Source organism: Urocampus carinirostris, chromosome 7, assembly GCF_059441175.1.
Source record: "Urocampus carinirostris isolate Australia breed hairy pipefish chromosome 7, RoL_Ucar_1.0, whole genome shotgun sequence".
NCBI lineage: Eukaryota > Metazoa > Chordata > Actinopteri > Syngnathiformes > Syngnathidae > Urocampus > Urocampus carinirostris.
Window position 1 is genome coordinate 2,047,996 of NC_142355.1, and position 144,179 is coordinate 2,192,174.

General features: G+C 41.3%; 1 protein-coding gene and 1 pseudogene across 2 annotated transcripts; one reads left to right on the forward strand and one right to left on the reverse strand.

Moving 5' to 3' along the window:
• Window positions 1-13,627: 13,627 nt before the first annotated feature.
• Window positions 13,628-113,575, reverse strand: trim44 (TRIM family member 44). Of its 2 annotated transcripts, none has more exons than XM_088339535.1 (6): window positions 113,403-113,575; window positions 109,226-109,767; window positions 103,479-103,556; window positions 76,014-76,301; window positions 69,748-69,770; window positions 13,628-15,850 (listed from the first exon to the last, which is right to left on the reverse strand). In XM_088339535.1, the coding sequence occupies exons 2-6, from the start codon at window positions 109,733-109,735 to the stop codon at window positions 15,766-15,768; spliced, it is 984 nt and encodes a 327-aa protein (XP_088195661.1). In that variant the 5' UTR covers window positions 109,736-109,767; window positions 113,403-113,575; the 3' UTR covers window positions 13,628-15,765. The 2 variants fall into 2 exon arrangements, with proteins under 2 accessions (XP_088195661.1, XP_088195660.1); XM_088339534.1 differs by having other exon boundaries at window positions 113,399-113,575.
• Window positions 62,403-62,566, forward strand: LOC148362102 (U2 spliceosomal RNA; annotated as a pseudogene).
• Window positions 113,576-144,179: the final 30,604 nt, after the last annotated feature.

The following is a 144,179-nucleotide window of genomic DNA, read 5'->3' on the forward strand; positions in this document are numbered from 1 at the left end:
TTCCTGACAGTAGGCCACTATAAACCATGCATTTTGGACTCCCTTAAAGTAACACCAGGGGACAGCGCACAAGGATAGCAAGAGTTTAGCAAGTAGCAGGTGAACTTTATGAAGTATTCTTAAAAGGTAGCGTTTTAAAAAAAGCATGACTGCACCTTGCCCTCGGGTAATGTACGTTGTTTCAAAAAGAACATGGCATCCCTAACGCAGAGGATCGTTGGAGACTCCCAATATAATAGTGTTCACTGTTTTGACAGAAAAGTGGCGAGAAACATAATGTCCTTTTGAGTAGACTTAATGCAAGAGCTTTGTCTGGAATACCAAACACGGCAAAAAACACGGAGCGGCAGTACAGAAAATACTCAGTTCATAAAACCAGCCAGCTTGAGACAAGAAACAAAAACATGACCAAGGTTACAGCAAAAGAACAGAGGCATTTATTCAGATTATCCAGATATAGTGTTGAAAGCATAGATATAAAAGGATACTTTCGAGACAAGCACATAATGTGAAAGATAATGTGCAATATACTCTCTCAGATGAGCAATGGTGGAATGTAAAAAGTACCTAGTAACAGTGTTTCATAAATTGCACTTGATTAAAGATATTAAAAAACATATTTTGTTGAAATAGTCTTACTACATTAAAAACAGTATTGTAGCTGATATGTTGCTGCTTTGAGTACCGTATTTTCCGCACTATAAGGCGCACCAGGTTATAGGGCGCACCCCGAAAAAATAGTTTTTGGTCCTATATTTGACATACATAAGACGCACCGGATTATAGGGCGCTACAATGGGAACGTGGACAAAACAGTCAGATAGTTCAGTCCAACTTATTACCCCCTTAACATTCCGAAAGCTTGCAAAGACGCAAATACGTGTCGAGAACACGTGCGGCTGCGGTGTCCGTACGATGTCACTCAAATGCATCCTTCCAAATATCATTCGGAAGGTTAAAGTCTTGGGATTCAAGAAATGCCATCCATTCCTTAGTTTCTATTTTCTTTTTCGCACGCAACTTTACTGTGCATATGACAATAAACACTTGGAATTGAGTTTAATTTAAAAATAGACACTCCATTCCATCCATTATCTGCACCGCTTATCACAGAAACATTGAGTTCAGTCTGAAACAAGATACAGGGAAAATATATAGCCGGAGTCGCTCACCGAAGTCGTTGTGTTCAATAATAATGTGCAGCTATGGTCCTCTTATATCCGTGAGTTTAGTAAATCCAGGAGAATAAAATATTTACAAATACAGAATAGTAAAAAAATGCTTTCTGTATGCCATCAACCACGTGCTATACGCATTCATCTTTTTCGGCCAATCGCAGGCTTTGTTTTGCCGCTTCAGCCAATGCCAGCCTGTAAATGATAAAAAGGATCCGCCCCTTGACCTCCGAATAACTTTAGCCAATAGTGATCCATTCAAATGATGATTGACACATTGGTTAGCCAATGAAACGCCGGTAAATAAATCCCAGCATACACCACGGACTACTTAGCGTTCGGGGTAAAATCTAGTCGGCGGCTGCAAGTTAGTTGGAAGACTTTGCGATTTAATATTGATCCATAAATAAGGCGCACTGTATTATAAGGCGCATGGTCAGCTTTTGAAAAAAATTAAGACTTTTAGGTGCGCCTTATAGTGCGGAAAATACGGTAGTTTCTTTTCCTCAGGACAAGTGGCCACATTTAAAGATCATTTTTGGGACACTTTGCAGTATTTGACCATTAAATGTCCATATACAGATGCTCCCCTACTTATGACCATTCAACTTAGGAAAAACGGTAGATACGAACATGATGTATATACCGTAAATTCTAAACTATAAGCCACTAGTTTTTTCCCAAACTTTCAGTGATGCGGCCAATTTATGTAATTTTTCTAAAGGCCGCCAGCGGCGCTCGAGTACAAAAGGTAAGATTTAGACCAATGGAATATATGCGCCGAGGAAGACTGCAACTTCTTAGCTTGTGCACAAATGAAATTAGCGTAGACATATCCTAATCATGCAAATTGCACATGAAAGGCACATGACGCAACTTTCAAGCTAAACGCAACCGAGCAGTCCGATATAGAAGGAAACAGAGCTACTGCACGTAAACTTTACTTTGCGAGCGTGTTGCTAGCGTGTTTTTGAATAAGGTAGCATGGGACAACGTCTATATGACAAAGTCTCTTTCCTATACTGAAGGAAGACGACTTTGATGACGTCAGTCATAAGGAGGAAGATGAGGACGGTTTTCCGAGGCTTGTACATGTACGGTATGTTTTGTTTATCAGACCCGTTTACTGTGTTGCGAGCGTGTTGCTAGTAGCGTTTTGCTACCCTTCACAGGCACGGTTTGGGATGAAAGTTATAATATTATTAAAGCTTTGAAAACTCTCTCGGTGTACCGTCTTTCTTTGTAAATATGTGTAACCATGTGTAATATGTATTTGCAACTGTATATTTTTGTAATGTATTTATTTTAGAAACTTATTCTGATATGTTTTGCACGAACAAATGAGAAAGAAAGGGCAGGGCAAACGCGGGCTGACGGGAAGTGGAGTAAAGGTGAGAAGTGTTTGTGGACACAGTCGACAATAGTGGATATATATTTTCCCCACCCTTACCTTTGGAAATATACACTTTTTTCCTTGGATTACTTTCAACGGGCACCCGGACTCTGCAGTACCGGTATAATTTTCCATTCATTTTGCCGGCTGTGTTTTTTGGACCGTGTCAGCTATGGGTTAATTTCGCGTTTGTATTGCCTTTTTTTTAATGTGGGCGCACGCGGCTAATATACAGGTGCGGCTTGTGTATGTACACAATCGGTTTTCCTCCCGAAATGTGGTGGGTGTGGCTTATAATCAGGTGCGCTCTATAGTCCGGAATTTACGGTACAAGAAATCATTTGACAAGCGAACCACTGCGCCGCCGTGCTGCCCTGTGCGGGCTATATTCAACTATATTTTCAGAATTTGCTGCGGGCCAATAAAAACTGACGCAGTTGGCCCGCGGGCCGTAGTTTGGACACCCCTGATTGAGATAGAACAAAGACAGAGAAAGAAAGAAACGCCCCTTTGGGCGGTACCAATATTTGATACCATTTTGTTTCAAGATACACATTTTCTCTGGGGAATTCCACCTTACAGGAACATATTAGCTAATTACCATAGGATTCTGTCACCCATCCGACGTCAATTGCACCTAGCATTCCCTATCTCAGAATGGATTAATGCGTTATCCCTCGGGGGTCCACTGCACTGGAAATATAATGTTTGTTTCTATTCAGCGCTTAAATTTAAATGGTGGGAATCGTGAAAATTGATAGCACGCTGCCTGAAGAAATGTCTGGTTGACTTTACTCGCATATGTTTGCATGTTTTAGGCTGTGTGTGTTTATGTGTGACGGGGGGATTAGAGAAGATGAATAAAAAAGTCAATTTGCTCTGAGACAAGGAATTCAATCTCTCGAATGAAAGGAGAACATGCAATCGGAGCAAGGACGGCAGTGCGGGTCCCTGCAAATGCGCGGCATTTTTCACAGGCTAACGCTCAGCCACACAAATTCCAAAGAAGCACGCACACCCGCCAATGGCTGGGTTGTGTACTAGGAGAGAAATACAGTGGAGCCTCGCTAGTTCGCGGGTTCAGAGCTTCGCGGGTCTAAAAAATATACCTTACCTTCTAAATAAAAGCCTTTATTGACTTGACGCCATTGAGCGCGAGCTTATGTCAACTGAGGACACGGTGTGGACACTCCTATTGTGAAGGGGAGGGGGAGGCCCTGACACAATGCTTAGTCATAGGGAGTTACCGCTTCACTCACATTCCTCCCTCCTTTACCTCCTCCCACCTCACCCCCTTCTTATGTGGCGCTCAGTTTATCATGGAGGAACTCGGCGACGTGACGTAAGTATATTTTCTTCTGTCACATTTCATCTCAAGTTTGACTTTATTATACCAAAAGCGAGCAGTTGTTTGTACTACCTAAACACGGCTAATTGTGTGCGGTTTCGTGTATTTGTTGTAAACGCCGTTCGATGCCGCTAGCTAAAGTATGTTGTTATTGTCAGAAGGTAGCTCTTTCACTTTCATTATAAATGAACACGGACCATTTTTTCAACTGTTTTTTTCCCAAAACGCTTCACACTCATCAAATGTCAAATTTTTACTGTTTTTATTTTCAATACGTAACCAGTAGTGTTAACAAGTGAAATAAACTGCGATGGCTGCATGTGGTTGAGAGCGGTTAATACAATCATACTGAATGGTTCCTAGTGGTTTCGCCGCAGTCCTATTCCGTGTACATATTTTACTTTTTTTTTTTTGTTCTAACATGAATTTCACTCTCCCTCCCCATACTCTATATGGTGTACTGTATACAGGGGGGTATACCGTACACCTGTATATGTTTTTTTAAGCATTTTTGAAGGGGTGCCGCTACTCCGCGGATTTTCAGTTTTCGCGGGTGGTCTTGGTCCCCATTAACCGCGATAACCGAGGGATTACTGTATCTTGTTTTCTGATACGTAGTTCTTGCATGCTAGCAACAAACAGTATTATTACTGCCTATCACAGTGTTCTGTTTGGGGAAGGACTTCGGAATGATGCATTATCGGACTTTTTTTTTTTGGAATGATGCATTATGGGAAATCCCCAGGCGGCAAAAAACGCAAATTTGTCCGTTATGGGTACCATCGGGTATACACCGACTATCACGAAACAGCTAATCAATCAAGTCAAACGGGTTCGCTGCGGTAGCCTCCATCTCGGTATCGGTTTTTTTTTGTTGCAAACGAAGCGAGTGGTTTGATGCTACTGTGCGCATGCTTCTGCCGCCTGTGGATGCATCATTCTGAAAAAAAAATATGGTGTAAAATTATTTTGTATTTTGTAAGGGAAAGTACGACAGTTTGTACGGGCATGGAGCCCTGAGCGCGACAGGTATGTATTGTACATGTGTTTCGTTATATCATATATATTGTTAATGAACATTTTGTTGTGAGATCCTGAGTTGCTCGACATGAAAGAAGTTTATTATAAAAAAAGTTCAAAAATGAAGTTGTTTGGACGTTCACTGTAGAAGGAAAAAATACATGCAAATATAATTAAGTAGAATAATACATTTTCTTATTCAAATTAATAATTCATTTTCTGGAATAAATGATTGTTGGTAATATACTGATTAAAGGGATAACCACAAACCTGTCTTTTTTCATTTTCTCCTTTTATACTTCCTTTTTTTCTTAACTTCTTTATACAACATCATAATTCGTAATGCATCAAAGCAAGTGAGCCGTTTGAGAGCCGGCTCTCTTTAATGAGTTTAGCCGAAAAAGCCGGTTCTCTAAAAAGAGACGGACTTCCTTTCACTATACAACTATCACGGAATGATGCATGATGAGAAATCCCCAGGTGGCAGACGCATGCGCACAGTAGCATCAAACCGCTCGCTTCGTTTGCAACGAAAAAACGATACCGAGATAGAGGCTACCGCGGCCAACTCGTTTGACTTGATTGATTTGCCGTTTGGTGATCGTCTGTGTATACCGGATGGTACCCATCATTGACGAATTTGCGTTTTTTCGTACAGATTTTCTCGTACGTCTTTAAATGCATCATAAACGTACTTTGTACGGCAAAACCGTGCAGGTTGACAGGTTCCAGGAAGACTTTCCTTTCTAACGTTAGTCTCAACATTTCTGTTATGAATTCATTGCATTTAAATGTATTCTGAAAACAATTAAGGCAGCATCATTACTCCTAAGCCTGTCACGTAGCTTATTGAATCCCGCAATCCGTGAACCAATTCATTTGTGTCAATATAAATCCTTCCCTAGTGGGATGCAGACGCCCTAGGTTGTGTTTGTTTGCGTGCGGGTCCCTTTCCCTTTCCCGGTTGAAGCTAAAGAGAAGAGCGTAATTGGGTGTGGAAAAAAGTCCAACCCTGAGGTCTCCCAGGTTAAATGAGATCAGACATCTTCTCTCTTCCATTTCCTCCCGAGGCAAAAGGCAGATTGTCGTCACCTCTCTTCCCGTCGTCAGGTTTTTCTTTGATGGCGGTGGATTGGATGTGACTCTCTCCTCGTATGAACCATTTTTTTTTCATCAACTGTGCTGGAAATCATTCAAGGACGGCACCATCAACTGAGGGGGTCCTGTCAGGTTTTCAATTTAAATCTCTTGAATTTCTGTCTCGAGGTAATTAGCTTGTTTTTATATTACTAAATATAAAAACAATGTTTCTCATACACACACACACATGAAGTAACGTTTCAATAATCAGTCTAATTGCATCTCTTGTACGTTTATCAATCTTATATTCTTTTATTGTGAAATGCTCAAGTGAACTTTCTCCCTGAAGTATAATAAATCACGCCCACGCTGTGGGCGGGGTCTCTTTTTCCCCTGTAACAACATCACATGGAGGACGTGAGGAAATCTGCTCTTGGTATGATTAGATTTTAACAATATATATGTTTTTTATTTGGGTAAATATGGCCACGAAATAGTCTTAATAATGATTGACTTTAACAGGTCCTTAAGTAAACATTTATTTTCCATACCCAGTGTTCATTTGACCTGTGAAAAGTGATGGGTCCCGGGGACTCGCATGCTCAAAAATCTATGGGTCCCAACAGAGATCTATGGGTCCCCAAAATTTAGTGTTATTGAGGTTGAAATTGTAAATCGGCGACAAATATATAAATAAATCTCTAAATCTATATATTCATTCAGTTTTAGTAATCACAGTTAATTGTTAATACAAAGCAGTTATCACTTCAGATTTTTTAGTTCATATATTCTTCGCGGTTTGCTGTCCTACCACAGTTGTAATGCCTTCTCAAGGTCCAATCGCAGCAACGGAATTTCCATAGCTAATTTGTGGTTTTCATTGTCGTTGTGCCGATCCAATGTGCTTTTCTGAAAGTTTGTATTGCGAAATGATTTATGCCATCCAGTTTTTTGTCACGCTGGGTGCACGCATCACAGAACATGTAGCCTCCATTATCATCCTCCTTATAGCATCACCAGGAATATAATTGAGGCCATTTTGGCAGGAAAGTCCTTTTCTTGCTAGGAGTATTCTTTTGTTCATCTCTTGTCGAATCGTTCGCTTCAAAACACGTGTTTTTCTTGCCTTCGCCGTCTTCTGAAGAATTTCTCCGCCGTTTTTTCATGCCGGAATTATTGCCGTTGTTACCACTTTCTGTATTATGTTTCGACTTATTACCGACACTGAAGAAATGACCAATTTTTTGTTGATTTGCACCTAATACCAACTGTTTTTACGGAGGCATACTTCTCTTTCACTCGACAACCACCAAAACAATGACGTCATCTCGAAGCAACGAGATCTCGTTTGCCGAGATCTCATTTGCCGAGATCGGCGCGAGACCAAAACAACAATGGCGGATTTGCCTGACGAAAACTTTGGAGTGCGGTAAATCTTTGTTACAAAAAAAAAGTAATCGGGTAATAATGACAATTTGGTGTGAAAAAAGTTGCGTCCTGGGGACGCACGTTGATTTGACGAAATGCGTCCCCAGCAAAAATCATGCGTCTAGGACACAGGGACGGGGGCAAACGAGAACACTGCATACCTTTCAACATTAAAGCTTTGCGCGTTAGACCACTTTTGTCTTCTTATTTAATTACCGTAATTCAATGCCAGGACATATGTTTACAGAAGCGTTGTTGTCAGGTTCAACCCAACACTTGTAACAAGTGTGATAAATCGGCATTAGGTGGCAAGAGTGAATTTTATCAGATCTTTGTCCACACATTGAGGAAGCCCTCACTTGGTGGTGTTGCTTCCTGCATTCCAGGCATGTCCAAAGTCCGGCCCAGGGGCCATTTATGGCCCGTGATCAAATTTTTCCTGGCTTGCGGCCTTTGTCATATAATTAATATGTGGCCTGCCAGTAAAGTTGACCGCATTATATTATATATCCGAATAAAAAAAATAATCAAAAAATCACCATTTCAACAGATGATGGTAGTAGCCCTTTTCACCAAAATCTGTAACAACTCTGTTTGCTCAATTTGCCAAGAGACTGTGGTTGTTTTCAAAGAATATAATGATATCAGGCAACACGGCGGCGCAGTGGGAAGAGCGTGTGCGGCACAGTTCTGAGGTCGTGAGATCAAACCTCCTGTGTGGAGTTTGCATGTTCTCCCTGTGCTTGCGTGGGTTTCCTCCGGCCACTCCGGTTTTCTCCCACATTCCAAAAACATGTTTGTCATGTTAATTGGCCAGTCCAAATTGTCCCTAGGTGTGACTGAGCGAGCAAATTGTCTGTCCCTGTGGCAACCAGTTGAGGGTGTCCCCTGCCCACTGCCTGAAGATAGCTGGGATGGGCTCCAGCACCCCCCGCGACCCTACTGAGGATAAGCAGTGCAGATAACGGATGGATGGATGGATAATAATATCAAGCAGCACTGCCAGGCAAAACATGCTGACAGTAAAAAGCTAAATGGAAACAAACACTGCGCAAAGGTGAAGCAACTGGAACCCGTTTTAAAGGCACAGCAGCACTTTTTCACGAGACCCAGCAAGTCAAATGAAAATGCTTCAAAGGCAAGCAACGAGGTTGCGATGCTGATCGCCAAACATTGTAACATTTAACAAAGACTGTTCAAAGAATGCCAGGCTGTGTAGTCAGTTCTATCACATTTTCATTACATTACTAAATCTGGCCCGCTTTCTCAAAAGTCTGGACACCCCTTCTTTATCCACGATGAGTAGGCATAGTGAAGAAGTCCCATCGTCATCGTCAGGCTAGATGGAATGACATTTCGTGCACGTCCGCAGAAACATGGTTGCTCGAGGGAACACGATCTCCATGGTGACCAAAAGTTCATGCATCAGTTCATCTCATCTCATTAGCTGCACCGCTTCTCCTCAGTAGGGTCGCGGGGGTGCTGGAGCCCATCCCAGCAATCATTGGGCAGTGGGCAGGGGACACCCTGAACTGGTTGCCAGCCAATCGCAGGGCACACAAGGACAGGCAACTCGCTCGCTCATTCACACCAAGGGACAATTTGGACCGGCCAATCCACCTGAATTGCATGTCTTTGGAATGTGGGAGGAAACCGGAGTATCCGGAGGAAAACCCACGCAAGCACGGGGAGAACATACAAACTCCGCACAGGAAGTCCGGTAGCTGGATTTTAACCCACACAGGAGGTTCCCAAGACCTTACAACTGTGCCGCACACGCGCTAACCACTGCGCCGCCGTGCTGCCCTGCATCAGTTCAGTGTTTCTTATTTCGTTTTATTCTGTTTTTGTTGGTTTTATTGCCTTTTTCTGTCCCTAAAAATGGAAAGTTGGTAATGAGGTGAAGTGACACAACGATTGATTCAAAGAAGGAAATGATTGTAACATACAAAAATGGTGTCTGACTGGCATTTAAGCGCTATTGGAAAGTACAGTAACCCAAACTACTCTTGGTTTCAAGCTCGAAGGTCAATACTAATTTTCTTCAAGGAGCAATTGAGTTGCTCCTTGCAGTGCAGTGTTTTACTTTTACGCGAGTTCTTTTTTAAGGATGTAAGTCACTTTGGGATTTCATTTTATTGAAGACAATCTTCCCAGCTGGTGATAAGTACTCATTTTCGTTTTCACTGTAGGGAGCTCTCAAGACTCTTGATGTCATGGCGACACAAAATCACCTGTTTCACAGCCGTATAGGGATTCAAAGACCGACAGCTCAAAAACCTGGAATGCTCAAACACTCTCTCGGTTGTCCATCGACTGACCATTTTCTTTCATTTGTGAGTCTTCTGGCGCCTGAAGAGCTCAATATTGGAATACAGTGGAACCTCGGTTCTCGACCATAATCCGTTCCAGAACCCTGTTCGAAAACCGATTTGTTCGATCACCGAAATCATTTTTCCCATTAAAATCAATGTAAATCGTTTTAATCCGTTCCAACACCCTAAATGTTTAGCTTGAATGTTTACCGTAAACTTAAAGCTAACCCAGGCTAATCGTACGTTCGCGTTATCGTAATCTTCCGTACGAAAGATTACGCTAACATGAACGTGTAAAAATAAAAAAATTAGGTCGTTTACAAGTCATTTAGCACCCGGGCCTCCACAACAAGTGGTGAGCGGTTCATTAGAAAGGGGGCTCCGTTCCAACACCCTGAATGTTTACTTTGAATGTTCAACGTAAACATAAAGCTAACCCGGCTAATCGTACGTTCGCGTTATCATAATCTTCCGTACGAAAGAATACGCTAACATGAACGTGTAAAAATAAAAAAATTAGGTCGTTTACAAGTCATTTAGCAAGTGGTGAGCGGTTCATTGGAAAGGGGGCTCCGTTCCAACACCCTGAATGTTTAGCTTGAATGTTCAACGTAAACATAAAGCTAACCCAGGCTAATCGTACGTTCGCGTTATCGTAATCTTCCGTACGAAAGATCACGCTGACATGAACGTGTAAAAAAAAAAAAAAAGGATAAAGAAAAGAATTATGAATAGGATTTCTTACCTTTGTGGTGGTCAGCAGAAGGCGCAGGTGGAGTAGTTGTACGCACTACTTTTCTTTTTTCACCCGTAGCAACTTTGCCGCTCGCACTGATTTTCTTCGAAGGCATAATTAGGGGCTAAAACACAGGCAAGTCTTTATTCAAATCAAATTTTAAGTGTTTGTTTATTAAGACAACTGTATACAAATACGAACAAATGAATATAAGATTTTAAGAAAAAAGCATCTGCGGCCTTAGTAGTGCAGGGTAGTCATCGCATAAGACCCACATGTGTATCGTCGTCTCTGTCACGGAATTTATGACATGAAAAACACTCCCATTAAAAAAATATGCTTTGGCACAAAGTGAATGAAGGCCGTGTTTAAATGGGTCAAGGTGGAAGTAGCGTCAATTTGCCGTGACGGCAATTTGTCACCGGCAGTGCGCGTTTGGTTACACGGACTAAACAAAGAAAGAGCGGCTACTGGTTAAGAGCCCTTGAAAGAAAATAAATTACGACTTGATTTTCACCCAGCACAAACTCATAAACATCCCTAAATCAATAGGTGTCAAAACATTGGAGTTGCCGCTCCTACCAACGCACGGACATAAATACAAGAGACTCAGTAATTGGATCAGTAAAGGTCTTATGTAAGAATAATATATTCAAGCATAAGAATGACACGCACAAGAAATGGAAAGTGGATAAAATAAGATAAAAATAATAAAGTATTGCCCGGACTATAAGGTGCACCGGTATTTAAGGTGCCGACTACTTCCTCAGAAGGCTGGCCTCCTTCAAAATCTGCAAAAAGCTCCTGAAAATATTCTATGAGACTGTTGTGGCAAGCGCCCTCTTCTATAGAATAGAATAGAATAGAATAGAATATACCTTTATTGTCATTGTTACAAATGGGCTAACATATTGTGACAACGAAATTGGGCATGACACTCCAGTTAGTGAGGGTATGAGCAAGAAGATAAAGGAACAGAGAAGATAATGTTATAAAACAAGGGGAATAAGGCTATAGTTATAATTTACATGGTATTTACACAACAATGTCAGCATGTGGGATGTTACATACAGGGTTGTCGTGATAACGTTGTATCGTAACGGTTGTGCAATATTGCATTTGGTGCAAAGTCATCATGGTGCAAAAATAGTCCGCATATACATTGGTGCAAGCATAGACATCATAGTGCAAAAAAAGGAATGGTCAGACATTGTGCAATTTGAGCATTAAACGTAGTGCAGTCGACATGTGCAAGAACAAGACTTGAGTAACATTATTTTCGTATGAGGTAGTGTTGGCACGAGTTTTCAGTTTTTGTGCGGTGTCTGTTGAGCAGTGAACAAACATAGTGCAGACAGCATGTACGTGAGTACCATTTTACATACGTGTGAGGTATTTTTTTTTTTTTTTTTTGCAACAGTTTTCAGTTGTTTGTGCGGTGTCTGTTTAGGGTGGTAATGGCTGTGGGGAAGAAACTGTCTCTGAGTCTGTTCGTTTTTGCTTTGTGTGACCTGTAGCGCTTGCCGGAAGGCAGCAGGTCGAAGAGATGGTGGCCGGGGTGAGAAAAGTCCTTGACGATGTTTTCTGCTCTGCTGAGGTAGCGAGAGCAGGCAATGTCCTCCAGACTGGGCAGAGAGCAGCCGACGATTCTCTGGGCTGTTTTTATGATCCTCTGGAGCTTTTTCCTGTCTGCTGCTGTGCACCCCGCATACCACACCGTGATGCAGTATGTTAGGATGCTCTCCACTGTGGCTTTGTAGAAAGACACCTGCAGCTGCTGTTTTAGGTTATTTTTCCTGAGCAATCTCAGGAAGTGCAGTCGCTGCTGGGCCTTCCCTACCACCGCTCTGGTGTTTGCAGACCAGGAGAGGTCGTCGGCGATGTGCACGCCCAGAAATTTGAACGAGTGGACTCTCTCTACGCAGTCTCCTTTTATGATGAGTGGTGCTGGATTCCTGCTATTCCTTCTGAAATCCAGAATCAGTTCTTTTGTTTTTGTTGTGTTCAATATGAGGTGGTTTTCCGAGCACCACGTTGAAAGTGACTCAACCTCATCCCTGTATGCCGCCTCGTCCCCTTCAGAGATGAGGCCGATCAAGGTGGTGTCGTCAGCAAACTTAATAATAGTGTTTGTGGGGTGGGTCGGTGAGCAGTCGGAGCTGTAGAGGGTGAAAAGCAGGGGGCTCAGTGCACAACCTTGGGGGGAGCCAGTGTTCAGTGTTAGGGTGGGAGAGACGTGGGTACCGAGTTTCACCGACTGTGGGCGGTTGGAGAGGAAGTCCATTATCCAGTGGCAGATGGAGGGAGAGAGTCCTAGGTGTGCAAGTTTCTCCACCAGGATCTCCGGGATAATGGTGTTGAAGGCTGAGCTGAAGTCCAGGAAGAGCATTCTGACGTAGCTCCCCCGGTGGTCCAGGTGTTTCAGCACGGTGTGAAGTGCTGTGTTTATGGCGTCGTCAGTGGAGCGGTTTGCCCTGTAGGCAAACTGGTGGGGGTCCAGTGTGAGTGGCAGGGAGTTTTTGATGTGCCGGGACACTAACCTCTCGAAGCACTTCATGACCACAGGCGTGAGAGCTACAGGCCTGTAGTCGTTGAGGCTTTCCACTGCGGCAGCGTCAAGAAGAAGGATGCCTCTCGTCTCAATAAACTGGCGAGGAAAGCGAGCTCTGTTGTGGGCACAGAGCTGGACAGCCTGACAACAGTAGCCGAGAGACGGGCACTGGAAAAGTTGCGGTCAATCATGGACAATCCATCGCATCCACTACACAGCATTATCTCCAGACAGAAGAGCAGTTTCAACGACAGACTGCTGTCACTGTCTTGTACTACGGACAGACTGAAGAGATCTTTTCTTCCTCATGCCATGAGGCTCTTTAACTCTACCCGGCAGAGTAAAAGCCCACATTAAACCACACCCCCTACATTGCATATTAGCGAATTGTATTGCAATATGTATTCTGTGTAGCACTATTTAGATATTCTATATAACACGCTACAGTGGGCATTTGCACGTCACACTGGGTATTTGTATATTGTATTCTTTTTGCTTTATTATTGTATTGTTCTCAGCGAAGGGATGCTGCTGGAAATGTGAATTTCTCAAAGCGGATGAATAAAGTATCTATCTATCTATCTATCTATCTATCTATAAAGCGCACCCACCAATTTCTTTTCTTTTCCATATAAAAGTATAAAAGTCTTGTTCCACGGACAGACTGAGATGATCATTTCTTCCTCATGTCATGAGGCTCTTTAATTCCACCCGGGGGAGTAAAAGCCCTCATTAAACCCAACCCCCACATTGCATATTACAGTGTGTATTTTTTTTTTTTTAGCACTATTTAAATACTCTAGATCAACACGTTACATTGGGTATTCATGTATTCTATTCCTTTTACTTTATTATTATTTTATTTTCCACACAAGGATACTGCTGGAAGTGTGAATTTCCCTGCGGGGATGAATAAAGCATGCATGTTAAACTACATCAATAAACACATTTGAAAAAAAAATATGGTGTAAGATTATTTTGTATTTTTTAAGGGAAAATACGACAGTTTGTAAGGGCATGGAGCCCTAAAGCGCGACAGGTATGGATTTCCGTTGCATCCGTGTTTTGCGATTTCGATCAGCGATGTTCGATTGATCAAATACGGTATTTTCAGAAAACCTTGGGTAGTAGCGCACACGTACAAATGCTGTATGCATTTCTAATCTTATCCACCGTAGATATATAAGGCACACCAGGGTTATGAGGTACACTTTTACATTTCTGGCCAATATAGGATATTTAGGTGTGCCTCATAGTCCAAAAAACAAAGCACAAAACAGCCTTCAAGGTTTCTTTGAGAAAACTGAAAGTACCGTAAATTCCGGACTGTAAGCCGCTACTTTTTTCCCAAACTTTCAACCCTGCGGCTTATTCAGTGATGCGGCCAATTTATGTCATTTTTCTAACTGCCGCCAGCGGCGCCCGAGTATAAAAGGTAAGATTTAGACCCGTGGAATATATGCGCCGAGGAAGACTGCAACTTCTTAGTTTGTGCACAGATTAAATTAGCCTAGACATATCCTCATCATGCAAATTGCAAAAAGAAAGGCACATGAATCAACTTTCAAGCTAAACGCAATCGAGCTGTCCGATATAGAAGGAAACAGAGCTACCGCTCGTAAACTTTACTTTTCGAGCGTGATGCCAGCGTGTTTTGGAATAAGGGAGCGTGGGACGACGTCTATATGACAGAGTCTCTTTCCCGTACTAAAGGAAGACGACTTTGATGATGTCAGTTATGAGGAGGAAGATGAGGACGGTTTACGGTGCTTACTACACGTACGGTATGTTTTTTTAACAGAGCTGTTAACTGTGTTGCGAGAGTGTTGCTAGTAGCGTTTTGCTACCCGTCACAGGCACGGTTTGGGATGAAAGTTATAATATTATTATTATTATAGCTTTAAAAACTCTCTCGGTGTAACGTCTTTCTTTGGAAATATGTGTAACCATGTATAATATGTATTTGCAACTGTATATTTTTGTAATGTATTTATTTTAGAAACTTATTCTGATATGTTTTGTACGAGCAAATGAGAAAGAAGGGGCTGGGCAAACGCGGGCTGACGGGAAGTGGAGTAAAGGTGAGACGTGTTTGTGGACGTGGCCGACAAAAGTGGATATATATTTTTCCCACCCTTACCTTTGGAAATATACACTTGTTTCCTTGGATTACTTTCAACGGGCACCTGGAGATTAAATCTTAAGTACCGGTATCATTTTACATTCATTTTGCCGGCTGTGTTTTTTAGACTGTATCGGGTATGGGTTAATTTCGTGTTTGTATTGCGTTTTTTCAATATGGGCGCCTGCGGCTAATATACAGGTGCGGCTTGTGTATGTACAAAATCGGTTTTCCTTCCGAAATGTGGTAGGTGCGGCTTATAATCAGGTGCGCTCTATAGTCCGGAATTTACGGTAGATATTTAAGAATTAGACAAATGTCCCATTTCTGGGAGCAGAGCTTAAAGTCTTTAACATCCTCCTTAGGGTCGGCAGGCACACGAGTCAGCCAACTGGCGCTGGAAATTGGACCGGAGTATAATCGATTGCAGACATCTGCAGTGTTTCCATTAAGCCAAGTTAATGGTTGGGAAAAATTCTAATTTTGGAGAAGGGAAATTGATGTTCCAATCCTCCACAGCAGTCACCAGTGACTTCAAGGTTGCCTCAGTGTCATTTGGGGACAAAGGAGCACAGTGAGGCTAAAACAAAACTTATTTTAGGGGGCGTGCTCCATTGAAGATCCAGAATCTCTTTCTTCAAAGTCCTCTGGGTCCATCGGGTCTGCTCTTGGCACAGGTAACCTGAAAACAGTCCAAAAAGTATACACTTTATTATACATACAGAGAAACCTGGCTTCTTCACGCTTATCGCTGGTTTACTGTTTTAAGGATTTTGAATTGAATTGTTATTATAGTCATTGTTATTAACATTTGGTCTGCAGCAGACAGCACACAGCAAGTGCTTTCACGGGGGTAGGTTGTGTGGGTGTGTGTTGGCCTACTGCGGCTAGGGTACTGAAGGATTTAATATTTGATTTACCGTAAATTCCAGACTATAGAGCGCACCTGATTATAAGCCGCACCCACCACGTTTTAAGAGGGAAACCGATTTTGTACATACACAAGCCGCACCTGTATATAAGCCGCATGCGCCCACATTTAAACATGTAACACAAACACAAAATTAACCTAAACCCGACTTCAAGTCCCGCGATTGAAAGTAAATGTCCTTCATTAAAGTCCACAGTCCAAAAATCACAGCCGGCAAAATGAACAGAAAATGATACCGGTACTTAAGGTTTGATGTAGACCTGCAGAGTCCGGGTCCCGTTGAAAGTAATCCAAGGAATAAAGTATATTTCCAAAGGTAAGGGTGGGAAAAATATATCAGATGAACACATTTACTCACGCAACTCCTTTTTCTTTAACCACTTTTTACCCCCTATTTTTTCCTTGTCAGTCCTTCACCTTTAGCGGTCCCTACTTAAACTCGGCACCCCGCGTTTGTTCCGCCCCTCATTTTTTGTTCATCCGTGCAAAACAGAATAAGTGTCTAAAATAAATACAAATAAATACATTACAAAAATATACAGTTGCAAATACATATTATACATTGGTTACACATCTTTACAAAGAAAGACGGTACACCGAGAGAGTTTTCAAAGCTTTAATAATAATAATATAGCTTTGACAGGGCAGTTGATGGTAGCAACACTCGAGCGCCGCTAGCGGCCGTTAGAAAAATGACATAAATTGGCCGCATCACTGAATAAGCCGCAGGGTTGAAAGTTTGGGGAAAAAGTAGCGGCTTATAGTCCGGAATTTACGGTATTTGACTATAAGGGATTTTATACAATTTTATACAAGTTACATTTATTGAATGCTATGAAGATTTTTCACAGAGGAGGCTTAAGGTCAATGACAGGTCGCGCCGCTCCGAATGCGAATGTTTTGTTTAGTTCTGTTGATAACAGGACTCTGACAGAGAAAGCCAGATGCGCAAGGACGTCAGGCAGTGTTTTGAGAAGCGCTTTGAGATATGAGTTTTCTTTAGACATTGCGACGCCTTTCGGCGTGGAGGTGGTGAAGCTGGCACCTGGCCCGCCCCATGGGAGGAGTCGGCACGCCCCATGGGAAGGGCCTTCGTCACGCACCGGTCCAGACGAGGTGGCGACTAGGTGGAGTCCACGTGGGGAGTCTGACACGTGGGGAGTCCCTGCCCCGCCCATGGGGGTGGACAACACGCCGGCTTGTGAAAAGACGTGGGTAGAATAACTTCAGAGAAGCGGATCGATCGCGAGGGACAATCGAAAAAGAAGGCTCGAAGAAGCCTCAAGCGACAATAATTCGGCTAATTCGATGTAATTCACTTAGTTAAATACTCTAAGAAAATAAATCTGCCCCCGTGTGAAAATGTCGGCTATTCCTGCTCATTTTCCCAAAAAGAAAAGAGCATGCATTGTTGCGTGAATGAAGGTTAATTGAGTCAGATAACTAATTCGAATAATTTGGTAAACGCTACATTTTTAATACTTTTTTCCCCAACAGTATGTAACATTTCTCACAAGTTTCCTCTGCTGAGCCTGTATCTCAACAACACCAGATACATTATTCATGAAACGGATGACCTTGAGCTACAACTTGTCGGAAACCGTTACAATCAAGGAGGTTGTGTTTTAAGAATTGCGGAGACTTGGCTCAATCTGAGGCTACCCAATGCTAGCGTGCATTTAGCCAACGCCTCTTTAAATGGCTTTCTTGTACTGAAATGTATTTTTATTTGTAGACCTTTAGTTTTAGGGAGTGGAGGATGCTATAGTCTACATGCTACACCGATCCCTCTCTCATCTGGATAGGGCTAAGGGGGCCGTGAGGATTACATTTTTGGACTTTTCCAGTGCCTTCAATACCATACAGCCTCTGCTACTGAGTAGGAAACTGACAGAGATGGGAGACCCCAGTATGTGAAACAGGGGGGCTGTACATCAGACACTGTGGTTAGCAGCACAGGATCTCCACAGGGGACCGTGCTCTCTCCGTTCCTATTCACTCTGTATACATCGGACTGAGTCCTGCCACGTGCAAAAGTTTGCTGATGACACTGCGATTGTGGGATGTATCAGAAATGGGCAGGAGGAGGAGTGCAGAAAATTGATTCAGGACTTTGTCCGATGGAGCCACGCAAACCAACTGCACCTGAACACCACCGAGACCAGGGAGATGGTGGTGGACTTCAGGAGAACTAAAACTCACCCGGTTCCTGTAACCATCAAAAGAGAAGGTGTAGAATTTGTCCAGACCTACAAATACCTGGGTGTGCAGCTGGACAACAAACTGGACTGGACTGCCAACACAGAAGCTCTACGTAGGAAAGGTCAAAGCAGACTTTACTTCCTCAGAAGGCTGGCGTCCTTCAACATCTGCAAAAAGCTCCTGAAAATATTCTACGAGACAGTTGTGGCAAGCGCCCTCTTCTCTGCGGCACGTGTTGGGGAGGCAGCGCCAAGAAGAAGGATGCCTCTCGTCTCGATAAACTGGCGAGGAAAGCGAGCTCTGTTGTGGGCACAGAGCTCAACAGTCTGACAACAGTAGCTGAGAGACGGGCACTGAAAAAGCTGCGGTCAATCATGGACAATTCATCACATCCACTACACAGCATTATATCCAGACAGAAGAGCAGCTTCAGCGACAGACTGCTGTCACTGTCTTGTACCACGGACAGACTGAAGATATCTTTTCTTCCTCATGCCATGAGGCTCTTGAACTCCACCCGGCAGAGTAAAGGCCCACATTAAACCACACCACCTACATTGCATCTTACCGTACTTTTATTGCAGTGTGTATTTTATGTAGCACTATTTAAATACTCTATACAACACGCTACAGTGGGTATTAGCACATCACATTGGGTATTTGTATATTGTATTCCTTTTGCTTTATTATTGTATTGTTCTCAGCTCAGGGAAATGTCAATGTCAATTTCCCTGCGGGATGAATAAAGTATCTATCTATCTATCTATCTATCTAGTTGTTATTTTGTTACAGTCATATAGTGTCAGGCGGTGAAGACGTTTGACCATTGGCGGTATTTATGAAGGGTCATTGTGACTTCCCCGATTTTTTACGGTTCCTGAAGGGTTCGGCCCTCCATTAATCGTGATTAACCGAGGTAATACTGTCGTTCATCCAATACATTCCCACTTTCACACATTCATTATGAAACATAAGAAAGTTTAGCGAAATGTAATCAGCTTCAATCAATCAACACTTGAAGCAGAAAATCTTCCGATAGGTTCGTTTTCTTTCAGCAGTTTAGCGGCGATGGAGACAAAGTGAAAGCCAAATTGCTTGGACCTGTAGCAATCAGGGGCCGCCTGATGGATTCAATCTCACTGGAGACAGTCGGCACTCATCATAAAGTGCTCTAATTGTACATAGCTGAAACATTGTTGAAGCGCTCTTGTCTCTGTAGGGAGGAAGGAGACTGGGTTTAAATTTGGCTAATGAAGGATTTTATACATTTGACTATAAAGGATTTTATACGATTGAATACAAGTTACATTTATGAAGTGAAATGAAGATTTTCACTGAGTAGGCTATAGTTCCATGACAGGTCGCGCCGTTCTGAATGCATAATATTTTGTCTATCTCGTTCTATTGATAACAGGACTCTGATGGAGGACGACAGGCATTGTTTTGAGAAACGCTCTCCGTTGTTTTGAGGGACCACAGACATCGGGACGCTCGTCTCTGAGATTGTGAAGCTCACGTTGCTCACGAGATGACAGAGAGACCCGCTTTTTTGACATACTCAAAAGTTCACAGCGGGCCGGATTAAAACATCCAACAGGCCGGATCCGGCCCGCAGACTGTATGTGGGACATGGGCTCTTGCAGATGGAAATAAAGTCCACACCTGGCTGTGCTTCCTGTTTGCGTGGGCACATAGATTGGGCCCTTTCATCTGCCAGGCAGGCAGGGTGCCGCGGTAGGCCAGGTAGGGAGAGGTAATAAAAGTGTGCCTGTCAATCATACACTAAAGCATACATGTAGAGGATGGCCGAGGGAAAGAGAGAAAGGCTGCGCTTTGAAGAAATTGGTGAAGGAGTTAATACTTGGTTAGTATCAATAGTATCAATACTTGTATTGATCCGCCCATCCTGCACAACATCAAAAAGTCCACCAATGCATCGCGAGTGTAAAACTTCACCAGCACCAGTATTTTGACTAACTCATGGCCAAATTATGAATGAATGAATGAAAACTTTATTCAAACATCAAAATAAAAAAAATAAAAACAATGACTCAACAACAAAATAACGTTACATAGTATGTTCGAAAAGGGGTAGTCAGAAGCAAATGCTTATATACCCTACCCCTTCATCTTCTCTACTAAACACACCGATTATATAACATCAATTGTAATGATATTAATAATAACGGTTATGATATAAGAATAGCAACAATAACACAAAGTTAACTAGATTGCTATTCCCAATCTCCCACACCACTCATACCCCACCCTCCTCATCTCTGTATTCCGACAGGAATGGTTCTTTGTATCTAAACCTGAACAAATAACTAGTTGGACATTGTTTGATCATGTAAATTGTTCCAAATATTTCGCCAGTAATGTTTTTTTGTATTTCAATTTGAACACATGAATAGTTGGACATTGTTTGATCTCGTCTTGTACAATCTTCTAAAATTTGACTCCACACACAGACACACACATACTTTTCCTGGTGGTTCTCACCTTTGGGATCATGAATTCACCACAGCCCCCTAAATTACAATATCCCTCTTTCCGAATGAATAATTTATGGATGTTTTCTGGCACTATGTTTTTGTTGACCTTAAATAGCAGTTGTGCAGTGAAAAATTTGAATAAATCATTTAATTTTAATCATTTGGACTGCAGGAATAAAATATGAGTATGGACTTGATATCCTACCCTGTGTATGGTTCTAATTGCACGTTTTTGGAGGATAAAAAGGGGCCAAAGTCAACTTTTGTAATGATTGCCCCAGACTTCTGCACAATATATTAAGTATAGCAGAACTAGAGAACAATATTCTAAATACAATGCATTATAGTTTAAAATGAATTTGGCTTTATTAATGATTAAAAAGCTTTCAGATACCTTAGTTTGTATGTGTCTGATGTGTGTTTTCCAGCTTAATTTATTGTCTATTATGACCCCTAAAAACTTCATTTCTGCATAAGGAAATGATTGCTCTGTGCTTTTTACGACTAGCGTGCCGATGAAAAATACATTAAGCTGACGATCAAATGCTAACTGTGACGGAAAGAGCCTCCCTTCTTTAACAGAGTTGCCAGTTCAATCGCAAGGCGGAGCAACAATGTCTCATTTAAGCAGTAGGGGGCCGTGCACGTTACACCGAGGCTTTCAGCTCCAGTCTGAATTAGTCATGTGTCGTTCGAGAATGAACCGGCAATTCATGAGCTGAAGCTTGGAAGGGAAAGAAGAAGTTAAATGGGTGTAACTGGGCTTCCTCCGCATGCCCAGTTCTCTAGGTCTAATGGCGCCGGATGCCTAAGAGCGCACACCATTAAAGACAAAGATTTTTAGTGAATTCATAATCCCAAAGGTGAGAACCACTAGGAAAAGCATGTGTGTGTCTGTGTGTGGAGTCAAACTTTGGAACAATTTACAAGACGAGATCAAACAATGTCCATCTATTCACTTGTTCAGGTTTAGATACAAAGAAACATTCCTGGCAGAATACAGAGATGAGGAGGGTAGGGGTAGTTCACTTTGTGTTATTGTTGCCATTCTTATATCAAAACTGTTATTATTACCGTAAATTCCGGACTATAAGCCGCTACTTTTTTCCCTAACTTTCAACCCTGCGGCTTATTCAGTGATGCGGCCAATTCGTGTCATTTTTCTAACGGCCGCCAGCGGCGCTCGAGTGTTGCTACCATCAACTGCCCTGTCACAGGCACAGTTTGGGATGAAAGCTATATTATTATTATTAAAGCTTTGAAAACTCTCTCGGTGTACCGTCTTTCTTTGTAAATATGTGTAACCCATGTATAATATGTATTTGGAACTGTATATTTTTGTAATGTATTTATTTTAGACACTTATTCTGATATGTTTTGCACGGATGAACGAAAAATGAGGGGCGGAACAAACGCGGGGTGCCAAGTTTAAGACAAGGAAAGAAGAGGGGGTAAAAAGTTGGTTAAAGAAAAAGGAGTTGCGTGAGTAAATGTGTTCATCTGATATATTTTTCCCACCCTTACCTCTGGAAATATACACGTTTTTCCCTGGATTACTTTCAACGGGACCCGGACTCTGCAGGTCTGTATCAAACCTTAAGTACCGGTATCATTTTCCATTCATTTTGCCGGCTGTGATTTTTGGACTGGACTTTAATGAAGGACATTTAGTTTCAATCGGGGGGACTTGAAGTCAGGTTCAGGTTAATTTTGTGTTTGTGTTACATGTTTAAATGTGGGCGCATGCGGCTTATATACAGGTGCGGCTTGTGTATGTACAAAATCGGTTTTCCTCTTAAAATGTGGTGGGTGCAGCTTATAATCAGGTGCGCTCTATAGTCCGGCATTTACGCTAATATCATTAAAATTGTTGTCATATCATTGGTACATTTGGTGGGGAAGATGAAAGTATACCCCTTTCGAACATATTATGTAACGTTATTGTTTTTGTTTTCTATTTTGATGTTCGAATAAAGTTTTCATTCATTCAATGATGAACAATGACCGTTGGAAAAAAAATGTCAGTGAAAGAAAAGCTCGGCCTGACTATTAAATCAACACAAACATTTGTTTCCTTATGCAGCTCGGTCTTTTCAAGTTTTTATTGCTTTTGGTGCAATAACTTAGTCCATTATCGTTTGTAAAACTGGTGGCATTTCCCAACGCCCGCTGGCAGGGGCCCCAGATGCCAACTCGGAATCTGATTGGCTATTCCAAGATATTTCTGAATACTGGTGTTATATGTCTCCTGACCTTTAGAAATCTTAGTGAAGACCTCTAGGTAGATTTATGGTCAAAATAGAATAGAATAGAATATACCTTTATTGTCATTATTGCAACATGGGTTAAATATATTGTGACAACGAAATTGGACGTGGCACTCCAGTCCCACGTTTTACAGTGAGGATAACTAAAACAAAGAAGATAAAGGAACAAAAAAGATGTTTGTACTGTTTTGTTGCAGGCTTTGTTTTCCTCCGAGGGGGGTGTATGAGGGGGTGAGGGTCAGACGGAGATGGCCGGATCCAACTAGACGTTTGATCTTACTGTACACACGGTCCAGTGTTTTTTCCCCTGGTTGCTCAGTCCACGTATTGAAGGAATTTGGGAAGTACAGTCCTTAAGCATACCTGATTAAAGTTGCCGGCGATGATAAAAGCTCCGTCGGGGTTTGCAAGCTGTGATAGGCTAAATGCTTAAATATTGAGGCACACATGAGGAAGCAGCGCAACCAGAGAGAAGAAATGAAAGGAAGCTGACAGAAAATTTGCAATTATTAAATAAATTCTCCACGACTAAATATAATTAACATCACATGATACTGCATTTTTTCAGGATCCATCCACTGCCTTTAAGGTTTCTCATCAAGGTCGATGTACTTTTAAAGTACGCTGTCTTGGTTTAATGTGTGACCTTGTAATACAATTTTGGCTGATGAAGCTGGAATTTTCTTCCAGACTATAAACTGTGAAATGTCTCTCACTTGATAATTAGATGCACTTAAGAAGAGATAAAGCGTGTGATTTATACCCAGCCTTTAAAGTTAACTCATGCTGTGTGGTTGCAAATGACTTCAAAGAACTTCCAGGGATGAATGCCAGAAAATGTAGAGGACCTCATTTGAATAACATTTTGTTGTGACAAAAATGCACGCCAAAATAAACACTGAGAGAAATGAATTACATAATACTGTCAAGAACCAGGTCAGGAAATGGGAATGGAGAACCCAACCGCGTAACGCACTCACAGTTTATTAGGGAGAGGAGGAATGCGCGCACACCCGATCCGGGGATCGATGGTCGCGGAAGTGGATTGAAATCCAAACAAAAAGAGTTGTCAAAATCAAACAGATCAGGACAAAAATAAAACAGGATCAAACACAGGCAAATTCACAGAACTAGGCATTTCACACAGAGTTTTAACAGGAGTCTTGCAGAAGTTTCGCAGACAACTAACGGCTCAAAAGACCGCGTTTAAGAACTCCCAGGGAGCAATCTGTCAACGCGCTTCAGCTGGTTTCCATGGGCGGGGCCAATTGGGCGCCGTGGCAACCGTGACAGAACCTGGCACCACACGGCGCCATGGCAACCATGACAAATACTTGAATGCCTTTATCTCATATATTTAAGTATTATTTTGTCTATTTATGGGGTCATTTATTTACATGGCATACATTTCTAGGTATTTATGTATTTGTACATTCATTCGAAATGGCAAGATCGCTCCTCCGTATGACATATGCAAAGTTGCATTTGTCATTTTGGGACCATTATAAGAAAAACGACATTTTTGAGGCACGCTTTTCTTCTCCAGCAGCAAATCGAAAGCACAGACACAAAACTGCTGCTTTTGTGTAGCGTATGGCCGTGCGATTGCGTTATCTGACCTTGCTTCAAATCTCTCCTCCAAGGACACGTTTCCAGCACTCACAGCTCTCTTCTGCCTCCACGCATCACTTTTTAAACACATGCGGGGGAAGTAGTGAAAAAAACTCATTTTAGGACTGGATATCTGTGTTCTTAAAAACAAAGAGCAGATTCCTCTTGACTCAAAACACAACAAAGGCCGTCTCAAAAATGTTTCTATCGATTAGGGCTGCACGATTTTAGCGAGACAAGCGTCATTGCTATTTTTCGAAACAGTATTCAAATCCAGTGCGCCTTTATGAGCCATAAATACAGTAGCGGTGTTCATTTAAGCTGTAAAAAGTGATGGGTCCCGGGGACTTGCATACTCAAAAATCTATGGGTCCCGACAGAGATCTATGGCTCCCCAAAATTTAGTGTGCTCCATGCCCTTACAAACCGTCGTATTTTCCCTTTTTTTTCCAAACACGTTTATTGATGTAGTTTAACATGTTATACTGTACATGTGTTTCCTTATATCATATATATTGTTAATAAACATTTTGTTGTGAGACACTGCGTTGCTCGACATGAATGAGAAAAAAGTTCAAAAATAAGGTGGGTAGAAGGAAGGTAGAAGGAAAAAAATACATGCAAATATAATTACCGTAAATTCCGGACTATATAGCGCACCTTATTATAAGCCGCACCCACCACTTTTTAGATTATTTGCCAGTTTTGTTCTTACACAAGTCGCACCCATGTATAAGCCGCGTGCACCCGCATTGAAACCTGTGAGACAATCGCAAGTTTAACCCAGATCAGGTTGTAAGTTCCACGATTGTATCTATATAGATAGTACACAATACCAGAACCACAGTTGGTTTCATAAATGGAAAATGATACCCGTAATTAACGTATGATGCAGACTTGTAAAGTCCGGGTCCAGTTGAAAGTAATCCAAGGGAACAAAATGTATATTTTCAAAGTTAAGGGTGGGAAAAACATATATCCACTATTGTTCGCTGCGACAACAGACAGATCTACCGGTAACTCAGCTTTACCCCAATTCCCATCAGCCCGCGTTTGCTCCGCCCCTTCTTTTTGATTTGTCCGTAGAACACATAACAGAATAAATCTCTAAAATAAATACATTAAAAAAATATATACAGTTGCAGATACATACTATACATGGTTACACATATTTACAAAGAAAGACGGTACACCGAGAGAGTTTTCAAAGCTTTAATAATAATAATATAACTTTCATCCCAAACTGCACCTTTGAAAGGTACCAACACGCTAGTAGGATCACGCTCGCAATGTATCAAACGTATCTGTTGAAAAAAAGCATCCCGTAATTCTGAAAGTCACGGATAATCGTCCTCAACTTCCTCCTCATAACTATCGCCATCAAGGGCGTCTTCCTCATTATCGTAACATACCTTAACTTTACAGACAATGAATGCTTAAACTTAGAGGTTGCAGTCTTTCTTGGCGCACATATTCTATTGGTCTTAATCTTACCTTTAATACTCCAACGCCGCTGGTGGCCGTTAGAAAAATTCCATAAACTGAATAAGCCGCACGGCTGAACAATTGGGAAAAATGTAGCGGCTTATAGTCCGGAATTTACGGTAAGTAGAATAATACATTTTCTTTTTCAAATTATTAATTCATTTTCTGCATTAAATTATTGTTTGAGAGCCTGCTCTCAAACGGCTCACTTGCTTTGACACATTATATTACGAATGATGATGTTGTATAAAGAAGTTAAGAAAAAAGGAAGTATAAAAGGAGAAAATGAAAAAAGACAGGTTTGTGGTTATCCCTTTAATCAGTATATTTAATGCAGAAAATGAATTCATAATTTGAATAAGAAAATTCTACTTAATTCTATTTGCATGTATTTTTTCCTTCTACAGTGAACGTCCAAGGTACTTCATTTTTGAACTTTTTTATAAAAAACCTCATTCAAGTCGAGCAACTCAGTGTCTCACAACAAAATGTTAATAAACAATATATATTATATAAGGAAACACATGTACAATATAACATGTTAAACTACATAAATAAACATGTTTAAAAATAATATGGTGTAAGATTATTTTGTATTTTGTAAGGGAAAATACGACAGTTTGTACAGGCATGGAGCCCTGGAGGTTGACAGGTATGTTATAATCAGGTATGCCTTATAGTTGGGATAATACAGTACCTTACGTTGCACAATATTTAGAAAATGAATAGGTAACGCAAATAAAGTGGAAACACAATTGGATAGAATTTGAAAGTCATAAGTATAACCTTACGAACCACTAACAACATGAATATAATTACTACAGACGCTCCCCTACTTTTTACCATTCGACTTACATAAAACGGAAGATACGATCATTTTTTTCGGGATGTGGAAAAATATCCGGACATTGCTCTAAGTTGGATTTTGTATTGTGTGCACATTTTCTGAGTAGAGGACATTACTGTCGTGCTTCTTTAGTGAGGTCACCCAGCATCCACCTCGAAGTAAAAAAACCTGCTTCCTCTTCCTACTTTGTATGTAAACATCTCTCCTTCACCTGCTCGTAATCCCATCGCTGTCACCAATGTAGCGTGTCGTTTTGTGTGGGTAATGGATTCCTCCTCAGAAAAACCTACGGTCTCTTTGGAGAGCGACAACCGTCAGCACCGTCTATTGTAAACACACCGAACTCTCTCAAGTCAAGTCATTTTTATTTGTATAGCCCTTAATCACAAAGAGTCTCAAAGGGCTGCACAGACCACAGATTATAGCAAACCACAGACTATTATGACACCATCCCCTGATCTAAAAGCTACATGAGGGCATGCAAAAACTCAAAAACCTCAACATGAGGAAAATGAAGAAACCTTGACAAGGGACCGCAGATGTGGTAATCCCCCTTCCAGGATGACAAGGCCAAAATGGATGTTGCAATAATAAATCTATCTATTTATCTACCTTGGTCATATCCCTCAAGAGGGGTGACCGACAGCAAGACAAACACATTCAATAACAAAGAAAATAAAAGGGAAAAAATAGCAAAAAAACATCCATCCATCCATCCATTGTCTTCCGCTTATCCGAGGTCGGGTCGCGGGGGCAGCAGCGTTAAAAGGGAAGCCCAGACGTCCCTATCCCCAGCCACTTCCTCCAGCTCATCCGACGGGACCCCGAGGCGTTCCCAAGCCAGCCGAGAGACATAGTCTCTCCAACGTGTCCTGGGCCGCCCCCGGGGCCTCCTGCCGGTGGGACATGCCCGGAACACCTCCCGAGGGAGGCGTCCAGGAGGCATCCTTATTAGATGCCCGAGCCACCTCAACTGGCTCCTCTCAACGCGGAGGAGCAGTGGCTCTACTCCGAGTCCCTCCCGGATGACTGAGCTTCTCACCCTATCTCTAAGGGAGAACCCAGCCACCCTGCGGAGGAAACTAATTTCGGCCGCTTGTATCCGGGATCGAGTTCTTTCGGTCATGACCCAAAGTTCATGACCATAGGTGAGGGTAGGAACGTAGATCGACTGGTAGATCGAGAGCTTTGCCTTTCGGCTCAGCTCCCTCTTCACCACGACAGACCTGGTTTACCCCTGCTGCATCATACGGGTGCCCAGCCCATCCTTAAGGACGCGTCCACAAGCCCACTATCCTTTCACAACACCTCTCCACTCCTTCCTATCACCACCAAGAGCTCTAACTTCCACTAGATTTAGACCTCTTTCCTGCAGTGTATTCATAACACCATCCCTTTGGTGAGGGGGCCTCTCCTCGTGAGAGGTAAGAGAATTCTCCCACCGTGGTCCGCTGTGTGTCGTAAGAGACGAAAAAGTCTATCTCTACTCCCTAAGAGACAGCAAGGCAAAGAAAGGGGTGCTGGAGACAGAAAAGGTCTCGCAAACCCAAGTTATAGGGTCACTAAATGTGAGAGGATGCGGAAGTAAAGCGACTGAGTGGAAGAAAGAGGAGATCGGAGGGATAATTTCAACAAAAAATAGAGGTTATTCATATGCTATAGAGTAGAAGTGTGTTTTAAGCTTAGATTGAAACATTTCCACTGAGGTTGCAGACTGAGGTTGGATCGATCCGTCCACCCTTGTTGAAAAGCAAGAACAAACAATAGTTCTCCAAACTGTCAACGTAGTCGTGTTTTTAAATATAGCCCAAAATGCAGGCCAAAAGAACAAATGAATTTGGAACGACACCCACATGCAGCAGTTGCTGTCACTTCTCGTGTCTCGCTATAGTGTACGTCCAGTGGATTCACGATTCAATAGTGCCATTCAAAATTCTTGGCAACCTCCTGTACTTTTATCGACCACACTCACTTTACAGGGTATTCGAATTGGCTCCGGCATCACACAGCTGGCTCAGCTTTTGTTGTTGACAATACAAACTAAAAGTGCACAGTGAAGTCCCGTTTTGCCTAACAAGGGCATCTTGGGTAAAACGTGGAAATGCGTTTTTGAAGGACCTCTTCCTTCGTGTTTTGGTTTAACATCCTGGTTGTGAGACAAGATGCATAAGGCAAACGCTGCAGTTTTGAGCTTCCGTTTTTATAACAATAAAACCAGGAACTGTTATCTCATCTCATCTCTCATTAGCTGCACCGCTTATCCTCAGTAGGGTCGCGGGGGTGCTGGAGCCCATCCCAGCAATCATCGGGCAGTGGACAGGGGACACCCTGAACTGGTTGCCAGCCAATCGCAAGGCACAGAGGGGACAGACAACTCGCTCGCTCATTCGCACCTAGGGACAATTTGGACCGGCCAATCCACCTGAAATGCATGTCTTTGGAATGTGGGAGGAAACCGGAGTGCCCGGAGGAAACCCACGCAAGCACGGAGAACATACAAACTCCGCACAGGAAGGCCGGTAGCTGGATTTGAACCCACACAGAAGGTTCCCAAGACCTTACACCTGTGCCGCACACGCGCTAACCACTGCGCCGCCGTGCTGCCACCATGGATATATAATATTATTCCTATTGGGTGAAATGAGGCTGGGGCCGGAGGGGGGTTGATCTGGCCCGGTGCTACTGGTTCTTTGAAAAGTTGGTTGGGTAGGGGGATGGAAGGGGATGCTGACCTGTTGGGCCCTACACCCTTTTTGATTATGAGGTGCGTTGTTTGCATGTTCAGCTTCACCACCACACCAGCACCTACCATGCTATGGGAGAATAATCCCTTTTAAGATGAGAGCAACCAGGAAAAGTATGTGTGTGTCTGTGTGTGGAGTCAAACTTTGGACTAATTTACAAGATGAGATCAAACAATGTCCAACTATTCATGAGTTCAAATTTAAATACAAAAAAACATTACTGGCGAAATACAGGGATGAAGAAAATGGGATATGAGTGAGATTGGAAATACTGCGTTTAAAACTATGGTTAACTTGTTGTTATTGTTGCTATTATTATATCATAACTGTTATTACAAATATTCTGACTCTTCTGACTACCCCCTTTCGAACATGTTATGTGACATTATCTGGTGAAAGAAAATCACATGTTTGTTCGAGATCTCTTAGATAGATAAGATAGATAGGTAGATACTTTAGTCATCCCCGTAGGGAAATTCACACTTCCAGCAGTATCCTTGTTTTTGAAAATAAAACAATAATAAAGTAAAAGGAATAGAATACATAAATGCCCAATGTAACGTGTTGATTGACAGTATTTAGATAGTGCTACATAAAATACACTGTAATAAAAGTAGGGTAATATGCAATTGTGGGGGTGTGGTTTAATCTGGGCTTTTACTCCCCCAGGTGGAGTTAAAGAGCCTCATGGCATGAGGAAGAAATGATCTCCTAAGTCTGTCGGTAGAACAAGACTGTGAAAGCAGTCTGTCGCTGAAGCTGCTCTTCGCTGTGTAGCGGATGTGATGAATTGTCCATGATTGACCGCAGCTTTTTCAGTGCCCGTCTCTCAGCTACAGTTGTCAGGCTGTCCAGCTCTGTACCCACGACAGAACTCGCTTTCCTCACCAGAGGCGTCCTTCTTTCTTGGCGCTGCCTCCCCAACACGCTGCCGCATAGAAGAGGGCGTTTGACACAACAGTCTCATAGAACATTTGTAGGAGCTTTTTGGAAATCTTGAAGGACGCCAGCCTTCTGAGGAAGTACAGTCGGTTTTGACCTATCCTGCATAGAGCTTCTGTGTTGGCAGTCCAGTCCAGTTTGTTGTCCAGCTGCACACCCAGGTATTTGTAGATCTGGACAAATTCTACACCTTCTCCTTTAATAGTCCTTTTGTTGGAGATCGTTGAATTACCCAACACTATGACATCCAGTGGTCAAAATATCATAGTGTCCCTTTAAGTAGAATAGAATATGTATGACTTAGGCCCCAGGCAGCACGGTGCGCAGTGGTTAGCGCGTGTGCGGCACAGTTCTGAGGTCATGGGTTCAAATCCAGCTACCAACCTTCCTGTGCAGAGTTTGCATGTTCTCCCTGTGCTTGTGTGGGTTTCCTCCGGCCACTCCGGTTTCCTCCCACATTTAAAAAACATGCATGTCAGGTAAATTGGCCAGTCCAAAATTGTCCCTAGGTGTGAATGAGCGAGCGAATTGTCTGTCCCTGTGTGCCCTGCGACTGGCTGGCAACCAGTTCAGGGTGTCCCCTGCCCACTGCCAGAAGATGGCTGGGATGGGCTCCAGCACCCCCGCGACCCTACTGAGGATAAGCGGTGCAGATAATGGATGGATGGATGGATTTAGGCCCCTCAGAAGACCCAGGATGCGCTAGAGAGACTATATGAAGTGGTTGGGGATAGGGTGGTCTGGGCTTCCTTGCTGAGGCTACTGCCCCCGCCACCCGACCCCGGATAAGCGAAAGATAATGGAAGGATGGATGGATTTATAATATTTTTATTTATTTATTACTTTGTTGGGCATCACGGAGGCGCAGTGGTTAGCGCATGTGCGGCACAGTTCTGAGATCATGGGTTCAAATCCAGCTACCGGACTTCCTGTGCGGAGTTGTGGATGAGCGAGCGAGTTGCCTGTCCCTGTGTGCCCTGCGATTGTCTGGCAACCAGTTCAGGGTGTCCCCTGCCCACTGCCCGAAGATAGCTGGGATGGGCTCCAGCACCCCCGCGACCCTACTGAGGATAAGCGGTGCAGCTAATGGATGGATATTACTTTATTTACTTTTGCAGTGCATCCCATTTGCCAAATGGAGTTACATAAAGCCGGTCTTTAGTTAGAATGAGGACACAGATGTAACAACTTATTCATTCCACCACAGGGAAAAAGGGGCCTCGAGAGAATAAGGCTGGGTGACAGAAAAAGGACAAAGAGGAGCCTTGACATGCAGCAAAATGTCAGCAAGTGCTTGATACCATCGCGAGAGCAAAGTTAAAGCCCCGGCTTTGCTCCCCTTTCCTTCCTCATCGTTTATCTTCCGAGCCTGACAATAAAGGATCATTTGGCTGCTGGGGTGCGTGTCGGTGCAAATGGGTGCGTCATTCCTGTCACCTGGGTTCTCTGCGGCAATGACTTATTCATAAGTATGAATGCAGTCGATGTATTATTGATCAGGTCTGATCATTGCCTTTTCCCCTTGGTGTGACCGTGGCCTGAGGATGGGCTGAGATTAGGGAGATCAGACAAACCGGCACAGAAAAGCAAACTCACGGACAAAACGGCAACGGCAGAAGGAATCAGGACAAACTATTGTTGTCTGATGCTGATAACAATCACAAGCCTTTGAATAATATTTTTTTTTTTACAACTTCTTGATAAGTTTATTCCGTTTTGAAAATTGGACACCTGCTAAGGAGATTGCATAAGATGCCAGTTTGTTATTTTTGATAATAGCATACCTGTCGCGCTCCAGGGTTCAATGCCATTACAAACGGTCGTATTTTCCCTTAAAAAATACAAAAAAATCCTACACCATAGTTTTTTTTTTCAAACCTGTTTATTGATGTAGTTTAACATGTTATATTGTACATGTGTTTCCTTATATCATATATATTGTTAATGAACATTTTTTGTGAGAGACTGAGTTGCTCGACATAAATGAGGTTTAATATAAAAAAAGTTCATAAATGAAGTCGCTTGGACGTTCACTGTAGAAGAAAACAAATACATACAAATATAATTAAATAGAATAGTACATTTTCTTATTCAAATTATAAATTCATTTTCTGCATTCAATCATTGTTGGTAATATACTGATTAAAGGGATAACCACAAACCTCTTTTTTCATTTTCTCCTTTTATACTTCCTTTTTTTCTTAGCTTCTTTATACAACATCATAATTCGTAATATAATGCATCAAAGCAAGTGAGCCGTTTGAGAGCCGGCTCTCTTTAATGAGTAGAGCCGAAAAAGCCAATTCTCTAAAAAGAGACGGACTTCCTTTCACTACACAACTACCACAGAATGATGCATGATGGGAAATCCCCAGGCGGCAGAGGCATGCTCAGAGTAGCATCAAACCGCTCGCTTCGATTGCAACCAAAAAACAATACCGAGATAGAGGCTACCGCGGCGAACACGTTTGACTTTTCGTGATAGTCGGTGTATACCGGATGGTACCCATCATTGACACATTTGCGTTTTTCCATACGGATTTTCGTGTACGTCGTACACTTCTCAAAATGCATAATAAACTTACTTTGTACGGCAAAAACGTACAGCTTGACAGGTATGTAATAGTGCGAACTGTTGTCTGTTGTTTTGACTATTACAAACTGTTTACATCATTGTCAAAATGTTAATGAACAATATATATGATATAAGGAAACACATGTACAATATAACATGTTAAACAACATCAATAAACACATTTGAAAAAAAATATGGTGTAAGATTACTTTGTATTTTGTAAGGGAAAATACGACAGTTTGTAAGGGCATGGAGCCCTGGAGCGCCACAGGTATGAAGTACTTACTTAGTAACGATAACATAGATATAACGTTGACCATTAAATAGTCATCACATATGAAAATCAATTACCCACAGTTTGTATTCTTTTTACAAATTGTAAAATAAATCCATTGTGTTGACCAAATACCACATCTTCATCGATTTTCTGTTTGTGTGCGTCTTCCTTTCATGGGACAATAATGACTGAGGAGCATGAAATAGATCCTCCATAGACCATTTGTAGGAAAACATTTAAATAAAACAAATCATCATGATAGCCGATACCAAAAGAAAATGGAACTAACAGGATAAACGGAATCCTTTTACATTTGAAAGATGTATGCGTCCTCTCACCGAGGAAAAAGAAAACAATTTGAACCACTATATTATATATTTTTTTCTTGACTAAAAACAAATACCGTATTTTCCACACTATAAGGCGCACCTCATCTCATCTCATCAGCTGCACCGCTTATCCTCAGTAGGGTCGCGGGGGTGCTGGAGCCCGTCGCAGCAATCATCGGGCAGGGGACACCCTGAACTGGTTGCCAGCAGGCACACAGGGACAGACAACTCACTCGCTCATTCACACCTAGGGACAATTCGGACCGGCCAATTAAGGCGCACCTAAAGTCTTAATTTTTTTCAAAAGCTGACCATGCGCCTTATAATACAGAGCGCCTTATATAGGGATCAATATTAAGTCGCAAAGTCTTGCAACTAATGCAAGCAGCCGCCGACTAGATTTCCCCCCGAACGCGAAGTAGTCCGCGGTGTATTGCGGGATTTATATACCGGCGTTTCATTGGCTAACCAATGTGTCAATCATCATTTGAATCTATCACTATTGGCTAAAGTTATTTGGAGGTAAAGGGGGCGGATCCTTTTTATCATTTACAGGCTTGCATAGGCTAAAGGGGCAAAACAAAGCCTGCAATTGGCCGAAAAAGATGTGTCAATCATCAGTTGAATCGATCACTATTGGCTAAAGTTATTCGGAGGTAAAGGGGGCGGATCCTTTTTATCATTTACAGGCTTGCGTAGGCTAAAGGGACAAAACAAAGCCTGCAATTGGCCGAAAAAGATGAATGTGAATAGCAAGTTGGGTAGAACTACGGCATAGAGTAAACAGTATTTTACTATTCTGTACTGTATTTGTAAATATTTTTACCTGCGTTTGATCCTGCTTTGTTTTTGGTCTGGTCCATTTGTTTTTGGACAACTTTGCTTTCTCCAATAAAGTGTGTGTACGTCTACGCGAATGAGTCCTTATTTCCTGTTTCCCACTTTGCTACGTGACACGGGCAAATTATGTCAGATCTCTATCGTTCATGTTATGTAAAAAATGATTATTTCTAGACCTACAAGTGTTTTGAAAGATGCACATTAATATATTCATGTATTTTTTTCTTATTCTTTATATCAATATTTATTCTTTTTTTTAAATGAATGAAGTCATTCTTACCACTAGGAAGCGGTAAATAATAAACGAGTACAAACGCTTCTTGACGAGCTAACTTAAGTAAATGATGCTGAAAAGTAACATTTTGTAAAATCAATACAAGTATATAAGTAGTGAAATTCAAGAACAATATTTAAAAAAATAAGAGTAATGCCTGTTTTCTATTTAAAACACAATGAACTAATGGAGTGGAATGGCTGAAGTAATTATGTTTTGCAGTTCTTATCTAGTAATGTGCATAACAACTACTTCTATAAATCTCTCATCTATTGTTTGATAAGGATCTTTAATATCCAACACATAATGAGGTACCATTATGAAATGAAATGAAATGATCTGCATTTATGTAGCGCTTTTCAAGTCAATGACTTCCCGAAGCGCTTTTCCCAATAGCGGCCGTGCAGCCACGTAAGGCGCTAACCTGCTTATTGGGGGTATTAGGGGTTCAGTGTCTTACCCAAGGACACTTCGACGAGCCAGGATTCGAACTGGAATCCCTTGATCCCAAGACGAGCGCTCTACCTCCTGAGCTACTGCTGCCCCTGATTATGTCGTTTTTATTAGAAAGACATGCAATGGAATTCTCTTTTTAGAATATTGTCTGATGAATGAAAATTCAAAAGTAACAAATGACAGTGATGATCGTATGAGATCATCGCAGAGTCAATGCTAATTGCACTAGTGTAAGTAAGGCAGTTTTTTGTCAATTTACTACTCTAGTGTTCTTGTTTGCCCGCGTCCCTGGGTCCTAGAGGCATCATTTTTGCTAGTGTCAAATCAACATGGGTCCCCGGGGCGCAACTTTTTTGACACAAAATTGTCATTATTAAATTTTTTTTCAATAAAGATTTACCGCACTCCAAACTTTTCGTCGGGCATATATGCCATTGTTGTTTCGGTCTCACGGTTCGAGTTTTCGTCTGCACGCCGATCTCGGCAAACAAGATCTCGTTACTCCGAGATGACGTCATTGTTGCGGTGGTTGTCGTCGAGGGAAGGTGAAGGTTAAGTATGCCTCCGAAAAAACAGTACTAGGTGAAAATCAACACAAAATTGGTTATTTCTTCAGTGTCAGTAATAAGTCGAAACGTAATGCAGAAAGTGATAACAAGGGCAATAATTCCGTCACGAAAAAACGGCGGAGAAATTCTTCGGAAGATCGCGGAGGCAAGGAAAACACGTGTGTTGAAGCGAACGATTCGAAGAAAGAAAAAAATCAAAAGAATACTCCTATAGCAAGAAAAGGAATTTTCTGCCAAAATGGACTAAATTATATTCCTGGTGACGCTATGAGGAGGAAGATAATGGATTGGACCTTGAAAAGGCATTACAACTGTGGCAGGACAGCAAACCACGAAGAATATATGAACTGAAAAATTTGAAGCGATAACTGCTTTGTATTACCAATTAACTGTGATGATTATGCATGAATATATAGACTAATATTTCAGCAATATTAATTAGTAGGTACAATATTTTTGTGAACTGAAAAATCTGAAGTGATAACTGCTTTGTATTACCAATTAACAGATGATTAAAACTGAATGACAATATAGATTAATATAATTATTTCAGCAATATTATTTTGCATAATGTATAATATTGTTGTGAACTGAAAAATGAGTGATAACTGATTTTTATTACCAATAAACTGTGATGATTAAAACTGAATGAATATATAGATTTATATTATATATTTGTCGCCGATTTACAATTTCAACCTCGATGAGAATCAATTTTGGGGACCCATAGATCTCTGTTGGGACCCATAGATTTTTTAGCATGCGAGTCCCCGGGACCCATCGCTTTTCACAGCTCAAATGAACACTGCTACTCCCCCAAATGTTGTACTCCCTACTTGTTAACCCCTTATCATTTTTTGTAAAATTCCAATCCAAGACAGACCCAAAGTAAATTGAATGCTGTTCTTGAACCATTCGAAGAATACGGACGATTTTTGTCTCTTTTGAACGGTATCTCTGCAAGTGCTACTAACATTGAATAATCTAATTTGGAACACACACAAATAAAAAAGGGTTTTATTCGCGCCCTTTTCTTTTTTATCTTTCAATCACATGCCTGCAAAAGAGTGTAGTAGTGGCATCTTCGCTGGAAAACAGCCGGGACAATAGCCAGGTAAAATTTGATCACAATCTATAAAACTAGACATTATATTCAACATATTTCTCTTACGCAATTGTTCGTTCTGAGCTAGCGGGATTGCATGTTAAATTATCTTGAAGGATAGAAAAATATAATCAATAACGAATGCATTCCAAAATCTGGTTCCCCTGGCAACAGCATTGAAACTGTATATGCATATTAATCATTGGAATACTTAAATGAAGTGCATGGTTATTTGATTAGATAATATGAATAAATATACATGAAAAGGAAAGATAACATTCGTCTTTCTTTTGTGTCACCTGACATTAGCTGGTACAGAGGAGTAGCGTATGGATGCGAGGTGGGGGAGACCTCGGATTCAAATTGAGGGATTTGAAATTTTTCACTTGCAATGATTGGCATGCCCTTACAAAATGTTGTTGCTTTAAACCATACTTATTCTTTATACTACATCATATTTTTTGATAATTGAAATATTTGTTTCTATGGTTATCATGATTTTGACTCCCTATTGGTGTGTGAATGTGTGTGTGAAGCACATTGTAAAACCCTTTGGGAGGTCTTCATTGACTTGAAAAGCGCTATACAAATGCAGACCATTGACTAATAAAGAAATGACAAAGCACTTCCTAGAGTGGCCATTTGGAGACTACCAATATACATTCCTAAAAACTTTGCCTCTGTGTATTTGACTTTGGCCAATTTTTAGACATTGTGAAAGAGTTGTAAATGTTTGAAGCAATTTCATTATTGTGAACACTTGCACGTGATAATTGCTCGTTAAAATGGATCCCGGGTTGCATTTACGCATGTTTATTTTTGGCTCTGATTTCAATACAAGCTATAAAATTGCGTTGCTTATTTTCTGGGCTATCCATTGTGGTAATCAACATTTGAATCATTCACTATTAGCTTAAGATTTTTAAAGCTGAAGAAGTTTTTTTTGTATTTTTCAATACAGGCCCTCATAAGCTGTCACAGGCTAAAGACCATAAAAAAAGTTTGCAATTGGCTGAGAGTGGTGTCAATCCAAGGTTTAGAGGGTAACAGGCAGGGTTGGGTAGGGTTACTTTAACTGGATCACTTTCAATTACTTTTGGATTACTCCAAAACCAAATATGCTAATAAAAGACAAAAGAAACTAAATATGAATAAAATGTTGACTCACAACACGTGGTAAGCTTTCTCTCCTGGCTTTGATCTCTTTGATCTCCGGCAAAACGAACATCAAATGCGCCAGAAACAAAATGAAAATAAATCCAAACAGCTTGCCAACATCATTTTTGCCGTTCCGTGTATTCCGTTACTCCCCAAGCCTGCACAAAATTTACTAACTTTATTCATATTTAGTTTCTTTTTTCTTTTATTAGCATATTTGGTATTGGAGTAATCCAAAAGTCATTGAAAGTAATCCAGTTAAAGTAACCCTACCCAACCTTGGTAACAGGTATATTGGAAATTATTCTTGAAAAGTGCACGTTGATATGATAGGTCATGTTTTTTAAATCAATACTGTATTTTAATGAATAACTTATTTTTTCATACCATTAGGAGGCGCTAAATAATACAGTGTCCTTTTTGAATAATGTATTGACTCCAAAATTCGCTCCATCACCATAGTTACTGAAATGTCAATTTATTACCCTTTTTTGCTCTCCACCTATTCGGGTTCTTGACTACCAAAGGACTGAAGCAGGAAATTATTATTATTATTATTTTAACTACTACAAACCTCTCAAAAAAGTAAAAAAGAGATTACCGTTAAATCCAGACTAGAGAGTGAACCTGATTAAAAGCGGCATTCTCAAACTTAAGAATGAAACTCCATTTTGTCTATGTACAGGCTTCACCACATTTTAGGCCACAGGCTTTAACAGCCTTAAAAATGAACTCATTCACATCCACTTCTGTCGGTCCCCCCTCTTGAGGGATATGACCAAGGTAGATGGATAGATCGAAATGTTCTTGACTCACAAGAGATGTAAACACGCTCACTGCTCACAGGGACCAAAGCTAAAAATGATTTCCTTTTTAAATTCTAATCGACTACAAACCCTTCAAAAAAAGAGAGTACCGTATTTTCCGCACCGGGTTATAGGGCGCACCCCGAAAAAATAGTTTTTGGTCCTATATCTTCCATGGATAAGGCGCACCGGATTATAAGGCGCTACAATGGGAACGTGGACAAAACAGTCAGATGATTCAGTCAAACTGATTACCCCCTTAACTTTCCCAAAGCTTGCAAAGAAGCAAATACGTGTCGAGAACACGTGCGGCTGCGGTGTCCGTACGATGTCACTCAAATGCATCCTTCCAAATATCATTCGGAAGGTTAAAGTCTTGGGATTCAAGAAATGCCAACCATTCCTTAGTTTCTATTTTCCTTTTCGCTCGCAACTTTACTGTGCATATGACAATAAACACTTGGAATTGAGTTGAATTTAAAAATAGACACTCCATTCCATCTATTATCTGCACCGCTTATCACAGAAACATCGAGTTCAGTCTGAAACAAGATACAGGGAAAATATAGAGCCGGAGTCGCTCACCGAAGTCGTTGTGTTCAATAATAATGTGCAGCCATGCTCCTCTTATATCCGTAAGTGCAGTAAATCCAGGAGAATAAAATATTTACAAATACAGAATAGTAAATAAATGCTTTCTGTATGCCGTCAACCACGTGCTATACGCATTCATCTTTTTCGGCCAATTGCAGGCTTTGTTTTGCCGCTTCAGCCTATGCCAGCCTGTAAATGATAAAAAGGATCCGCCCCTTGACCTCCGAATAATTTTAGCCAATAGTGATCGATTCAACTGATGATTGAAACATTGGTTAGCCAATGAAACGCCGGTAAATAAATCCCAGCATTCACCGTGGACTATTTGGCGTTCGGGGGAAAATCTAGTCGGCGGCTGCAAGTTAATTTGAAGACTGCGATTTAAAATTTATCCATAAATAAGGCGCACTGTATTATAAGGCGCATGGTCAGCTTTTGAAAAAAAAATACTTTTATGTGCGCCTTAAAGTGCGGAAAAATACGGTAAGTCTCCATTCGCATGATCTCAATTTTTAGCTGGCTGAGTAATAAACAATGGCAGCGTGCTCCTTTCAGCCTCAGTGCTCTACACATCGGGACATTCTTTCCCGGAAAAACAATGCAACACCCCCGTGGTGTTTCCGTGCCGTTATGGAGACTTAATCAGCTTATGGCGGAAGTGAAGAGACAGGGCCGAACAAAAAGGCAATGCATCATGGCAGGGACAAAGCACTAGCGGCTGTTTAATATAACCCTCTGCGTTCTCTGAAGCTTACTCATTGCGGCAAAGTGCAACGGCTAAGAATAAATACATCTCATCATCTACCAAATGCTCGTACGTGGCATCGCGTGGTGACAGGAGGCGACACAATTGACTCCACCAAAGGACGTTGTTCGGCCAACTCCGTCTCTGATTTCAGAGTTATCTCCGGGGTACGAACTGAGCAGCCGGGCGGAAAGGTCACCCATGCGTGATTAGAACCTGAGTTGATGATCGAGGTGTGCACAGGTTTCTCCCCTGCAGGAGGAGTGAGGGGTATGCTAATTTGTATCATATTTTATAAGATACGGTAATCCCTCGGTTATCGGGGTTAATGGGGACAGAGACCACCGGCGAAAACTGAAAATCCGCGAAGTAACGGCGCGCCTTCAAAAATGCTTAAAAAAACATATACAGGTATACAGTATACCCCCCTGTATACAGTACACCATATAGAATACAGGTAGAGAGTTAAAATCATGTTAGAACAAAAAATAAAATAAAAAAACCTGTAAAGTACGTTGTATGTACACGGAATAGGACTGCGGCGAAACCACTACGAACCATTCAGTATGATTGTATTAACCGCTCTCAACCACATGCAGCTTGTTATACCTACTGGTTACATATTGTAAATAAAAACCGTGAAAATGTGATATTTGATGAGTGTTTGTGAAGCGTTTTGGGAAACAACAGTTAAGAAAATGGTCTGTGTTCATTTTAATGAAAGTGAAAGAGCTACCTTCTGACGATAACAACATACTTTAGCTTGCGGCATCGAACGGCTTTTACAACAAATACACGAAACCACACACAATTATTCGTGTTTAGGTAGTACAAAAAAACGCTCGCTTTTGGTATAATAAAGTCAAACTTGAGATGAAATGTGACACAAGAGAATATACTTAAGTCGCATCACCGAGTTCCTCCATGATAAACAGCGCCACAGAAGAAGGGGGTGAGGTGGGAGGAGTTGAAGGAGCGGGGGTGAGCGAAGCGGTAACTCACCATGACTAAGCATTGTGTTAGGGCCTCCTCCTCCCCTTCACAATAAGAGTGTCCACACCATGTCCTCAGTTGACATAAGCTCGCGCTTGCTCAAGTCAATAAATGCTTTTATTGAGAAGGTAAGGTATATTTTTTAGACCCGCGAAGCTCTGAACCCGCAAAAGTGGAACCTCGAACTAGCAAGGTTCCACTGTATCATTTATTTTTAGTTTTTAATCATGTTGCAACATAGCACAACAAAATGAACAAATCACCTGCAAAGAAAAAAGGGATGACAGGTTGAAGCTAAAGGCTTTAATCAGATCTTTGAGCACACATTGAGGAAGCCAAACTTTTTAGTGTCGCGTCCTGTATCCAGCGAATGTGTGTAGGTGTAGTGGAGCAGTGAGGTGAAAGTATTGAGATCCGGACAAATAGTAATAGGCAGTTAACTATTCAACAAAGCTTATACCTTTCACTAAAAAAGTCCCATTATCATCATCTGGTCAGAGGGGCACCGCGGATGAGTGGTTAGCCTCATGTTACGAAGGTCCAGGGTGCGATTACCGTGCGGAGTTACCGTGGGTTTCCTCCCACAGTCATGCTAGAGTCAAGATGGCGGCGCGCACGAGTGCAGCGGCTTCAGGCTCACCAGTTCGTCTTTGTTTTCAGTGTTCTTGTATCCCTCATATTTTCCCTTCAACTCTTTTCACGACTACAATATAACATCCACAACATCCCGAGGGATATACAGAGACCACCGGATCTCCCTAAGGTATCTGCCGACAACGACGGAGCAAAAGTAAAAGGCTGCCGGTCGGGCCTAGGCTAAGAAGGCGACCACACAGACCAGCGCTTCCGAGCATGTTCCTGACCAATGCCAGATCCTTCGTCCACAAAATGAGTGAATTTGAGCTGCGGATCGCCACCAACAGTTTCGTCCGAAATTGCAGTATTTTTGTCATCACGGAGTCTTGGCTTCCCCGACGCCGCAGTCCAACAGGACGCCCGCTACACCGGCACGACCGAGACGGAGACTCCGGTAAAAACAGGGTTGGGGGACTATGCGCTGCAATAACATCCGAATCATTGACAAACACTGCTCACTCGATATAGAGTTTCTAGCAGTATCGTGTAGACCCCTTCTATCTACCGAGAGAGCTAACTGTGGTCATTGTGATTGCTGTTTACGTTCCACCGGATGCTAACGTTCCACCGGATGCTAACGTTCCACTGGATGCTAACGTGAGCATAGCTTGCACACCCCGACAGAGCTTTTATCGTCGCCGGCAACTTTAATCAGGCATGCTTAAGGACTGTACTTCCCAAATTAATTCAATACGTGGACTGAGCAACCAGGGGAAAAAACACTGGACCGTGTACAGTAATATCAAACACCTAGTTGGATCCAGCCATCTCCGTCTGTCCCTCACCCCCCTCACACACCCCTCTCCGGAGGAAAACAAAGCCTGCAACAAGGACAATACAAACATCTTCTTTGTTCCTTTCTTTTAACCTCACTGTAAAATGTGAAACTGGAGTGCCATGCCCAATATCGTTGTCACAATATGTTCAACCCATTTTGTAACAATGACAATAAAGGTATATTGTATTTTATTCTAGACAGGTCAGTTGACAATTCCAAATTGTTCCTAGGTGTGAGTGAGTGTGTGGATGGTTGTATGTCTGTTTGCCTTGAGATAGCTGGCGACCAATTCAGGGTCATCTCCTGCCCACTGCCCGAAGATAGCTGGGATGGGCACCAGCACCCTCGGGACCCTAGTTAGGATAAGCGGTGCAGAAAATGGAGGGATGGTAAAAGCTAGAAACAGACTTTTTTCTAATGAAAGATTAGACATATTTCCTATGCTTATATAGCTCCAAAACAACATTTTGGATTTGAAAAAAAAACATCTGGCATTAAATGAGTCAACAATAAGTTGCTTGTGTGATGGAATTTATTAAGACGAGAAACTCTACTTCAACAGATACATGTACTGTGGTACATGTTAAGGTTTCAATGTTGTTTTTAAATAGAATAGAATATAATATATCTTTATTGTATTCAAAAACAACATTAAATAGACTGCAAAGACCGCAAACAAGGCATTCCTGTCTAAACAAACATAATCTTTATCAGTGACTGGCAATTTTATAATTGGAGCTTTCTATTGTAACACTTTATGTAGTGAGGAATATTAAGAGTAGAGTTATGGTTCTCAGCAAATTAATTTTAATGGAAGTCTGTTCTTGTTAGCATGAATTTACTGCCTTGAGGGGTAAGCAAGATGGTTGCCAAGCTTGGAGCAGTGACTCATTTCATAAGCCTGAAGCACAAGTTGCATTTATTGTACTTCATTATACACCTCCCTGGTAAAATAGTCAATTCGTTTTGCATTTTTTTACAGCAAGCCATGGAACTGAAAAGGAAAATTCTATAGAAAAGTCTTTACGATGCAACACTCCTTGGAGTTTGAATTTCGTGCACAAATTAGAAGTAGTCAGAAAATAAATTGGGAAAATAAAGCTTTATCTATTCTCCTGAGGGCCGCTATGCCTATAGTGTGATACCACCTTGACCGATTAAATCTAACTTCTAAAGTTAGAGAGCTTTTGAGCCGATAAAAAGACTATTTGCTAAGTTTGCAGAGCAGAGCTTGCATATCATGGCAGTAGCTCTGTGACCAGTGTTTCCTCTAAGCCGCGCACAAGAAAATCTAGCCAGCGCACAAAAATCAGGGCTCAAAATTACTAATTAAGACGTGAATTAAGTCAAAGTTACAGTGCATGAAGGAAAAAATACCCGGGTTCCCCTGACGTCGTGTCCTAAATGCGGTATTTGGAAGTCGAGTCAAAGTAGAACGAAGTTGAGTAAAGTCAGTAGAGTTTTTCAAGAACCGGCTTCTTCGGCTCGGCTTGCTAAAAGGAACCGGCTCTTTCGGGTCCTAAACGGCTCTTCAGGTTGTTTTTGCTTCTTTAATCCCAACATGACCACTTGTAAAATTATGCACAAAATGACTTAAAAGAATGGGGGAATAGAACAAAAAGAAAAAAATACCAAAATGAAAAAGTAGTGAAAAGCTGAGAAAAATGAAACAAAAGGAAAAGGAAAAAAAGAAGGAAAATTTCAGAAAAAGAAAAGAAAAGAAAGAAACAAAGGAAAAAAGTAAATAGAGAACAAAAAGAAAAAAGTAGCAGCTCGGAAAAAATAAACACAATGAGATTTTTTTCAAAGGAATTTTAAAAAAAGTAGAAAAAAAAAAACACGGAAAAAAGAAGAAAAAGTTGCATTCAAATAATTTCCAATGATATCAAGTGAATCTTGTTGCCAACATTGTGCTTCCACTAAAAAAATGTGATTAAGTACAGTTCTGTATCTTACAACTGACTCAATAAGCCCCCAAAAATGTTAATATAATGCGACAAAATATATCAGGAAATAAAAAGAAATGGATATCTTGTGAAAAAATTGTAAGAACAAACGACGCTTGTAGGCCGTACAACCTTTGCAATAGTACATGAGTCGATTCATTCAAAAGAGAAAAATAATTTTGCATTGCAGGAAACTCAGCAAAATGTAACGTGATGTCAAGTTTTGGACATGTTTGATAATGAATTAATTTACGGTATTAAAGTTATGGCATTGACTGAGTTAACAGCCTTACTATCCCATTACTAAACCACATATTTCCCAGCTTTCTTAGTGAGACATTTTCAAGCAGACACAAGGTAAAGTACCTTTGTCACAGGGCCAAACAAGCATCATGAGGGCGGACTGGTTGCATTGATGTCCACACAATTGCCCCCCCGTTGCCTGATTCTCTCTCTCCCTTTTCACCCAGAAAACCAACGGCGCCATCTTAATCAGCAAAATGCCCAGCTACACTGACACGTTACCAGAGAAACTGGGATTGCGCTCAAGAGTTCGGAAATTAAAATGCCGTTTACACCCTGTTGAGAAATGATACCGACTCCTCCTCTTTCTTAACCCTCCTCAGTCCTGGAAAAATATCAGTGGTGCATATGGGGAGGAGGACAAAGAGAAGAAGAAAGCCCTTTCACATTCAGCCCTATAACAGACTAGCGATGAGGCAAAGAATTCCCTCAAATATAAAATAAAATACTCCAAGCCATTAGTGAAGAGGACACTCAAGACCAGGGTTGGGTAGGGTTACTTTAACATGATTATTTTCAATTACTTTTGGATTACTCCAATACCAAATATGCTAATAAAAGACAAAAGAAACTAAATAGGAATACAATGATGACTCACAACACGTGGTAAGCTTTCTCTTATGGCTTTGATCTCTAACATAAAATGCGACAGAAACAAAATGAAAATCAATCCAAACAGCTTGCCGACATCATTTTTGCCGTTCCATGTGTTCCGTTACTCTCCAAGCCTGCACAAAATTTTGTAATTTTATTCATATTTAGTTTCTTTTGTCTTATATTAGCATATTTGGTATTGGAGTAATCCAAAAGTCATTGAAAGTAATCCAGTTAGAGTAACCCTACACAACCCTGGTCAAGACAATAAATGAATGAATGAATGGAAACTTTATTCGAACATTGAAATAAAAACAGAACAAAAACAATAACTCAACAACAAAATAATATTACATAATATGTTCGAATAGGGGTAGTAAGAAGCAAATGCTTATATTCCCTCGCCCTTTATCTTTCCCACCAAATACACCAATGATATAACAACAATTGTAATATTAATAATAACAGTTATGATATAAGAAGAGCAACAATAACACAAAGTTAACCATAGTTCTCTCGCATCACTCATACCCGATTTTCTTCATCTCATGTGAATAGTTGGACATTGATAATGTAAATTGTTCCAAAGGTTGACTCCACACACAGACACACACATACTTTTCCTGGTGGTTCTCACCTTTGGGATTATGAATTCCCTACAGCCCCTGAAGTTATAATTTCCCTCTTTCCGAATGAATAATTTATGTTATGTTTTCTGGCACTATGTTTTTGTTGACCTTAAATAACAGTTGGTAATAAACTGATTAAAGGGATAACCAAACTTGTCTTTTTTTCCTTTTATACTCCCTTTTTTTCTTAACTGCTTTATACAAAATCATAATTCGTAATATAATGCTCCAAAGCAAGTGAGCCGTTTGAGAGCCGGCTCTCTTTAATGACTTGAGCCGAAAAAGCCGGTTCTCTAAAAAGTTTGGAGTGCGGTAAATCTTTGTTAAAAAAAAAAAAGTAATCGGGTAATAATGACAATTTGTGTCAAAAAATGTTGATTTGAGACTACGCGTCCCCATCAAAAATGATGCGTCTAGGACGCAGGGATGCGGGCAAACGAGAACATAGACAACAGCTATGGTGCATATGCAATAGCAGCTTTAAATCTAAGCCAGAAACGAGGATGTTTTGCACATTGTCTGCTCCACAAACTTTAGTATTTCATATTCTCAACTTATCCCAAGCCAACAACCTCAACTTTCTCTTCAGCTTAAACTGAGTACATGGTGTCAGGGCATCTGAATTAAACATGAAAACCTTCACAAAAGCTTCCCTCGCCTCACTGGGATGACAACGTAGCAGGGGGACATAGGCTTGAACAAGGGAAGATGGCCCATCCCAGTGAGTCAACAAGCATTTGCTGTGATGTTGCTCTTTCTCACAGTGAGAACTCTGCCAACTGTGTGTGCGTCTTTATGTGTGTCTGCTATTTCTGTCTTGACATATCCAACCTAAGGCCAGGGGCTTGATAAGGCACTGATGCATTTCACCTTGATTCAGTCTGCCACTATCTTCCCACATCTTTAACAAACCTAGATCCGGCCTGAAAATCTATACCAAGGCCACGGAATGCGAATGTGTGTGCTGTAAGAGAGAACACAGTTGCAGAACCTTTCTCTGTTTTTAAAGGTAATCCCAAATTCCTAAATCTAATAGGGAATAGGACTTTTTTTGCAAACATTATATATCTCATCTCATTAGCCGTACCGCTTATCCTTATTAGGGTCGCGGGGGGGTTGGAGCCTATCCCAGCCATCTCCGGGAAGTGGGCAGGGGACACCCTAAACTGGTTGCCAGCCAATCGCAGGGCACACAGGGACAGACAACTCACTCGCTCAGTCACACCTAGGGACAATTTTGGAACGGCCAATTCACCTGAAATGCATGTCTTTGGAATGTGGGAGGAAACCGGAGTGCCCGGAGGAAACCCACGCAAGCACGGGGAGAACATACAAACTCCGCACAGTAAGGCCGGGAGCTGGATTTGAACCCACGCAGGAGGTTCCCACGACCTCAGAACTGTGCCGCACACGCGCTAACCACTGCGCCGCCATGCTTGTTTATATATATATATATACATATATATATATATATATATTCATGCATATATAATCCATTCATTATCTGCACCGCTTATCCTCAGTAGGTTCGCGGTGGTGCTCGAGCCCATCCCAGCTATCTTCGGGCAGTGGGCAGAGGACACCCTGTACTGGTTGCCAGCTAATTGCAGGGCACAAAGAGACAGACAACTCACTCACTCATTCACATCAAGGGACAATTTGGACCGGCCAATTCACCTGATATGCATGTTTTTGGAATGTCGGAGGAAACCCATGCAAGCACGGGGAGAACATGCAAACTTCAAACATGAAGGTTTGATCCCATGATCTCAGAACTGTGTTGCACATGCGCTAATCACTGCGCTGCCGCGCTGCCCATATGTATATATACATATATATATATCCATATGTATATCCTTCCATTATCTGCACCGCTTATCATCAGTAGGGTCGCGAGGTGCTGGAGCCCATCCCAGCTATTTTCAGGCAGTGGGCAGGGGACACCCTGTACTGGCTGGCAGCTAATCACAAGGCACACAGAGACAGACAACTCACTCGCCTGTTCACACCTAGGGACATTTTGGACCGGCCAATGAGCCTGACATTCATGTCTTTGGAATGTGGGAGGAAACCCACGCAAGCACGGGGAGAACATGCAAACTCCACACAGGAGGTTCAATCTCATGACCTTTGCCACACATGCGCTAACCACTGCGCCGCTGTGCTGCCCTATATATATATATATATATATATATATATATATATATATATATATAAATCCTGGGTTCAAATCCAGCTACCAACCTTCCTGAGTTTGCATGTTCTCCCCGTGCTTGCGTGGGTTTCCTCCGCGCACTCTGGTTTTCTCCCACATTCCAAAAACATGCGTGTCAGGTGAATTGGCTGGTCAAAATTGTCCCTAGGTGTGAATGAGCGAGTGAATTGTCTGTCCCTGTGTGCCCTGTGATTGGCTGGCAAGCAGTTCAGGGTGTCCCCTGCCCACTGACCGAAGATGGCTGGGATGGGCTCCAGCACACCGCGACCAAGACGGGCCTTGACATGTTCTGGTTTAAGAAGGGGAACCTTTAGTGCCATGCATGATTTCAAATCATGATACCTTAGTGTATTAGCAACAGTAACCTTGGAAACAGTGGTCCCAGATCTTTTCAGGTCATTGACCAACTCCTGTCAAGTAGTTCTGGGGTGATTCTTCATTTTTCTTAGAATAATTGGGACCCCACGAGGTGATATCTTGCATGGGGCTCCACTCAAATTGACCGTCATGTTTAGCCTCTTTCTTTTTCTAATGATTGCTCCAACAGTGGACCTTTTTTCACCAGTTGCTCCATACCCCTTTCCAGCCTTGTGGAGGTGTACAATTTTGTCTTTCTGGTGTCTTTGGACAGCTCTTTGGTCTTCACCATGTTGCAAGTTAAAGTCTTACTGATTGTATGGGGTGGACAGGTGTCTTTATGCAGGCAATGACTTGAAACAGGTGCATCAGATTCAGGATGATACATGGAGTGCAGGTGGACTTCTAATGGGTTGACTAGCAGGTCTTTCAGGGTCAGAATTCTAGATGATACACTCGTGTGCTCAAATACTTATTTGCAGCTGTATCAAACAAACCATTTGTTAAAAAATCATGCATCGTGATTTCTAGGTTTTTCTTTTTAGTTTATCTCTCTCACAGTGGACATGCACCTACGATGAAAATTTCAGACCCCTCCATGATTTCTAAGTGGGAGAAATGGCAAAATAGCAGGAGTGTTCAAATACTTATTCTTTTCATTGTATATATAGCGTCACTGCAGATGAGTGGTTAGCACGTCCGTGGCGGAGTTCTGAGGTCATGGGTTCGAACCCAACTACTAGCTCCTGTGCGGTGTTTGCATGTTCACCCCGTGCTTGCGTGCGTTTCCTCCAGGCAGTCTGGTTTCCCTTCACATCCAAAAAAATGCATGTTAAGTTAATTGGTTGGTCCAAGTTCCCTAGGTGTGAATGAGCAATTTGGTTGTCTGTCTATGGGACCAGCTCGGTAGCCTAGATGGTAGGGCGCCCGCTCCGAGACTGGGAGGTCGCTGGTTCAAGCCTCGGCTGAGTCAGACTTATAACATTGGTACCCATTGCCTCCCTGCTTGGCACTCGGCATTAAGGGTTGGAATTGGGGGGTTTGGTCACCTAATGACTCCCAACACAGCAGTTGGGTCTAAAAACCCGGCGCCGATCGAAGGCGACGAGTCACGTCGATAGCTTCGCGTGACAAAATGATTTCCGGTAGATATCATGTTGATGGTTGATACTGGCTTAATAATAAATAATATGCGTGGCCTGCAACTGGCTGACAACCAGTTCAGGGTGTCCCATGCCTACTGATCGAAAATAACCGGGATGGACTCCAGCACCCCTGCAACCCTACTGAGGATACGCAGTGCAGATAATAAATGGATTTTATATATATATATATATATATATATATATATATATATATAATATACAGTTATTGCTGTGTGTGTGTGTCTGTCCAGCAAACAGACTTCAGGGACCAATTGTCACACAAAGTAAGTGTAAACAAATAAAAACTGTTGAACTGTAAATACATAGCACTGCAGTGTTAGCATCCAAACACTAGCCAGACTACGGCTAGCAAGAACAAGGAAGCAGGGGGACACAACATTTTGAGAAAATGTATTGTTGGTAAAAGCTTGGCAGAACTCCTATTTGGAACTAGAGCTTATTTCTTGTGCTAAATAAAAAAAAGCAGCTGCAACCTGCATTTTTCCCTGGCAAGTTATGCAGTGGAGCTGAACAGTAATCGAAAATAACAAATTGAATATTTTGAACAAAAATTGAGATTTCAATATTATATCTGTATTTTAAGACTTTATTTTATAATCGGGTAGGCAGGGTTGCGTAGGGTTACTTTAACTGGATTACTTTCAATTACTTTTGGATTACTCCAATACCAAATACGCTAATGAAAGACAAAAGAAACTAAATATTAATAAAATTACTAAATTTTGTGCAGGCTTGGGGGGTAACGGAATACATGGAACGGCAAAAATAATGTTGGCAAGCTGTTTGGATTTATTTTCATTTTGTTTCGGTCGCATTTTATGTTAGTTTTGCCGGAGATCATAGAGATCAAAGCCAGGAGAGCAAGCTTACCACGTGTTGTGAGTCATAATTTTATTCATACCGTAAATTCTGGACTATAGAGCGCACCTGATTATACATTTCGGGAGGAAAACCGATTTTGTACATACACAAGCCGCACCTGTATATTAGCCGCATGCGCCGACGTTGAGAAAATGCAACATAAACACAAAATTAACCCATACCCGACACAGTCCAAAAATCACAGCCGGCAAAATGATACCGTACTTAAGGTTTGATGCAGACCTGCAGAGTCCGGGTGCCCGTTGAAAGTAATCCAAGGAAAAAAAGTGTATATTTCCAAAGGTATGGGTGGGAAAAATAGATATCCACTATTGTCGGCCGCGTCCACAAACACGTCTCACCTTTACGCCACTTCCCGTCAGGCCGCGTTTCCCCGCCCCTTCTTTCTCATTTGCTCGTGCAAAACATCAGAATCAATTTCTAAAATTAATACATTACAAAAATATACAGTTGCAAATACATATTTTACATGGTTACACAAATTTACAAAGAAAGACGGTACACCGAGAGAGTTTTCAAAGCTTTAATAATAATATTATAACTTTCATCCCAAACCATGCCTGTGAAGGGTAGCAAAACTCTACTAGAAACACGCTCGCGACACAGTAAACGGGCCTGTTAAAAATAACATACCGTAAATGTAAAAAGCACGGCAGACCGTCCTCATCTTCCTCCCTATAACTGACGTCATCAATGTCGTCTTCCTTCAATATGGGAAAGAGACTTTGTAATATAGACGCCGTCCCACGCTCCCTTATTCAACAACACGCTAGCAACACGCTCGCAAAGTAAAGTTTACATGCAGTAGCTCTGTTTCCTTCTATATCGGACTGCTCGATTGCGTTTAGCTTGAAAGTTGCGTCATGTGCCTTTCTTTTTGCAATATGCATGATGAGACTATGTCTACGCTAATTTCATTTGTGCACAAGCTAAGAAGTTGCAGTCTTCCTCGGCGCATATATTCCACCGGTCTTAATCTTACCTTTTGTACTCGAGCGCCGCTGGCAGCCGTTAGAAAAATGACATAAATTGCCCGCATCACTAAATAAGCCGCAGGGTTGAAAGTTTGGGGGAAAAGTAGCGGCTTATAGTCCGGAATTTACGGTATTTAGTTTTTTTTGTCTTTTATTAGCATATTTGGTATTGGAGTAATCCAAAATTAATTGAAAGTAATCCAGTTAAAGTAACCCTACCCAACCCTGCGGGTAGGCACAATCCCTTTCACAATCTTGAAATGTTTGTTCTTAATACAAATGCATGATGTTTTATTCTGAAATTAAAAAGTAGTCATTCTGATTTTTAAATTACTACACCAGTGGTGAAAAAAGAAGTGAATTTGTAATATTACTTGATTGGCAAAGATCAAGGAATAATATTTGTTAATGAACTGTAATTGCTCATAACGACAATACCCACTTGATAGAAGCTCTTGTGATTGTGCAAATGACTTGATGTTGGTTGTCAGCAGTGTTCCCTCTAAGCTGCGCACTGCTCGCACATTCTCGGCGCACACGAAAATCTAGCCAGCGCACAAAAATGAGGGCTCAAAATCACTTATTAAGAAGCGACTTAAGTCAAAGTTACAGTGCATAAAGGTAAAAATACACGGGTTCCCCTGACGATGTGTCCTAAATGCAGTATTTTGAAGTCGAGTCAGAGTAGAATGAAGTTGAGTAAAGTTAGTAGAGTTGGTCGAGAACCGGCTTCTTCGGCTCGGCTCACTAAAATAAACCGGCTCTTCAGGTTGTTTTTGCTTCTTTAATCCCAACATGACCATATATTATGTAAAACTATGCACAAAACGACTTAAAAGAAGGGGGGAATAGAACAAAAAAGAAAAAAATACCAAAATGAAAAAGTAGTGAAAAGCTGAGAAAAAAAGAAACAAAAGGAAGAGAAAAAAAGAAGGAAACATTTAGAAAAAAAGCCAGGAAAAAAGAAATGTAGGAAAAACAATGTTTTTTTAAAAAATAATTTTTAAAAAAAGTAGAAAAAAACAGGGAAAAAAGAAGAAAAAGTTTGTGTTGCGTTCAAATAATTTCCAATGATATCTATTGAATCTTGTTGCCAACATTGTACTTCCACTAAAAAATGTGATGAAGTACGGTTCTGTATCTTACAACCGACTCAATAAGCCCCCCAAAATGTTAATATTATGCGACAAAATATATCAGGAAATAAAAAGAAATGGATATCTGGTGAAAGAATTGTAAGAACAAACGACGTTTGTAGGCCCTGCAACCTTTGCAATCGTACATGAGTCAATTCATTCAAAAGTGAAAAATAATTTTGCATTGCCGGAAACTCAGCAAAATGTAACTTGATGTCAAGTTTTGGACATGTTTGACAATGACTTCGTTGCCACACTTGGGATTGCTGTTGCTCACCCACTTTGTGTGTACGCTCGGACCCGTGAGGAAAATTACAGGGAACATTGGTTGTCAGCTACTAAAATCTCAATCACACCTTTAATCACAAAATGAGATCTGTGATCAGGGACCCATCACAAACTATGACTGCAAATGCATGGAATACGTTAATCATTAATCATTTCTATCATAAATACAACATTTTTAATGCTTCCTAGGCAACATTCAATAAAGCAATAATAAGATATACCCACAAAAAAACAACTGAATGTAAAAGAAACTATCATTTTTTTTACTCCCAATAAAAAGAGAAGAGCAACCTAAAAATAGGGAAAATAATCTCACTTTGTAGGCCAATTGTGTTCCCAGAAGTCTCTTTCTCTCCAAAGGCCGACTGTCAATCAGACTTGTGAAGACTCCACTCGACTCAACACGATATATTTTAAGAAATTACATTCTAAAATAAGAAGGAACTGCCTTTCTCCTAGTCTTCTGTTATACTACCACACCTCCGAGTGCTTTCAGTCAATCGTTATTCAAAATCACACTAGTAAAATTAGTAAAAAAAAAAAACAATTAAAAAAAACTCACCTCAATTTATATTATCATTTAATGCCACAATTTAAGTAACCAATTTTCCCATTTTGCAATCATTGAAACCATTATCTGCACATACAGTAAGCTCAAGAATTTTCTCATCTCATCTGATTAGCTGCACCGCTTATCCTCAGTAGGGTCGCGGGGGTGCTGGAGCCCATCCCAGCAATCATCGGGCAGTGGGCAGGGGACACCCTGAACTGGTTGCCAGCCAAATGCAGGGCACACGGGGACAGACAACTCGCTCGCTCATTCACACCTAGGGACAATTTGGACCGGCCAATTCACCTGAAATGCATGTCTTTGGAATGTGGGAGGAAACCGGAGTGCCCGGAGGAAATCCACGAAAGCATGAGGAGAACATACAAACTCCGCACATGAAGTCTGGAGCTGGATTTGAACCCACACAGGAGGTTCCCAAGACCTTTGAACTGTGCCGCACACGCGCTAACCACTGCGCCGCCGTGCTGCCCGTAAAGGATTTTATGTTTACAAATTACATTTAATGCAAAAGATATTCACTGGCTAAGCTGTGGGGCAAGTCATTGCGACCTAGTGGAGGATGATGTTTACAGAAAACAGCAGGAACTGGGACAAGGGCTGACGCAAGAGAAACCTCTGTGACCCAGGAAGGCAGGCATTGTTTGGAGAAGTTGTTCTGATAAGCTCTGCTGATATGAGTTTTTTTAGACATTGCGACGCCCTTTGGCGAGGAGGTGGTGAAGCTGGCACCTGGCGCGCCCATGGAGGAGTCAGCACGGCCATGGGAGGAGTCACCACGCCCATGGTAGAAGCCGGCACACCAGCTTGTGAAAAAAAACGTGGGCAGAAGAACTTCAGAAGACCGGAGAATGAGAGGGACAATCGAAAAGGAGGCTAGAGGAAGCCTCGAGTGACAATAATTCGGCTAATTCGATGGAATTCACTTAGTTTATTATTTAAGAAATTAAATCTGCCCCCGTGTGGAAATGCTGGTCTCTTGCCCATATTTTCCTGAAAAGAAACGGGCATGCATTGTTGGGTGAATGGAGGTTATGTTTGGTTAATGGAGTCAGATAACTAATTCGAACAATTTGGTAAACGATACACTCTTAAAATCATCTGAATTCTACAGCGAATTACAAATATTTTGTGATTTTATAGCATTACAGAGTGGTCAATGTTGCTTCAATAGTCAAATGGACATCGAAACTGTTTAAAAAACTATGTGGAGACGTTTTTACAAAGAGTATTATCATTTTAGAATTGGTTGTCACACACGTCCAAGTGAGGTGACTTTTGTTCAACCTGTGCCACAACAAAGCAAATGTCTTCCATTTTAAATAGAAGAAAGGAAATTCAGGACTATGCACAGGGTTGGGTAGGGTTACTTTAACTGGATTACTTTCAATGACTTTTGGATGACTCCAATACCAAATATGCTAATGAAAGACAAAAGAAACTAAATAGGAATAAAATGATGACTCACAAGACGTGGTAAGCTTTCTCTCCTGGCTTTGATCTCTTTGATCTCCGGCAAAACGAACATAAAATGCCACAGAAACAAAATGAAAATAAATCCAAACAGTTTTGCCGTTCCATGTATTCCGTTACTCCCCAAGCCTGCACAAAATTTAGTCATTTTATTCATATTTAGTTTCTTTTGTCTTTTATTAGCATATTTGCTATTGGAGTAATCCAAAAGTCATTGAAAGTAATCCAGTTAAAGTAACCCTACACAACCCTGCACATAGTACTGAATTTCCTTTCTTCTATTTAAAATGGAAGACATTTGCTACCCAACCCTGTATATATATATATATATATATATATATATATATATATATATATATATATATATATATATATACCTTAACTTGATCACTTTCAATTACTTCTGGATTACTCCAATACCAAATATGCTAAAAAAATATAAAATAAACTAAATATGAATCAAATGATGACTCACAACACATTGTAAGCTTTCTCTCCTGGCTTTGATCTCTTTGATCTCCGGCAAAAGTAACATAAAATGTGACAGAAACAAAATGAAAATAAATCCGAACAGTTTTGCCGTTCCATGTATTCCAAGCCTGCACAAAATGTAATCATTTTATTTATATTTAGTTTCTTTTGTCTTTTATTAGCATATTTGGTATTGGAGTAATCCAAAAGTAATTGAAAGTAATCAAGTTAAAGTAACCCTACCCAACCCTGACTATGTGCTGTTGTCATATTATTTAGTGATAGGGTTCAGCACTATAAATCCTTTATTTTATCGTTGAAATATTCATTTTCACAAGAATTCCACTCAAAAACACAAACACTCCTAAAATAAAACAAAGATATAAGAAAATAAACGTGAAGCCGGACGCAAATTCAACAGGGAGGATGGAAATCAAGGATGTGCAAGGTGAGACTTTCCACACATGGATGAAAAAAAATCTATTATTCATTGGCGCCAGAGACCAGACTTGAGTGCATCAACCCAAAACACAACCGTAACCCGAATCTGCCAGGCTATAGCACTTGGATGCATTGCAGATACTCAAGCCCTTATCTTTGCTCTCTGGGATCGTCATATTCTATCTGTGCAGCGAGCAGGTCAATACCAGAAGCACTCGGGAAGCCTTATACACACACGGAATGAACCAATCTCAGCCGGTATTAAAAATATTTTACGACTAGAGACTGCAACAATGTTGTTGTGCCTGATATGAATGCCCATACTGAAGGATTTTAGATTTTATTTATTTGACTATAAGTGATTTTACATATTACCGTAAATTCCGGACTATAAGCCGCTACTTTTTTCCCAAACTTTTAACCCTGCGGCTTATTCAGTGATGCGGCCAATTTATGTCATTTTTCTAACGACCGCCAGCGGCGCTCGAGTGCAAAAGGTAAGATTTAGACCGGTGGAATATATGCGCCGAGGAAGACTGCAACTTCTTAACTTGTGCACAAATTACATTAGCGTAGACATTTCCTCATCATGCAAATTGCAAAAAGAATGAACAATCGAGCAGTCCGATAAAGAAGGAAACTGAGCTACTGCACGTAAACTTTACTTTGCGAGCGTGTTGCTAGCGTGTTTTTGACTAAAGGAGCGTGGGACGACATCTATATGACAGTCTCTTTCCCATTCTGAGGGAAGTCGACTTTGATGATGTCAGTTATAAGGAGGAAGATGAGGACGGTTTATCGTGGTTTCTACATGTAGGTATGTTTTTTTTAACGGGCCCGTGTACTGTGTTGCGAGCGTGTCGCTAGTAGCGTTTTGCTACCCTTCACAGGCACGGTTTGGGATGAAAGTTATAATATTATGATTAAAGCTTTGAAAACTCTCTCGGTGTACCGTCTTTCTTTGTAAATATGTGTAACCATGTATAATATGTATTTAAAACTGTATATTTTTGTAATGTATTTATTTTAGAAACTTATTCTGATATGTTTTGTACGAGCAAATGAGAAAGAAGGGGTGGGGCAAACGCGGGCTGACGGGAAGTGGAGTTAAGGTGAGATGTGTTTGTGGACGCGGCCGACAATAGTGGATGTATATTTTTCCCACCCTTGTCTTTGGAAATATACACTTTTTTCCTTGGATTACTTTCAACGGGCACCCGGACTTTGCAGGTCTGCTTTAAATGTTAAGTACCGGTATCATTTTCTGTTCATTTTGACGGCTGTGGTTTTTGGACTGGGTCGGGTATGGGTTAATTTCGTGTTTATGTACAAGATCGGTTTTCCTCCCGAAATGTGGTGGGTGCGGCTTATAATCAGGTGCGCTCTATAGTCCGGAATTTACGGCAGCTATTAAATGCAATGAAGATTTTTCACAGAGGAGGCTGAAGTTCGAGGACAGGTCGCGCCGTTCCGAGTGTGGAGTGTTTTGGCTGGGGAATTTTGATAGCGGGGCACTGACGAGGCAATTAGGCCTTGTTTTGATAAACGCTTGGCATTGTTTTGAGCTGATATGAGTTTCCTTTAGACATGGCGGCACCTTTCAGCGAGGAGGTGGAGAAGCTGGCACCTGACCCGCCCCATGTCGGAGGGGGGGCCTTTGTGACGCACCGGTCAGACGATGGGGGTGGCCGACGCCCCGACTTGTGAAAAGACGGAAGATGATAGACGGGAGCAGAGATAGGAGAGCAGAGCGGAGATCGTGAGAGGGAGGCTCGACGAAGACTAATTAGTCTAATTCGACAATAATTCGGCTAAATTCGATGGAATTCACTGAGTTAAAAACTTTAAGAAAATAAATCTGCCCCTGTATGGAAATGCCTGTCTCTTGTCAATATATTCCCTAAATTAAGAAAGGAGCATGCATTGTTAGGAGAATGAAGTTTGTGTTTGGTTAATGGAGTCAGATAACTAATTCGAACAATTTGATAAACGCTACATTTGTAATATAGTTTTTTTCCCTAACAATACGCTAACAAATAATTCTTATGAGGTGGTTGAGTACCTTAGTTTAGGGGGGAAAGTTTAATTAAAAATGTATTTTGTTATGGTTACTAGAAGGAAGAAGTATCAATGTAACCCACAATGTATTCATTACTTTAAATTACTTAAGATATACTTGCAGAAGGCACTTTTGTAAAAAGGCGTTTATACTGTTAATTAACATTTTTTTGTTAGATACTGAGTTGCTCGACATGAATGAGGTTTCTAATGAAAAAAGTTCAAAAATGAAGTCGCTTGGACGTTCACTGTAGAAGGAAAAAATACATGCAAATATAATTAAGTAGAATAATACATTTTCTTATTCAAATTATTAATTCATTTTCTGAATTAAATTACCGTTGGTAATATACTGATTAAAGGGATAACCACAAACCTGTCTTTTTTCATTTTCTCCTTTTATACTTCCTTTTTTTTCTTAACTTCTTTATACAGCATAATCATTCGTAATATGACGCATCAAAGCAAGTGAGCCGTTGGAGAGCCGGCTCTCTTTAATGAGTTGAGCCGAAAAAGCCGGTTCTCTGAAAAGAGACGGACTTCCTTTCACTACATAACTACCACATGAAATCCGAGTCGGCAGACGCATGTGCACAGTAGCATCAAACCGCTTGCTTCGTTTGGAACGAAAACAAAACGATACTGAGATAGAGGTTACCGCGGCGAACTCGATTGACTTAAATGATTTGCCGTTTCGTGAAAGTCGGTGTATACCAGATGGTACCCGTAAATGATAAATTTGCATTTTTCCGTCCAGATTTTCTTGTACGTCGTACACGTTTTAAAATGCATAATAAATGTACTTTGTACGGCAAAACGTACAGGTTGACAGGTATGAAAATGCAATTCACCATTGGAGCACATTATCCCCAGTTGACTATTGCTGAGAGCGGGGGCTGTCAGAGCGCAAATATAAGTCATGCGAGGCAGCTTTTTTCTGTTGTTTCCGCCTTTACTGAACATCACCTGTGTTGTCCTGATCCTCGGTCGAATATTGCTAAGAGCGGTGGCCGGCATACTGCACGTTAAAAATGCGGCTGGGGGTCTTCTCGGTGGATTTTTGCATATTGCCTGGGGTTCTGATACCCATTATCTGCAGTTATCAAGGGAGTACAGTATTGAATTTGCAGTCAATGCCAATCCAAAGTTAATGCAGTAAATACTTGCCTCGTTTTATCGGTCTTCATAATTTATAGCTGGACGAAGCTTGACCACCCGTAATTCAATCCAAGCCACAGAAACAATTAAGTGAAACTGCGAAGCACAGTTCTTGATGGACAGATAGGTTGATGAGATACAGTACCCGCAGTGTCTCAACTACAGTGTCCCCTTTGTCTCAAGGTACAGGGTGTGCAGCTGGACAATAAACTGGACTGGACTGCCAACACAGAAGATCTATGCAAGAAAGGTCAAAGCCGACTGTACTTCCTCAGAAGGCTGGCGTCCTTCAACATCTGCAAAAAGCTCCTGCAAATGTTCTATAAGACTGTTGTGGCGAGCGCCCTCTTCTATGCGGCAGCGTGTTGGGGAGGCAGCGCCAAGAAGAAGAATGCCTCTTGTCTTAATAAACTGGTGAGGAAAGCGAGCTTTGTTGTGGGCACAGAGCTGGACAGCCTGACAACTGTAACGGAGAGACGGGCACTGAAAAAGCTGCGGTCAATCATGGACAATTCATCACATCAACTACACAGCATCATCTCCAAACGGAAGAGCAGCTTCAGCGACAGACTGCTGTCACAGTCTTGTTACAGGGACAGACACATTAAACCACACCCCCACATTGCATATTCAGTGTTCTGGTTTGCCCGTGTCCCTGCGTCCTAGACACATAATTTTTGCTGGGGACGCATTGTGTCAAATCAACGTGCGTCCCCGGGACGCAACTTTTTTGACACAAAATTGGCATTATTACCCGATTATTTTTTTTAACAAAGATTTACCGCACTCCAAACTTTTTGTCAGGCAGATCCGCCATTGTTGTTTTGGTCTCGCGCCGATCTCGGCAAACGAGATCTCGTTGCTCTGAGATGACGTCATTGTTTTGGTGGTTGTCGAGTGAAAGAGAAACCGTAAAAAACAGTTGGTATTAGGTGCAAATCAACAAAAAATTGGTAATTTCTTCAGTGTCGGTAATAAGTCGAAACATAACACAGAAAGTGGTAACAACGGCAATAACTCCGGCACGAAAAAACGGCAGAGAATTTCTTCAGAAGACCGCGATGGCAAGGAAAACACGTGTTTTGAAGTGAACGATTCGACAAAAGATAAACAAAAGAATACTCCTAGCAAGAAAAGGACTTTTCTGCCAAAATGGACTCAATTATATTCCTGGTTGCGCTATGAGGAGGATGATAATGAAGGCTACATGTTCTGTGATGCGTGCACCCAGCGTGACAAAAAAACTGGATTGCATAAATCATTTCGCAATTGGAACTTTCAGAAAAGCACATTGGATCGGCACAACGACAATGAAAACCACAAATTAGCTATGGAAATTCCGTTGCTGCAATTGGACCTTGAGACCTATGGCGGGACAGCAAACCACGAAGAATATGTGAACCGAAAAATCTGAAGTGATTAAAACTGCATGAATATATAGACTAATATTTCAGCATTATTATTTGGTATAATGGACAATATTTTTGTGAACTGAAAAATCGGAAGTGATAACTGCTTTGTATTATCAATTAAGTGTGATGATTAAAACTGAATGAATATATAGATTTATGTATTTATTTATATATTTGTCACCGATTCACAATTTCAACCTCGATAAAACTAAATTCTCTGTTGGGACCCATAGATTTTGGAGCATGGGAGTCCCCGGGACCAATCACATTTCAGAGGTCAAATGAACACTGCATATTACCCTATTTTTATTACAGTGTGTATTTTATGTAGCACTATCTAAATACTCTATATCAACACATTTCATTGGGTATTTCTGTATTATATTCCTTTTACTTTATTATTGTTTTATTTTCAACATAAGGATACTGCTGGAAGTGTGAATTTCCCTGCGGGGATGAATAAAGTGTCTATCTATCTATGAAAAACAAGCTAACAAAAAAACTCATTTTTAGACTTTTGAGCTCTTACAGAATAAAACATGAACATGCAAGCATCTAGGTACAGTGGATGTAAATCCATTTAATAAATAACATAATTGCAAAGCCGTTGACATTATGAAGTGTCTATCTTGGCAACACAATACCTCTTTCCTGGGAAACAGCCTGTGAAGATTACTACCGTAAATTCCGGACTATAAGACGCTACTTTTTTCCCCAAACTTTCAACCCTGCGACTAATTCAGTGATGCGGCAAATTTATGTCATTTTTCTAACGGCCGCCAGCAGCGCTCGAGTACAAAAGGTAAGAAAGGTAAACGCAGTCGAGCAGCCCGATATAGGACTTACTTGGCGAGCGTGATGCTAGCGTGTATTCAAAAAAGGGAGCGTGGGACCACGTGTATATGACAAAGTCTCTTTCCCACATAGAAGAAAGACGCCTTTGATGACGTCAGTTATAAGGAGGAAGATGAGGACGGTTTACCGTGCTTACTACAAGTACGGTATGTTTTTTTAACAGAGCTGTTTACTGTGTTGGGAGCGTGTTTCTAGTAGCGTTTTGCTACCCTTCACAGGCAGAGTTTGGGATGAAAGTTATTATATTATTATGAAAGCTTCGAAAACTCTCTTGGTGTATGGTCTTTCTTTGTAAATATGTGTAACCATGTATAATATGTATTTGCAACTGTATATTTTTGTAATGTATTTATTTTAGAAACTTATTCTGATATGTTTTGTACGAGCAAATGAAAAAGAAGGGGCGGGGCAAACGCGGGATGACGGGAAGTGGAGTAAAGGTGAGACGTGTTTGTGGACGCGGCCGACAATAGTGGATATATATTTTTCCCCCCTTACCTTTGGAAATATACACTTTTTTCCTTGGATTACTTTCAACGGGCACCTGGACTCTGCAGGTCTGCATTAAATGTTAAGTACCGGTATCATTTTCCGTTCATTATGCTGTGTTTTTTAGACTGTATCGATTAAGAGTTTATTTATTGCTAGGACCTTAGCTTGGCCTTTGATGCTAGGTCCTTAGCTTGGCCTTAGATACTAGGTCCTTAGCTTGGCCTTTTGATTTTTGCATTCCGGAGATGGAATAAGAGCTTGCTCTGTCCACTCCACGCATCGGCCCGGTATTGCAGTACCTCCGGGAACGGTGCATTCGCAATGATCGCAACAAGGCTTTAGGGCTAGGACCTTAGCTTAGCCTTTTGGCTGAGAGTAAGTGTCCCGGCTCCTAGGCTTTGTAGCATATAATGAACTGACCGATAACGGATAATGGATAATGAATAACGAAGATAGATCAATAACCCTTAAAAACCCCAAAACCCCATTTCGTGATTGTATTGCGTTTTTTCAATGTGGGCGCCTGCGGCTAATATACTGGTGCGGCTTGTGTATGTACTAAATCGGTTATCCTCCCGAGATGTAGTGGGTGCGGCTTATAATCAGGTGCGCTCTATAGTCCGGAATTTACGGTAATTCTTGTGTAACTGATGCCCTTTGAAATTCTTTATATTGAAGTCATAAAAAAATCCAACCGTACAGCGTCAATAGCACGGAATATGTGGATATGCGTCCACATAGAACATAAAACAAAGCGAGAGTCCAGAAGTACAAGGTAGACGTAGGCCACAGGGATGGAATTTTAATGGAAATGCATCTCATTATGGCAACAGCCCAGTCAAATGGATGAGCTGAGACAGAAGAGCCAGATTTAAAGTCGAAAGACCTTGGCAGGCATTGTATTGATGTGAAACTGGTAGAAAGATGCGTGGGGGGATGCGAGTCTCCATTCTCAGATCGGCTCGGAGAGCAGAATTCTGTTGTTGGAATCATAGCTCCTATCTCTTCTTTTAGTCACTTAAAAAAGGACAAAATGCTACAGAAATTTGAAATTCAGTGATCGTCATGTAGAATGGCAATAATACAATATAAGAAAATAGTTTTGCCGAACGTTGCATGTTGTGCTAAAATGCTAATTCCCCCTATGGAGATCAAAGCCAGCAGAGAAGCTTACCATGTGTTGTGTTTTGACTCATTCATTTGCAGGTAAATTGTCAAGTCAAGTCAAGTCATTTTTATTTGTATAGCCCTTAACCACAAAGAGTCTCAAAGGGCTTCACAGGTTATTACACAGACTATTTTTTCCAGACTATTATGACACCATCCCCTGATCTGGAACCAACATGAGGGCAAGGAAAAACTCAAAAACCTCAACATGAGGAAAATGAAGAAACCTTGAAATGAAATGATCTGCATTTATATAGCGCTTTTCAAGTCAAGACTTCCCAAAGCGCTTTACAATGTGCTTCACATTTTCCCAATAGCGGCCGTGCGCCCGTGTAAGGCGCTGATCTGCTTATTGGGGGTATTAGGGGTTCAGTGTCTTACCCAAGGACACTTCGACATGTAACACGGAGGAACCGGGATTCGAACTGCGATCTCTTGATCCCAAGACGAGCGCTCTACCTCCTGAGCCACTGCCGCCCCGTTTACAGTAAGATCAAACATCTAGTTGGATCTGACCATCTCTGTCTGTACCTCACCCCCTCATACACCCCCCTCCGGAGGAAAACAAAGCCTGCAACAGGGACAGAACAAACATTTTTCCTTTATCTTCTTTGTTTTCCTTATCCTCACTGTAAAACGTGGACCTGGAGTGCCACGTCCAAAAAGGACAAAATACCACAGAAATTTGAAATTAAGTGATCGTCATGCAATAATGCAATATAACAAAATTATTCAGACGTACAGTAGATACAGAAGATGGCAGCATGAGTGCAGCGGCTTCATGGTCTCCAGATCGTCTTTTGTTTTTCAGTGTTCTTTTATCCCTCATATTTTCCCTTCGACTCCTTTCACAACTACAACAACATCAACAACATCCCGAGGGATATACAGACACCACCAGATCTCCCTGGGTGATCTCCCTGCCGACAACGACGGAGCAAAAGAAAAAGGCTGCCAGTCGGGCCTGGGCTAAGAAGGCGACCACACAGACCAACACTTCCGAGCATGTTCCTGACCAACGCCAGATCCATGGTCCACAAAATTAGTGAATTGGAGCTGCAGATCGCCACCAACAGCTTCGTTCGAAATTGCAGTATTATTGTCATCACGGAGTCTTGGCTTCCCTGACGGACGGTGCAGTCAAACTAGCAGGACGCACGCTTCACCGAGACGGAGACTCCGATAAAAACAGGGGTGGGGGACTATGCGCTGCAATAACAGCTGAATCATTGACACACAATGCTCACTTGATATAGAGTTTCTAGCAGTATCGTGTAGACCCTTCTATCTACCGAGAGAGCTAACTGTGGTCATTGTGATTGCTGTTTACGTTCCACCGGATGCTAATGTTCCACCCGATGCTAACGTTAGCATAGCGCTAAATCTCTTGCCCGCTGCTATCAATAAACAGCAGCTTGCACACCCAGACGGAGCTTTTATCGTCGCCGGCGACTTTAATCAGGCATGCTTAAGGACTGTATTTCCCAAATTCATTCAATACGTGTACTGAGCAACCAGGGGAAAAACACTGGACAGTGTGTACAGTAAGATCAAACATCTATTTGGATCCGGCCGTCTCTGTCTGTCCCTCACCCCCTCCGGAGGAAAACAAAGCCTGCAACAAGGACAGTACAAACATCTTCATCGTTCCTTTACCTTCCTTGTTTTCCTTATCCTCACTGTAAAACGTGGACCTGGAGTGCCACGTTCATTTTAGTTGTCACAATATATTCAACCCATGTTATAACAATGACAATAAAAGTATATTCTATTCTATTCTATTCACCTAATGACACGTATGTTAGAAATCTTGAATCTGGACGAAGATACCTTTTTTCGTGCAAACACAGTTTAAGAAAAATAAAATATTCCAGTTTAGCAGTGTCATAGTTCAAGCTGTAAAGCTGCTTGGGGTAAATAATAATATAATAATAATAATAATAATAATAATTTCCTTGTATTGTCATTCTGTGTAACAATGTACACAGAACGAAATGTCGATTGCATCTGACCCGATGCAGCCGCAGCCAAGAGAGGGCGCCGCCGACCACTTTTTAAGTCTTAGGAATGACTCGGCCGGGGCGCGAACCCGAACCTCCCAGTCTCAAAGCGGGCGCCTTACCATCTAGGCTACTGAGCTGGTAAACAACCCTACTCTTGAGTTAAAAACAAAAAAGAGCAACAAATGTAAAAAAAAAAAAAAAAAAAAAAAACTTTTTTTTTCTGCATCGCCTAAGGCACAGGTGTCAAACAGGCGGCTTGCAGGCCAAATCAGGCCCACCAATGGTTTAAATCCGGCCCGCAAGACAACAGTGAGAGAAGCGCAAGAGGAAAATGAGCTGTAGTTTTAAGTATTTCCACCGGATGTCAACAAAGCCATTTAACACTTGCAAAACAATCGTGGTATTTCTCTATATCTCTCTTTTTTATTTCTCCCTCTTTTTCCTTCTCATGTTCACTCTCTCTTTTTCTCTCTCACTCTTTCTTTTTTTTGTCTTGCTCTCTTTCCATTTTCTCGCTCTAATTTACACTTTAATTCTCTTTCTTTCTTACCCTCTTTCTTTCCCTTTTTCAACCTCTCTTTCTCTCTCTCTCTCTTTCCCCTGCTGACTCTTTTTCTTTCTGCTATTTCACTTCTCTTTTTCTTTTTATCTTTCTCACTTTCTTTTTCTCTCTATATTCATTTCCCACTTCTTCTCCATTCATATCTCTATTCTGCCCTCTCTTTTTCTCTCACTGTTACTCAGTCTCCCTTGTTCTCCCTATCTGTTTATCGCTCTCTCTTTCCCTCTCTTTTTCTCCCTCTCTCTTTCACTTGAATTTACTAGTCCGGCCCCGGTGAGATTTTTTATAGCATTTGTGGCCCCCAGCTAAAACCAGTTTGACACCCCTGGCCTAAGGTATTAGGTTCGAGGCTCTGTATAGACAGGTACCATAAAAAAAATCTCATTTTTTTTCGTCTTTCTGGCTCGGCTGCTCTGCAAAAACCCAATGCGGCCTGGGTCTCGTAAAGTTTGCTGAACCCTGGTTTAAGACGACGCAGTTAACCTTGATCAAGGGCATCTGCATCTGGCTCTCCGGTCCCGCCTTGTTGCCATCTGCTCCAACCTGGTGCTCTTAATACTGTCCTACCATCAATGAAATATTGCTTCTTACAGACAAGATATGAAGCTGGGAGACAGCATGACAAACTGCTATGCATGAAACTTGTCATGTTAGACAAGGGTTGGGTAGGGTTACTTTAACTTGATTACTTTCGATTACTTTTGGATTACTCCTGTACCAAATATGCTAATAAAAGACAAAAGTAACTAAATATGAATAAAATGACTTAATTTTGTGCAGGCTTGGGGAGTAACGGAATACACGGAACGGCAAAAATGATGTTGGCAAGCTGTTTGGATTTATTTTCATTTTGTTTTTGTCGCAATTTTATGTTCGTTTTGCCGGAGATCAAAGAGGTCAAAGCCAGGAAAGAAAGCTTACCACGTGTTGTGAGTTATCATTTTATTCATATTTAGTTTTGTCTTTTATTAGCATATTTGGTATTGGAGTAATCCAAAAGTAATTGAAAGTAATCCAGTTAAAGTAACCCTACCCAACCCTGCACATTGTATTATGGCTGGGTGATACATTTCTGATCAAATAATCAAGTCACGGTTTAAACGATACCTACTACTAATCAACTCGCCCTATTCCCAACCCAGGACAAATAAACACATAAATATGCACATGGTTGTCCAAATGATTAAATTAAAAATCAAACGAGAAGAGGGCAATACAGTAAAAAAATAAAAAACAAATCAATAATAGCATAGAATAGAATATACCTTTATTGCCATTGTTACAAAATGGGTTGAACATATTGTGACAACGAAATTGGACGTGGCACTCCAGTTTCACATTTTACAGTGAGGATAAGAGAAAACAAAGAAGCATTTCAATAATTAATGAAGCCAAATTCCTTTTGAACTATAATGCATTGTATTTATTATATTGTTCTCTAGTTTTGCCATACTTAACATATTGTGCTGAAGTCTGGAGCAATCATTCCAAAAGTTCACTCCAGCCCCTTTTTATCCTTTAAAAACGTGCAATAAGAGCCATACACAGGGTAGGATATCGAGATCATACTCATATTTTTTTCATGCAGTCCAAATTATTAAAATTGGATGATTTCATAAAAATGTTCACTTTACAACTGGTGCCAGAACACATGCAAAAATTATTCATTCGGAAAGAGGGAAATTATAACTTGAGGGGCTGTCGTGAATTCATAATCCCAAAGGTGAGAGCCACCAGGAAAAGTATGTGTGTGTCTGTGTGTGGAGTCAAACTTTGGACTAATTTACAAGATGAGATCAAACAATGTCCAACTATTCATGTGTTCAAATTTAAATACAAAAAAAACATTACTAGCGAAATACAGGGATGAAGAAAATGGGATATGAGTGAGATTGGAAATACTGCGTTTAAAACTATGGTTAACTTGTTATTGTTGTTATTATTATATCATAACTGTTATTAAAAATATTATGTTTATTTTTATTGTGGTTATTATCATTGGTGCCGCAGTACTAGTGGCATTATGACGTCGAGGGATGGGTATTACGAAGATTAGTGTATAAAATATGTGATTATTGTAATTATTATAATTATTGATATCCGACCTACGTAATAAGTATATCCATGAGATTTTGTTATATTAGACATGAGAGGAGAAGAGGATTTGTAAAATGTATTTAATAGGGAAGATAAAGGGGAAAATAAGCATCTGCTTCTGACTACCCCTTTTCGAATATGTTATGTAATATTATTTCGTTGTTGACTCATTGTTTTTGTTCTGTTTTTATGTTTGAAATAAAGTTTTCATTCAATCATTCAATTAAATCTTCTGTCCGGACACTTGGCTTTTGGTCCGCCAAAGCAGCTTGCGCTTTATCGTTGCCACCTGTACTGCCCGTCACACTAGTGCTGGGACTGATTTTTTTGCCGTGCTCAGAATATTAATTAATCCACACATTCGAACAAGGCTTTGAGAGCCCCTACAGTCAAAGAATTAGTGCACTAAAAGATCAAGTGTTAAACACACCCGAAACTTTGTAAAAATATCAATTTTCCAACATATATATAGTACTTACCGTATTTTCCGCACTATAGGGCGCACCGGGTTATAGGGCACACCCCCCAAAAAATAGTTTTTGGTCCTATATCTTCCATAGATAGGGCGCACCGGATTATAAGGCGCTACAATGGGAACGTGGACAAAACAGTCAGATGATTCAGTCCAACTGACTACCCCCTTAACATTCCCAAAGCTTGCAAAGAAGCAAATACGTGTCGTAGACACGTGCGGATGCGGTGTCCGTACCATGTCACTCAAATGCATCATTTCAAATATCATTCGGAAGGTTAAAGTCTTAGGATTCAAGAAATGCCAACCATTCCTTAGTTTCTATTTTCTTTTTCGCTCGCAACTTTACTGTGCATATGACAATAAACACTTGGAATTGAGTTGAATTCACTCAACTCATCACAGCAACATCAAGATCGTTCTAAAACAAGATACCGGGAAAATATAAAGCCGCATAGCTCACCTAAGTACTCACGTTCAATAATGATACGCAACCATGGTCTTCTTACAACCGTGAGTGAAGTAAATCCAGGAGAGTAAAATATTTACAAATACAGACTAATGAAACATGTTTCTTTATGGCGTAGTTTAGCAAGCTTGCTATTCAAAGTCATCTTTTTCGGCCAATTGTAGGGTTTGTTTTGGCAATCTAGCCTATCCGAGGCTCCGAATAACTTCAGCCAATAGCAATCAATTAAACTGATGATTGACACATCTTTTTCGGCCAATTGCAGGGTTTGTTTTGGACCTCTAGCCTATCCGAGGCTCCGAATAACCTTAGCCAATAGCGATCGATTCAAATGATGATTGACACATTGGTTAGCCAATGAAACGCCGGTATATAAATCCCAGCATACACCGCGGACGACTCCACGTTCGGGGGAAAATCGAGTCGGCGGCTGTTGCGTTAGTTGCAAGACTTTGCGACTTAACATTGATCCATATATAAGGCGCACTGTATTATAAGGCGCATGGTTAGCCTTTGAAAAAAACAAAGGCTTTTAGGTGCGCCTTATAGTGCGGAAAATACGGTACTAATTTTTTTGTGGGGGTTCATATTTTTATTCGGAGGATTAAAACAAGGATAAAAATAATGACACATTGACAGCTCCTTAACACTTTGCGATTCCACAAAATGTTTTGGAAATGCTCTCATTTTAGATTCAAAGAAGGGGAACGTGGATCAAAATGGCATCCTTACCTTGGTCTGGCCTCAAAGTCATGCTGCAAAGTGCAAAGAGAGAGAGAAAGATCAAAACATGAGTAAAGGTAAACTATTAAAAGTCATTTTGAAATGCTACAGGTAATAAAGTACAATCTATACAACATACACATGGACTAAAGCCACAGCTGGTATGGCCTATTGATTTGATAGGCCATACCAACATATGATTATCGTTTGCAGTCATTTGTGACATTTTTACAAAAGAACTTTGCATGCACTTTGTTTTGAAACCGTTATTAAGGACAAATTTAACGGCAAAAAATTGCATCAACACTCTTAACTGAAGGTGGAAGACAAATTGTAAATGGTATATCTACATTGATTTTGGACACAGGATTTGGCATTATTATCATTTCATACATTTGATGAAATCATCAAATGACACACAGTGAAATCAAATGCGCTGAACAATAAGCTTTTGTCTACAGAGCGTGTTTGCAGTTCTTTGAATTTTGTCTGAAAATATATGATGTGGCTCTCTCAATTTATTTTGATACATTTTTTTTGCTTTTATGGCTCTTTGGGTCGAAAAGGTTCCCGACCCCCGGCCTATACTAAAGGCAAATGTATATTTATCGTTTGTTTTAAGTGCCATAAAACAATTTCTATTTTTGTAAAGTAAAACAATCCATTTTAACTGTGTTTGAAACCTTAAATACTGTGCATAAAATTGACATACTGAGGGGAAGAAATAAACAACACTCTTTTTACAATTATTTAAAAAGTTTGGCCCTGACTCCCAAAAAAAAAAAAAGCTGGACTTCGAACGCAGCTAGAAAGAACTCCGTGACAACTACTCACAAGCAGGCACAGGCTAGTTGGAAGCGCACAAAATCTATGAATTACTGATCAGTGTTGGGCAGGGTTGCAGCAACTTGCTGCTTGCTCCATCAAGCAGAAAATTTAACGTCTTTCTGAGCTTTCCAAATGTTTTTTTAACATTGGAAGAGGATGGAAAGTTACTTGGGAATAGAAAGACTACCACTTGAATTGTAATTCAAACTCAAATGCAATGTTCCCTCTAAGCTGCACGCGTGCGCAATCGCACACTGCCCGCACATTCTCCGCGCACAAGAAAATCTAGCCAGCTCACAAGAATCAGGGCTCGAAATTGCTAATTAAGAAGTGAATTAAGTCAAAGTTACAGTGCATGAAGGTAAAAATAGAAGGATTCCCTGACGTTGCGTTCTAAATGCGGTATTTGGAAGTCAAAGTCGAGATAGAACGAAGTTGCGTAAGGTCAGTAGAGTTTTTCGAGAACCGGCTCTTTCGGCTCGGCTCACTAAAAGGAACCGGCTCTTTCGGGTCCCAAACGGCTCTTCAGGTTGTTTTTGCCTCTTTAATCCCTACCAAATATTATCTAAAATTATGCAAAAAATGACTTAAAGGAAGGAGGGGGGGCAATAGAACAAAAAAATTAAAAAATACAAAAAAAAAAAGTAGTGAAAAGCTGAGAAAAAAGAAACAAAAGGAAGAGAAAAAAAGGAGAAATTCAGAAAAGAGCCAGAAAAAAAGAAAAGAAAGAAACTAAGGGAAAAAGTAAATAGAGAACAAAAAGAAAAAAGTAACAGCTACGAAAAAATAAACACGAGTTTTTTTTAAAGGAATTTAAAATAAGTAGAAATAAACCGGGAAAAAAAGAAAAAGTTTGTGTTACATTCAAATAATTTCCAATTATATCAAGTCAATCTTGTTGCCAACATTGTACTTCCACGAAAAAAAAGGTGATTATATACAGTTGTGTATCGTGCAACCAACTCAATAACCCCCCAAAAATGTTTGTATTATGCGACAAAACATACCAGGAAAAAAAAAAGAAATGGAAATCTTGTGAAAGAATTGTTGTAAAAACAAATGACGTTTGTAGGCCGTACAACCTTTGCAATAATTCATTCGTCAATTCCTTCAAAAGTGAAAAATAACTTTGCATTGCCGGAAACTCAGCAAAACGTAACTTGATGTCAAGTTTTGGACATGTTTGCTAATGACTTAGTTGCCACACTTGGGATTGCTGTTGCTCACTGTTGTTTCAAGCGTTGCTCACCGACTTGGTGTGAACGCTCAGACCCGTAAGGAAAATTACAGGGAACATTGCTCGAAAGTAATAAATTCCTTGTTTGTAAAACACATTGGTTTTACACTTCTTTATACAATATCGTTTAAGATGTCCAATCTTTTGTTCTGTTTTAGAGTTGGGATATAAGATCGAGTGTAAGATTGTGATATATTTAGGTTTTATTCATGCAGTATCTCAGTCCTCTCGTAGCTATATTCAGCTCAAATATTTATCACCGGAGTTGGAGAAAAGAAACTCTCAAAACATGCAGGACATGCGGTTCTCGAGGACCGGGTAGGATGTGCTCCAAATAAATAAAGCACCAAACATATTTATATTCAGGCACTGTAAGAAGGCAGTGGCTTGGGGCATGATTCCATAACTATTTGTTTGTTTGTCTGTTGTAGTTGTTGACTTTTTTTTTTAAATAATGGCATCACTGTATACATTGAAAACCAGATTGCTAAATAATTGAATGTCTTGTATTCAGATTTCAGTCTTTTCAGAAAATACAACCAGGCTTGGGGAGTAACAATATACATGTAACGCGATACATAATTTGGATACACAAACATCTTTTTAAATGTATTACTTTACACTTAAAGACAAAAAAAAATGAAATACAGGTGTATTTAGTTAAAATAAGTATTAATTTGAGAATTAAAATGGTATTTAAAAGTATATTTATACTCTGAGAGACAAATTGTGTCCATCATAATTCAATCACAGACACAAGAGAGACAGAGATTTGGTCTATACACACGTCAACCACAGTAAGTTCACGTTCCACCTGGTGTCATGAGAGTAATCTGTTATTGAACGTAGGTAAAACTAAGGAGATGATAATAGATTTCCGTACTAAGCCTCCCCCCGCATGTGCCCCTGTCAATTAATGGTAGTGAGGTCGAACTGGTCCATTCATTCAAGTTTCTGGGTACTTACTTGTCAGGTGACCTCACATGGACTGTCAATGCTACTGATATTCTAAAGTCAGCCAGACAAAGGCTCGACTTCCTTCGTCAACTCAAATCATTCGGAATCCGTCAATCCATTCTAGTCGATTTTTAACGTGCTATCATTGAATCCGTTTCAACTCTGTCAATCACAGTTTGGTTTAGTCTCGTCAATCAGAAAGAATTGTCAAAGATGGAATCAGTAGTGAGGACGGCAGAGGAAAATAATAGGTACTCCCGTCCCTGCAAAGTATCTACATCGAGCTAACTAGAAAACGGACACTAAAAATGATAGACGATCCCAGTCACCCTGCTCGCAGGTACTTTGGTTACCTGCCGTCAGGTTGCTACTATCGGTTAGTTTGTGTAAAAGGGAAAAGTGTGAAGCACATTGTAAAGCGCTTTGGGAGGTCTTCATTGACTTGAAAAGCGCGATATAAATGCAGACCGTTTACATTACGAGCCCTACTAGGTTTTGTGTTGGGTGTTTATTCTGGCCAGCCAATAGCAACTAATTGCTTATTGACAAATGTGTCTTTGCAGAGGCGATCTGCGCTTGAAAATGGTTTACTTTTTTTTTAATTACAATAAAACCACGTGCAAGGTTTGCTTCATGCTAAATGTAATCAAAGAGATGTCAATATTCTGTCAGGGGTAAATAATGTGTTCTTTTTCACCAGTTTGCTGCCCATTTTAAGCCGTGGCAACTTGGGAACGCGGTGAATTCAGTTAAATTGCCATCGAGAAAGAAGTTACTTTCTGTGGAAGTCGAGATTTGTTCAAGGATTACATCGGAACTGCATCAAAGTTGTGTCTATTGGATTAGCTTCCCTTAGCGAGAGTCGGGCAACACAAGTTAAAACACATTATCAACTCAGATTGTCTTGTGACCAGTGTTCCCTCTAAGCTGCTCGCACATTCTCAGCGCACAAGAAAATCTAGCCAGCGCACAAAAATCAGGGCTCAAAATTACTAATTAAGAAGCGACTTAAGTCAAAGTTACAGTGCATGAAGGTCAAAATACACGGGTTCCCCCGACGTTGTGTCTTAAATGCGATATTTTGAAGTCGAGTCGAAGTAGAACTAAGTTGAGTAAAGTTAGTAGAGTTTTTCGAGAACTGGCTTCTTCGGCTCGGCTCACTAAAAGGAACCGGCGCTTTAGGTTGTTTTTGCTTCTTTCATCCCAACATGACCAAATATAATGTAAAATTATGCACAAAATGACTTAAAGGAAGGGGGTAATAGAACAAAAAAGAAAAAAATACCAAAATGAAAAATTAGTGAAAAGCTGAGAAAAAAAGAAACAAAAGTAAGAGAAAAAAAGATGGAAAAAGCCAGAAAAAAGAAAAGAAAGAACTGTAGGAAAAAAAGTAAATAGAGAAAAAAAAGAAAAAAGTAACAGCTCGGAAAAAATAAACACAATGAGATTTTTTTTTTAAAGGAATTTAAAAAAAGTAGAAAAAAAACACAGAAAAAAGAAGAAAAAGTTTGTGTTGCATTCAAATAATTTCCAATTACACCAAGTCAATTTTGTTGCCAACATTGAACTTCCACTCAAAAATGTGATTAAGTACAGTTCTGTATTTTACAACCGACTGAACTAAAAATGAAAACAAAATGGAGAAAGAAATCTTCAAGTTTTTTGAAGCCCAGAGACAAAATGTGTATAGAGTGTCTCGGCTGAGTATGAAGGCTTCACTGCTTCCATTGGTTGGTCTCCATGTTTCCTTCCATTTATTTTATTAAGTGGCTTTTTTCAATCCGTTTTAGGGGTTAGGATCCTATATGCATATATGCATTAATTTGTAACTAAGTAGTCACTTTCAGAATAGCGCGCTACAATGGGCAGTGTTCATTTGAGCTGTAAAAAGTGATGGGTCCCGGGGACTCGCATGCTCAAAAATCTATGGGTCCACAAAATTTTGTGTTATCGAGGTTGAAATTGTAAATCGGTGACAAATATATAAAAAAAAATCTATATATTCATTCAGTTTTAATCATCAAATTATTAATTCATTTTCTGCATCAAATTATTGTTGGTAATGTCCCGATTAAAGGGATAACCACAATTTTTTTTTTTTCTCTTTTTTTTCTTAACTTCTTTATACAACATAATTCGTAATATCAATCAATCAAGTGAGCCGTTGGAGAGCCGGCTCTTTTTAATGAGTTGAGCAAAAAAAGCCGGTTCTCTAAAAAAAGACGGACTTCCTTTCACTACACAACAAGATCTCGTTGGCCGAGATCGGCGTGCAGACGAAAACTCGAACCGCGAGACCAAAACAACAATGGCGGATCTGCCTGACGAAAAGTTTGGAGTGCAGTAAATATTTGTTAAAAAAAAGTAATCGGAGTAATAATGACAATTTTTGGTCAAAAAAGTTCATTTGAGACTATGCGTCCCAGCAAAAATGATGCGTCTAGGACGCAGGGACGCCGGCAAAGAGAACACTGAATGGGTGTTGGTAAACTGAGTGTAAAGGAATTACTTTTAAAAATAAGTTATTATGACTAAGTACTGTTTTTCAGTAATCTGCCCAAACCTGCTGATAACTACAACAAGGACAGTACAAACATCTTCTTTGTTCCTTTATCTCTTTGTTTCCTTATCCTCACTGTAAAATGTGGACCTGGAGTGCTATGTCCAATTTCGTTGTCACACTATATCCCATGTTGTAACAATGACAATATAGGTACATTCTATTCTATTCTTTTCTATTCTAACTAAGTTTTTTCAGAAAGCCAAATTTGTATTTTGAATCCAAAATGTTGAGTGAGTGTAGTCAGAGAAATGAAATGAAATGATCTGCATTTATATAGCAGTGTCTTACCCAAGGACACTTCGACATGTAACACGGACGAGCCGGGATTCGAACTGGGATCCCTTGATCCCAAGACGAGCGCTCTACCTCCTGAGCTACTGCCCCCCCTTTAGGGCCGTTTAGGACCCGAAAGAGCCGGTTCCTTTTAGTGAGCCGAGCTGAAGAAGCCGGTTCTCGAAAAACTGGACTGACTTTACTCAACTTTGTTCTACTTCGACCTTGACTTCAAAATACCGCATCTAGAACACAACGTCAGGGGAACCCGTGTATTTTTACCTTCATGCACTGCAACTTTGACTTAATTTGTGATAGTGATGAAGATTGTAAACCAATTTGCAATTAAAGTCATCATTAACTGGCTTGGCACAGGGCAGAATCACAGAACAGTCAAGAACACAAAGAAAAGGTTACCATTGATCTAAGACCCGGTTCGGCTGCTTCTCTCAAGGACCCTTCTGAAGACGCAGGACCAATTTTCCCCGTGTCCAACAAATAGAGCTGATGCGTAATGCTGGCCACTTCTTCCTCCAGACGCTGAGTTTGGACATTGATCTCCGCAATCTTCTCAGCAGCAGATGCAGTCAGGAAAGCCTCTTTGAGATCTAAGAGATGCAGGGCCCTCTTCTCTTCTAGAGCGACCAATCGGCGGAGCTCATCAAACTGGCTGCTCAAATAGGCCTCCAGTTCCGTTGCGGAGGTCTGAGGACAAAAAAAAGGAAGGGTTTAACGTAGAGTCATGAAACATATGTGCACAGTGATCCCTCGCTGGATCGCAATTTACTTTTCATGGTTTTGATTTTCATCGTGCATTGTGTTCTGTTTCTCATATGCTAAACAGTCGCCCAGCCCCTTTTCTGCCTTTGTCTGACTGTGCGTCAATAACTTTGCGATCTAAGTAGAATAGAATAGAATATACCTTTATTGACATTGCTACTGTTAAAGTTAAAACTTATATAAACTCTATGTTGGCAAAATTACTCAAATAAAAACAAGCATTAAGGTAAATAAAAATTCAAAAGAGGGAGAGCCCTGTCGGGTTGGCCATTCTAGGCAAATGCCTCCGCAGCCCTGACTCCTCCTGTGTGAGAAGCTAACTTTATTCACACAGGAAACAGAAAAATACACATGAATGAGACTTCAAAATAAAAGAATACAAGACTGATAAACGTACAAGAGATGCAATTAGACTGATTATCGAAATGTTACTTCGTGTGTGTGTGCGTGTGTGAAAGATTGTTTTTATATTTAGGAATATAAAAACAAGTTTTCATACATTGAATTCTGAGAAATTTCACAACAAAAACGACCAACCTATCAGTTACAAAATGGGTTAAACATATTGTGACAACGAAATTGGGCGTGGCACTCCAGTTTCACAATTGACAGTGAGGATAAAAGAAAACAAAGAAGATAAAGGAACAAAGAAGACAAGGTTATAATTTACACATTATAAAGGAAGAAGATAAGGTTATAATTTACACAATATTTACACAAGAAATGTGGGCATGTAGGATGTTACATATAGTTTTGGGATAGTATTAGTGCAATATGCGTTATAATTTGAAACTGGAGTGCCACGTCCAATTTCGTTGTCACAATATGTTCAACCCATTTTGTAACAATGACAATAAAGGTATATTCTATTCTATTCTATGTACATATGCACTTTTTAATCCTGCTTGTGCATTTAACAAACCATATGATTTTTAGATATTGAGGAAATCGAAAATATATATGTTTTTGAGACAAATCCGTCCCCTTATAGGTGTTGGGTAAAAATTCTGTTTTCAGTTTCTGGAAGTTCTTCCCATGAAAATTTACCACTGAGAAACACTACCATAATTGATGCGTAATCCTTACACTAATACACATTTCAGAGTGCCAAGTTTATATATACAGGACAGTGCCATACAAATTAATGCCAACTGGTGTTAATCGCGACTTGAGGGAAGAAGAAATGCAATGACAAAGTGAAACCTCATTTTCAAGCAGATTTGTTCTGAAATACGGCAACAAATTCAAGCATTTTCCAATCCTAGGAAACACAACATCAAAATTCAAGCATTTTCAAGTGTATCAAGCCCCTGTACGAACCCTGTAGGTTTCTCCTGAAAGATGTTCAAACACGTGTGAAGAAAATTACTAGAACCGCTTTCTTCCATCTTCGCAACATTGCTAAAATTTGTCCTATACTGTCTCAGTCGGATGCGGAGATTATAATTCACGCGTTTGTTACCTCCCGTCTTGATTATTGTAATGCACTACTCTCCGGTCTCCCGAAGTCCAGAATCAAGAGTATTCAGCTGGTACAAAATGCCGCAGCGAGGCTTTTAACTAGGACAAAAAAGTCCGATCACATCACGCCGATTTTGGCTAACCTGCATTGGCTCCCTGTTAGCCTAAGATGTGATTTCAAGGTTCTCTTAGTATTATACAAAATCATGCATGGACTTGCTCCCTCATATCTCTCAGATCTGATTTCCCCCTATGTTCCGGTCCGAAGCTTTAGTTCTGAGAAAGCCGCTCTTCTGGTGATCCCAAGAGCCAAGAAGAGTTCCGCTGGTTCGAGAGCGTTCTCCATCCGGGCACCGGTGCTGTGGAATGCTCGTCCCCCTGAAATCCGATCTGCAACCTCAGTGGAAATGTTTAAATCTAAGCTTAAAACACACTTCTACTCTATAGCATATGAATAACCTATACTTTTCGTCGACAATATCTGTTTATTATTTGTGATTGCAACATCCTTTGCTGTCTGGTAATCCTGAAAGGGGGATGCCACATGTGCAGTCCCTTCTCAAGGTTTCTTCATTTTCCTCATATTGAAGTTTTTGAGTTTTTCCTTGCCCTCATGTTGGTTCCAGATCAGGGGATAGTATAATAATAGTCTGAAAAATAGTCTGTGTAATAACCTGCGAAGCCCTTTGAGACTCTTTGTGATTAAGGGCTATACAAATAAAAATGACTTGACAATTTACCTGCAAATGAATGAGTCACAACACAACACGTGGTAAGCTTCTCTGCTGGCTTTGATCTCTATAAGGGGAATTAGCATTTTAGCACAACATGCAACGTTCGGCAAAACTAACATAAAAAGCGACAGAAACAAAACGAAAAGTAATCCAAAGAGCTGGACAACATCAATCACATCACTGTGCATGTTGAGAGATTTGTCAGCTGTGGTTTTAATGTTTAAAATGAACTTTTTGCGGAGCACCAAAAGATCGTGTCTTACCGTTGGCAGCTCGTTGTAGACTGCCAAGAACCCCCACCTTCCTGTCGCAAAGTCTAAAGCCAAACCAAACCTTACCCCATACCAGCAGGTGGCACTGTTGGACTCATCATTGCAGGACACTTATAGAGAAACGATACAACGTATTTCAGCAGGAATTTCAATAAAACAAAAGTTATTATTACACCCGTTACTTTTGGAAACACAACATCAAAATTCAAGCATTTTCAAGCACCTGTACGAACCCTGTAGGTTTCTCCCGAAAGATGTTAACAGGTGCATGTTGCGGTCAAAGTAAAACGGCTCTAAATGACTTTCCTTCACCGTAATTAGTCTTTACTTCTACAAACATTGACATAATAGCACTCTGGTGAGCATCTCCTCATCAAGCTGCTGAGGACTTTATAGGCTTGAGCAAGTAACGGGTCAGCACATTTGATAAGATGATATAATCACATTCTGCTAAAAGTCAAACAAGTGTAATGAGGCAAGGTAATCGTTTCAGGCGGCGAGGAAAGAGTGATCATTGTTTCGTTTGGCGATATCTTTTTAACTTACTAATTGATTTATCTTCATGCATCCCAATGCACAAACACAATGTTCCCGCTGGTCATCTTCTATCATTACTGCCAAGTTGGAGCTTTCAACACTACGAGCTAAACCAGGGGTGTCAAAGTCATTTCAACTCGGGGGCCACACGATAGAACAAACATTCTGTCGGGGGCCGGACTAGTAGATTAAAGAGAAGACGCTGTACTTGTATTTCTCTCTCTCTCTCTTTCTTCCTCCCATTTTCTCTCACTCTCTATCTCTCTCTTTTTCATTCTCTGTGTCTCTCTTTTTCTCTCTGTCTTTTTACCTTTTTTGCTCACTCTTCCTTTTGTCCTTTTCTCTCTTGCTTTCCCCTTCTCTCTTTCTCCCCTACGTTTTTTCTTGCTTCTCTTTTACTATCTTTCTATTTCTCTTTGGCTTTCTTTCTTTCTCTCTCTTTCTTCCCCCTCTCTCTCCATTTCTCTTTTTATCTCTTTTGTTTCTCATGTTATTTCTCTCTCTCTCTCTTTATCTCTTTTGATTCTCATGTTCTCTCTCTCTCCCCCTCGCTCTTTCTCCTTTTCTCTCTTTGTCCCATGCTTTCTCTTTTCTCTCCCTGTCTTTCTCTTAATTCTCTCTCTTTTTCTGTCTCTCTAATCTACTAGTCCGGCCCAAGGTATAATGTTTGTTTTATCGTGTGGCCCCCAATTTTAAGTGAGTTTGACGCCCCTGGTTTAGAGCAAGCCTCACTTTAAGCTGCAGCCAGAAAAAAACTTACTTACTTACATAAGCTGCAGCTGAATATAAGCCACTGGTGCCCACATTACAACAAATAGTTTTCAAGTTTGTATTAACATAGATTCACTTTTACCTTTCAAACAGTGCCTGTAATGTGGCAGTAACAACAATAACATGCTAATATGCAGGGTTGGGTAGGGTTACTTTAACTTGATTACTTTCAATTACTTTTGGATTACTCCAATACCAAATATGCTAATAAAAGACAAAAGAAACTACATATGAAAAAAATGACTCCATTTTGTGCAGGCTTGGGGAGTAACGAAATACATGGAACGGCAAAAATGATGTTGGCAAGCTGTTTGGATTTATTTTCATTTTGTTTCTGTCGCATTTGATGTTAGTTTTGCCGGAGATCAAAGAGATCAAAGCCAGGAGAGAAAGCTTACCACGTGTTGTGAGTCATCATTTTATTCATATTGAGTTTCTTTTGTCTTTTGTTAGCATATTTGGTATCGGAGTAATCCAAAAGAAATTGAAAGTAATCAACTTAAAGTAACCCTACCCAACCCTGCTAATATGCTATTTTTGTTTATACTGAAAAACAAAGCTAAAAATTTCGAGTTGAAATAATTTCACTGATGCGGCCCACCAGATAACAAAATTCCTGGATCCAACTCCAGAGTCAAACTACGTTTGACATCCCTGGCCTAGAAGATCTTACATACCGTAAATTCCGGACTATAAGCCGCTACTTTTTTCCCAAACGTTTAGCCCTGCGGCTTATTCAGTGAAGCGGCCAATTTCTGTAATTTTTCTAACGGCCACCAGGGGCACTCGAGTACAAAAGGTAAAATTTAGACCGGTGGAATTATGCGCCGAGGAAGACTGCAACTTCTTGGCTTGTGCATAAATTAAATTAGCATAAACATACCCTCATCATGCAAAATGCAAAATGAAAGGCACATAACGCAGCACATGAGGAAGATGAGGACGGTTTACTGTGATTTTTACAAGTACGGTATGTTTTTTAACAGACCCGTTTACTGTGATGCGAGCGTGTTGGTAGCGTGTTGCTACCATTAACTGCCCTGTCACAGGCACCGTTTGGGATGAAAGTTATATTATTATTATTAATCCTTTGAAAACTCTCTCGGTGTACCGTCTTTCTTTGTAAATATGTGTAACCATGTATAATATATATTTGCAACTGTATATTTTTGTAATGTATTTATTTTAGAGACTTATTGTGATGTGTTTTCTACGAGCGAATCAAAAAGAAGGGGCGGAGCAAACGCGGGCTGACGGGAAGTGGGGTAAAGCTGAGTTAAATCTCTTTGTTGTTGCAGCGGACAATAGTGGATATATATTTTTCCCACCCTTAACTTTGGATATATACATTTTTTCGTTGGATTACCTTCAACGGTACCCGGACTTTAAAGGTTTGCATTAAATTCTAACTACCGGTATCATTTTCCGTTCATGTTGCCGATTGTGGTGGATGGATTGTGTATTAAATTTGCAGATACAATCGCGGCACCTAAAGTCAGGTTTGGGATAAACTTGTGACTGTGTTACATATTTAAATGTTGGCGCATATACAGGTGCGGTTTGTGTAAGGACAAAACCAATAATGTGCGCAAAATGTGGTGCATGCGGCTTATAATCGGGTGCGCTCTATAGTCCGGATTTTACGGTATTAGGTATTGAAAATGGAAAACATACACATGTGTACAAACAGAAGATTTTAAAAATGCATTGGCCTATATTTGCCAAACATAATGAAACTGAAATGATACTGACGTGAATATTTATTTACAGCAAGAAAATGTCTTGATAATGCTATGGAAAGCTGATCGCTTGGAGCAAATTCCCTAGAGGTGAACTTCATGCCTTCCATCTGTTGATAGAGACCGCAGAGCCTCTTTTGACTAGAACAGGCCATCTGTTTAACTTTCGAAGCTCGCTGCCAGACACTTTTAATCTACCTCTGTTTCCCAACCATGGATCTATTTGGTTATGACTCATTAGTTGACAAGAAAAAAAAACAATAAACCGAGGGCTCCATACCAAGCAACGGTTGCTTGGCCAAAACTCGTTTTCAATGTCCCTTGCCGATGTTTTTTCCACATTCCTTTTCTTAGTGTCTACAGGAATCCCAATTTTCATCAGTCATGCTAAACGAAGTGACAAAATAAGGGCATTTGTCCTCATTTGCAAAAGCATTGATGCACAGGAAATTTGAAGATACATTTTTGGCAGAGGCAATGCTACACATTTTTGCAGAGATTTGTTGCATTGTTGTATTTATTTATTCCGCCAGTATAAACCATAAACATGATCTCATCTCATCAGCCGTACCGCTTATCCTCATTAGGGTCGCGGGGGTGCTGGAGCCCATCCCAGCCAACTCCGGGCAGTGGGCATGGGACACCCTGAACTGGATGCCAGACAATCGCAGGGCACACAGGGACAACTCTTTCGCTCATTCACACCTAGGGACAACTTTGACCGGCTAATTCACCTGAAATGCATGTCTTTGGAATGTAGGAGGAAACCGGAGTGCCCGGAGGAAACCCACGCAAACACGGGGAGAACATACAAACTCCGCACAGGAAGTCTGGAGCTGGATTTGAACCCACGACAGGTTCCCATGACATGAACTGTGCCACACAAGCGCTAACCACTGCGCCACCGTGCTGCCCCATAAACATGATATATACAAGAAATCATTTGACACGCGAACTCTCAATAATGATAATATAATAGATTTAAAAACATAAAAATAATAGAGTGAAATAGATATTGTTGTGTATACTACAAGGTAATTATATAGAATAGTTTAAAAAGAAAGAATATGTAAATAACAAGACTAGAGTAGAACAGGTCGGAGGAACGTCGTTGGCATAATAATATAATACATAATAACCTAATCAATTCCAGTTGAACATACGGGTAAAAACTCTCGTTTAGACATGTAGTCTTGCTCACAATGGAGCGAAGACCGCAACCTAATGGCAGGTAATCAAAGTACCTGCGAGCAGGGTGACTGAGATCGTCTATCATTTTTAGTGTCCGTTTTCTAGTTCGATCGATGTAGATACTTTGCAGGGACGGGAGGCCAGTACCTATTATTTCCTCTGCCGTCCTCACTACTGATTCCATCTTTGACAATTCTGTCTGATTGGCGCGACCAAACCAAACTGTGATTGACCTAGTTAAAACGGATTCAATGATAGCACGATAAAAATTGACTAGAATGGATTGACGGAATCTAAATGATTTGAGTTGACGAAGGAAGTAGAGCCTTTGTCTGCCTGATTTTAGAATATCAGTAGCATTGACAGTCCATGTGAGGTCAGCTGACAAGTAAGTACCCAGAAACTTGAATGAATGGACCAGTTCCACCTCACTACCATTCATTGACAGTGGCACATGCGGGGGAGGCTTAGTACGGAAATCTATTATCATCTCCTTAGTTTTTTGCCTCCGTATAAAACAGTTGGTATTAGGTAACGGCAATAATTCCGTCACGAAAAAACGGCGGAGAAATTCTTCAGAAGACCGCGATGGCAAGGAAAAACGACGAAAGATAAACCAAAGAATACTCCTAGCAAGAAAAGGACTTTTCTGCCAAAATGGACTCAATTATATTCCTGGTGACGCTATGAGGAGGATGATAATGGGGGCTACATGTTCTGTGATGCGTGCACCCAGCGTGACAAAAAAACTGGATTGCATAAATCATTTCGCAATTGGAACTTTCAGAAAAGCACATTGGATCTGCACAACGACAATGAAAACCACAAATTAGCTATGGAAATTCCGTTGCTGCAATTGGACCTTGAAAAGGCATTACAACTGTGGTGGGACGGCAAACCACGAAGAATATATGAACTGAAAAATTTGCCATCTGTTGATAGAGACCGCAGAGCCTCTTTATAGACTAATATTTCAGCAACATTATTTTGTATAATGTACAATATTTTTGTGAACTGAAAAATCTGAAGTGACAATTGCTTTGTATTACCAATTAAGTGTGATGATTAAAACTTAACGAATATATAGATTTATATATTTTTTTTTATAAATTTGTCACAGATTTACAATTTCAACCTCGATAAGACTAAATTCGAGGACCCATAGATCTCTGTTGGGACCCATAGAGTCCCGGGACCCATCACTTTTCACAGGTAAAATGAACACTGCTGAATTCACATTAATTTGAATCAAAAGGTTTTGGAATCAAATCCAAGACTAAAAAAAGTTGAATCATAAAGTGAGATGATAAAAGATTCCTACTGATGGCTAATGCATACATTTTTAAACACCTAAATGCAGGATTATATTACAGCTGGTGCAAGTGTAGTCTTTCTACTCCTTTCTTATTATTTTACTGTCAGTCTGCTTTGTCTTTGATTTCTACAGAGCAGTCTTACTAATGTAGAATGTGAACTTTTGATGTCAAAAAAATAATCTTGAGTCTATACCAGGGATGTCAAACTCAATTGCACAAGGGGCCAAAATTAAAAACACACTTCAGGTCACGGGCCAACCAGGATAAACATGTATTAAATACACTTAAACTGAATGTTTTTGGAACATAAATATGAATAAAAACATACAAGAATATTAATTTTAAACCGTAAATCATTTATACAGTATTTATTATTTTGCTGAAAATAAAAATATCTTGTTAAATTATACAACTTAGAACTTAACATTAAAATAACATTCAAATTCCTTTGCTCCTATGTCAATGGATATATTAAAAAAAACTTAAATATCCCAAAAGATTTTGCTCTTCTAAATATATCTCCTGTCAAAAGTAGAAATATGAAAATGCTATACAAATTATTTTGTAAAAACGTCACAACATTCTGAGAACAGGGAGCCTGATGTGCTTACCTTTGGCGCAGACGGAGTAGGGCGAGAGATGGGAGGGAGTGCTTGCACTTTTTGCATAGCTCCACCCATCCCTCCCACTCACCCAATCAAATAACATTCTCTTCCGGTGTTTTGGCGTATTTACAATTTGTTCTGTGGATTCATCAAAAAGTATCTGAACACAGTAGCGTTGTACAGTCAAAACAAGTTTTTTTTTGTTTGATACCTTGACTGTAAATAGTAGTATATTCTGAAAAGTACTGCCTATCGTTTCAGCTTTGGATTGGCTTTGCGTGTAGCTGAGTTAGTTTCAAGTTTTGAACAAGATGGAGAAAATTGCATGCAATTAAATTTGTCTCTGAGCCATAGGTACTCATAGAAAGAGCCATATCTGGCTCGCGAGCCATAGGTTCCCAACCCCTGGTATATAGTATAGTATACATCATATATGAAGGAATAGGTACAGTGACTAAAACGTCAGAATATGATGTCCAGGGATGAGACAGCATTGTTCATATTGACGGGCCATTAATAACAATTAATGTAAAATGGTCTTGCGGGCCGGATATGATTACACGTATGGGCCGGACGTGGCCCGCGGGCCGGGAGTTTGACACATGTGGTCTATACTGTATGTAGCCCCCGTTAAAAAGTAAGTTGCAAATACATAAAGGATAATCATTTTAAACTGAAACAAAATATAGGAAAAACATTGTCGTAAATATGTGATCTTACAACTAAATTATCAAAAAAATATATATATTTTAATGAACAATGACCCCCCCACAATAGATTTGCACATAAAATTCCAATTTGCAACTAATATGTGTATCGATCAAAATTAAAGTACATGACCGGTCATTAAACTAAAATACAGTTGAGATTAAAAAAAGTGCTATTAAAAGAAGATTAACCAAATGTAAAACTTTGCATTTGACATTTTAAACTAAATAAGAATGTTATTTTATTTTAATTTCTGTTAAATGGTGTCTACGTTCTTATCCATGTTCATTAAATTGACGGCTTTTGCAGTGTTCTTTTTTTTCTGAATTTTTCCTTCTTTTTTCGTTTCCTTTTGTTTCTTTTTTCCTCAGCTTTTTACTACTTTTTCATTTTGGTATTTTTTTTTCTTTTTTGTTCTATTCCCCCTTCTTTTAAGTCATTTTGTGCATAATTTTACATAATATTTGGTCATATAGGGATGAAAGAAGCAAAAACAACCTGAAAAGCCGTTGAGGACCCGAAAGAGCCGGTTCCTTTTAGTGAGCCGAGCCGAAGAAGCCGGTTCTCGAAAAACTCTACTGACTTTACTCGACTTTGTTCTACTTCGACCTTGACTTCAAAATACCGCATCTAGAACACAGCGTCAGGGAAACCCGTGTATTTTTACCTTCATGCACCGTAACTTTGATTTAATTCGCCTCTTAATTAGCAATTTCGAGCCCTGATTTTTGTGAGCTGGCTAGATTTTCTTGTACGTGGAAAAGCTCTGGGTAGTGGGCAATTGTGCACACACGCAGCATAGAGGGAACCTTGATCATGTGTATCACTTTTTTTATAGTCTAAGTCTAAAATTGGAATGACTTTTTCAAAAGCAGTCTCGAAAGTTAGCCTTTACGACCACTTTGCCTGTCCTTTTTGAACTTTCAATGAACATAAGTAGAAAGCCGTGAACATAAATCCACTGAACAATCCTTTGTCCAAGCCACACCAGGATTTAAAATATAAATGTGATCACCCTTTATTATCTGTCGTGATCTGAGACATTCTTTCACGACCACAACCAATCTCCAGGACCTCCTTAATACCCATCGATCTCTCTGCCCTCTCGGCTCCTTTGTGGCCTCAACGGCAGATGGGGCCTAGAAGCCAACCCTTTGTTGTTTGTGGGAGACACTGTGTGCCGTTACTTTTTTTTTTAAACACAAGCAAAGCGTTTCCAGGAGAATGTTCCAAGTTTGCAGGGCAAATGCATCCACGCTTGCTTAACATAATTAGCATTTCGGTAAAGGCAAAGTCTCAAAATGAGGCCTCAGGAGAGTCTGGCTATTTGTAGGAAATTCATAAGAGAAAGCAATGAGGAGAGAAATTCACATGGTACAAAATGTCTTTATCGCCCCCCAAAAATATACCGTAAATTACAGACTATAAGCCGCTACTTTTCCCCCAAACTTTCAACCCTGCGGCTTATTCGGGGCGGCAGTGGCTCAGGAGGTAGAGCGCTCGTCTTGGGATCAAGGGATCCCAGTTCGAATCCCGCCTCGTCCGTGTTACATGTCGAAGTGTCCTTGGGTAAGACACTGAACCCCTAATACCCCCAATAAGCAGGTTAGCGCCTTACATGGCTGCAAGGCCGCTATTGGGAAATGTGGAGCACATTGTAAAGCGCTTTGGGAAGTCATTGACTTGAAAAGCGCTATATAAATGCAGATCATTTCATTTCATTTCATTATTCAGTGATGCGGCCATTACAAAAGGTAAGATTTAGACCGGTGGAATATATGCGCCGAGGAAGACTGCAACCTCTTGGCTTGACTAGCGGCGAGTAATCTTTCACTAAAACCGGCCGCATGCGAAAGGCAACTTTTTCGCAAGTCTGCCAGTGGATCCTGACAGCATCAAAAAATCCACCATCACCAACGGGTTCCGAAAAGCTGGTCTGCTGTGAGTGAGACACTGTTTCTTTCCGACACTGTGGAAGACGACTTTGATGGCTTCAGTTCTAAGGAGGAAGATGAGGACGGTTTACCGTGATTTTTACAAGTACGGTATGTTTTTTTAACAGACCCGTTTACTGTGTTGCGAGCGGGTGTTGCTACCATTAACTGCCCGGATGAAAGATATATTATTATTATTAAAGCTTTGAAAACTCTCTCGGTGTATCGTCTTTCTTTGTAAATATGTGTAACCATGTATAATATGTATTTGCAACTGTATATTTTTGTAATGAATTTATTTGTATCTATTATGGACACTTATTCTGATATGTTTTGGACCGGCGAATTAAAAAGAAGGGGCGTAACAAACGCGGGAAGTGGAGACCGGTAATTGTGTTTGTGGACGCGGCGGACAATAGTGGATCTATATTTTTCCCACCCTTACCTTCGGAAATATACACTTTTTCTTTGGATTACTTTCAACGGGACCCGGACTCTGCCGGTCTGCATCAAACCTTAAGTACCGGTATCATTTTCCGTTCATTTTGCCGGCTGTGATTTATGGACTGTGAATTTCAATGAAGTATATTCAGTCACTATCGCGAGACTTAAAGTCGGGTCTGGGTTAATTTTGTGTTAGTGTTATGTGGGCGCATGTGGCTTATATACAGGTGCGGCTTGTGTAAGTACAAAATCGGTTTTCCTCTTAAAATGTGATGGGTGCAGCTTACAATCAGGTGCGCTCTATAGTCCGGATTTTACGGTATATATTTTTGAAAAAACATCAACGAAAGTATTACTGGAATAGTGGAGCTTTTCGAAAATCCAGTGAAAAGTTGTGTTATATTTCAAATTGATATATATTAAACGGAGGGACCCCGCGACTGAGGATAAGCGGAGCGGATAATGAATCGATGGCTAAACGGAGGGTCTAAAAATAACTACGAGTAGATATTGATCGGATAACTCGGTGATTTTCAACCACTGTGCCACGGCACACTAGTGTGATTGTCAGGTGTGCCGTGAGAAATTATCCAATGTCACTTTTTAAAATTTTATAAAGCATCTATGAATCAGGGCAGCACGGTGGCGCAGCGGTTAGCGCGTGTGCGGCACAGATAGATAGATAGATAGATAGATACGTGCGTGGGTTCAAATCCAGCTACCGGCCTTACTGTGCGGAGTTTGTATGTTCTCCCCTTGCTTGCGTGGGTTTCCTCCCACATTCCAAAAACAGGCCGGTCCAAATTGTCCCTAGGTGTGACTGAGCGAATGAGTTGTCTGTCCCCGTGTGCCCTGCGATTGGCTGGCAACCAGTTCAGGGTGTCCCCTGCCCACTGCCCGATGATTGCTGGGATGGGCTCCAGCATCCCCGCGACCCTACTGAGGATAAGCGGTGCAGCTGATGAGATGAGATGAGATGAGAATACCTAAATATGTAACATTGATGCAATTTATTCATATACTTATGCATTTCGTTATTATTTCGGTATTTTGTTGTCGTACTTTGTCATTGTTGTATTTTGTTATCTTTGTATTGTGCTGTGCAGTTCTGAGGTCATGAGATCGAACCTCCTGTGTGGAGTTTGCATGTTCTCCCCGTGCTTGCGTGGGTTTTCTCCAGGCACTCAGTTTCCTCTCACATTCCAAAAACATGCATGTCAGGTTAATCGGTCCAAATTGTCCTTGGGTGCGAATGAGCGAGTGAGTTTTCTGTCTCCGTGTGCCCTGCGACTGGCTGGCAACCAGTTCAGGGTGTCCCCTGCAAACTGCCCGAAGATAGCTGGGATGGGTTACAGCACCCCCGCGACCCTATTGAGGATAAGCTGTGCAGATAATGGATGGATGGATGTTTATTTGTGAACAGAAACAATGTGGCGAAATGAACAGATTAAAAGAAAGTACGTTTAAGGTGGATTTCTATTTATCCGACGGCATCATCGTGTGATATGGAAAATTATTTTACACGGTTGGATTCTATGGATTCTCCTTGAGGTAACGAAGCCATTTTTGCAGACATTCAGAGAAGTTAAAGATGGACAGGGGACGTAATGTTGAGTTAAGTTAGCTTTATAGTTTCTGGGTATCCTGTTTCAGACTGATTGTGATGTTTCGCTGATGGGTATATTTTAAAATGGTCAGCATATCTTGAATCCCAAGAGTTTAAGATTTCCAATGATATCTGGCATGGCGTACTTCACTGACTGGTGACATCGTACAGACACGTATTTGTTTATCAAGAGTTCGGCAGGCCATCAAAATGTTAAGCGGTTAAGGTACCGCATATTATTAGAAGTCCATCCATCCATCCATTCATTATCTCCCGCTTATCCGGGGTCGGGTCGCGGGGGTAAGAGCCTTAAAAGGGGAGCCCAGACGTCCCTATCCCCAGCCACCTCCTCCAGCTCATCCAGCCGAGAAACATAGTCTCTCCAGCGAGTCTTGGGTCGCCCCCGGGGCCTCCTGCCGGTGGGACATGCCCGGAACACCTCCCGAGGGAAGCGTCCAGGAGGCATCCTTATCAGATGCCCGAGCCACCTCAACTGGCTCCTCTCAATGCAGAGGAGCAGTGGCTCTACACAGAGTCCCTACCGGATGACTGAGCTTCTCACCTTATCTCAAAGGGAAAACCCAAACACCCTACGGAGGAAACTCATTTCGGCCGCTTGTATCCGGGATCGTGTTCTTTCGGTCATGACCCAAAGTTCATGACCATAGGTGAGGGTAGGAACGTCGATTAACCGGTAGATCGAGAGCTTTGCCTTTCGGGTCAGCTCCCTCTTCACCACGACGGACCGATACAGGGTCCAAATGACGGCAGACGCTGCACCGACCCGTCTGTCGATCTCCTGTTCCATCCTACCCTCACTCGTGAACAAGACCCCAGGGTACTTGAACTCCTCCACTTGGGGCAAGATCTCATCCCCAACCCACAGGGAGCATGCCACCCTTTTCCGACTAAGTACCATGGTCTCGGACTTGGAGGTGCTAATCCTCATCCCGGCCGGTTCACACTCGGCTGCGAATCGCTCCAGCGACAGCTGAAGATCACGGTCTGAGGAAGCCAACAGCACCACGTCATCTGCAAAAACCAGTGACGCAATGCTGAGGCCCCCAAACCGGACTCCATCCCCACCAAGGCTGCGCCTAGAAATTCTGTCCATAAAAGTTATGCATTTTTTGCATTTATTTTTTAAAAAAGCGCCTTTCAGGCCACCCAAGGACACTGTACAAACAATGAAAAGAAAAAATACAATTTAAAAAGTTGTAAACGAAATAATAAATAAAAACAAGACATAAAATCATAAAAACATAAGAAATGGAGAAGCTATGTGTTGTAGGCAGTCCTGAACAGGTGTGTTTTTAGACGGGACTTAAAAGTGGAGAGAGGTGTGCAGTTTTGGAGGTCCAGAGGTAGATTGTTCCAAAGCTTGGGAGCAGCGCGACTGAAGGCTCTGGCTCCCATGGTGCTCAGATGGGCAGGGGGCACTGACAGTCGGAGGGAGGACGAGGATCTGAGGGAGCGAGTGGGGACGTGCACCTGGAGAAGGTCGGACAGGTAGGGAGGAGCCAGGTTGTGAATGGCCATATATGTATATAAGATGAGTTTGTAGCTGATGCGATGCTGAACAGGAAGCCAGTGTAGCTGTTGGAGAACGGGGGTGATGTGCTGCTGGGAAGATGTTTTTGTGATGATGCGAGCAGAGGCGTTTTGAACCAGCTGAATTTTATGGAGGGACTTTTGAGGAAGTCCGAAGAGGAGAGCATTGCAGTAGTCAAGGCGGGATGTGACAAGACTGTGGACGAGAATAGCAGTAGTGCGGGGGGTGAGGGAAGGGCGTTATGAACAGAATCTGTGACAAACAGCCCTGGTGGAGTCCAACCCTCACCGGGAACGAATCCGACTAACTGCCGGCAATGCGGACCAGACTCTGGCACCGGGCATACAGAGACCGCACAGCCCGGATAAGACTGTGCGGTACCCCATACTCCTGAAGCACCCCCCACAGGGACCCCCGAGGAACAGGGTCGAATGCTTTCTCCAAGTCTACAAAACACTTGTAGACCGGACAGGCAAACTCCCATGCACCCTCAAAGACCCTGCAGAGTGTGTAGAGAAAAGTCTTTCTATGTAAATATCTCATGTTTCAAAATGTACCGGGCGGGGCTTATATTTAGATGCGTTCCAGAGTACGAATTTTACGGTAATAATAGGCGTTACTTTTCAAGGAAGCATTTTGTTAGCAACAGCAGGAACGTTGATATGCTCTGACCTTTACAGGAAGGATTGCTTAATGTTTTTTTGACCTTTACACAGGTTATCCTTAATGAGTTGCCATTTCCATTAGGTCTCATGTGGCTGGTTGGATTATTCAAAACAACCTTTTGAAAGGAACAGCATTATGGTAAATAACAATTTGAACATTGATTTGAGCCTCACCATTTTCTCTCTGTGAGTCACTCAAACCTAGCTCATATTATGCTTTGAATGTAAGTTCTCTTTTTCATTTCCCACAGTTATTCCAGTTAGACCTCTCCTGGTCTGCAAACACCAAAACAGTGGTAGAGAAGGCTCAGCAGCGACTCCATTTCCTGAGAGTGCTCAGGAAAAATCATCTGAAACAGCAGCTGCAGGTGTCCTTTTACCAAGCCACAGTGGAGAGCATTCTAACATACTGCATTACGGTGTGGTATGCTGGGTGCACAGCAGCAGACAGGAAAACGCTCCAGAGGGTCATCAAAACAGCCCAGAAAATCGTCGGTTGCTCTCTGCCCAGTCTGGAGGACATTGCCTGCCCTCTCTACCTCAGCAAAGCAGAAAACATCATCAAGGACTTTTCTCACCCCGGCCACTACCTCTTTGACCTGCTGCCTTCCCGCAAGCGCTACAGGTCACACAAAACAAAAACAGACACAGAGATAGTTTTTCTTTGTGTAAATATTGTGTAAATTATAACTATAACCTTATCCTCCTTGTTTTATAACCTTATCTTCTCTGTTCCTTTATCTTCTTGGTTTCTTTTTATCCTCACTGTGAATATGTGAAACTGGAGTGCCATGCCCAATTTCATTGTCACAATATGTTAACCCATTTTGTAACAATGACAATAAAGGTATATTCTATTCTATTCTAACATTCTCAGCTGTTCACCTTCCCACTTTGTTGCAAAACCCTCTCCAGAGTCGAATCAACTTGCTCATTTTTAAACGGGTCCAATCAGTATTCATCGCGACTCTTTCTTTCTTCCCATTACTGCTCTTGGATCCTACTTCTTCACTTCAGATTTTTCAGTTCACAATATTGTACACTATACAAAATAATATTGCTGAAATATTTATATATTCATGCCGTTTTAATCATCACAGTTAATTGGTAATACAAAGCAGTTATCACTTCAAATTTTTCAGTTCATATATTCTTTGTGGTTTGCTGTCCCGCCACAGTTGTAATGCCTTCTCAAGGTCCAATCCATTATCATCCTCCTCATAGCGTCACCAGGAATATAATTCAGTCCATTTTGGCAGAAAAGTCATTTTCTTGCTAGTATTCTTTTGTGTATTTTCTTTCGTCGAATCGTTCGCTTCAAAACACGTGTTTTCCTTGCCTTCGCGGTCTTTTGAAGAATTTCTCCTCCGTTTTTTCGTCCCGGAATTATTGCCGTTGTTACCACTTTCTGTGTTGTTTCGACTTGTTACCAACACTGAAAAAATTACCAATTTTTTGTTGATTTGCACCTAATACCAACTGTTTTTTCGGAGGCATACTTCTCTTTCAACGACGTCATCCCGAAGCAACGAGATCTCGTTTGCCGAGATCGGCGCGAGACCAAAACAACAATGGTGGATCTGCCTGACGAAAAGTTTGGAGTGTGGTAAATCTTTGTTAAAAAGGAAAAAGTACCGTATTTTCCGCACTATAAGGCGCACCGGGTAATAGGGCGCACCCCAAAAAATAGTTCTTGGTCCTATATTTTCCATACATAAGGCGCACCGGATTATAAGGCGCTACAATGGGAATGTCGACAACAGTCAGATAGTTCAGTCCAACTGATTACCCCCTTAACATTCCCAAAGCTTGCAAAGAAGCAAATACGTGTCTCAGACATGTACGGAAACAGTGTCTGTACGATGTCACCAATCACTCAAATGCATCGTTCCAAATATCATTCGGAAGGTTAAAGTCTTGGGATTCAAGAAATGCCAAACATTTCTTAGTTTCCATTTTATTTTTTGCTGGCAACTGTGTGGACAGCAAAGTAAGAATTTGATTGTGCAGGTAAATGGGGTTCTTTACTGTGCATATAACAATAAACACTTTGAATTGAATTGAGTTTAAAAATAGACTCATCACAGACACATCAAGATCGTTCTAAAACAAAATACCGGGAAAATATAAAGCCGCATAGCTCACCTAAGTTCTCTTGCAGCCTTCACGTTCATTACTGATACGTAACCATGGTCTTCTTACAACCGTGAGTGTAGTAAATCCAGGAAAGTCAAATATTTACAAATACAGAATAGTAAAACATGTTTTCTCTATGCCGTAGTGCAACCCAATGTGTGATTCACATTCATCTTTTTCGGCCAATTACAGGCCTGTTTCGCCCCTTCAGCCTATGCGAGCCTGTAAATGATAAAAAGGATCCGCCCCCTTTACCTCTGAATAACTTTAGCCAATAGTGACCGATTCAAATGATGATTGACACATTGGTTAGGAAATGAAACGCCGGTATATAAATCCCAGCATACACCGCGGACGACTTCGCCTTCGGGGGAAAATCGAGTCGGCGGCTGCTTTCATTAGTTGCAAGACTTTGCGACTTAATATTGATCCCTATATAAGGCGCACTGTATTATCAGGCGCATGGTCAGCTTTTGAAAAAAATAAAGGCTTTTAGGTGCGCCTTATAGTGCGGAAAATACGGTAATCGGGTAATAATGACAATTTGGTGTCAAAAACGTTGCGTCCCGGGGACGCACGTTGATCGGACCCAATGCGTCCCCAGCAAAAATGATGCGTTTAGGACGCAGGGACGCGGGCAAACGAGAGCACCGGGTATATTAATGAGTATTGAAAAAAAACGATGTATGAAAAAAAGGATACTTCATTGTTGGGCCACATGAACTAGGCTCCACTTTAATTTGAACTAAAAACAAGAGATACAAATGTTAAGCCCATTTTTTTTCCCTTCCCCCTTTCAACTTGTTTTGAGAGGAGCCCAAGTGGCAAGTTAAGCCACTTTTCTTTGGGAATGATACTGGGTCATTCGATTAAAATTCTGCGAGCAGAGGCACAGCTACAGAATTACGACGCGATGGCTGAATCGGCTAGAGAGGGAAAGTGGGAGGAGTGCGCATAAGGCAAAGTAGAGGAAGGGGATAACTATTATCAAGTCATGTTTAAAGAGACGGACATTTTTTTCCAGGAGTGTTCCGTCAGCTTTTCCTTAGACCGGGGGTGTCAAACAGGCGGCCCGCGGGCAGGATCAGGCCCGCTAAGAGGAAGAAATCTGGCCCGCGAGACAACGCTCAGAGAAGCGCAAGAGAAAAACAAGCTGCAGGTTGAAATATGTCCACTTGATGTTGCCAAAGCCAGGTTCCTCTCACAAAGACACTGAACTTGTATTTCTCTCTCTCTCTCTCTCTCTCTCTCTCTCTCTCTCACACCCCTTTTCTCCGTCTCTTTCACTCCCTGTGTCTCTCTCTCTTTTTCTCTTTCGTTGTTGCTCTTTGTCTCTTTCTCTCTGTGTCTTTTTAACTTCATTTGCTCTAACTTCCTTTATTCCTTTTCTCTTTCTCTCTTCCTACCCTTCGCGCTTTTCTTTTCTCTTTTCTCTCCTTCTGTCTTTCTATTTCTCTCTGGATATCTTTCTTCCTCTACCTTTCTTTTCCCCCTCTCTCACGACTTTTTATCTTTTGTTTCTCACGCTCTCTCCCTCTCTCTTTTCTTTCTTTGTCCTGCCTTCTCTCCTCCCCCCCTCTTTCTCTTATTTCTTTATCTCTCTTTTTCTTTCTCTTTAATCTACTAGTCCGGCCCCCGACAGAATGTTTGTTCTAGCGTGTGGCCCCCGAGTTCAAATGAGTTTGACACCCCTGCTCTAATGTGTCTAACGGCATTTTAAGAAGTGAAATTAATGATTTTTGAAGAGTGTTACGTTTTAAAGCCAAGTCGTGGTTTAATTTTAAACGAATCATCATTTTCTTCCACAAAAGACTTTAATACTTTACAACTTTAACTCAAGGTTAGGTTTTGCTCGTTTACCAACTCTCACAAAGGGACCTTTCCTTACCAGAAGCCGTCAGTCTGATGCTCGCCTGACATGCATAATAATGCGAGCGTTGACATTTGGGGGTGCGGAGAGGACACGCTGACAAATTCACATTATATCTCTACCGATGCCCTGTGAGAGGATGGGAAAGAGGGCTTCAAGCCAGTCCTGTGCACCTCCATATTGGAATAGCAGATGACTGATTAATGTTAAGGCAGTCCTTGGGGCGGCAAGCATATTTCACTATGATAATATGACGCAAATTTGGCTATGGTGCCAGCTGCCGGTTACTCAAATTAACCTTCCGCAATATGCTACTGCACTTAGGTCAAATCTCTGCAGGCGCTTAACAATGCTACGGAGTTCTCGTTTTCCCCACCGGGTCCAGACCCGGTTAATGTGGAGCCACATGGGTAGCCGATAGAGCAGGAATATGGATGCTCTCTATGATGGATGGCGACTTGAGACTGCAGTCATCGTACCTGTCCTTGACGCTCGCATTGGCATGGTGCAGAGAGGACAGTCAAGTTTGACTTGCAAAATATGTCCCAAGATGGTAATTACATACTGTATTTTACAAAGTTGTTTTCCTTTATTTGAACCCGAGCCCTCTTGTCAGGAATAGTTTGCGTTCAAGTGGAAGTCAACCCCAAAACTTTGCCAACAAGAATACAGTCATACCCAATGTTCCCTATCGCGCACTGACTGCACATTCTCAGTGCACAAGAAAATCTAGCCAGCTAACAAAAATTAGGGCTTGAAATTGCCAATTAAGAAGCGAATTAAGTCAAAGTTACGATGCATGAAGGTAAAAATACAAGGGTTCCCCTGACGTTGTGTTCTAAATGCGGTATTTGGAAGTCAAGGTCGAAGTAAAATGAAGTTGAGTAAAGTCAGTAGAATTTTTCGAGAACCGGCTTCTTCGGCTCGGCTCACTGAAGGAAACCGGCTCTATCGGGTCCTAAACGGCTCTTCAGGTTGTTTTTGCTTCTTTAATCCCAACATGACCAAATATTAAGTGAAATTATGCACAACATGACTTAAAGGAAGGGGGGAATAAAACAAAAAAGAAAAAAATACCAAAATGAAAAAGTAGTGAAAAGCTGAGAAAAAAAGAAAGAAAAGGAAGAGAAAAAAGAAGGAAAATTCTAAAAAAAGGCAGAAAAAAAGGCAAGAAAGAAACAAAGGAAAAAAAGTGAGTAGAGAACATAAAGAAAAATGTAACAGCTAGGAAAAAAATAAACACAATGAGATTTTTTTTAAAGGAATTAAAAAAACAGGGAAAAAAGTTTGTGTTGCATTCAAATATTTTCCAATTATACCAAGTCAATCTTGTTGCCAACATTGTACTTTCACTAAAAAATGTGATTAAATACAGTTGTGTATCGTGCAACCGACTCAATAAGCCCCCAAAAATGTTAGTATTATGCGACAAAAGATACCAGGAAAAAAAAGAAATGGAAATCTAGTGAAAGAATTGTTGTAAAAATAAATGACGTTTGTAGGCCGTACAACCTTTGCAATAATACATTAGTCGATTCATTTATTGCCGGAAACTCATCAAAATGTAACTTGATGTCATCTTTTGGACATGTTTGCTAATGACTTAGTTGCCACACTTGGGATTGCTGTTGCTCACTGTTGTTTCAAGCGTTGCTCACCGACTTTGTGTGAACGCTCAGACCCCTGGAAAATGACAGGGAACATTGGTCATACCTCAAGAATTTTGATTTACGAGAGAAAATCCAAGTAACAAGCATTCCCAGTCCTATCAGACGCACACTTGTTTATATCACTCAGAATATCCGTTTTTATCATACAGCATGTCCTTTTTGTGACTTAAGCAATAAGATACAGAAAGGATAATGGTAAAGTTTATAAGAAAAAAAGGAGATTTATGTAAACTGGAACAAACCAGGAAATAACAGACACACATTAGCATGGTGTTTGTGTGAGTAACGAAGCTAATGAGTACGATCGATCAAAACATCCTTTTTGTACGCTATTGAAAAAAAAAGATGGCATCAGGGCCAATGTTCCCTCTAATTTTCCACGGGTCTGAGCGTTCACACAAAGTCGGTGAGCAGCGCTTGAAACAACAGTGAGCAACCATAATCCCAAGTGAGGCAAGATAATTTATTATCAAACATTTCCAAAACTTGACATCAAGTTACATTTTGCCGAGTTTCCGGCAATGCAAAATTATTTAGATCTCGTTGTGGAGTGAAACGAAGTCCGTCTTTTTTAGAGAACCGGCTTTTTTGTCTCAACTCATTAAAAAGAGCCGGCTCTCAAACGGCTCACTTGCTTTGATGATTGATATTACAAATTATGTTGTACAAAGAAGTTAAGAAAAAAAGGAAGTATAAAAGGAGAAAATCGGTATATTACCAACAATAATTTGATGCAGAAAATGAATTAATAATTTGATGACTAAAACTGAATGAATATATAGAGTTATATTATATATTTGTCGCCAATTTACGATTTCAACCGCGATAACACTAAATTTTGGGGACCCATAGATCTCTGTTGGGACCCATAGATTTTTGAGTATGCGAGTCCCCGGGACCCATCACTTATAACAGGTAAAATGAACACTGGACTTAATGTAAATATGTGGTGTTGCCACGGTGCCAGACCACTTTACAACACAAATTACACGTCACACTTTCCTTTCTGTATTTGCCTTCCTATTTGCCTGTGATTTTTAGCTTCTGGTAGGAATGATCACATAGATGTGGTCCTGTCCTCTGCCTGGCAGGCAGAATACAGTAACAGGCCAGGTAGGGAGAGGTGCTAAAAGTGTACCCGTCAGTTACACATTCAGACATAAACTTATAAGTGAGCGTGGTGGATTAGAGAGAAGGACTCTACAAAGAGAAGCGGCGCTTTGAGGAAAAATGAGAAAAATAAATGGTATTGATCCCAGGAAAATAGTATCGAACCGATCCAAGTCATCAATATTTGGATGCGCCCACTCCTCCAATTTGTTCCAGTCCTGTTAAAATTGTATTCATCACTACAGACATCCATTGAGCAACGATGATAAGTTACAGAAGCTTAACCAATAAACTTGACAAGCAACAATAAATTCCTAAGAGGGAGGTAGCTCTCCATGTTCTGCTCCCCGTTAAATTTCCATCAATAAGAACGCAAAGCAAAGAGCTGTAGTGCTATTAATAAGTCTGACGAGAGTAACAGACAAGCAATACCTTACAGAGGGGCTGTAATTAAAAAAACTCAGAAAGTGTCCCTGAAGTAATTACTTGGAATATTATTTATGTTGCACTGCTGTGTAGCATTACCGTATTTTACGCACTATAAGGCGCACCGGGTTATAGGGCGCACCCCCCAAAAATAGTTTTTGGTCCTATATTTTCCATACATGAGGCGCACCGGATTATAAGGCGCTACAATGGGAACGTCGCTAAAACAGTCAGATAGTTCAGTCCAACTTATTACCCCCTTAGCATTCTGAAAGCTTGCAAAGAAGCAAATACGTGTCTCAGACATGTACGGAAACGGTGTCTGTACCATGTCACCGATCACTCAAATGCATCGTTCCACATATCATTCGGAAGGTTAAAGTCTTGGGATTCAAGATTTCGCTGGCAACTGTGTGGACAGCAAAGTCAGAATTTTATTGTGCAGGGAAACGGGGTTCTTTACTGTGCATATGACAATAAACACTTTGAATTGAATTGAGTTTAAAAATAGACGCATCACAGACACATCAAGATCGTTCTAAAACAAAATACCGGGAAAATATAAAGCCGCATAGCTCACCTAAGTTCTCTTGCAGCCATCACGTTCAATAATGATACGTAACCATGGTCTTCTTACAACCGTGAGTATAGTCAATCCAGGAGAATAAAATATTTACAAATACAGAATAGTAAAAAATGTTTTCTCCATGCCGTAGTGCAACCCAACGCGTGATTCCCATTCATCTTTTTCGGCCAATTGCAGGCTTTGTTTCGCCCCTTTAGCCTATGCGAGCCTGTAAATGATCAAAAGGATCCGCCCCCTTTACCTCCGAATATCTTTAGCCAATAGTGACCGATTCAAATGATGATTGACATATTGGTTAGGAAATGAAACGCCGGTATACAAATCCCAGCATACACCGCGGACTACTTCGCCTTCGGGGGAAAATCGAGTCGGCGGCTGCTTGCCTTAGTTGCAAGACTTTGCGACTTAATTTTGATCCATATATAAGGCGCACTGTATGATAAGGCGCATGGTCAGCTTTTGAAAAAAATAAAGGCTTTTAGGTGCGCCTTATAGTGCGGAAAATACTGTATATCAAAAGTTGCGTCCTTTTTATTCCATTTATTATTTAAATGGATGTTCCGTCGGTATTTATCACCGTTTAAAATACATAACATGTGCGGCACTCAGCTTGAGACTTGATTCAATTAACTGATTTTGGGCCGCAAGGGTTTGAGTCAAAGCTAAAGAAAATCTGGTTAGACGTGTCCTCCTTAATTCTGTGGGTGACAATCTTGGAATTAACCTTATCATGGATGTGAAGAAGTGACATCAAGTGAAGGCTGAAGCTGGTAATCGCATAATAACTTCCAAGTCTCTTAACCATTCTTCGTAAATCTGCATGAGCCAAGTCCTGCTCTGTGACGAATAAAAGGTATAAAACTAGAGCTATAAATCATGGATTCAAATAAATCCCTCAGCACTTTTGTGACACATATTTTCCTGATTATTTTTTAAGTCAAGTCATGTCATTTTTATTTGTATAGCCCTTAATCACAAAGAGTCTCAAAGGGCTGCACAGGTTATTACACAGACTATTTTTCAGACTATTATTACACCCTGATCTGGAACCAACATGAGGGCAAGGAAAAACTCAATAACCTCAACATGAGGAAATTAAAGAAACCTTGAGAAGGGACAGTCTCCAAGGGCTGCACAGACCACAGACTATTGCAATCTACAGACTATTATTACACCATCCACTGATCTGGAACCAACACGAGAGCAAGGAAAAACTCAAAAACCTCAACAGAGGAGGAAAATGAAGAAACCTTGAGAAGGGATAGTCTCCAAAGGCTGCACAGACCACAGACTATTGCAATCTACAGACTATTATTACACCATCCCCTGATCTGGAACCAACACGAGGGCAAAGAAAAACTCAAAAACCTCAACATGAGGAAAATGAAGAAACCTTGAGAAGGGACTGTCTCCAAAGGCTGCACAGACCACAGACTATTGCAAAATCCATTCACTTCTTAAATCAGAGGTGTCAAACAGGTGGCCCGCGGGCCAGATCAGGCCCGCTAATGGATTGAATCCGGCTCGCGAGACCACACTCAGAGAAGCGCAAGAGCAAAACGAGCTGCAGGTTTAAATATGTCAACTTGATGTTGCCAAAAGCCGTGGGCCTTTCACAAATATGCTGTACTTGTACCTCTCTCTCTCTCTCTCTCTCTCTCTCTCCCTCCTCCTTTCCACCCCTTTTCTCCCACTCTGTTTCTATCTCTTACTCTCTGTGTCTCTCTTTTTCTCTTCCTTTGTTGCTCTTTGTCTCTTTCTCTCTCTGTGTCTTTTAACCTCTTTTGCTCCAACTTCCTTTTTTCCTTTCCTCTCTTTTCTCTTTCTCTCTTCATACCCTTCGCGCTTTCTTTTCTCTTTTCTCTCCTTCTGTCTTTCTATTTCTCTTTGGATTTCTTTTTTCCTCTCCCTTTCTTTTCCCCCTCTGTGACGACTTTTTATCTTTTGTTTCTCATGCTCTCTCCCTCTATCTCTTTTTCTTTCTTTGTCCCGCCCTCTCTCCTTTTCACTCCCTCTTTCTCTAATTTCTTTATATCTCTTTTTCTTTCTCTTTAATCTACTAGTCCGGCCCCCGACAGAATGTTTGTTCTATCGAGTTAAAATGAGTTTGACACCCCTGTCTTAAATAGAGAGAATTTCTATGCATGACGTAACGGAGCTATTGAGGTCAAACAGCTGAAACCATTTTTAACAGCAACAGAAATTTGTTTAAAAAGCATGACAGCTGAAAGGATTCCACTACAAGGATAAATGGGCCGCTACTGTTCTATACCTATATTACAGTTTGATCCATATTCTGTTTGCAAAATAGAAGTTAAGAAGCTTTATGGCAGCAATTTCAAGCATTTACAAGCACTTGATCTAATTCAAGCAATTTTAAAACCTTTCGAACACAACATCATATATTCAAGCCTTTTACAGGATTTTAAGCAGCCGCACGAACCATGATTAAATGGTTGCTTTTGTCTACTCGAAATAATATTGATAGATGGACATAATACTCCACAATCTCCCAAAGCTAGAGATAAACCTTTCACAGGGTTTAGAGAGCCTATTTTTTTCTATATACAGTGGAACCTCGCTAGTTCGCAATTCCACTTTTGCGGGTTCAGAGCTTCGCGGGTCTAAAAAATATACCTTACCTTCTCAATAAAGGAATTTATTGACTTGACGCCGTTGAGCGCGAGCTTGTGTCAACTGAGGACACGGTGTGGACACTCTTATTGTGAAGGGGAGGGGGAGGCCCTGACACAATGCTTAGTCATTGGAAGAACGCAAGGAGAAGGGAGGAGCTGCGAACCGGAGCGAAACGTCAACGGCGTGTTCCGTACTTCGCAACCCGTACAAGGCGCGCTCCATCCGGTGTTTGGACCTTACGGCTATGCGGTAGATCTCTGAGTTTCCTTGCGCCATGGAGTCTGTGTGTTCCTGCATCAACCGAACACCGAGCCAGTAAATCTGTGGGAATACTTTTAACCCAAAACTATTTTTTGGCAACTTCTTCAATACGTATATATTTAAAAAATTTTATACTGCCACTCACTTTTGGGAACGTTTCTCCTGCTTGTCGGGGCGGCAGTAGCTCAGGAGGTAGAGCACTTGTCTTGGGATCAAGGGATCCCAGTTCGAATCCCGGCTCGTCCGTGTTACATGTCGAAGTGTCCTTGGGTAAGACACTGAACCCCTAATACCCCCAATAAGCAGGTTAGCGCCTTACATGGCTGCAAGGCCGCTATTGGGAAATGTGGAGCACATTGTAAAGCGCTTTGGGAAGTCATTGACTTGAAAAGCGCTATATAAATGCAGATCATTTCATTTCATTTCAAATCCTATTCATAATCCTTTTTTTTTTTTATTTTTGAACGTTCATGTTAGCGTAATCTTTCGTACGGAAGATTACGCTAACGCGAACGTACGATTAGCCTGGGTTAGCTTCATGTTTACGTTCATGGTAAACATGCAGGGTGTTGGAACGGATTAAAACGATTTTACATTACTTTTAAAATCGGTTTTCGAACAGGGTTCTGGAACGGATTATGGTCGAGAACCGAGGTTCCACTGTAACATGAATTTCACTCTCTCCCTCTCTCTCTACCCGTATTCTATATGGTGTACTGTATACAGGGGGGTATACTGTGTACCTGTATACGTTATTTTAAAGTATTTTTGAAGGGGCGCTGCTACTTCGCGTATTTTCAGTTTTCGCGTGTGGTCTTGGTCCCCATTAACCGCGATAACCGAGGGATTACTGTATCCGTTTTTTTCTTACCTCTGAATTAGTCCACTTCTTTGAAATCGCTTCTTCCATTTGTTGGGTACAGTCCAGCAGGTCAAGGCCCTGCCTATTCTACAAAATCAACACAAACAGATTATTATTGATAAGTTCCACATACTATAATTCTCAAACACTGTATGGTCAAAGATGTGTGAGGCAATTTGAAGGGCAAACATTACCAAAGTAAACCGAAGGAATCTATATCAAGTTTCTGGCAATTCCCTCAAAATACAGAAAGAGGATAAAAATATTTACCGTAAATTCCGTACTATAAGGCGCACCTGATTATAAGCCGCACCCCCCACATTTCGGGAGGAAATCCGATTTAGTATACACACAAGCCGCACCGGTATATTAGCCGCATGCACCCACCTTTTTGATTGGACAAATTTAATGGGGGTAATTTGTGTAGATTTATTATTTCTTTATCATTTTTCCATTATCCATTATCGGTCATATTATGATACACTTCAAAGCTATTAGGCCGAGAAATGTGTTTGCAGTGAAGAGGCTGGGTCAAGGTCCTAGCCTAACCGGGGGGGATTTTGTAAGGTTTATTGTTCTACATTCTTTATCAATTATCCATTATCGGTCAAATCATAATACACCACAAAGCCAAGAGGCCGAGACACTTGCTTACAGCCAAGAGGCTGAGTCAAGGTTCTAGCCATAGGGCCAAGCAGCGATCAGTGCAAATGCATCATAGATGCACTGATTACTATTGTAACTCCTGGATAGTACTCGAATCCGGAACAACAGTTTGCCTAACCGACACATATCAGCAGAGTCCAAAACTCACAACCGGCGAATTGAATGTAAAATGATACCGGTGGTTATCATTTGATGCAGACCTGCAAAGTACGGGTACCCGTTGAAAGTAATCCAAGCAAAAAAAAAAGTGTATATTTCCAAAGGTAAGGGTGGGAAAAATATATATCCACCTTTGTCTGCCGTGTCCGAAAACACTCACCTTTACCGGTTCCCCCCTTCCATAATCCCCCGCGTCTGTTACGCCCCTTCTATTTAATTGGTCATTGCAAGACTTATCAGAATAAGTGTCCAAAATAAATACAAATAAATACATTACAAAAAGATACAGTTGCAAATACATATTATACATGGTTACACATATTTACGAAGAAAGCTGGTACACCGAGAGTTTTCAAAGCTTTGATTATGATATTATAACTTTCATCCCAAACCGTGACTGTGAAGGGTAGCAAAACGCTACTCCTAACACGCTCGCAACGCTTAAAGCGTAGCTGTTAAAAAAAGCCATACCGTAAATGTGAAATTCACGGTAAACCGTCCTCGTCTGTCTCCTCATAATTGTCGCCATCAAGGGCGTCTTCCTCATATTTGAAACGAACCTCTGTCCCCTGTCATACGGACAATTCGATCGTAGACTAAGAGGATGCAGTCTACCTCGGCGCACAATGCCACCGGTCTAAATTTTACTTTTTGTACTCGAGTGCCGCTGGTGGTCGTTAGAAAAATGACATCAATTGGCCGCTTCACTGAATAAGCCGCAGGGCTGGACATTTGGGAAAAAAGTAGCGGCTTATAGTCCGGAATTTACGGTAGTTCTTTTAGCAAAGATAATAAGGCCTTGGGCTTAGAGTGACCCCGTTTTGTCTCGCGCCAATCCATAGGGGGACCCGATGGAAGGGAAAACGTTGCAGCAAATGGGAGCGACTTTGTTTTTCAGGAGCTGAGCTGCCAGCCAGAGAAGGTTTAGATATACTACTGAACTCTGATTGTCATTGATCCCATTTTATCTTGTATGTTTTCCTGCTAAAAGTGCCGTTACTTGTAACGGATCAAAAGAACAAGCATTTTTTTCGACCATTGTGCAAAACCAGAGCTGAGATCAGTGATCAGATCACAGAACATTTCACGGACTGAAATTTTTCAAACGAAAAAAATGTTACGACAAGTCAATCGGAAACATGTAATGAAATTTTTTTTTTTACATCCTCCAATTTAAATTTCATTTGAACAAAATACAAAACTTTCTCCCCGTGCTTGCGTGGGTTTCCTCCGGGCACTCCGGTTTCCTCCCACATTCCAAAAACATGCATGTCAGGTGAATTGGCCGGTCCAAATTGTCCATAGGTGTGATTGAGCGAGTGAGTTGTCTGTCCCCGTGTGCCCTGCGATTGGCTGGCAACCAGTTCAGGGTGTCCCCTGCCCACTGCCCGATGATTGCTGGGATGGGCTCCAGCACCCCCGCGACCCTACTGAGGATAAGCGGTGTAGCTAATGAGATGAGATGAGCCAAAACTTTCGTCATGTTAGGATTACGTTTGAACTCTCATGTCAGCACCAATGTTCCCTGTAATTTTTCCCGGGTCTGAGCGTTCACACAAAGTCGGTGAGCAACGCTTGAAACGACAGTGAGCAACAGCAATCCCAAGTGTGGCAACTAAATCATTATCAAACATGTCCAAAACTTGACATCACGTTACATTTTGCTGAGTTTCTGGCAATGCAAAAAAAAAATTCACTTTTGAATGAATAGACCTATGTATTATTGCAAAGGTTGTATGGCCTACAAACGTAATTTGTTTTAACAACAATTCTTTCACAAGATTTCCCTTTCTTTTTTTTTCCTGGTATCTTTTGTCGCATAATATTAACATTTTTGGGGGCTTATTTAGTGGGTCGCACGATACACAACTGTATTTAATCACATTTTTAGTGGAAGTACAATGTTGGCAACAAGATTCACTTGATATAATTGGAAATTATTTGAATACAACACAAACTTTTTCCTCTTTTTCCCTGTTTTTTTTCACCCTTTTTTAAATTCCTTTCTAAAAAAATCTCATTGTGTTTATTTTTTCCTAGCTTTTACTTTTTTCATTCTTTTTTGTTCTCTATTACTTTTTTCCCTTTATTTGCTTCTTTCTTTTCTTCTGGCTTTTTTTCTGAAATTTTCCTGCTCTTTTTTTCTCTTTTTCTCTCCTTTTGTTTTGTTTTTTTCTCAGCTTTTGACTACTTTTTCATTTTGGTAGTTTTTTCTTTTTGTTCTATTTACCCCCTTTCTTTTAAGTCATTTTGTGCACAATTCTACATAATATTTGGTGTAGGGATTAAAGAAGCAAAAACCACCTGAAGAGCAGTTTGGGACCCGAAAAGTGAGCCGAGCCGAAGAAGCCGGTTCTCGAAAAACTCTACTGACTTTACACAACTTCGTTCTACTTCAACATTGACTTCAAAATACCGCATTTAGAACACAGCATCCAGGGAACCCGTGTATTTTTACCTTCATGCACTGTAACTTTGACTTGAGTCGCTTCTTAATTAGTAATTTCGAGCCCTCATTTTTGTAAGCTGGCTCGATTTTCTTGTGAGCGGAAAAGCTCTGGGTAGTGCGCAATTGCGCACACACGCATCTTAGAGGGAACATTGGTCAGCACCTTTTCAATTTCACATAAAAGCATTAGATTCAGAAATTTGATAAACAGGGAAAATGCAGCAGTCTCACTCACTTAAGTCACTTATTTTGTTGAAAAGTGTCAGCATCTAACAGGTAATTCATACATCATAGCAGATGTCAGGGATGACATCTTGAATCTTATCTGCTTGATGCACTGTCACAGCATGAAAGCAAATAATCTTGCAGTCATTTCCTGCGCCATGTGTCAATCAAAACATCTACAGCCAAGTGATTCATTGGGTTCACTACTGATAGGACAAGCAGAGGCTCAGGAGGTAGAGCGCTCGTCTTGGGATCAAGAGATCGTAGTTCGAATCCCGGCTCGTCCGTGTTACATGTAGAAGTGTCCTTGGGTAAGACACTGAACCCCTAATACCCCCAATAAGCAGGCTAGCGTCTTACATGGCTGCAATACAAGGCCGCTATTGGGAAATGTGAAGCACACTGTAAAGCGCTTTGGGAAGTCATTGACTTGAAAAGCGCTATAAAAATGAAGATTATTTCAACCCAAATTGCATGCATAAGGCAACAGTGGATGCATCTTGAAATTAATGTGGCAATTTCTTGAGGTTATGTGATGGTGACAATAGCATACCTGTCAACCTGTACGTTTTTGCTGGTTATTATGCATTTTAAGACGTGTACAAGAACGGCAGATCAATCAAGTCAAATGAGTTTCAATTGTGTAGTGAAAGGAAGTCCGTCTCTTTTTAGAAAACCGGCTATTTCGGCTCAACTCATTAAAGAGAGCCGACCCTCAAACGGCTCACTTGCTTTCATACATTATATCAGAATTATGATGTTGTATAAAGAAGTTAAGAAAAAAAGCAAGTATAAAATGAGAAAATGAAAAAAAGACAGGTTTGTGGTTATCCCTTTAATCAGTATATTACCAACAATAATTGTTTCTCACGCTCTCCCTCTCTCTCTTTTTCTTTCTTTGTCCCACCGTCTCTCCTTTTCCCTCCCTCTTTCTCTTATTTCTTTATCTCTCTTTTTCTTTCTCTTTAATCTACTAGTCTCCGACAGAATGTTTGTTCTATCGTGTGGCCCCCGAGTTAAAATGAGTTTGACACTCCTGATCTATGCACTATTTTATGCGTAGCTAGTTTATACTGTAATCTCACTTTTGGGCACCTTATAGTATGGTGGGACTTATGTATGAAAAATATAAGACAAATGACATTTTTAAGGGGAGGCGGGGCTAATTATCCATGGCGCCTCAGTGTTCATTTTACCTGTGAAAAGTGATGGGTCCCGGGGACTCGCATGCTCAAAAATCTATGGGGCCCAACAGATATTTATGGGTCCCCAAAATTTTGTGTTATCAAGGTTGAAATCGTAAATCAGCGACAAATATATAATATAAATCTATATATTCATTCAGTTTTAATCATCAAATTATGAATTCATTTTCTGCATCAAATTATTGTTGGGCGGCAGCTCGGCGGCGCAGTGGTTAGCGCGTGTGCAGCACAGTTCCAAGGTCTTGGGACCCTCCTGTGTGGGTTCAAATCCAGCTACCGGACTTACTGTGCGGAGTTTGTATGTTCTCCCCGTGCTTGCGTGGGTTTCCTCCGGGCACTCCGGTTTCCTCCCACATTCCAAAGACATGCCTTTCAGGTGGATTGGCCGGTCCAAATTGTCCCTAGGTGTGAATGAGCGAGCGAGTTGTCTGTCCCCATGTGCCCTGCGATTGGCTGGCAACCAGTTCAGGGTGTCCCCTGCCCACTGCCCGATGATTGCTGGGATGGGCTCCAGCACCCCCGCGGCCCTACTGAGGATAGGCGGTGCAGCTGATGAGATGAGATGAAATTATTGTTGGTAATATACCGATTAAAGGGATAACCACAAACCTGTCTTTTTTTAAAATTCTCTCCTTTTATACTTCCTTTTTTTATTAACTTCTTTATACAACATAATCATTTGTAATACATATAATGCATTAAAGCAAGTGAGCCGTTGGAGAGCCGGCTCTTTAATGAGTTGAGCCGAAAAAGCCGGTTCTCTAAAAAGAGACGGACTTTCACTACACAACTCGAACTCGAGATCGGCGTGCAGACAAACTCGAACCACGAGACCAAAACAACAATGGCGGATCTGCCTGACGAAAAGTTTGGAGTGCGGTACATTTTGTTAAAAAATGATAATGACAATTTTGTGTCAAAAAGGTTCCGTCCCTTGGACGCACGTTGATTTGACACGATGCGTCCCCAGCAAAAATAATGCGTCTAGGACGCAGGGACGCGGGCACACCAGAACACTGCTTATAGTGCGGAAAACAAGATACTTGGCCTACCTTCTGCCAGATGTATGCATCATACAGCGTGATGATTTCATGTCCTTGGTGCTCACCCTGCATTGCACACAACACGCAGATGATCTTCTCGTCTTGTTTACAATAGAGGGAACCTTCATGCCCATGCTCCTTGCAACGTAGCCTAAGAACTGTTACAGTGTCCCTCTTCACATTCTTTTCAGCAGACTTGTCATTCTGTCCATCCTCTGAAGCCACTGCTCCTTGCAGCAGGAGGGGAGTCTTGTTTTCAATTTCTTCCATTTCTTGTTCATTTGCCAACACGTTCAAAGCATCTTCCTTGGTCCCACATCCAAATGGAACTAAGTTAGGATGAATCCCACCTTCCTTGTAGGTTTTTAGTGGGTGGTGTGTACTGGAGACATGTTTATCAGCATGCAAACAGCAAAAGGCAAAGTTACAGGTGTTGCACACTTGCGTGGCCAGATGAGCCTCATCGGGCTCACAAGCATCACATGTTCCATCCATCTCTGGTAGCTCCTCCAAGCTCATGACGCCTTCCAAAGGTTCAGATGATATAAAACCTGGTGGCAGATGAAAACAGTGACCATCTTGGCGTGGTTCTATTATACCGTAAATTCCGGACTATAAGCCGCTACTTTTTTCCCAAATGTTCAACCCTGCCACTTATTCAGTGATGCGGCCAATTTATGTAATTTTTTTAACGGCCACCAGCGGCGCTCGAGTACAAAAGGTTTAGACCGGTGGAATATATGCGCCGAGGAAGACTGAAACTTCTTGGCTTGTGCATAAATTAAATTAGCGTAAACATACCCTCATCATGCAAAATGCAAAAAGAAAGGCACATGACGCAGATTTCAAGCTAAAAGCAATCGAGCAGTCCGATAAATAAGGAAACAGAGCACAGTATCAGGAGTGGATGAGAGTTCCAGCGACAGTTACAGCGCGAGTGTGGCTGCTGGAGCGTGGGACGACGTCTATATAACAAAGTTTCTTTCCGACACTGAGGAAGACGACTTTGATGGCTTCGGTTCTAAGGAGGAAGATGAGGACGGTTTACTGTGATTTTTACAAATACGGTATGTTTTTTTACCGAACCCCTTTACTGTGTTGCGAGCGTGTTGCTACCATTAACTGCCCTGTCACAGGCACCGTTTGCGATTAAAGTTATATTAGTATTATTAAAGCTTTGAAAACTCTCTCGGTGTACCGTCTTTCTTTGTAAATATGTGTAACCCAGGTAAAATATGTATTTGCAACTGTATATTTTTGTAATGTATTTATTTATATTTATTTTAGACACGTATTCTGATATGTTTTGCACGGGCGAATGAAAAAGAAGGGGCGGAATAAACGCGGGGTGACGGGTAGTGGGGTAAAGGTGAGGAACAGATAGACCTGTTAGTGGACGCGGCGGACAATAGTGGATATATATTTTTCCCACCCTTACCTTTGGAAATATACACTTTTGTCCTTGTATTACTTTCAACGGGACCCGGACTCTGCAGGTCTGCATCAAACCTTAAGTACCGGCATCATTTTCCGTTCATTTCCCGGCTGTGATTTTTGGACTGTGTACTTTAATGAAGGACATTTAGTTTCAATCGCGGGACTTAAAGTCGGGTTTGGGTTAATTTTGTGTTTGTGTTACATTTTTTAATGCGGGCGCTTGCGGCTTATATACAGGCGCGGCTTGTGTAAGTACAAAATCGGGTTTCCTCTAAAAATGTGGTGGGTGCGGCTTATAATGAGGTGCGCTCTATAGTCCGGAATTTACGGTAATGTTTTTAGATCCATGCACAGTGGAAACATAACGACACACAAAGCTTTTGTATTTTTGGACTACAAGGTGCACCCAAAACCCCCAAATTGTCCAGAAATGGAAGAGACAAAGAGCAACAAAGGAAGAGAAAAAGAGAGACACAGAGAGTGAAAGAGACTGAGACAAAGTGGGAGAAAAGGGGTGGAAAAGAGAGAGAGAGAGAAATAAATACAAATACAGTGTCTTTATTCAAGGCACCTGGCTTTGGCAACATCAAGTTGACATATTTCAACCTGCAGCTCGTTTTTCTCTTGCGCTTCTCTGAGTGTTGTCTCGCGGGCCGGATTCAATACCTTAGCGGGCCTGATCTGGCCCGTGGGCCGCCTGTTAGACACCTGTGATCTAGTGCATCATAATGCGGAATAATGTGGTGTATTTTGATGTCATCATACAGGGGAAACATCAAGACACACAAAGCTAATTCCCTTTGATAGATTGCTGGGATGGGCTCCAGCACCCCCGCGACCCTACTGAGGATAAGCGGTTCAGCTAATGAGATGAGATGAGATGAAAAAAGTGTTCGAAAAAAATCAAAAGGGTGGAGGGAGACTGCGGAAACAGGAAAATGTTTGGCTAAAACACATGACTTTACCAAAACAAGGATCGGAAAGGAAAATCAATAGCCACAGATTTATTTGAGTGCAAAAACACTCGCTTTGTTTTAGAGGCTCAATACATGCGGGCAGTGTGTAGGCTGATGCCTGACTCCCTAATAACAGAGGTGACACAATGTTTGCTCTGCAGAAGAAGCATCGAGCAATTTCTCTTGATACATTTCGCAGCACTATAGCAATAATATATATGTGTAGTGAGAAAGATTTATTTAGAAATGAAAAAAGGGTGAAAATGTACCGTATTTTCCGCACTATAAGGCGCACCTAAAAGTCTTAATTTTTTTTCAAAAGCTGACCATGCGCCTTATAATACAGTGCGCCTTATTTATGGATCAATATTAAATCGCAAAGTCTTCCAACTAACTTGCAGCCGCCGACTAGATTTTCCCCTGAACGCCAAGTGGTCCGCGGTGTATGCTGGGATTTTTATACCGGCGTTTTATTTCCTAACCAATGTGTCAATTATCATTTGAATCAGTCACTATTGGCTAAAGATATTCAGAGGTAAAGGGGGCGGATCCTTTTCATCATTTACAGGCTCGCATAGGCTAAAGGGGCGAAACAAAGCCTGCAATTGGCCGAAAAAGATGAATGGGAATCACGCGTTGGGTTGCACTACGGCATAGAGAAAACATTTTTTACTATACTGTATTTGTAAATATTTTATTCTCCTGGATTTACTAAACTCACGGATATAAGAGGACCATGGTTGCCCATTATTATTGAACACAACGACTTCGGTGAGCTACTTCGGCTATGTATTTTCCCTGTATCTTGTTTCAGACTGAACTCGATGTTTCTGTGATGGGTCTTTTTTAAAATTAAACATAATTCCAAGTGTTTATTGTCATATGCACAGTAAAGTCGCGAGCGAAAATAGAAACTAAGGAATGGTTGGCATTTCTTGAATCCCAAGACTTTAACCTTCCGAATGATGGAACGATGCATTTGAGTGACATCGTACGGACACCGCATCCGCACGTGTTCTCGACACGTATTTGCGTCTTTGCAAGCTTTGGGAATGTTAAGGGGGTAAGAAGTTGGACTGAACTATCTGACTGTTTTGTCGACGTTCCCATTGTAGCGCCTTATAATCAGGTGCGTCTTATGTATGTCAAATATAGGACCAAAAACTATTTTTTCGGGGTGCGCCCTATAACCCGGTGCGCCTTATAATGCGGAAAATACGAGAATTCATAATAATGAGTTAATAATGGGGCAGCACGGGCAGAGCAGTGGTTAACGCGTGTGCGGCACAGTTTTGAGGTCCAGGGTTCAAATCCAGCTACCAGACTTCCTGTGCACTCCGGTTTCCTCCCACATTCCAAAAAAACATGCATTTCAGGTGAATTGGCCGGTCCAAATTGTCCCTAGGTGTGAATGAGTGAGTGAGTTGTCTGTCCCTGTGTGCCCTGCAACTGGCTGGCAACCAGTTCAGGGTATCCCCTGCCCATTGCCTGAAGATAGCTGGGATGGGCTCCAGCACCCCCGCGACCCTACTGAGGATAAGCGGTGCAGATAATGGATGGATGAATATTTCTAGTTAAATATAATCTGTGGGCGATGGGGTGGACCGTGAGGCACCACAATGGGATTTTCTCATAAAGCATTCAAACGAAAGACACATACCTCGAATAAGAAAAAAAAAACTCATTTGTGCCTGTGTTCATACATAATTATCATTTTCTACGTCATTTTTGCAAGTTGTTTCCTGACAAAAGCGCACACGGTAAAGAGGAGTGCATCGAGTTTACTCACCGACCTGGGTTTTTGTGCACGGCATGGCTTTTTTGACGACGGATTCCTATTTATACATTAATTTAGAGGATCAGATCAGTTTTGGGGGTTTTAACGTGGAAATAAATGACTGACATGCATTATCCAAGCCCGAATGAAGATTTTTTTTTCACGGGGAAGCAAAGTTTACTTCCTTGTTTACCGACTTCCGGGTTTACGTCACACTATGACATGGCTGCTATTATTTTAATTGAAAAAAACATTACATCATGGTAGCGTAAACAATAATTGCATAAGCATTTTTTTAATGTCATATTTTGTGCTTTGAAACTGGGACCTGTTTTATTAATTTGGTTTTATTCTGAAAAGAAAAAAAACAGCAACATAAGTAAAAAATAATACTACAACCATGACTGAAATACAGTAATCCCTTGGTTAACGCGGTTAACGGGGACCAAAACCATCCGCATATAGTCAAAATCCGCAAAGTAGCGACGCCCCATCAAAAATGCTAAAAATAATAATAATAATAATAATATATATTTTTTGTTTTATTATTTTCTTTATTAATTTTTTTAAACCCGCAAAGCTCTGAACCCGCGAATGTGGAACTGCGAAGTAGCGAGGTCCCACTGTAACTACCACATAAATACGACAACAGAAATACTTAACAGGAATACTTTCACAGAAATACTATGAAAATTGCTACACCAGATATACTACAAAAATACTACTACAATAATACTACAGAAATACCTAAAAAAAAACACGACTGCAACAATAGTACAACAATTCTTTAGGAATGCTACAAATACTAAAAGATATACTACAAAAGTACTTCTACAGTGATACTACAGAAATACTACAAAAACACTACTACAGAAATACTACAACAATACTATAGGAATACTACGAATACTGTACTACTAGAGATACTACAAAAGTACGACTACAGTAATAATACAAAATATGACAGAAATACTACAAAAGCACTGTATACTGTAATCAGGGTTGAGTAGAGTTACTTTAACTTGATTACTTTCAATTACTTTTGGATTACTTTTGCAATACTTTTGGAATACCAAATATGCTAATAAAAGACAAAAATAAAAAAGTGAATAAATGTATCAATGAAATCGGACTGCGTGGATTGTTACTTGGCCTGGGGTACAAACTGAAGCGGCATCCGGAGAGCGGGCAATAACGGCGCCGCAAGTTTGCCCTACTGCCGCTAGGCTACGTACCAACTCTCGCAAGCCACCCCTGCCGTGCCTGTACCTCACCAATGCCAGATCCATTACCCATGAGACGGATAACCTGGAGTTACAACTTGTGGGAGACCTTTATACTCCAGGCGATTGAATTTTAATCTTTGCGGGGACCTGGAACAACCTGAGGATACCGGAGGCTAGCGTGGGGCTAGCCAGCAGCTATCTAAATCGCTTTCTTATACTGTAACAAGAGTCCATTTGCGTTGTACTTTTGTATACTTTCAATAAAGAGCATGAATGCATTCATTCAACTGTAATTCTGTGTTCTATCCATCCATTTTCTGCATCACTTATCCTTGTGGAGCCCATCCGAGCTATCTTTGGGTAGAGGGTACCCTGTACAAGTTGCCAGCCATTCATCCATCCATCCATCCATTATCTGCACCGCTTATCCTCAGTAGGGTCGCGGGGGTGCTGGAGCGCAGTGGGCAGCGGACACCCTGAACTGGTTGCCAGCCAGTCGCAGGGCACACAGGGACAGACAGTTTGCTCACTCATTCACACCTAGGGACAATTTAGACCGGCCAATTAACCTGACATGCATGTTTTTGGAATGTGGGAGGAAACCGAAGTGCCCGGAGGAAACCCACGCAAGCACGGGGAGAACATGCAAACTCCACACTGGAGGTTTGATCTCATGACCTCAGAACTTTGCCGCACACACGCTAACCACTGCGCTGCCGCGCTGCCCGGTTGCCAGCCAGTTCCAGGCAATTCTGTGTATCTATTTGTAGATCTACAGTTGTTATTTTGTAGGAGTCGTATACTCTCAGTCGTTAAGGTTGTCATTTCGAATTAAGTTTGACCCTTTTATAAAGGGGCGTCCCTAGTTTGTGGATTTTCAAATTTGGGGGGGGTTCTGCCCCCCATTAACCACAATAACCGAGGTAAAACTGTGTTCTTGTTTGGTTGGGTCGAAGTATATATTATATCCGCCCAATCACTGACTTCAAATGTTGGCGTTAGACAAATGGAAATGCTAAGGGTCCATTTAAATACAATAAAATGGTTTTGGCTCCCGGCATAAAGCGACAAGGGCTGACACAGAGAGTCATTTGCATGATTTGTTTGGCACAGCTTTCATATAGGATGCATTTCTTGATGCAATGCACTTTTTTTTATTGCTTGGACTTGCCGCGATTGAAATCCAGCCAATGGCGGAGAATCAATGTGCCGTCTGCATTAAAGGCGTCCTGCTTCAGCACACCTCTTAAAAGATTGTGCAGGATTATTTTCGGCCTTATGAGGTGGATGTACACCAAGATAATATCCAAAAGTGTTTACTGTTCCACCTTTCACACAAACTAATGTCTTCTCTAAATGGATTGGTAATCTTTCTATCAAGAAGCAAAACCCATCCGAAAAATCATATTTATGATGGCATTGTGTGACGCTTACCAATAAGGACGAGCTTCTGCCTTCTTTCCTATTCATACATCAAACAGCGAGTGCTATCAGAAGTGGGCAGGAGGAGGAGTACAGGAAATTGATTCAGGACTTTGTCCAATGGAGCGACGCTAACCACCTGCACCTGAACACCACCAAGACCAGGGAGATGGTGGTGGACTTCAGGAGAACTACAACTCACCCGGTTCCTGTAACTATCAAAGGAGAATGTGTAGAATTTGTCCAGACCTACAAATACCTGGGTGTGCAGCTGGACAATAGACTTGACTGGACTGCCAGCACAGAAGCTCTATGCAGGAAAGGTCAAAGCCGACTGTACTTCCTCAGAAGGCTGGCCTCCTTCAACATCTGCAAAAAGCTCCTACAAATGTTCTATGAGACTGTTGTGCCAAGCGCCCTCTTCTATGCGGCAGCGTGTTGGGGAGGCAGCGCCAAGAAGAAGGATGCCTCTCATCTTAATAAACTGGTGAGGAAAGCGAGCTCTGTTGTGGGCACAGAGCTGGACAGCCTGACAACTGTAGCTGAGAGACGGGCACTGAAAAAGCTGCGGTCAATCATGGATAATTCATCACATTTACTACACAGCATCATCTCCGGTAGAACAGCTTCACGACAGACTGCTGTCACAGTCTTGTTCCACCGACAGACTGAGGAGATCATTTCTTCCTCATGCCATGAGGCTCTTTCACTCCACCCGGGGGAGTATATGCCCACATTAAACCACACCCTCACATTGCATATCACCCTGTTTTTATTACAGTGTGTATTTTATGTAGCACTATTTAAATACTCTATATCAACACATTACATTGGATATTTATGTATTCTATTCCTTTTACCCGGTACTTTATTATTGTTTTTTTCTCAAAACAAGGATACTGCTGGAAGTGTGAATTTCCCTATGGGGAGGAATAAAGTATCTATCTATCTATCTATCTATCTATCTATCTATCTATCTATCTATCTATCTATCTATCTATCTATCTATCTATCTATCTATCTATCTATCTATCTATCTATCTATCTATCTATCTATCTATCTATCTATCTATCTATCTATCTATCTGTCCGTCCGTCCGTCCGTCCGTCCGTCCGTCCGTCCGTCCGTCCGTCTGTCTGTCTATCTATCTATCTATCTATCTATCTATCTATCTATCTATCTATCTATCTATCTATCTATCTATCTATCTGGATCTCAAAGGACAGTAAAAATTGAGTCTCATTTATAATATACAGAGTTATATTAATGGTGTTCAAAGACGCTAACCTTGTAAGGCCGATCTAGGGAAGTCAGAAGCCCCCTACCAACTACACAGAAATAGATTCAGAATGGTCAGCTATGACGGACTCTTACTGCAAATTTAAAACAGGGTATGTAGACCTCATTGTTTTCCCTTCTAACAGACCTTTATGAGTTTTAGATATGTCACCTCATTCTTCTGTCTTCTGATGTTAGAAAAGAAGCAACATTTTCTTTAGGCTATCTTTGCAGATAACTTCCTAAGTTCATTACCTATGACATAACGGACCAATTCCGGAATAATTCAAGGTAAATGGTAAATGGTCTGCATTTATATAGCGCTTTTCAAGTCAATGAAGACCTCCAAAAGCGCTTTACAATGTGCTTCACACTTACCCATTCACACACACCAATAGCAACCATGCAGCCATGCAAGGCACCGACCTGCTTATTGGGGAATTAGGGATTCAGTGTCTTGCCCAAGGACACTTCGACATATAACACGGAGGGACTCGAACCTGCAATCACGATCTCTTGATCCCAAGACGAGCGCTCTACCTCCTAAGCTAATGCCGCCCAAGGCATGTTCTGGTGTCATTTTCATGGTATCATACCAGATTAACGAGGCAGGGAGGAGCTACATGTCATGCATTAGGGATTCAGTGTCTTGCCCAAGGACACTTCGACATATAACACGGAGGGAATCGAACCTGCGATCTCTTGATCCTAAGACGAGCGCACTACCTCCAGAGCTAATGCCGCCCAAGGCATGTTCTGGTTTCATTTTCGTGGTATCATACCAGATTAACGAGGCAGGGAGGAGCTACATGTCATGCTTTCTGGCGGACAAGGTGCTATGTTATAAAAAAATAGTTAAAATCGTAACCAACTGACTTTCTCAGCATGATTTAGGCCAGGGGTAGGGAACCTATGGCTCGGGAGTCATATATGGCTCTTTTCATGAGTACGTATGGCTCCGAAATAAAATGTTACTATTGCACATCTCTCTGTGGCGTTCCAAAGTCAAGTGATTTCATCCCGATTTTGGTCCATATAAAGCCCAAGCAACTTCATGCAGAAGTTCGATAAAAAAACATTTAAATTGATAAATAAAAACGCTGAAAAACGACTTGGATTGGGTGAGCAGTACCGGTGGGTGGATCCCTGCACACAGCGCAAGGCACTTCCTTCTCTCTCTCTCTCTCTCTCTCTCTCTCTCTCTCTCTCTCTCTCTCTCTCTCTCTCTCTCTCTCTCTCTCTCTCTCTCTCTCTCTCTCTCTCGCTCAGTGCAGTCCACACCCAAAGTGAATAGAATATGACGATATGCTTATCCTTTGCAGTCATTTGTGACATTTTTACAAAAGAACTTTTTATGCACATTGTTTTGAAACCGTTATTAAGGACACAATTCATGGAAAAAAATTGCCTCAACACTCTTAACTTAAAGGTGGAAGACAAATTGTAAATGGCATATTTACATTGGGGCAGCACGGCGGCGCAGTGGTTAGCCTGCACAGTTCTAAGGTCTTGGGAACCTTCTGTGTGGGTTCAAATCCAGCTACTGGACTTCCTGTGCGGAGTTTGCATGTTCTCCCCGTGCTTGCGTGGGTTTCCTCCGGGCACTCCGGTTTCCTCCCACATTCTAAAGACATCCATTTCAGGTGGATTGGACGGTCCAAATCGTCCCTGGGTGTGAATGAACGAGTGAGTTGTCTGTCCCTATGTGTCCTGTGATTGGCTGGAAACCAGTTCAGGATGTCCCCTGCCCACTGCCCGATGATTGCTGGGATGGGCTCCAGCACCCCCGCACCCTACTGAGGATAAGCGACGCAGCTAATGAGATGAGATGAGATATTTACATTGATTTGGCACACAGGATTTGGCATTATTATCATTTTATACATTTGATTAAATCATCAAATGACACACAGTGCTGAAGAATTAGCTTTTGTCTAGAGAACGTGTTTGACAGTTTTTTCAATTTTGTCTGAAAATATATGATGTGGCTCTCTCAATTCATTTTTAAAACATTTTTTGCTTTTATGGCTCTTTGGGTTAAAAAGCAAAAGCCCGTCAATCATAGGTGATGCGAGACATGAGTTCAAGCCCTTATGTCTTAAGCGGGTTGGACAACAGTGGGATCAAAATCAGATCTTCTCATTCTATTTATTTTCATTTTTTTTCCCATTGAGTCTCAATGGACTCTGCTACCGTGTGGTTAGACTGCTGAAGACAAGAGACGTCCTTGCGTGCGGAACCCTGAAGAAGTTTCTTCACATCAGTTGTCCTCCCTCTGATAGAAAGGACATGCCATAATCAACTATAAATCATGTTTCAAGAATTGTTTCTCTCTGGTGGTACTCTTGGCAAAGAGAAGAGGATTGCTTCTAAAGATAAATAGCTAGAGTCAGGTTTTTATGGTATCTGAAAAGAAAGATACGGAGCTGTAAAAATTAAATACTGCCGGGCGTGCTATTTGCTAAGGGTCATATGCATTAATTGGTGTCTTAATTTCTGGCAATATACGGTATATAAAATAATTCCTAGCTGTAGAAAATGCAGATGCGCACTAAAGGATTTTATACATTTTACCATAAAGGATTTTATACAAGTTACATTTATTGAATGCAATGAAGATTTTTCACAGAGAAGGCTTTAGTTCAATGATAGGTCACACCGTTCCGAATGCGAATGTTTTGTTCAATTGATAACAGGACTCTGACAGAGGTGGCCAGACGCAGGAGGCCAGGCACTGATTTAATAATCGCTCGGGGTCCAGACATCGAGGCGATGAGGTGGAGCCCACATGGGCGTTCCTGGCCCGCCCACGGGAGGAGCCGGCACACCAGCTTGAGAGAGACGTGGGTCAAGAGAAGAACTTAAGAAGAACTTCAGAAGATCGGAGAACGAGAGGGACAATCGAGAGAAGAAGCTCGACGAAGCCTCGAGCGACACTAATTCGGCTAATTCGGCTAATTCGATGGAATTGACTTAGTTAAATACTTTAAGAAAATAAATCTGCCCCCGTGTGTAAATGTCGGCTATTCTTGTCCATATTTTCCCGAAAAAGAAAAGAGCATGCATTGTTAGGTGAATGAAGTTTATGTTTGGTTCATGGAGTCAGATAACTAATTTGAACAATTTGGTAAACGGAACATTTTAATATATTTATTTCCTAACAGCACCACCAAATCATCTTTTATTAGTTAATCTAATTTGGTTTGGCATGTTGTTAACATGGAGATTGGAGGTCTACCATACACCTCAGGCATCATTCTAAGTTTTAAATGTCCTTCAACACGTCTTGGAGTTATTTAGTTCCTATAATGTCTAATCACATACGTTTTCTTGTCCTTCATTTTTCTTTTTCTTCATTTTAAAAATACTTCTGTTTTCTTCAACTGTTACTTGTCATAACTGTCAAATGTAATCAGGGTTGGGTAGGGTTACTTTAACTGAATACTTTCAATTACTTTTGGATTACTCCAATACCAGATATGCTAATAAAAGACAAAAGAAACTAAATAGGAATCAAATGATGACTCACAACACGTGGTAAGCTTTCTCTCCTGGCTTTGATCTCGTTGATCTCCGGCAAAACGAACATCAAATGCGACAGAAACAAAATGAAAATCAATCCAAACAGCTTGCCAACATCATTTTTGCCGTTCCGTGTATTCCGTTACTCCCCAAGCCTGCACAAAATTTAGTCATTTTATTCATATTGAGTTTCTTTTGTCTTTCATTAGCATATTTGGTATCGGAGTAATCCAAAAGTAATTGAAAGTAATCAAGTTAAAGTAACCCGACCCAACCCTGAATGTAATGCAATCATTTTTGATCATTTTTTTACAAAGTTATCTTCATATGCGTGTTTATTACCACAAGGAGGTAAAGTCAATTAAAGTTGACACACCAAATCTGCAGTCTGATGAGGTACCAGATGGTGAATTTAGTTCTTCATCTACTGGAATAAATTAGCAAATCGGTTTTGTGGGACGTGCCCTTATACAAATCAAACACACTTTTAGAACATAAAGAATACATAAAGAGTACACAGAGTGTGCAGCAGGAAACAAATTTGTCAATTTTTTAGTGAGATAAAGGAGGGAGGAAAAATGGTATAGGAACAATGCTTGCCCAGTACGGTTTTATTTCAACCTCAATTCTCGTGTTAAGTTCGTCCATTCTATTTGGCTGTCAACGCTTTTGCAAGCCAAAGACAAAAATTTGATGTCTCTGAGAGATTGTTTTGAATCTCATTACCCCAGTACCTCAGTTTACTCTAGGCAAGCTTTCCGACCCTGACTCACTCCTGTTTCTGCTCCTGTCTGTTTCCCGGCTACTGACCCGTTTTTTATATACCGTATTTTCCGCACTATAAGGCGCATCGTGTTATAAGGCGCACCTTCAATGAATGATATATTTTAAAACGTTTTCCATACATAAGGCGCACCGCATTATAAGGCGCCATAAGTGCATGCTGGTTTAAGATCAGGTAATTGTGCAATTTTGTAATTGTAACCCTGTGCAGTCCTTCGAGACTTTTTTGTGATTAAGGGCCATATAAATAAATGTGACTTGACTTGACTTGGCGACAGTAGAGGATGTAGTTACGTTATGCAACCATTAGATGGTGCCGCGCTAAAGGGAATGTCAACAAAACAGTCAGATAGGTCAGTCAAACTTTATTAATAGATAACAAACAAGCTTTCCATTCACTCCCAAAATGAATAAACAGCTGTTTTATTTTTTTCTCTGAGGTAAAGCATTTTCGTGACCCATTTTTAACATCTTTGCAAGGCATAACATTTTACTTTTCCTCCATTTAGTCAACTCGCAAAAAAACCGTCTAATACTGTTATGGTAAATTAAACGTTAGTGCAATCGCAATATAGTGACACTCGTAATGTGCAAAAACAATAACAAGTGCAAAACAATAACAATAAAGCAATAACATAATAACTGTAAAATATGAAACGTAAACAGCTCATCCTCATGCTTCTTCCACTTTCGCAACATCGATTCATTAATGTTAAACTCTCTTGCTGCTGCTCTATTTCCGTGTTCTACTGCGTGACTGATCGCCTTGAGTTTAAACTCTGCGTTATAAGCGTGTCTCTTAATAGGAGCCATTTCAGGGTCTTTATACAAACGCACAAATAAAAGAGAATCGTTGTTTAATATTTCCTAGTATGCACAGGGCACTTCTTCTTCTACGCGAAAAATGGAGTCGGTGGCTGCTTCTCTTAGTTGCGAGACCTTGCAATTCAATATAGATCCATATCCGGATTATAAAGCGCATAGTCAGCTTTTAAAAAAAAACAGATTTTAGGTGAGCCTTATAGTGCGGAAAATACGGTATATAACAACTAGTAGGCTGATTATATATATATATATATATATATATATATATATATATATATATATGCCGAGTCATACCTAAGACTTATAACATTGGTAAAATGGCGGCGCCCTCTGTTGGCTGCGGCTGCATCGGCTCGCTACAACGGGTCAGGTGTATCGACATTTCGTTCTGTGTACATTGTTACAAAGAATGACAATACAAAGGAAATTATTATTATATATATATATATATATATATATATATATATTTATATATACATATAAAAACTAGTGAGCTCATTCATCTTTTTTAACACTGCCCATCAGACTTAGCTCAAGAGGTAGAGCGCTTGTTTTTAGGATTAAGGGATCCCAGTTCGAATCCCGGCTTGTCCGTGTTACATGTCGAAGTGTCCTTGGGCAAGACAATGAATCCCTAACGCCCCCAATAAGCAGGTCAGCGCCTTGCATGGCTGTATGGCAGCTATTGGTGTGTGAGTGAGTCTGAATGGGTAAGTGTGAAGCACATTGTAAAGCGCTCTAGGTCTTCATTGACTTGAAAAGCGCTAGAGAAATGCAGACCATTTATCGTTTACCATTTACCTCCTCTTTAATTAGGAGAGTCCAAGTGAAACACTCCACGTTTGGGTTGGGGTAGTCAAAAGGCATTTTCAAGTTTAGCAAATAATTTTTGTTTGTTTTATCCATCCCCGACCACAGGTTTTTGCTTCTCCGTATACTTGAGATGCAAATCAAAACGCATCTCTCGAAAGTGTCCTCATTAACAGTACATTTTTATGTTAATAAACGCCTGGCAAGGCATTTTTGTACGTTTAGCTTTTTAAGCAAGACATTTAGCGTTCCCTCGTTGTAGCTGTACTTTCCAGACAGAACGTTTTCATCTTCTGACTTATTCAGTGGTCTTGGCGTTGATTGCTGCCTCCTTGCTTATTTTCTTTGATCCTAACTTGTTATCAGCCTCTTCCGCACACTCTGTGATCCGGGTAATGCTTTACGCCACAAATTGTAGGGCAGTCATATACAAGGAGCCGTTTCTGTCGCTTTTATGGTTAACTCTCATCTCGGAGAGGCAGAAACCGAACATCTGGGGATCACAGACATGATTAGTAAAAACCATTAAAAAATGGCTGGGGTCGCTTATCTGGGGTCCTCGAGAGTTGAAAATGAAATCAAATCAAATAGGAGTAGAATGTACTGGTCTGGATCATCATGACCACCTACCTGATTTTGTGGAGGTCAAGCCATTGGTGCCGAAATAGTGAGAGCCCACTGAGGCACAGTCCAGATGTTGCACTCTGGTAATTGGCATCAAGACAAGGCAGTAAATTGATAGGGCTGCTCTGGAACTGACTTCTTCTGTGCTTCCCAGCAAGGACAGATCTCAGAGTTTCGGTACAGGGTGTGCCTTAATTCTCATTAGAAGTTGAATTGTCTTTATTGTCATTGATGACGATGCAGTAAACATCATTTACAATGAGATTAGACATGGCACTCCAGAATAAACTTTGAATAAACACTCAGATGTAAATGGTAAATGGTAAATATGTGCGGTCCCTTCTCAAGGTTTCTTCATTTTCCTCATGTTGAAGTTTTTGAGTTTTTCCCTGCCCTCATGTTGGTTCCAGATCAGGGGATGATGTAATAATAGTCTGAAAAATAGTCTGTGTAATAACCTGTGCAGCCCTTTGAGACTCTTTGTGATCAAGGGCTATAGTCAAGTCAAGTCATTTTTATTTGTATAGCAAAAGATGTTGCAATCACAAATAATACAGAGATATTGTCGACGAAAAGTATAGGTTATTCATATGTTATAGAGTAGAAGTGTGTTTTAAGCTTGGATTTAAACATTTCCACTCAGGTTGCAGTTCGGATCTCGGGGGGAAGAGCATTCCACAGCACCGGTGCCCGGATGGAGAACGCTCTCGAACCAGCGGAACACTTCTTGGCTCTTGGAATCACCAGAAGACCGGCGCTCTCAGAACGTAGGCTTCGGACCGGGACATAGGGGGAAATCAGATCTGAAAGATACGAAGGAGCAGGTCCATGTATGATTTTGTATAATACTAAGAGAACCTTGAAATCACATCTTAGGCTAACAGGGAGCCAATGTAGGTTAGCTAAAATTGGGGTCATGTGATCGGACTTTCTTGTCCTCGCTGCAGCATTTTGTACCAGCTAAAGACTCTTGATTCTGGACTTCGGGAGACCGGAGAGCAGTGCATTACAGTAATCGAGACGGGAGGTAACAAACGCGTGAATTACGATCTCCGCATCTGACTGAGACAGTATAGGACAAAATTTAGCAATGTTGCGAAGATGGAAGAAAGGGGTTCTAGTAATTTTCTTCACACAGATCGGGGTCAAATATGACACCTACATTTTGACTTGAGTCACTCTGGGTGATATTACATTTGTCAATGTTCACAGCAGTTTTTGAGAATAAGTCACGGCATTTAGATGGACCAATGACTAACATTTCGGTCTTTTCAGAGTTAAGACGCAAGAAATTGAGTGACATCCACTCTTTTATCTCAGTGAGGCAGGCCTCCAAATTTCCACAGTTTAGTGTGAAAGATTCCTCCAACGGAAGATAGAGTTGAGTGTCGTCTGCGTAGCAGTGGAAACTGATATTATACTTGCGAATAATATCACCTAATGGAAGCATGTAAATGCTGAAAAGAAGTGGGCCAAGCACTGAGCCCTGCAGAACACCACAGGTAACACTAAAGGGCTCAAATGACTTGACTTGACTTAAATGTAAATGGTCTGCATTCCTATAGCGCTTTTCAAGTCAATGAAGACCTCCCAAAGCGCTTTACAATGTGCTTCACACTCACCCATTCACACACTCACTCACACACCAATAGCAGCCATGCAAGGCGCTGACCTGCTTATTGGGGGCATTAGGGATTCAGTGTCCCGCCCAAGGACACTTTGACATGTAACACGGAGGAGCCCGGAATCGAACCTGCGATCTATTGATCCCAAGATGAGTGCTGTATTGTATAGAGCAACTGATAGACAACTGCTAAAAACACTCAAAATAACAATCTTCTAACTTTTTTGCCCAGTCTTTGTTACAAACAACGAGTAAAGAAAGAAAAACTATGGTAAAGAAGTAAAAAGAAGGAAGCAAAAAACAAAAAGAAAAAGAAAATAAGAAAATAAATAAACAAGCTCAAAAAAGAAGGGGAAAAAAAGAAAAAAGAAGAGTAAAAAAAAACAAAGAGTAAAAAGAACAAAGGGTATGTTGGGAATTAAATATTAAAATGTATCATTTACGAAATTTTTCAAATTAGTTATCTGACCTCACTAACCAAACACAACCTCCATTCACCCAACAATGCACGCTCGTTTCTTGATGGAAAAGATAAACAAGAATAGCTGACATTTTCACACGGAGGCAAATTTAATTTTATTAATAATTGAACTAAGTGAACTCCATCGTAAATGGCCGAATTAGTCGAATTACTGTCGTTAGAGTCTCTGGGAAGCCTTCTCTCTCAAGTTCTCCCGCTTTCTCCTCTCGGCCCACGTCTTTCCGCAAGATGGTGTCCCAGCTCCTCCCATGGGCGTGCCAGGGAAGTCCCATGTGGGCTCCACCACCTCGCCTCTATGTCTGGAACACTCAAAACAGCGGAGAGCGTTTCTCAAACAATGCCTGCCGTCCTCCGTCATCAGTGCCTTTCTGCGTCGTCGGATGTGCTGACTATCTTATTAGCCTCACGTCCCGTTCCCGCTGTTCCCGTAAACATCATTCTCCACTAGGTTGCACAGCCCAGCCAGTGAATATCTTTTGCATTAAATGTAATTTGTATTTGATCGTACAATATCCTTTATAGTCAAATGTGTAAAATCCTTCAGGTAAAACAACGGAAAAACAAATATAATAGTCTATATAATGTGCTTGTTATTCATATCCCCCCAAAACACACTGTCCCTTTAAAAGAGAGAAAAAAAAAATAATGTCAGGATAAGTAAGAGATATGTAACCATAGTGCAAGGAAAAATAATGCAAGAGGTCCCAAAATTGTTTGGGTGGATACAAGTATTGCAGTGGAGCAGTGGTTAGCGCGTGTGCGGCACAGTTCTAAGGTCTTAGGAACCTCCTGTGTGGGTTCAAATCCAGCTACCGGACTTACTGTGCGGAGTTTGTATGTTCTCCCTGTGCTTGCGTGGGTTTCCTCCGGGCACTCTGGTTTCCTCCCACATTCCAAAGACATGCATTTCAGGTGGATTGGCCGGTCCAAATTGTCCCTAGGTGTGAATGAGCGAGTGAGTTGTCCGTCCCAGTGTGCCCTGCGATTGGCTGGCAACCAGTTCAGGGTGTCCCCTGCCCGATGATTGCTGGGATGGGCTCCAGCACCCCCGCGACCCTACTGAGGATAAGCGGTGCAGCTGATGAGATGAGAGAGATGAGATATTCATTCAGTTTTAATCATCAAATTATGAATTCATTTTCTGCATCAAATTATTTTTGGTAATATACCAATTAAAGGGATAACCACAAGCCTGTCTTTTTTTATTTTCTCCTTTTATACTTCCTTTTTTTCTTCACTTCTTTATACAACATAATTCGTAATATCAATCATCAAAGCAAGTGAGCCGTTTGAGAGCCGGCTCCTTTTAATGAGTTGAGCCAAAAAAGCCGGTTCTCTAAAAAAAGACAGACTTCCTTTCACTCCACAACGAGATCTCGTTGGCCGAGATCGGCGTGCGGACGAAAACTCGAACCGCGAGACCAAAACAACAATGGCGCATCTGCCTGAAGAAAAGTTTAGAGTGCGGTAAATCTTTGTTAAAAAAAAGTAATCGGGTAATAATGACAATTTGGGGTCAAAAAAGTTGCGTCCCGGGGAGGCACGTTGATTTGACACGATGTGTCCCCAGCAAAAATGATGCGTCTAGGACGCAGGGACGCGGGCAAACGAGAACACTGCAATAGTCGTCTTTCTCTTCTTGATGTGTAGCATCCTGGCACTGGAGACTGCCAGCTGTCGACAGGCAATAACCGTTACCTGGTTGCCAGGCAATCGCAGAGGGACAGAGAGACACAGAGACACAGTTACATGCGCTTTTGTAATCATGCAATTTATACTTGTCCGTCAACCTGTCTGCCTGGGGGAGGTAGGAAGGTTGCACAGTCAAGGACAAAATGTTAACTCCACACAGGAAGGTGGTTGGTGCAATCCAACATGGGGTGTCATAACTGCGAGGTGAATGTGAAACCACACTAAAAAAAAACCTTACTGTCCCTGAAAAATGCAATGTTTCATATGTGTAAAAAATGGTAATTTTTGAACCATTTTCATGGTTCTAACATTGTGTAGTGTAGGGAATTAAACTATTAAAAATGTTGTGTTTACCAAATTGTTCGAATGAGTTATCTGACTCCATTAACCAAACATAACCTTCATTCACCCAACAATGCATGCTCTTTTCTTTTTCGGGAAAATATGAAATGAAATGATCTGCATTTATATAGCGCTTTTCAAGTCAACGACTTCCCAAAGCGCTTTACAATGTGCTCCACATTTCCCAATAGCGGCCGTGATCTGTGCAGCCATGTAAGGCGCTAACCTGCTTATTGGGGGTATTGGGGTTTCAGTGTCTTACCCAGGGACACTTCGACATGTAACACGGACAAGCCGGGATTCGAACTGGGATCCCTTAATCCTAAAACAATCGCTCTACCTCCTGAGCTACTGCCGCCCCGATATAATATAGGCAAGAGACTGGTATTTCCACACGGGGGCAGATTTATTTTCTTAAAGTTTTTATTTAACTAAGGGAATTCTATCGAATTAGCCGAATTATCGTCGAATTAGTCGAATTGGTCTTCGTCGAACCTCCTTCTCGATTGTCCCTCGCGGTCGATCTTCTGAAGTTCTTCTGCCCACGTCTTTTTCCCAAGCCGGCGTGTCGACCCCTCCAATGGGGCGTGCTGACCCCTCCCATGGGCGTGCCGACTCCTCCCATGGGCGTCAGGTGCCAGCTTCACCACCTCCCCGCCGAAAGGCGTCGCGATGTCTAAAGAAAACTCATATCAGCAAAGCGCTTCTCAAAACAATGCCTGACGTCCTAGTGCGTCTGTCTTTCTCTGTCAGATTCCTGTTATCAACAGAACTAAACAAAACATTCGCATTCGGAACAGCGCGACCTGTCATTGACCTTAAGCCTTCTCTGTGAAAAATATTCATAGCATTTAATAAATTTAACTTGTATAAAATTGTATAAAATCCCTTATAGTCAAATAAATAAAATTTAAAATCCTTCAGTAGGCAGCTGAGTGGTTAGTGCGTTCGCGACACATTTTACAGTACTAAAGGCTCGCTCACAGATTTCCTGTGTGGAGTTTGCAGGTTCTCCACGTGCTTCCGTGGGTTTCCTTCGGGCACTCTGGTTCCCTCCCACATTCCCAAAACGTGCATGTCAGGTTAAATGACCTGTCCGAATTTTTTTTCCCTCTAATTATTTTAAGTGATGTTGCGATAAGTCTTCCATAATCTTATCATACCACCTGAAAAATCCAGCCGGGTCCAGTCTTAACAAAGGTCTTACTTCCACTGATACTTCAGTTTCATCCTTAAGCTAAGTTTCATTTTTGTCATCCACGCCAGTTTCCTATGAAAACAATTGTCATTATTTTTCCATGCTTGTTTAAGGGATGACTTTGTCCTGTTTACAAGCCCAGAATATTCCATATAGCATTTATTTGGTTTCTTATTGTCTCATCTCATCTCATTAGCTGCACCGCTTATCCTCAGTAGGGTCGCGGGGGTGCTGGAGCCCATCCCAGCAATCATCGGGCAGTGGGCAGGGGACACCCTGAACCGGTTGCCAGCCAATCGCAGGGCACACAGGGACAGACAACTCGCTTGCTCATTCACACCTAGGGACAATTTGGACCGACCAATCCACCTGAAATGCATGTCTTTGGAATGTGGGAGGAAACCGGAGTGCCCGGAGGAAACCCACACAAGCACGGGGAGAACATACAAACTCCGCACAGAAAGTCCGGTAGCTGGATTCAAACCCACACAAGAGGTTCCCAAGACCTTAGAACTGTGCCGCACACGCGCTAACCACTGCGCCGCCGTGCTGCCTGTTTCTTATTGTGTTTCTTTGTAATAAAAGTCCACAATTGATCGGTCGTCAATGCCATGGTGAAAAATAAGTCTTTATTCATGAAAAAAAACGTAAAAAAAATACCGAGATAGAGGCTACCGCGGCGAACTCATTTGACTACATTGATTTGCCGTTTGGTCATAGTCTGTGTTTGAGTTTTTCCGTACAGATTTTCCACTAAATGTACTCTGTACGGCAAAAACGTACAGCTTGACAGGTATGCAATAATATCAATATTTGGATCGATCCACCCAACCCTATTGCTGATCTCATCAAATGGAGGAGAGAAAAAAAACAAAAAAAAAGAAACACAAAGTAAGATCTTTGAGGGGGCCAAGGAGAGAACAGGTTTAGCAAAAGCTTTTTTAAGAAACCCCGGAAGGCACTGAGTGAAAAGATTGATATACAGTTTCATCTTCTGAGCTGAGAAAGCAGTCTGCGAGCAAACAAAGTATGAAAAGATGACCTGCAGTGGATTTGCAATTGACAGGCTGCCATTTTCCTGCGGCCCATCCCCCTCCCGCTCGATGCTTCCTGTGAATCTCCACTGTCAACTCTTAAAGCGATGATTGGCCTGCCAGAGGGCGATCACAGTGCCGTGTCAGCAAACATTCATGGAAAACTACGTTTCAAAGAAGGTGGGGGGCAAGCAATGGATGAGCGCTAAAGGTTGGATGAAGAACGAAAAAAATGTAGCTCGGAAATAAGTAATGAAGGGTTTTATACATTTGACTATAAGGGATTTCGTACGATCAAATACAAATTACATTTAAATGCAAAAGATATTCACTGGCTGAGCTGTGGGGCGAGGTCAATGCAACCTTGTGAAGAATGATGTTTACAGAAACAACGGGAACTGGGACAAGGGCTGAGAAGATAATCAGCACATCCGACGACGCATAGGGGCCCTGATGACGGGGGACGGCAGGCGATGGTTGGAGAACAAAGCCCTGATGATGTGGAATCGCTCTGGGATGTTTTGACCGTTTCAGACATCGAGGCGAGAGGGCGTTCCTGGCCCGCCCATGGGAGGAGCCGGCACACCAGCTGGCGGAAAGAAGTGGGTCGAGAGAAGAACTTTAGAAGATCAAGAGGGAAGAATCGAGAGAGAAGGCTCGACGAAGACTTGAGCGACACTAATTCGGCTAATTCGGCTAAATCGATGGAGTTCACTTAGTTAAATACTTAAGAAATTGAATCTTCCCCCGTGTGGAAATGCCAGTCTCTCGTCCGTCTTTTCACAAAAAGAAATGAGCAAGCATTGTTAGGACAGAATGTATGTTGTGTTTGCTTAATGGAGTCAGATAACTAATTCGAACAATTTGGTAAACGCTACATTTGTAATACTTATTTCCTAACAGTAATGTAATGATTGTTAAAATGCTCAATAATTTAGTCGGGTTCAGTTTGCGGAAGCGTGTACATGCCTTGCAGTCTGCCACTCTTTATTCCCCACCGCTGAATGAATTCAAGACGAGTCACGGCAAAAGCAGATTATGAGATTAATTGGTTTGCTTGTGGGAAGAACACGTCCGTACACTACATTGGCTCAATGTGCAACGCAAATGCAATTGCTAACGCAGAAGGTCATGCAAGAGTGTGGCGTATTACCAGGCAAAATAGGACGTGAAAGGTGAAGGATTTCATACCTTTTACTATAAAGGATTTTATACAGGTTACATATATTGAATGTAACGAAGATTTTTCACAGAGAAGGCTTAAGTTCAATGACCGGTCACTGCGTTCCGAATGCGAATGTTTTGTTTAGTTCTGTTGATAACAGAATTCTGACGCAGGTGGCGGGCGATGTTTGGAGAACGGGGCCCTGGTGATGTGGAAGCACTTGGTGTTGTTTTGAGTTTCTTCAGACAGCGAGGCGACGAGGTGGCGACGAGGTGGAGCCCACATGGGTGTTCCTGGCCCACTCCATGGGATTGGCCGACACGCCAGCGTGGGAGAAAGGCGTGGGCAGAGAGAGAACTTCAGAAGATTGGAGAATGAGAGAGACAATCGAAATGGAGGCTCGATGAAGCCTCGAGCGACACTAATTCGGCTATTTCCCTGCGGGGATGAATAAAGTATCTATCTATCTATCTAATTCGATGGAATTCACTTAGTTTATTATTTAAGAAATTAAATCTGCCCCCGTGTGGAAATGCCGGTCTCTTGCCCATATTTTCCCGTAAAGAAACGAGCATGCATTGTTGGGTGAATGGAGTCAGATAACTAATTCGAACAATTTGGTAAACGCAACATTTTTTAAATAGTTTATTCCCCAACAAATGGTTAAACTGACTTTGCGCAAGATGACTACGAGCAGGGAATCGGATCTTGAAATCATTAGCAAGAAGCTTTGCTAGCGGAATAACCTGCGGAGAATCACAATGGCTGCTTTTATCTCTTGCCGGGTTGCAATCCTTTACAAAATTGCCTTGCAAATACACAGCTTAATCCCAAGGGATTAATTTTTATTTGCATGCATGTGTTGCACTGAGGAAGAATTTGTTAACAAATGGAAATTTGAAATCAGGATTTCAATCCAGACCCGTATCGGTCTTTTAACTCTTCTCCCTCTATTTATTCTTCTCTTTCTTCCTTCTCACATTCTCACTCTTGTTTTGAAACAAGATCTGGTTGCCTCAAAAAAGGAATAGGTCCTTTCCACAACACTCGACACATGGCAACAGATATGCGAAGGGGGAGGGTAAAGGGCAATTAAAACAGGGGAGGCAAATGGAATGAAAGGGAGAGAGGCAACTACCGTACTTAAAAAACAGAAGAGAGAATAGGGCGGGGGAGGTGTGGGAACACTGCAAAGAGTGATAGGTGTGAGGGGGAGGGGATGGAAATAAAAACGAGTTAGGAGGCTCTCAAATGCTAGGTGTTGCAGATGCCACATTTTGTCTGGCACAATAACATGTGGGCCGCCACTATTTACACCCTCTTTGTGGCACGTCAGGGCAAGAATAGGACGTTTGCACGTTTACACCCAACAATAACGACAGATATGTAGCTGGTGAAGGATTTTGTACATTTGACTATAAAGGGTATTATAAAATTAACTATAAAGTAAGTACATGTACTCAGTTTTGATGCAGTAGAAAGATTCGCTGACTGTTTTTCTTCGAGGTACATTAGAAGGTTAGGCTGTCTGGAACGCATCAGTATTTTGATAACAGAATTCCTGTGAGTGCTGACGGGAGAAGGCCAGACGCATAAGGACAAACATCGCGACGCCCTTTGTCGAGGAGGTGGTGAAGCTGGCACCTGGCGCGCCCATGGGAGGAGCCGGCACGCCAGCTTGTGAAAAGACGTGGGAAGATTGGAGAAGATCGGAGAAGATCGGAGAAGATCGAGGGAGAAAAAGAAAGACACTATTTTGGCTAATTCGGCCAATTCAATCTATTATTTATTTTCTTAATTTATTTTTCAGGTGAATTCCATCGAATTTTGCTGAATTATTATCGAATAAGTCCAATTAGTCTTGTCGAGCCTTGCTCCCATTTGTCTTTGGCCCTGTCTGTCTGTCTTTGCTGTTCCTTTGACACGTCGGGGCGTCGGCCCCTCTCCCTTGGGCGGGCTGACTCCTCCCCTGGGCGACTCCTTACGTGGCTTCCACCCAGTCGCCACCTCCTCCTCGCCGGAAGACGCCGCCACGTCTAGAGGGCTCAAAACAAAAAAGCTTATCAGCTCAAAGCAATCCCAAAAACAAGGCCTACTTCCCTCGTCAGCGCCCCGCTATCAAAATTCCTTAGTCAAAACACAAGATGTACATACCGTAAATTCCGGACTATAAACCGCTACTTTTTTCCCAAACGTTCAACCCTGCGGCTTATTCAGTGATGCGGCCAATTTATGCAATTTTTCTATGCGCTCGAGTACAAAGGGTAAGATTTAGACCAGTGGAATATATGCGGTGAGGAAGACTGCAACTTCTTAGCTTGTGTACAATTTAATTTACTGTAGACATATCCTCAACATGTAAATTGCAATAAGAAAGGCACGTGACGCAGCTTTAAAGCTAAAAGCAATCGAGCAGTCCAATAGAGAAAGAGACAGAGCTACTGCACGTAAACTTTAATTTGCGAGTGTGTTGCTAGCGTGTTTTTGAACAAGGGAGCGTGGGACGATGTCTATATGACAACGTCTCTTTCCCATACTGGGGAAGACGACTTTGATAACGTCAGTTATTAGGAGGAAGAGGAGTACGGTTTACCATGATTTCTACAGGTAACATATATTTTTTCTTAGTAGCGTTTTGCTACCCTTCACAGGCACGGTTTGGGATGAAAGTTATAATATTATTATTAAAGCTTTAAAAACTCTTTCGGTGTACCGTCTTTCTTTGTAAATATGTGTAACCATGTATAATATGTATTTGCAACTGTATATTTTTGTACTGTATTTATTTTAGAGACTTATTCTGATATGTTTTCCACGGGCGAATCAAAAAGACAGGGGCGAAAACAACGGGGGCTGATGGGAAGTGGAGTAAAGGTGAGACGTGTTCCTGCACGCAGCGGACAATAGTGGATATATATTTTTCCCACCCTTACCTTTGGAAATATACATTTTTTTCCCCTTGGATTATTTTCAACGGGACCCGGACTCTGCAGGTCTGCATCAAATCTTAAGTACCGGTATCATTTTCTGTTCATTCTGCCGGCTGTGGTTTTTGGACTGTGTACTTTATACTCAGTTACAATCGCGGACTCAAGGTCGGGCTCGTGTTCATTTTGTGATTGTGGTACATGTTTTAATGTGGGTGCGTGCGGCTTATGTACAGGTGCGGCTTATGTACAGGTGCGGCTTGTGTAAGTACAAAAGCGGTTATCCTCTTAAAATGAGGTGGGTGCGTCTTATAATCAGGTGCGCTCTATAGTCCGGAATTTATGGTAATGTATTTTTTTGTAAATCTGACTGTGCCTTAGCAGACACAAACGTTATAGCATGGAAGATTCCATAGACACATCATCCACACATGCCTATCAAGCTGAAAGAAAACCAGGCCATGAATGTGTCCCCCGGTGATAGACAAACAAACACAATCCTGTCGCGCCGACATGGCGACGGTGTCGGGCGATCGGATGACTTTGGGCGCCCGGGTCATGTTGTGCAAAACAGAAAGCGTCAGGTCAGACACTGACCCCGCTCATGTTGTGTTTCTATAACCCTAACCCTTTAAAGACCAAACCCGTCCCTGACAACGGTCTTAAATTCTCCCATATGCCGTAGCTACTTGGTATGCCAGCGTGTATCGCAAGACCATTTCCATTTTTAATTATGAGTTTCAAAATGGTTAACCTCTGACTAAGCCATCTGCTTAGCTGCATGTCAGCATGTTGCTTTTCATAGGTTTAACGATGGATAGAACCAGCGCTGGTGCGGCAAACCCTTTTATCCATTCCAGGTGTTCCCATAATTCACAGAGCCTGAAACACCATAAGGACATTCCTGAACTTCAGAGGCAGCCAATGAGACAGGAGATTTATGAGCTGCTGATGGTGTTAGAGATGGGCGATACTGGGAATTTTCTCCTTGATCCAATACATTTTGGTTGGAAATTAATAATATACCGTAAATTCCGGACTATAAGCCGCTACTTTTTTCCCAAACGTTCAACCCTGCGGCTTATTCAGTGATGCGGCCAATTTATGTCATTTTTCTAACGGCCGCCAGCGACGCTCCAGTACAAAAGGTAAGATTTAGACCGGTAGAATATATGCGCCGAGGAAGACTGCAACTTCTTAGCCTGTGCACAAATTAAATTAGCGTAGAAATATCCTCACCATGCAGATTGCACAAAGAAAGGCACATGACGCAGCTTTCAAGCTAAATGCAAACGAGCAGTCCGATAAAGAAGGAAACAGCTACCGCACGTAAACTTTACTTTGCGAGCGTGTTACTAGCATGTTTTTGAATAAGGGAGCGTGGGACGACGTCTATATGACAGTCTCTTCCTCATACTGGGGAAGACGACTTTGATTACGTCAGTTATAAGGAGGAAGATGAGGACGGTTTACCGTGATTACTACAAGTACGGTATGTTTTTTTAACAGAGCCGTTTACTGTTTTGCGAGCGTGTTGCTAGTAGCGTTTTGCTACCCTTCACAGGCACGGTTTGGGATGAAAGTTATAATATTATGATTAAAGCTTTAAAAACTCTCTCGGTGTACCGTCTTTCTTTGTAAATATGTGTAACCATGTATAATATGTATTTGCAACTGTATATTTTTGTAATGTATTTATTTTAGAGACTTATTCTGATATGTTTTCCACGGGCGAATCAAAAAGAAGGGGCGAAAACAACGAGACGTGTTTGTGGACGCAGCGGGCAATAGTGGATATATATTTTTCCCACCCTTACCTTTGGAAATATACATTTTTTTCCCTTGGATTATTTTCAAGGAGACCCGGACTCTGCAGGTCTGCATAAAACCTTAACTACCGGTATAATTTTCCGTTCATTTTGCCGGCTGTGGTTTTTGGACTGTGTACTTTATATTCAGTTACAATCACGGGACTCAAAGTCGGGTTTGGGTTAAATTTGTTATTGTGTTACATGTTTTAATGTGGGCGCATGCAACTTATATACAGGTGTGCCTTGTGTAAGTACAAAAGCGGTTATCCTCTTAAAATGTGGTGGGTGCGGCTTATAATCAAATGCGCTCTCTAGTCCGGAATTTACAGTAACCAGTTCAGGGTGTCCCATGCCTACTGCCCAAAGATAGCTGGGATGGGTGCAGAAACTGGATGGTTGGAACTTCAAAATCATTAAATGAATGAACCCTTCTCCTCTTTAGTTGGTTTTGAATTACGATAAACAAATCACAACAATTTTAGCCACTGAAAATATTTCATTTTTTATTCAATAACTACGATGCAAATTTTAACAGTATATGAATAATATCTATCTATCTATCTATCTATCTATCTATCTATCTATCTATCTATCTATCTATCTATCTATCTATCTATCTATCTATCCATCCCTCCCTCCCTCCCTCCCTCCCTCCCTCCCCCTCTCTCTCTCTCTCTCTCTCTCTCTCTCTCTCTCTCTCTCTCTCTCTCTCTCTCTCTCTCTTTCTCTCTCTCTCTATCCATCTATCTATCTATCTAGCTATCTATCTATCTAGCTAGCTATCTAGCTATCTATCTATCTAGCTAGCTATCTAGCTATCTAGCTATCTAGCTATCCATCCATCTAGCTAGCTAGCTATCTATCAATCTATCTATCTTGGTCATATCCCTCAAGAGGGGTGACCGACAGCAAGACAAACACATACAATAACAAAGAAAATAAATGGAAAAAATTGCAAAAAACACACACAAAATTTCTGGGGGGACCATGGCCAACCCAATTGCCCAAACACCCAAACAAGTTAGTCACCTGGGCGCCTAAGTTGGTCATGCTTTCGTCCCTCCAGATGAAATTTTTGTGTGTGTGTTTTTTGTTTCCCCCCCCCCCCTTTTATTTTCTTTGTTATTGTATGTGTTAGTCTTGCTGTCGGTTACCCCTTTTGAGGGATATGACCAAGGTAGATAGATAGATAGATAGATAGATAGATAGATAGATAGATAGATAGATAGATAGATAGATAGATAGATAGATAGATAGATAGATAGATAGATAGATACTTTATTCATCCGCTTTGGGAAATTCACATTTCCAGCAGCATCCCTTCGCTGAGAACAATACAATAATAAAGCAAAAAGAATACAATATACAAATACCCAGTGTGACGTGCAAATACCCACTGTAGCGTGTTATATAGAATAACTAAATAGTGCTACACAGAATACATATTACAATAAGATTCGGTAATATGCAATGTAGGTGGTGTGGTTTACTGTGGGCTTTTACTCTGCCGGGTAGAGTTAAAGAGCCTCGTGGCATGAGGAAGAAAAGATCTCTTCAGTCTGTCCGTAGTACAAGACAGTGACAGCAGTCTGTCGTTGAAACTGCTCTTCTGTCTGGAGATAATGCTGTGTAGTGGATGCGATGGATTGTCCACGATTGACCGCAGCTTTTTCAGTGCCCGTCTCTCAGCTACTGTTGTCAGGCTGTCCAGCTCTGTGCCCACAACAGAGCTCGCTTTCCTCGCCAGTTTATTGAGACGAGAGGCATCCTTCTTCTTGACGCTGCCTCCCCAACACGCTCGCCACTACTGTCTCATAGAATATTTTCAGGAGCTTTTTGCAGATTTTGAAGGATTTAGTTGCCACACTTGGGATTGCCGTTGCTCACTGTTGTTTCAGGCGTTGCTCGCCGACTTTGTGTGAACGCTCAGACCTGTAAGGAAAATTAGAGGAATCATTGGTTGGGACCCATAGATTTTGGAGCATGCGAGTCCCCCAGGACCCATCACTTTTCACAGCTAAAATGAACACTGTGATAATATCGATATTTGTATGGAACCCCTGTCCCCCACCCTTACTGCACGGACGAGAAAAGGCAAAAGACCTGGAAAATTCAGATGCTTTGTGCTTTTGACAAATGCAGCGTCCAATCTTTACTTTGCACACATTTCATTTTCATTTCATTCTTCATCCGTCGTGACAAGAGCAGCAGGCAAACTCGCTCCATGCCCCATTTAAGATTTGTCCATCTTTTTCTAACACATATCATTTTGAAAGACAAGGTTTAGCTTTTCATTTGTCATCATTTCAAAGGTGACTCTGTGGATTGCCTCCATTTTTTTTCATCCTGCGCTGAATACAATCTTTCCCGGGCACTCAAATGCCACATCCTTCTTGAGCTGAAGCTGCTGACTTTGGTGGTAAAATCCAAGGTCATTTAAAAGCATGTGTCTGGCTCAGTGCTTCTGAAATAAAGGGGCGGGGCTCTCCAGGGGGCTGCCATGTGAAGATATTAGGGGAGGCGGGGGGTTCTGCGGGTGCACGTGACTCAGTAGTTCTTATTTTGATTTCTATTTTGTAGAATTGTAAAGGATACATACTGTGTCATAGGACCGGACCAGATCGGAGGCAGGAAGAGTGAACTCATTCGCGTTAACGATCAGTTACTTTTATTAAGGAAATAAAAGTCGTCCAACACTCGTGGGCAAAAACAAAAAACAGGCTTACAGGCAAACAGGAACTCAGACTAGGAATACTCACAAAACAGGCTTTTACTCAGAACGGGCAAGTACAGGTTTCCTCAAGTCAAACAGAACAGAATAATGCAAAGTAATGCAATGAACCCGCAACCGACAATCCCCAAAACCAGCCCTTAAGAAGCACACACGCAAATTAGAAAATCTGCTACAGCCGGTGCCAAGGGGGCGGGGCCAGCCGGTCGCCACGGCGACCGTGCTGGACATGACATACTGTATAGATACTACTTACTAGAGTGTATTTGCACAAATGTCTTCTAGAGGCTAATGAAGGCACTTATTTTCACATGATGTAGCTATCATGTGCAAAGGCACATTTATTACAAAACCATTTGTCCCGAACCAGGTCAGGAAACAGTAATGGAGAACCCAATCGCGTAACGTACTCACAGTTTATTAGGGAGAGGAGGAATACGCGCACATTCGATCCGGGGATCGATGGTCGCGGAAGTGGATTGAAATCCAAACAGATCAAAAAGATCAGGCCAAAAATAAAACAGGATCAAAAACAGGCAAATTCACAGTTTAACAGGAGTCTTTCAGAAGTTTCACACACGCTCTGACACCTGGCACTTCGCAAGACTGCGTTTAAGTAGTCCGGCAGCAATCTGTCAACGCGTTTCAGCTGGTGTCCATGGGCAGGGCCAATTGGGCGCCGTGGCAACCGTGACAGAACCAGGCACCACACGGCTGGGACTAATTGGGCGCCATGCAACCGTGACACCATTATTTTTTTTTAATAATCTATAATATCCATATGATACAAATACTGATTGTACTGTATCTGTATCTGTTATTGACATATCATTTTATATGCATTGGGGGTGGACGAATCGATCCAAATATAGATATGAAAAGTTATTATAATAAATAAAAATGGCCCTAAAACAAACATTTAATTATTAAAAACGGCCTTTTAAAATAAAAAGCCTTAGGAAAATGATTGTGATCAAAACGTTATCATATTTAAATTTTACATGTTATATCACTGTAAGTGGGCAGCACAGTGGGGCAGTGGTTAGCGCATGTGCGGCACAGTTCATGTCATGGGAACCTCCTGCCTGGGTTCAAATCCAGCTCCAGACTTCCTGTGCGGAGTTTGTATGTTCTCCCCGTGCTTGCGTGGGTTTCCTCCGGGCACTCCGGTTTCCTCCCACATTCCAAAGACATGCATTTCAGGTGGATTGGCCGGTCCAAATTGTCCCTAGGTGTGAATGAGCGAGTGAGTTGTCTGTCCCCGTGTGCCCTGCTGGCAACCAGTCCAGGGTGTCCCTTGCCCACAGCCCGATGATTGCTGGGATGGGCTCCAGCACCCCCGCGACCCTACTGAGGATAAGCAATGCAGCTAATGAGATGAGATGAGATCACTGTAAGTGAAAACCGTTTTGAACCGGCCAAACGCTCTGAACCTAAAATCGCCCCTACCTGTTGTTACTTGTTACTTGCAATTTTCAGCAAATTCTTGTAAAACAGAAATATTTTGTGTTTTTAAAATACTCTATTTCAAATCACTGAGATTATTATCATTGTGAATATGTGAGCAAAGTTTTATGCATTGTGCTAGCAACTAGGTTGCATTATACTGCAGCAGCTTTTGCTTTGTAACCATGCTGCTGTGATGTGGCGTTTCGATTTCCGAGAGCTGCCACTTTGAGATTGGCTTTGAAGGATTTCATGCATTTAACTATAAGGGATTTTGTACAATCAAATACAAATTACATTTAATGCAAAAGATATTCACTGGCTGGGCTGTGGGGCTAGTGGAGGATGATGTTTACAGAAAACAGCAGGAACTATTCTATGAGACAGTTGTGGCAAGCGCCCTCTTCTATGCGACAGCGTGTTGGGGAGGCAGCGTCAAGAAGAAGGATGCCTCTCGTCTCAATAAACTGGCGAGGAAAGCGAGCTCTGTTGTGGGCACAGAGCTGGACAGCCTGACAACAGTAGCTGAGAGACGGGCACTGGAAAAGCTGCGGTCAATCGTGGACAATCCATCGCATCCACTACACAGCATTATCTCCAGACAGAAGAGCAGTTTCAGCGACAGACTGCTGTCACTGTCTTGTACTACGGACAGACTGAAGAGATATTTTCTTCCTCATGCCATGAGGCTCTTTAACTCTACCCGGCAGAGTAAAAGCCCACAGTAAACCACACCACCTACATTGCATATTGCCGAATCTTATTGCAATATGTATTCTGTGTAGCACTATTTAGTTATTCTATACTCAGGGATGCTGCTGGAAATGTGAATTTCCCTTCAGGGATGAATAAAGTATCTATCTATCTATCTATCTATCTATCTATCTATCTATCTATCTATCTATCTATCTATCTATCTATCTATCTATCTATCTATCTATCTATCTATCTATCTATCTATCTATCTATCTATCTATCTATCTATCTATCTATCTATCTATCTATCTATCTAGACATCTCTCTCTCTCTCTCTCTCTCTCTCTCTCTCTCTCTCTCTCTCTCTCTCTCTCTCTCTCTCTCTCTCTATCTATCTATCTATCTATCTATCTATCTATCTATCTATCTATCTAACTGGGACGAAGGGCTGATATGATAATCAGCGCTTCCCGACGCAAAAGGGGCCTTTGTGATGCAGGAACGCTTGGGGTCCAGACATCGAGGCGAGGAGGTGGAGCCCACGTGGGGATTCTCTGGCCCGCTCATGGGAGGAGCCGGCACACCAGCTGGCGGAGAGACGTGGGTCGAAAGAAGATCGAGAGAGAAGATCGATAGGGAGAATCGAGAGAGGAGGCTTGACGGAGACTCGAGCGACACTAATTCGGCTAATTCGGCCATAAGTTCACTTAGCTAAATTATTTAAGAAATAAATCTGCCCCCGTGTGAAAATGTCGGCTATTCTTGTCCATCTTTTCCCATCAAGAAACAAGCGCGCATTGCAAGGTGAATGAAGGTTGTGTTTGGTTAATGGAGTCAGATAACTCATTCGAACAATTTGGTAAACTGTACGTTCTAAAATTGTAAATTCCTTACAGTGTTCGGGATCTAAAAGTGGGTCTGTGGGGTCCAAATTGTGGGTAAACCCCGTGTGGCCGGTCATCAGATATAAAAGGAAATTCAGGCAGAGACAATGTACATTTTCGTTCCGCTGCAGCGGGGAAGAATCGGGGAGAAACACAGCGGATGTGTTCTCGGCTCCACAATCATCCTCCTCCTCTGCAGCCGGCTTTATTTAGTACAAGTATGGTGGACTTTAGACTAAAACATCGTTGGCTAGACATTAGACTGACACATCATTTGGTAGTCATGAGACTAAAACAGCAAAAGATGTATAGACAGTGAATATTAGGGGAATGTTCAGAGAAATACACAAAATATATATATATATATATATATATATATATATATATATATATATATATATATATATATATATATATATATATATATATATATATATATATATATATATATATATATATATATATATATATATACAGTATATAGACTTCACAGGGTCGTAGGCCTTTGCTAATGCTGAGAAAACATGTAGGGGCAATTAAACTCCTTAACAGTAGAAGGCAATAATAGCAAGATTGTAACAACGAGCTGGGAAAAAATGAAATCTAAATCTACCCCCGTGTGGAAATGCCGTGTGGTGCCTGGTTCTGTCACGGTTGCCATGGCGCCCAATTGGTCCCAGCCTCGTGGGGCCTGGTTCTGTCACGGTTGCCATGGCGCCCAATTGGCCCCGCCCATGGACACCAGCTGAAACGCGTTGACAGATTGCTGCCGGACTACTTAAACGCGGTCTTGCGAAGTGCCTGGTGTCAGAGCGTGTGTGAAACTTCTGAAAGACTCCTGTTAAACTGTGAATTTGCCTGTTTTTGACTGTCCATCTTTTCACATCAAGAAAGGAGCACGCATTGTTAGGAGAATGCAGGTTGTGTTTGGTTAATGGAGTAAGATAACTCATTCAAGTATACATTTTTAATATGAAATTCCTGACAGCTTGTATTGGCAAGACATAAGCGGCATATTTCTTGATATCGTGCTAGGCAATGCAGAACAACAAGCAGGTCGCAGAAAAAGTACCAACACCTTGCTTGTTTTCAGCTCTCTCAAGTATTGCCTTTTGTCATGAAAACTAAAATACAGGAAGATTTTTTTTCTTTTTCTTTTTAACAACCCTTCTGCTCGTCATCAATAAAGGAGCGACACTGCTCCACTTCGGTCTGTTGTTTCTTGGAACTAGGGTGATCGAAAGAGGATTATTTGATCATGCTCACGTCTCTCTCCTCGGCATAAGCTGGCAGATCGCCCAGTGAGTTTTCACAACAAAAAGTTTATATTTAGTCCCACTGCAAAATTGGGTCTTGGAGGCATTGCTATTTTATGACAAATATACTGTGTTTTGTATCAAATCTTAGTATTGTTGGGAAATTAATATTAAAATGTACCGTTTACCAAATTGAAAACTAAGTGAACTCCATCGAATTAGCCGCATTACTGTCGCTCGAGTCTTTTTCAAGCCTCCTCTCTCGATCTCCTTTTTCCTTGCTCCTCGACCCGCGTCTCTCTGCAAGCTGGTGTGCCGGCTCCTCCCTTAGGTGTGCCAATGAAAGCCCCTACGCGGGATCCACCCCCTCGCCTCAATGTCTGGAGAAACTCAAAACAGGAGAGGGTTTCTACGTCATCAGGGCCTTGTTCTCCAAACATCGCCTGCCGTCCCCCCGTCAGAGCCCTGTTATCAAAATTCCCCAGCCAAAACATTCCGCATTCAGATCAGCGTGACCTGTCATTGAACTTCAGCCTACCCGGTGAAAATCTTTATTGCACTCGATAAATGTAACTTGTATTTAATCGCATAAAATCCTTTCCAGTAAAATGTATAAAATCCTTCATTATTAATGTTTGATATTTGAATTGGCCGGTCCAAATTGTCCCTAGGTGTGAATGAGCGAATGAGTTGTCTGTCCCTGTGTGCCCTGCGATTGGCTGGCAACCAGTTCAGGGTGTCCCCTGCCCACTGCCCGGAGATGGCTGGGATGGGCTCCAGCCCCCCCCGCGACCCTAATGAGGATAAGCGGTACAGCTGATGAGATGAGATGAGATGAGATGAGATACAGAGAAGAAGATGGTAGTTTGATTTATTTTCAGTGTAGAAGAAAATAATGAAATGCTTTAAACTCAATCATACAAATAAAAAATATTGTTTTAATTTTCCAGGTAGTTGTCTTTAAAGTTCAAGATAAAATATGTATGATACAGCTTTTAGGATAAATGACTGTCAT

What these genes read in the sequence shown, in the direction of transcription:
- trim44 (XM_088339534.1), bottom strand. Translation starts at nt 113,423, where the DNA reads ATGCCGTGCACAAAAACCCAGGTCG. An exon ending in AGAAGTGGACTAATTCAGAG is followed by an intron (nt 76,302 to 103,478) that starts GTAAGAAAAAAA and finishes TTTTGTCCTCAG; the next exon opens with ACCTCCGCAACGGAACTGGA. An exon ending in AACCGGGTCTTAGATCAATG is followed by an intron (nt 69,771 to 76,013) that starts GTAACCTTTTCT and finishes TGCACTTTGCAG; the next exon opens with CATGACTTTGAGGCCAGACC.